This window comes from Dendrobates tinctorius, unplaced genomic scaffold (assembly GCF_039654945.1).
Source record: "Dendrobates tinctorius isolate UK_male_01 unplaced genomic scaffold, ASM3965494v1 ptg000014l, whole genome shotgun sequence".
NCBI lineage: Eukaryota > Metazoa > Chordata > Amphibia > Anura > Dendrobatidae > Dendrobates > Dendrobates tinctorius.
Window position 1 is genome coordinate 3,034,725 of NW_027361682.1, and position 107,101 is coordinate 3,141,825.

The 107,101-nt window shown below is 50.4% G+C and overlaps 1 protein-coding gene across 4 annotated transcripts; it reads left to right on the plus strand.

Moving 5' to 3' along the window:
• Positions 1-10,452: 10,452 nt before the first annotated feature.
• LOC141073443 (uncharacterized) lies at positions 10,453-104,703 on the plus strand. 4 transcript variants are annotated; one of them, XM_073560668.1, is made up of 18 exons: positions 10,453-10,557; positions 52,103-52,246; positions 52,376-52,555; positions 52,638-52,761; positions 52,845-52,942; positions 73,014-73,163; positions 73,293-73,472; positions 73,546-73,669; positions 73,753-73,850; positions 79,253-79,343; positions 89,506-89,601; positions 89,673-89,787; positions 89,859-89,964; positions 90,068-90,139; positions 90,262-90,345; positions 90,444-90,657; positions 90,738-90,897; positions 91,015-92,065. In XM_073560668.1, exons 2-18 carry the CDS (start codon positions 52,175-52,177, stop codon positions 91,892-91,894), a joined length of 2,844 nt encoding a protein of 947 aa, XP_073416769.1. In that variant the 5' UTR covers positions 10,453-10,557; positions 52,103-52,174; the 3' UTR covers positions 91,895-92,065. The 4 variants fall into 4 exon arrangements, with proteins under 4 accessions (XP_073416769.1, XP_073416786.1, XP_073416794.1 ...); XM_073560676.1 differs by lacking the exon at positions 10,453-10,557 and adding an exon at positions 10,567-51,822; XM_073560685.1 differs by lacking the exons at positions 73,014-73,163; positions 73,293-73,472; positions 73,546-73,669; positions 73,753-73,850.
• Positions 104,704-107,101: the final 2,398 nt, after the last annotated feature.

Sequence of the window (107,101 nt, forward strand, 5' to 3'; positions counted from 1 at the left end):
TTATAACAAATTATAATGATTATATCTATATCTATATCTATATCTATATATATATATATAAAGCTGAGTGTATAGCCCCGCCCACTCCACATAGCCACATTCACTATTATATCCCACATCGTCCCATCGGCCAGAGCCACCGGACTACTACCCCTAATATCCCACATCATCCTGTCAGCCAGAGCCACCGGACTACTACCCCTATTATCCCACATCATCCAGTCAGCCAGAGCCACCGGACCACTACCACTAATATCCCACATCATCCAGTCAGCCAGAGCCACCGGACAACTACCCCTAATATCCCACATCATCCAGTCAGCCAGAGCCGCCGGACAACTACCACTAATATCCCACATCATCCCGTCACAGCCGTCAGACTAGTACCCCTAATATTCCACATCATCCCGTCAGAGCCACCGGACTACTACCCCTGATATCCCACATCATCCCGTCAGAGCCTCCAGACTACTACCCTTAATATTCCACATCATCCCGCCAGCCAAAACCATTGGACTACAACCCCTAATATCCCACATCATCCCCTCAGCCAGAGCCACCGGACTACGACCCCTAATATCCCACATCATCCCGTCAGAGCCACTGGACTACTACCCCTAATATCCCACATCCTCCCGTCAGTCAGAGCCACCAGACTACTACCCCTAATATCCCACATCATCCCATCAGCCAGAGCCACTGGACTACTACCCCTAATATCCCACATCATCCCGTCAGAGCCACCGGACTACTACCCCTAATATCCCACATCATCCCGTCAGTCAGAGCCACCAGACTACTACCCCTAATATCCCACATCATCCTGTCACAGCCACCGGACTACTACCCCTAATATCCCGCCTCATCCCGTCACAGCCACCAGACTACTACCCATAATATTCCACATTATCCCGTCAGAGCCACCGGACTACTACCCTAATATCTCACATCATCCTGTCAGCCAGAGCCACCGGACTACTCCCCCCTAATATCCCACATCATCCCGTCAGCCAGAGCCACCGGACTACTACCCCTAATATCCCACATCATCCTGTCAGCCAGAGCCACAGGACTACTACCCCTAATATCCCACATCATCCCGCCAACCAGAGGCACCGGACTACTATCCCTAATATCTCACATCATCCCGTAACAGCCCCCGGACTAATACCCCTAATATCTCACATCATCCCGTCAGAGCCGCCGGACTAATACCCCTAATATCCCACATCAACCCATCAAAGCCACCGGACTACTACCCCTAATATCCCACATCATCTCGTCAGATCCACCGGACTACTACCCCTAATATCCCACATCATCCCGTCAAAGCCACCGGACTACTACCCCTAATATCCCACATCATCCCGTCAGAGCCACCAGACTACTACCCCTAATATCCCACATTATCCCATCAGCTAGAGCCACCGGACTACTACCCCTAATATCCCACATCCTAACTTCCATACCGGGGATCCCTTTAAGAGAGGCCTGGGGTCAAAACCAAAGCACTGGATGGATTTGCCCTGACTTCCATACCAATGATCCCTTTATAGGGAAGATGTGCCTATGGAATGGAGGATGTGTGATGGGTATATGGGCACGGGAGGGGGATTAATTTCTGTCATGTGCTCTCTGCTTCTTTCTGGGGGCAGACAATGGCTGAGAGCTTATGTTCCTGGGAATGCTAGATTTCTCCCACCATGGCAGTATCTGCTGAGGTGTTGTCATGGAGTGAGAATACTATTGGTCATAGCAACCAATCACAGCTCAGCTTCTTTGCTTAGTGATTGGTTGCAAGGAAAACTGTTGCTCATAGCAACCAATCGCAGCTCAACTTCTTTTAAACAGCTCTGATGAAATGAAAGATGCTTCATGATTGGTGATACACACACACATACATATATTCACTTTTATATATATAGACTAGCTGAAGAGCCTGGCGCTGCCCGGGCATAGTAACTAACTACGGTTAGTTATAACAAATTATAATGATTATATCTATATAAATAAAGCTGAGTGTAGAGCCCCGCCCACTCCGCATAGCCACATTCACTATAATATCCCACATCATCCCGTCAGTCAGAGCCACTGGACTACTACCCTTAATATCCCATATCATCCCATCAGCCAGAGCCACCGGACTACTACCCCTAATATCCCACATCATCTCATCAGCCAGAGCCACTGGACTACTACCCCTAATATCCCACATCATCCCGTCAGTCAGAACCACCAGACTACTACCCCTAATATCCCACATCATCCCGTCAGCCAGAGCCACCGGACTACTACCCCTAATATCCCACATCATCCCGTAACAGCCCCCGGACTAATACCCCTAATATCTCACATCATCCCGTCAGAGCCGCCGGACTACTATCCCTAATATCCCACATCATCCCGTCAAAGCCACCGGGCTACTACCCCTAATATCCCACAGCATCTTGTCAGATCCACCGGACTACTACCTCTAATATCCCACATCATCCCATCAGCCAGAGCTACCGAACTACTACCCCTAATATCCCACATCATCCCGTCAGCCAAAGCTGCCGGACTACTACCCTTAATATTCCATATCATCCCGTCAGCCAAAGCCATTGGATTACTACCCCTAATATCCCACATCATCCCGTCAGCCAGAGCTGTCGGACTACTACCCCTAATATCTCACATCATCCTGTCAGCCAGAGCCACCGGACTACTACCCCTAATATCAGACATCCTAACTTCCATACCTGGGATCCCTTTAAGAGAGGCCTGGAGTCAAAACCAAAGCAGTGGATAGATTTGCCCTGACTTCCATACCAATGATCCCTTTAAGAGGGAAGATGTGCCTATGAGATGGAGGATGTGTGATGGGTATATGGGCACGGGAGGGGGGATTCATTTCTGTAATTTGCTCTCTGCTCCTTTCTGGGGGCAGACAATGGCTGGGAGTTTATGTTCCCGGGGATGTTACAGTAGATTTCTCCCACCATGGCAGTGTCTGCTGAGGTGTTGTCATGGAGTGAGAAAACTATAGCAACCAATCACAGCTCAGCTTCTTTGCTTAGTGATTGGTTGCAAGGAAAACTGTTGCTCATAGCAACCAATCACAGCTCAGCTTCTTTTAAACAGCGCTGGTGAAATGAAAGATGCTTCGTGATTGGTTGGTGATACACACACATACATTCACTTTTATATATATAGATTACATTCCAAAAAGTTTTATTAAAAACAACAAACAAAAGAGGGAAATATTGCACATAGTCTTTGGCCAAACCATGTACCACAAGAGTAAATACAGCCATTTGTTATAAAAGAATTTGACTCCTATCTTTGGAAGTAGCAGCGCATAAAATGTGCGTCATGTGTGTTTCTGTGGCTGCCACACAGGTTGTACACATGTTTCTTATTTCTTAGCCACCGGACTACTACCCCTAACATCCCACATCATTTCGTCAGCCAGAGCCACCGGACTACTACCCCTAATATCCCACATCCTAACTTCCATACCGTGGATCCCTTTAAGAGAGGCCTGGAGTCAAAACCAAAGCGCTGGATGGATTTGCCCTGACTTCCATACCAATGATCCCTTTAAGAGGGAAGATGTGCCTATGGAATGGAGGATGTGTGATGGGTATATGGGCAGGGAGGGGGGATTAATTTCTGTCATGTTGCTCTCTGCTTCTTTCTGGGGGCAGACAATGGCTTGGAACTTATGTTACTGGGAATGCTAGATTTCTCCCACCATGGCAGTATCTGCTGAGGTGTTGTTGTGGAGTGAGAAAACTATTGCTCATAGCAACCAATCACAGCTCAGCTTCTTTGCGTAGTGATTGGTTGCAAGGAAAACTGTTGCTCTTAGCAACCAATCACAGCTCAGCTTCTTTTAAACAGCTCTGATGAAATAAAAGATGCTTTGTGATTGGTGATACACACACACATACATATATTCACTTTTATATATGTAGACTAGCTGAAGAACCCGGCACTGCCCGGGCATAGTAACTAACTACGGTTAGTTATAACAAATTATAGTGATTATATCTATATATATAAAGCTGAGTGTAGAGCCCCGCCCACTCCGCATAGCCACATTCACTATAATATCCCACATCATCCCGTCAGTCAGAGCCACCGGACTACTACCCCTAATATCCCACATCATCCCCTCAGCCAGAGCCACCGGACTACTACCCCTAATATCCCACATCATCCCGTCAGCCAGAGCCACTGGACTACTACCCCTAATATCCCATATCATCCCATCAGCCAGAGCCACTGGACTACTACCCTTAATATCCCACATCATCCCATCAGAGCCACGGGACTACTACCCCTAATATCCCACATCATCCCATCAGCCAGAGCAACCGGACAACTACCACTAATATCCCACATCATCCCGTCAGAGCCACCGGACTACTACCCCTAATATCCCACATCATCCTGTCACAGCAGCCGGACTACTACCCCTAATATCCCGCATCATCCCGTCACAGCCACCGGACTACTACCCCTAATATCCCACATCATCCCGTCACAGCCGCTGGACTACCCCTAATATCCCACATCATCCCGTCACAGCCGCAAGACTACCCCTAATATCCCACATCATCCCGTCAGCCAGAGCCACCGGTTACTACCCCTAATATCCCACATCATCCCGTCAGCCAGAGCCACCAGTTACTACCCCTAATATCCCACATCATCCTGTCAGCCAGAGCCACCGGACTACTACCCCTAATATCCCACATCATCCCGTCACAGCCACCGGACTACTACCCCTAATATCCCACATCATCCCGTCACAGCCGCTGGACTACTACCACTAATATCCCACATCATCCCGTCACAGCCACCGGACTACTACCCCTAATATCCCACATCATCCCGTCACAGCCACCGGACTACTACCCCTAATATCCCACATCATCCCGTCAGAGCCACCGGACTACTACCACTAATATCCCACATCATCGCGTCAGCCAGAGCCACCGGTTACTACCCCTAATATCCTACATCATCCCGTCAGCCAGAGCCACTGGACTACTACCCCTAATATCCCACATCATCCCGTCACAGCCGCCGGACTAATACCCCTAATATCTCACATCATCCACTCAGAGCCACCGGACAACTACCCCTAATATCCCACATCATCCCGTCACAGCCGCAAGACTACCCCTAATATCCCACATCATCCCGTCAGATCCACCGGACTACTACCCCTAATATCCCACATCATCCCGTCAGCCAAAGCCATCGGATTACTACCCTTAATATCCCACATCATCCCGTCAGAGCCACTGGACTACTACCCCTAATATCCCACATCATTCCATCAGCCAGAGCTATCGGACTACTACCCCTAATATCCCACATCATCCTGTCAGCCAGAGCCACCGGACTACTACCCCTAATAGCCCACATCATTCCATCAGCCAGAGCTATCGGACTACTACCCCTAATATCCCACATCATCCCGTCAGCCAAAGCCATCGGATTACTACCCTTAATATCCCACATCATCCCGTCAGAGCCACTGGACTACTACCCCTAATATCCCACATCATTCCATCAGCCAGAGCTATCGGACTACTACCCCTAATATCCCACATCATCCTGTCAGCCAGAGCCACCGGACTACTACCCCTAATATCCCACATCATCCCATCAGACAGAGCCACCGGACTACTACAACTAATATCTCACATCATCCCGTCAGAGCCACCGGACTACTACCCCTAATATCCCACATCATCCCGTCAGCCAAAGCCATCGGATTACTACCCTTAATATCCCACATCATCCCGTCAGAGCCACTGGACTACTACCCCTAATATCCCACATCATTCCATCAGCCAGAGCTATCGGACTACTACCCCTAATATCCCACATCATCCTGTCAGCCAGAGCCACTGGACTACTACCCCTAATAGCCCACATCATTCCATCAGCCAGAGCTATCGGACTACTACCCCTAATATCCCACATCATCCCGTCAGCCAAAGCCATCGGATTACTACCCTTAATATCCCACATCATCCCGTCAGAGCCACTGGACTACTACCCCTAATATCCCACATCATTCCATCAGCCAGAGCTATCGGACTACTACCCCTAATATCCCACATCATCCTGTCAGCCAGAGCCACCGGACTACTACCCCTAATAGCCCACATCATTCCATCAGCCAGAGCTATCGGACTACTACCCCTAATATCCCACATCATCCCGTCAGACAGAGCCACCGGACTACTACAACTAATATCTCACATCATCCCATCAGAGCCACCGGACTACAACTAATATCTCACATCATCCCGTCAGAGCCACCGGACTACTACCCCTAATATCCCACATCATCCTGTCAGACAGAGCCACCGACTACAACTAATATCCCACATCATCCCGTCAGCCAGAGCCACCGGACTACTACCCTTAATATCACACATCCCGTCAGCCAGAGCCACCGGACTACTACTCCTAATATCCCACATCATCCCATCAGCCAGAGCCACCGGACTACTACCCCTAATATCCCACATCATTCCATCAGCCAGAGCTATCGGACAACTACCCCTAATATCCCACATCATCCCGTCAGACAGAGCCACCGGACTACTACCCCTAATATCCCACATCATCCCGTCAGAGCCACCGGACTACTACCCCTAATATCCCACATCATCCCATCAGCCAGAGCCACGGGACTACTACCACTAATATCCCACATCATTCCATCAGCCAGAGCTATCGGACAACTACCCCTAATATCCCACATCATCCCGTCAGACAGAGCCACCGGACTACTACCCCTAATATCCCACATCATCCCGTCAGAGCCACCGGACTACTACCCCTAATATCCCACATCATTCCATCAGCCAGAGCCACCGGACTACTACCCATAATATCCCACATCATCCCGTCAGACAGAGCCACTGGACTACTACCCCTAATATCCCACATCATCCCGTCAGCCAGAGCCACCTCACTACTACCCCTAATATCCCACATCATCCCGTCAGACAGAGCCACCGGACTACTACCCCTAATATCCCACATCATCCCGTCAGAGCCACCGGACCACTACCCCTAATATCCCACATCATTCCATCAGCCAGAGCCACCGGACTACTACCCCTAATATCCCACATCATCCCGTCAGACAGAGCCACTGGACTACTACCCCTAATATCCCACATCATCCTGTCAGCCAGAGCCACCGGACTACTACCCCTAATAGCCCACATCATTCCATCAGCCAGAGCTATCGGACTACTACCCCTAATATCCCACATCATCCCGTCAGACAGAGCCACTGGACTACTACCCCTAATATCGCACATCATCCCATCAGACAGAGCCACCGGACTACTACAACTAATATCTCACATCATCCCATCAGAGCCACCGGACTACAACTAATATCTCGCATCATCCCGTCAGAGCCACCGGACTACTACCCCTAATATCCCACATCATCCTGTCAGACAGAGCCACCGACTACAACTAATATCCCACATCATCCCTTCAGAGCCACCGGACTACTACCCGTAATATCCCACATCATCCCGTCAGCCAGAGCCACCGGACTACTACCCCTAATATCCCACATCATCCCATCAGCCAGAGCCACCGGACTACTATCCCTAATATCCCACATCATTCCATCAGCCAGAGCTATCGGACTACTACCCCTAATATCCCACATCATCCCGTCAGACAGAGCCACTGGACTACTACCCCTAATATCGCACATCATCCTGTCAGCCAGAGCCACCGGACTACTACCCCTAATATCAGACATCCTAACTTCCATACCTGGGATCCCTTTAAGAGAGGCCTGGAGTCAAAACCAAAGCAGTGGATAGATTTGCCCTGACTTCCATACCAATGATCCCTTTAAGAGGGAAGATGTGCCTATGAGATGGAGGATGTGTGATGGGTATATGGGCAGGGAGGTGGTGATTCATTTCTGTAATGTGCTCTCTGCTCCTTTCTGGGGGCAGACAATGGCTGGGAGTTTATGTTCCCGGGGATGTTAGAGTAGATTTCTCCCACCATGGCAGTGTCTGCTGAGGTGTTGTCATGGAGTGAGAAAACTATTGCTCATAGCAACCAATCACTGCTCAGCTTCTTTGCTTAGTGATTGGTTGCAAGGAAAACTGTTGCTCATAGCAACCAATCACAGCTCAGCTTTTTTTAAACAGCTCTGGTGAAATGAAAGATTCTTCGTGATTGGTTGGTGATACACACACATACAAACATTCACTTTTATATATAGATTACACTCCAAAAAGTTTTACTAAAAACAACAAACAAAAGAGTGAAATATTGCACATAGTCTTTGGCCAAACCATGTACCACAAGAGTAAATACAGCCATTTCTTAGAAAAGTATTTGACTCCTATCTTCGGACGTAGCAGCGCGTAAAATGTGCGTCATGTGTGTTACTGTGGCTGCCACACAGGTTGTACACAGGTTTCTTATTGATCATCTTGGCTTCATTGCTACAGTGTATATATCCACACTATTCCTTCTGCATAAATGCTAGTTATAAGGTGTATGTTTAGGGGCCTTTTTCATCTGCATTATTTAATACTTAATTCATTATCATTTGTTAACTCCTTAAATATTTCAGTGGTTTAATTTGCGTGTGACATACTTTAGGAAGTTGAACATTTTATTATCGTTGTAGGATAATAGTCCACAATAATTTTCTGGTCTAATCACCCTACATATGTCACCAATGAATTTCCAATAGGAGCCAAATCCTTTTGTAACAAATGGCTGTATTTACCCTTGTGGCAAATGGTGTGGCAAATGGTAGGATGTAAGTCCGCAAGGACAGGGTCCTCTCCCCTCTGCACCAGTCTGTCATTGTAAATTTGTTTACTGTAAACGATATCTATAACTTTGTATGTAACCCCTTCTCATGTACCGTACCATGGCATTAATGGCACTATGTAAATAAATAACAATAATCTTTCCCTCTTTCATTTGTTCTTTTTAATAGAACTTTTTGGAATTTAAAACAATTTATATTTTAAAATGTTTGGGTTTAGCTCCCATTTTTATTTTTTAATTTTCTATGTAGTTAGGGGTGAGACCCTTAATCTGAATTCTATACTTTGTGTAAGGTTTAAGGGGGCATCACACTTTGTGGGGGCATAATATTCTACGGGGGTCATGAAAGGGGTATCATAGTGGTGAGGCCACTTAGGGGCTTCAGTAGGTGCAAAATAACTGTCTAAGGCTGGTTTCACTTTCGCGTTTCAGGGCGCAGCGACGGCCGGCGCATGTCCACCACTAAGCCCAGCGCCTTCGTCAGTAGCTCCGCCTATCGGCGCATGACGCTGCAAGTGTCCTGCGTCCCCTATCTTTAGCACTGGGGACGCAGGCCGTGCGCAGTATGCGTTTGGCGGCGCATGCGTCCCTTTGAAGGTACGCTGAGCGCAACCAAATTGCAACAGGTTGCGTTTGGCGCTGGTCGGCGCACCGTCAAAAGGACGCATGCGCCGCCAAATGCATACTGCGCACGGCCTGCGTCCCCAGTGTTAAATATAGGGGACGCAGGACACTTGCAGCGTCATGCGCCTATAGGCGGAGCTACCGGCGGAGGTGTGGGGCTTAGCGGTGGCCGTGCGCAGGCTGTCGCTGCTCCCTGAAACGCAAATGTGAAACCAGCCTAAGTGCTGCAATAAATGTCATTCTTCAAATGTTGGGAGATCTGCTCTTGGCTGACTGTGACACGATAGGACATTTTCTATGGGGCGCCTGTTATGTGTGCTACTGCTCAGCATCATTACAATGAGGCACTGAGGGTCAATACAAGGAGGCACAATGGGGGATGTTATCATTATGGGAAAGGAGGCAATAGTATTATTACTATCAGGATGCAGAGGGGATATTTGTATTATTATAAGTGGGTACTGGGTCATTGTTATAAGAGGCACAGGGGAATTATTATAAGAGGCACAGGGGAATTATTAGAAGGTAGCACAAGCTGTGGTGTAGAGGTGATAAAATATTAGGAGGGCTTGAGAAAAGAAGTGATGGAATAAGAGGTCATGGCTGTCGGGACCGAATGCAAAAGAAAAGGGAAAATGAATGACGTCAACAAGCAAGACGTCACTGGCGAGAACCTGCAGAATACACTCATATATGCTCTGCAGTGCACTGGTGTAAGACTGATCACCGTGCTATGGTCACTGCATGCCGGTAATATCAGTGCTAGTACAGATGTTTTGGTTACAGTAGTTGCCCCAGCTTGATTTCCTCCAGACAGGGTAATATTAGTAATGTATCCCTATCTGGTGCTCTGCCTCGATGACACCATGGGCTTGTGTGATCTCAAATGCCAGGGCTGAATTTCAGTCCCAGTCTGTCCCTGTAAGCTTCCCCTCTCTATTCTGGAGCTCTGCTGCCAGGACCTGTGATGACGTCACCGTCATGTGACCATTTACATGGGGGAGGAGCAGGATGGGCGCTTGTAGGAAGTGAAGGGTTTTCTGTGTAGGAGGCGGCGACATGTAAGAGCTGGAGGAGAAGTCTGCACTGGTGAGTGGTAATGGGGGAGCAGGGGCTGTGTGATAGAGGGGACAGGACTCAGTCCTGGGGGAGCACCGGGACTCTGCACATTAGGGGACAGCCGGCTCCACATGTAAGAGCTGGAGGAGAAGTCTGCACTGGTGAGCGGTAATGGGGGAGCAGGGACTGTGTGATAGAGGGGACAGGACTCAGTCCTGGGGGGCACCGGGACTCTGTACATTAGGGTACAGCCGGCTCCACATGTAAGAGCTGGAGGAGAAGTCTGCACTGGTGAGCGGTAATGGGGGAGCAGGGACTGTGTGATAGAGGGGACAGGACTCAGTCCTGGGGGAGCACCGGGACTCTGCACATTAGGGTACAGCCGGCTCCACATGTAAGAGCTGGAGGAGAAGTCTGCACTGGTGAGTGGTAATGGGGGAGCAGGGACTGTGTGATAGAGAGGACAGGACTCAGTCCTGGGGGGCACCGGGACTCTGCACATTAGGGGACAGCCGGCTCCACATGTAAGAGCTGGAGGAGAAGTCTGCACTGGTGAGTGGTAATGGGGGAGCAGGGACTGTGTGATAGAGGGGACATGACTCAGTCCTGGGGAGCACCGGGACTCTGCACATTAGGGTACAGCCGGCTCCACATGTAAGAGCTGGAGGAGAAGTCTGCACTGGTGAGTGGTAATGGGGGAGCAGGGACTGTGTGATAGAGGGGACAGGACTCAGTCCTGGGGGGCACCGGGACTCTGCACATTAGGGTACAGCCGGCTCCACATGTAAGAGCTGGAGGAGAAGTCTGCACTGGTGAGCGGTAATGGGGGAGCAGGGACTGTGTGATAGAGAGGACAGGACTCAGTCCTGGGGGGCACCGGGACTCTGCACATCAGGGTACAGCCGGCTCCACATGTAAGAGCTGGAGGAGAAGTCTGCACTGGTGAGTGGTAATGGGGGAGCAGGGACTGTGTGATAGAGAGGACAGGACTCAGTCCTGGGGGGCACCGGGACTCTGCACATTAGGGGACAGCCGGCTCCACATGTAAGAGCTGGAGGAGAAGTCTGCACTGGTGAGTGGTAATGGGGGAGCAGGGACTGTGTGATAGAGGGGACAGGACTCAGTCCTGGGGGGCACCGGGACTCTGCACATCAGGGTACAGCCGGCTCCACATGTAAGAGCTGGAGGAGAAGTCTGCACTGGTGAGTGGTAATGGGGGAGCAGGGACTGTGTGATAGAGAGGACAGGACTCAGTCCTGGGGGGCACCGGGACTCTGCACATTAGGGTACAGCCGGCTCCACATGTAAGAGCTGGAGGAGAAGTCTGCACTGGTGAGCGGTAATGGGGGAGCAGGGACTGTGTGATAGAGGGGACAGGACTCAGTCCTGGGGGAGCACCGGGACTCTGCACATTAGGGGACAGCCGGCTCCACATGTAAGAGCTGGAGGAGAAGTCTGCACTGGTGAGTGGTAATGGGGGAGCAGGGACTGTGTGATAGAGGGGACAGGACTCAGTCCTGGGGGGGCACCGGGACTCTGCACATTAGGGGACAGCCGGCTCCACATGTAAGAGCTGGAGGAGAAGTCTGCACTGGTGATCGGTAATGGGGGAGCAGGGACTGTGTGATAGAGGGGACAGGACTCAGTCCTGGGGGGGCACCGGGACTCTGCACATTAGGGGACAGCCGGCTCCACATGTAAGAGCTGGAGGAGAAGTCTGCACTGGTGAGTGGTAATGGGGGAGCAGGGACTGTGTGATAGAGGGGACAGGACTCAGTCCTGGGGGGGCACCGGGACTCTGCACATTAGGGTACAGCCGGCTCCACATGTAAGAGCTGGAGGAGAAGTCTGCACTGGTGAGCGGTAATGGGGGAGCAGGGACTGTGTGATAGAGGGGACAGGACTCAGTTCTGGGGGAGCATCGGGACTCTGCACATTAGGGTACAGCCGGCTCCACATGTAAGAGCTGGAGGAGAAGTCTGCACTGGTGAGCGGTAATGGGGGAGCAGGGACTGTGTGATAGAGGGGACAGGACTCAGTCCTGGGGGGCACCGGGACTCTGCACATTAGGGGACAGCCGGCTCCACATGTAAGAGCTGGAGGAGAAGTCTGCACTGGTGAGCGGTAATGGGGGAGCAGGGACTGTGTGATAGAGGGGACAGGACTCAGTCCTGGGGGGCACCGGGACTCTGCACATTAGGGTACAGCCGGCTCCACATGTAAGAGCTGGAGGAGAAGTCTGCACTGGTGAGCGGTAATGGGGGAGCAGGGACTGTGTGATAGAGGTGACAGGACTCAGTCCTGGGGGGCACCGGGACTCTGCACATTAGGGGACAGCCGGCTCCACATGTAAGAGCTGGAGAAGTCTGCACTGGTGAGCGGTAATGGGGGAGCAGGGACTGTGTGATAGAGAGGACAGGACTCAGTTCTGGGGGGCACCGGGACTCTGCACATTAGGGTACAGCCGGCTCCACATGTAAGAGCTGGAGGAGAAGTCTGCACTGGTGAGCGGTAATGGGGAGCAGGGACTGTGTGATAGAGGGGACAGGACTCAGTCCTGGGGGGCACCGGGACTCTGCACATTAGGGTACAGCCGGCTCCACATGTAAGAGCTGGAGAAGTCTGCACTGGTGAGCGGTAATGGGGGAGCAGGGACTGTGTGATAGAGAGGACAGGACTCAGTTCTGGGGGGCACCGGGACTCTGCACATTGGGGTACAGCCGGCTCCACATGTAAGAGCTGGAGGAGAAGTCTGCACTGGTGAGCGGTAATGGGGGAGCAGGGACTGTGTGATAGAGGGGACAGGACTCAGTCCTGGGGGGGCACCGGGACTCTGCACATTAGGGTACAGCTGGCTCCACATGTAAGAGCTGGAGGAGAAGTCTGCACTGGTGAGCGGTAATGGGGGAGCAGGGACTGTGTGATAGAGAGGACAGGACTCAGTTCTGGGGGGCACCGGGACTCTGCACATTGGGGTACAGCCGGCTCCACATGTAAGAGCTGGAGGAGAAGTCTGCACTGGTGAGCGGTAATGGGGGAGCAGGGACTGTGTGATAGAGGGGACAGGACTCAGTCCTGGGGGGGCACCGGGACTCTGCACATTAGGGTACAGCTGGCTCCACATGTAAGAGCTGGAGGAGAAGTCTGAACTGGTGAGCGGTAATGGGGGAGCAGGGACTGTGTGATAGAGGGGACAGGACTCAGACCTGGGGGGCACCGGGACTCTGCACATTAGGGTACAGCCGGCTCCACATGTAAGAGCTGGAGGAGAAGTCTGCACTGGTGAGCGGTAATGGGGGAGCAGGGACTGTGTGATAGAGGGGACAGGACTCAGACCTGGGGGGCACCGGGACTCTGCACATTAGGGTACAGCCGGCTCCACATGTAAGAGCTGGAGGAGAAGTCTGCACTGGTGAGCGGTAATGGGGGAGCAGGGACTGTGTGATAGAGGGACAGGACTCAGACCTGGGGGGCACCGGGACTCTGCACATTAGGGTACAGCCGGCTCCACATGTAAGAGCTGGAGGAGAAGTCTGCACTGGTGAGCGGTAATGGGGGAGCAGGGACTGTGTGATAGAGGGGACAGGACTCAGACCTGGAGGGCACCGGGACTCTGCACATTAGGGTACAGCCGGCTCCACATGTAAGAGCTGGAGGAGAAGTCTGCACTGGTGAGCGGTAATGGGGGAGCAGGGACTGTGTGATAGAGGGGACAGGACTCAGTTCTGGGGGGGCACCGGGACTCTGCACATTAGGGTACAGCCGTCTCCACATGTAAGAGCTGGAGGAGAAGTCTGCACTGGTGAGCGGTAATGGGGGAGCAGGGACTGTGTGATAGAGGGGACAGGACTCAGACCTGGGGGGCACCGGGACTCTGCACATTAGGGTACAGCCGGCTCCACATGTAAGAGCTGGAGGAGAAGTCTGCACTGGTGAGCGGTAATGGGGGAGCAGGGACTGTGTGATAGAGGGGACAGGACTCAGACCTGGGGGGCACCGGGACTCTGCACATTAGGGGACAGCCGGCTCCACATGTAAGAGCTGGAGGAGAAGTCTGCACTGGTGAGCGGTAATGGGGGAGCAGGGACTGTGTGATAGAGGGGACAGGACTCAGACCTGGAGGGCACCGGGACTCTGCACATTAGGGTACAGCCGGCTCCACATGTAAGAGCTGGAGGAGAAGTCTGCACTGGTGAGCGGTAATGGGGGAGCAGGGACTGTGTGATAGAGGGGACAGGACTCAGACCTGGGGGGCACCGGGACTCTGCACATTAGGGTACAGCCGGCTCCACATGTAAGAGCTGGAGGAGAAGTCTGCACTGGTGAGCGGTAATGGGGGAGCAGGGACTGTGTGATAGAGGGGACAGGACTCAGTCCTGGAGGGCACCGGGACTCTGCACATTAGGGTACAGCCGGCTCCACATGTAAGAGCTGGAGGAGAAGTCTGCACTGGTGAGCGGTAATGGGGGAGCAGGGACTGTGTGATAGAGGGGACAGGACTCAGACCTGGGGGGCACCGGGACTCTGCACATTAGGGGACAGCCGGCTCCACATGTAAGAGCTGGAGGAGAAGTCTGCACTGGTGAGCGGTAATGGGGGAGCAGGGACTGTGTGATAGAGGGGACAGGACTCAGTCCTGGGGGGCATCGGGACTCTGCACATTAGGGTACAGCCGGCTCCACATGTAAGAGCTGGAGGAGAAGTCTGCACTGGTGAGTGGTAATGGGGGAGCAGGGACTGTGTGATAGAGGGGACAGGACTCAGACCTGGGGGGCACCGGGACTCTGCACATTAGGGTACAGCCGGCTCCACATGTAAGAGCTGGAGGAGAAGTCTACACTGGTGAGCGGTAATGGGGGAGCAGGGACTGTGTGATAGAGGGGACAGGACTCAGTCCTGGAGGGCACCGGGACTCTGCACATTAGGGTACAGCCGGCTCCACATGTAAGAGCTGGAGGAGAAGTCTGCACTGGTGAGCGGTAATGGGGGAGCAGGGACTGTGTGATAGAGGGGACAGGACTCAGACCTGGGGGGCACCGGGACTCTGCACATTAGGGTACAGCCGGCTCCACATGTAAGAGCTGGAGGAGAAGTCTGCACTGGTGAGCGGTAATGGGGGAGCAGGGACTGTGTGATAGAGGGGACAGGACTCAGTCCTGGGGGGCACCGGGACTCTGCACATTAGGGTACAGCCGGCTCCACATGTAAGAGCTGGAGGAGAAGTCTGCACTGATGAGCGGTAATGGGGGAGCAGGGACTGTGTGATAGAGGGGACAGGACTCAGTCCTGGGGGGCACCGGGACTCTGCACATTAGGGTACAGCCGGCTCCACATGTAAGAGCTGGAGGAGAAGTCTGCACTGGTGAGCGGTAATGGGGGAGCAGGGACTGTGTGATAGAGGGGACAGGACTCAGTCCTGGGGGGCACCGGGACTCTGCACATTAGGGTACAGCCGGCTCCACATTTAAGAGCTGGAGAAGAAGTCTGCACTGGTGAATGGTAATGGGGGAGCAGCGACTGTGTGATAGAGGGGACAGGACTCAGTCCTGGGGGAGCACCGGGACTCTGCACATTAGGGTACAGCCGGCTCCACATGTAAGAGCTGGAGGAGAAGTCTGCACTGGTGAGCGGTAATGGAGGAGCAGGGACTGTGTGATAGAGGGGACAGGACTCAGTCCTGGGGGAGCATCTGGACTCTGCACATTAGGGTACAGCCGGCTCCACATGTAAGAGCTGGAGAAGAAGTCTGCACTGGTGAGCGGTAATGGGGGAGCAGGGACTGTGTGATAGAGGGGACAGGACTCAGTCCTGGGGGAGCACCGGGACTCTGCACATTAGGGTACAGCCGGCTCCACATGTAAGAGCTGGAGGAGAAGTCTGCACTGGTGAATGGTAATGGGGGAGCAGGGACTGTGTGATAGAGGGGACAGGACTCAGTCCTGGGGACACCGGGACTCTGCACATTAGGGTACAGCCGGCTCCACATGTAAGAGCTGGAGGAGAAGTCTGCACTGGTGAGCGGTAATGGGGGAGCAGGGACTGTGTGATAGAGGGGACAGGACTCAGTCCTGGGGGGCACCGGGACTCTGCACATTAGGGTACAGCCGGCTCCACATGTAAGAGCTGGAGGAGAAGTCTGCACTGGTGAGCGGTAATGGGGAACAGGGACTGTGTGATAGAGGGGACAGTACTCAGTCCTGGGGGGCACCGGGACTCTGCACATTAGGGTACAGCCGGCTCCACATGTAAGAGCTGGAGGAGAAGTCTGCACTGGTGAGCGGTAATGGGGGAGCAGGGACTGTGTGATAGAGGGGACAGGACTCAGTCCTGGGGAAACCGGGACTCTGCACATTAGGGTACAGCCGGCTCCACATGTAAGAGCTGGAGGAGAAGTCTGCACTGGTGAGCGGTAATGGCGGAGCAGGGACTGTGTGATAGAGGGGACAGGACTCAGTCCTGGGGGGCACCGGGACTCTGCACATTAGGGTACAGCCGGCTCCACATGTAAGAGCTGGAGGAGAAGTCTGCACTGGTGAGCGGTAATGGGGGTGCAGGGACTGTGTGATAGAGGGGACAGGACTCAGTCCTGGGGGGGCACCGGGACGCTGCACATTAGGGTGCAGCCGACTCCACATGTAAGAGCTGGAGGAGAAGTCTGCACTGGTGAGTGGTAATGGGGGAGCAGGGACTGTGTGATAGAGGGGACAGGACTCAGTCCTGGGGGGCACCGGGACTCTGCACATTAGGGTACAGCCGGCTCCACATGTAAGAGCTGGAGGAGAAGTCTGCACTGGTGAGCGGTAATGGGGGAGCAGAGACTGTGTGATAGAGGGGACAGGACTCAGTCCTGGGGGGCACCGGGACTCTGCACATTAGGGTACAGCCGGCTCCACATGTAAGAGCTGGAGGAGAAGTCTGCACTGGTGAGCGGTAATGGGGGAGCAGGGACTGTGTGATAGAGGGGACAGGACTCAGTCCTGGGGGAGCACCGGGACTCTGCACATTAGGGTACAGCCGGCTCCACATGTAAGAGCTGGAGGAGAAGTCTGCACTGGTGAGCGGTAATGGGGGAGCAGAGACTGTGTGATAGAGGGGACAGGACTCAGTCCTGGGGGGCACCGGGGCTCTGCACATTAGGGTACAGCCGGCTCCACATGTAAGAGCTGGAGGAGAAGTCTGCACTGGTGAGCGGTAATGGGGGAGCAGGGACTGTGTGATAGAGGGGACAGGACTCAGTCCTTGGGGGAGCACCAGGGCTCTGCACATTAGGGTACAGCCGGCTCCACATGTAAGAGCTGGAGGAGAAGTCTGCACTGGTGAGCGGTAATGGGGGAGCAGGGACTGTGTGATAGAGGGGACAGGACTCAGTCCTGGAGGGGCACCGGGACTCTGCACATTAGGGTACAGCCGGCTCCACATGTAAGAGCTGGAGGAGAAGTCTGCACTGGTGAGCGGTAATTGGGGAGCAGGGGCTGTGTGATAGAGGAGACAGGACTCAGTCCTGGGGGAGCACCGGGACTCTGCACATTAGGGGACAGCCGGCTCCACATGTAAGAGCTGGAGGAGAAGTCTGCACTGGTGAGTGGTAATGGGGGAGCAGGGACTGTGTGATAGAGGGGACAGGACTCAGTCCTGGGGAGCACCGGGACTCTGCACATTAGGGTACAGCCGGCTCCACATGTAAGAGCTGGAGGAGAAGTCTGCACTGGTGAGCAGTAATGGGGGAGCAGGGACTGTGTGATAGAGGGGACAGGACTCAGTCCTGGGGGGAGCACCAGGGCTCTGCACATTAGGGTACAGCCGGCTCCACATGTAAGAGCTGGAGAAGTCTGCACTGGTGAGCGGTAATGGGGAAGTAGGGACTGTGTGATAGAGGGGACAGGACTCAGTCTTGGGGGGGCACCGGGACTCTGCACATTAGGGTACAGCCGGCTCCACATGTAAGAGATGGAGAAGTCTGCACTGGTGAGCGGTAATGGGGGAGCAGGGACTATGTGATAGAGGGGACAGGACTCAGTCCTGGGGAGCACCGGGACTCTGCACATTAGGGTACAGCCGGCTCCACATGTAAGAGCTGGAGGAGAAGTCTGCACTGGTGAGCGGTAATGGGGGAGCAGGGACTGTGTGATAGCGGGGACAGGACTCAGTCTTGGGGGGGCAGCGGGACTCTGCACATTAGGGTACAGCCGGCTCCACATGTAAGCGCTGGAGGAGAAGTCTGCACTGTTGAGCGGTAATGGGGGAGCAGGGACTGTGTGATAGAGGGGACAGGACTCAGTCCTGGGGGGCACCGGGACTCTGCACATTAGGGTACAGCCGACTCCACATGTAAGAGCTGGAGGTGAAGTCTGCACTGGTGAATGGTAATGGGGGAGCAGGGACTGTGTGATAGAGGGGACAGGACTCAGTCCTGGGGGAGCACCGGGACTCTGCACATTGGGGTACAGCCGGCTCCACATGTAAGAGCTGGAGGAGAAGTGTGCACTGGTGAGCAGTAATGGGGGAGCAGGGACTGTGTGATAGAGGGGACAGGACTCTGTCCTGGGGGGCACCGGGACTCTGCACATTAGGGTACAGCCGGCTCCACATGTAAGAGCTGGAGGAGAAGTCTGCACTGGTGACCGGTAATGGGGGAGCAGGGACTGTGTGATAGAGGGGACAGGACTCAGTCCTGGGGGGCACCGGGACTCTGCACATTAGGGTACAGCCGGCTCCACATGTAAGAGCTGGAGGAGAAGTCTGCACTGGTGAGCGGTAATGGGGGAGCAGGGACTGTGTGATAGAGGGGACAGGACTCAGTCCTGGGGGGCACCGGGACTCTGCACATTAGGGGACAGCCGGCTCCACATGTAAGAGCTGGAGGAGAAGTCTGCACTGGTGAGCGGTAATGGGGGAGCAGGGACTGTGTGATAGAGGGGACAGGACTCAGTCCTGGGGGCACCGGGACTCTGCACATTAGGGTACAGCCGGCTCCACATGTAAGAGCTGGAGGAGAAGTCTGCACTGGTGAGCGGTAATGGGGGAGCAGGGACTGTGTGATAGAGGGGACAGGACTCAGTCCTGGGGGAGCAACGGGACTCTGCACATTAGGGGACAGCCGGCTCCACATGTAAGAGCTGGAGGAGAAGTCTGCACTGGTGAGTGGTAATGGGGGAGTAGGGACTGTGTGATAGAGGAGACAGGACTCAGTCCTGGGGGAGCAACGGGACTCTGCACATTAGGGGACAGCCGACTCCACATGTAAGAGCTGGAGGAGAAGTCTGCACTGGTGAGCGGTAATGGGGGAGCAGGGACTGTGTGATAGAGGGGACAGGACTCAGTCCTGGGGGGCACCGGGACTCTGCACATTAGGGTACAGCCGGCTCCACATGTAAGAGCTGGAGGAGAAGTCTGCACTGGTGAGCGGTAATGGGGGAGCAGGGACTGTGTGATAGAGGGGACAGGACTCAGTCCTGGGGGGCACCGGGACTCTGCACATTAGGGGACAGCCGGCTCCACATGTAAGAGCTGGAGGAGAAGTCTGCACTGGTGAGCGGTAATGGGGGAGCAGGGACTGTGTGATAGAGGGGACAGGACTCAGTCCTGGGGGCACCGGGACTCTGCACATTAGGGTACAGCCGGCTCCACATGTAAGAGCTGGAGGAGAAGTCTGCACTGGTGAGCGGTAATGGGGGAGCAGGGACTGTGTGATAGAGGGGACAGGACTCAGTCCTGGGGGAGCAACGGGACTCTGCACATTAGGGGACAGCCGGCTCCACATGTAAGAGCTGGAGGAGAAGTCTGCACTGGTGAGTGGTAATGGGGGAGTAGGGACTGTGTGATAGAGGAGACAGGACTCAGTCCTGGGGGAGCAACGGGACTCTGCACATTAGGGGACAGCCGGCTCCACATGTAAGAGCTGGAGGAGAAGGCTGCACTGGTGAGCGGTAATGGGGGAGCAGGGACTGTGTGATAGAGGGGACAGGACTCAGTCCTGGGGGGCACCGGGACTCTGCACATTAGGGTACAGCCGGCTCCACATGTAAGAGCTGGAGGAGAAGTCTGCACTGGTGAGCGGTAATGGGGGAGCAGGGACTGTGTGATAGAGGGGACAGGACTCAGTCCTGGGGGGGCACCGGGACTCTGCACATTAGGGTACAGCCGGCTCCACATGTAAGAGCTGGAGGAGAAGTCTGCACTGGTGAGCGGTAATGGAGGAGCAGGGACTGTGTGATAGAGGGGACAGGACTCAGTCCTGGGGAGCACCGGGACTCTGCACATTAGGGTACAGCCGGCCCCACATGTAAGAGCTGGAGGAGAAGTCTGCACTGGTGAGCGGTAATGGGGGAGCAGGGACTGTGTGATGGAGGGGACAGGACTCAGTCCTGGGGGAGCACCGGGACTCTGCACATTAGGGTACAGCCGGCTCCACATGTAAGAGCTGGAGGAGAAGTCTGCACTGGTGAGCGGTAATGGGGGAGCAGGGAATGTGTGATAGAGGGGACAGGACTCAGTCCTGGGGGGCACCGGGACTCTGCACTTTAGGGTACAGCCGGCTCCACATGTAAGAGCCGGAGGAGAAGTCTGCACTGGTGAGCGGTAATGGGGGAGCAGGGACTGTGTGATAGAGGAGACAGGACTCAGTCCTGGGGGAGCACCGGGACTCTGCACATTAGGGGACAGCCGGCTCCACATGTAAGAGCTGGAGGAGAAGTCTGCACTGGTGAGTGGTAATGGGGGAGTAGGGACTGTGTGATAGAGGAGACAGGACTCAGTCCTGGGGGAGCAACGGGACTCTGCACATTAGGGGACAGCCGGCTCCACATGTAAGAGCTGGAGGAGAAGTCTGCACTGGTGAGCGGTAATGGGGGAGCAGGGACTGTGTGATAGAGGGGACAGGACTCAGTCCTGGGGGGCACCGGGACTCTGCACATTAGGGTACAGCCGGCTCCACATGTAAGAGCTGGAGGAGAAGTCTGCACTGGTGAGCGGTAATGGGGGAGCAGGGACTGTGTGATAGAGGGGACAGGACTCAGTCCTGGGGGGCACCGGGACTCTGCACATTAGGGGACAGCCGGCTCCACATGTAAGAGCTGGAGGAGAAGTCTGCACTGGTGAGCGGTAATGGGGGAGCAGGGACTGTGTGATAGAGGGGACAGGACTCAGTCCTGGGGGCACCGGGACTCTGCACATTAGGGTACAGCCGGCTCCACATGTAAGAGCTGGAGGAGAAGTCTGCACTGGTGAGCGGTAATGGGGGAGCAGGGACTGTGTGATAGAGGGGACAGGACTCAGTCCTGGGGGAGCAACGGGACTCTGCACATTAGGGGACAGCCGGCTCCACATGTAAGAGCTGGAGGAGAAGTCTGCACTGGTGAGTGGTAATGGGGGAGTAGGGACTGTGTGATAGAGGAGACAGGACTCAGTCCTGGGGGAGCAACGGGACTCTGCACATTAGGGGACAGCCGACTCCACATGTAAGAGCTGGAGGAGAAGTCTGCACTGGTGAGCGGTAATGGGGAGCAGGGGCTGTGTGATAGAGGGGACAGGACTCAGTCCTGGGGGGCACCGGGACTCTGCACATTAGGGTACAGCCGGCTCCACATGTAAGAGCTGGAGGAGAAGTCTGCACTGGTGAGCGGTAATGGGGGAGCAGGGACTGTGTGATAGAGGGGACAGGACTCAGTCCTGGGGGGCACCGGGACTCTGCACATTAGGGTACAGCCGGCTCCACATGTAAGAGCTGGAGGAGAAGTCTGCACTGGTGAGCGGTAATGGGGGAGCAGGGACTGTGTGATAGAGGGGACAGGACTCAGTCCTGGGGGGGCACCGGGACTCTGCACATTAGGGTACAGCCGGCTCCACATGTAAGAGCTGGAGGAGAAGTCTGCACTGGTGAGCGGTAATGGAGGAGCAGGGACTGTGTGATAGAGGGGACAGGACTCAGTCCTGGGGAGCACCGGGACTCTGCACATTAGGGTACAGCTGGCCCCACATGTAAGAGCTGGAGGAGAAGTCTGCACTGGTGAGCGGTAATGGGGGAGCAGGGACTGTGTGATGGAGGGGACAGGACTCAGTCCTGGGGGAGCACCGGGACTCTGCACATTAGGGTACAGCCGGCTCCACATGTAAGAGCTGGAGGAGAAGTCTGCACTGGTGAGCGGTAATGGGGGAGCAGGGAATGTGTGATAGAGGGGACAGGACTCAGTCCTGGGGGGCACCGGGACTCTGCACTTTAGGGTACAGCCGGCTCCACATGTAAGAGCCGGAGGAGAAGTCTGCACTGGTGAGCGGTAATGGGGGAGCAGGGACTGTGTGATAGAGGGGACAGGACTCAGTCCTGGGGGGCACCGGGACTCTGCACTTTAGGGTACAGCCGACTCCACATGTAAGAGCTGGAGGAGAAGTCTGCACTGGTGAGCGGTAATGGGGGAGCAGGGACTGTGTGATAGAGGGGACAGGACTCAGTCCTGGGGGGCACCGGGACTCTGCACTTTAGGGTACAGCCGGCTCCACATGTAAGAGCTGGAGGAGAAGTCTGCACTGGTGAGCGGTAATGGGGGGAGCAGGGACTGTGTGATAGAGGGGACAGGACTCAGTCCTGGGGGACACCGGGACTCTGCACATTAGGGTACAGCCGGCTCCACATGTAAGAGCTGGAGGAGAAGTCTGCACTGGTGAGCGGTAATGGGGGAGCAGGGACTGTGTGATAGAGGGGACAGGACTCAGTCCTGGGGGGCACCGGGACTCTGCACTTTAGGGTACAGCCGGCTCCACATGTAAGAGCTGGAGGAGAAGTCTGCACTGGTGAGCGGTAATGGGGGGAGCAGGGACTGTGTGATAGAGGGGACAGGACTCAGTCCTGGGGGACACCGGGACTCTGCACATTAGGGTACAGCCGGCTCCACATGTAAGAGCTGGAGGAGAAGTCTGCACTGGTGAGCGGTAATGGGGGGAGCAGGGACTGTGTGATAGAGGGGACAGGACTCAGTCCTGGGGGACACCGGGACTCTGCACATTAGGGTACAGCCGGCTCCACATGTAAGAGCTGGAGGAGAAGTCTGCACTGGTGAGCGGTAATGGGGGAGCAGGGACTGTGTGATAGAGGGGACAGGACTCAGTCCTGGGGGGGCACCGGGACTCTGCACATTAGGGTACAGCCGGCTCCACATGTAAGAGCTGGAGGAGAAGTCTGCACTGGTGAGCGGTAATGGGGGAGCAGGGACTGTGTGATAGAGGGGACAGGACTCAGTCCTGGGGGGCACCGGGACTCTGCACTTTAGGGTACAGCCGGCTCCACATGTAAGAGCTGGAGGAGAAGTCTGCACTGGTGAGCGGTAATGGGGGGAGCAGGAACTGTGTGATAGAGGGGACAGGACTCAGTCCTGGGGGACACCGGGACTCTGCACATTAGGGTACAGCCGGCTCCACATGTAAGAGCTGGAGGAGAAGTCTGCACTGGTGAGCGGTAATGGGGGAGCAGGGACTGTGTGATAGAGGGGACAGGACTCAGTCCTGGGGGGCACCGGGACTCTGCACATTAGGGGACAGCCGGCTCCACATGTAAGAGCTGGAGGAGAAGTCTGCACTGGTGAGTGGTAATGGGGGAGCAGGGACTGTGTGATAGAGGGGACAGGACTCAGTCCTGGGGGGCACCGGGACTCTGCACATTAGGGGACAGCCGGCTCCACATGTAAGAGCTGGAGGAGAAGTCTGCACTGGTGAGCGGTAATGGGGGAGCAGGGACTGTGTGATAGAGGTGACAGGACTCAGTCCTGGGGGGAGCACCAGGGCTCTGCACATTAGGGTACAGCCGGCTCCACATGTAAGAGCTGGAGGAGAAGTCTGCACTGGTGAGCGGTAATGGGGGAGCAGGGACTGTGTGATAGAGGGGACAGGACTCAGTCCTGGAGGGGCACCGGGACTCTGCACATTAGGGTACAGCCGGCTCCACATGTAAGAGCTGGAGGAGAAGTCTGCACTGGTGAGCGGTAATTGGGGAGCAGGGGCTGTGTGATAGAGGAGACAGGACTCAGTCCTGGGGGAGCACCGGGACTCTGCACATTAGGGGACAGCCGGCTCCACATGTAAGAGCTGGAGGAGAAGTCTGCACTGGTGAGTGGTAATGGGGGAGCAGGGACTGTGTGATAGAGGGGACAGGACTCAGTCCTGGGGGGAGCACCAGGGCTCTGCACATTAGGGTACAGCCGGCTCCACATGTAAGAGCTGGAGGAGAAGTCTGCACTGGTGAGCGGTAATGGGGGAGCAGGGACTGTGTGATAGAGGGGACAGGACTCAGTCTTGGGGGGGCACCAGGACTCTGCACATTAGGGTACAGCCGGCTCCACATGTAAGAGATGGAGAAGTCTGCACTGGTGAGCGGTAATGGGGGAGCAGGGACTGTGTGATAGAGGGGACAGGACTCAGTCCTGGGGAGCACCGGGACTCTGCACATTAGGGTACAGCCGGCTCCACATGTAAGAGCTGGAGGAGAAGTCTGCACTGGTGAGCGGTAATGGGGGAGCAGGGACTGTGTGATAGCGGGGACAGGACTCAGTCTTGGGGGGGCAGCGGGACTCTGCACATTAGGGTACAGCCGGCTCCACATGTTAGCGCTGGAGGAGAAGTCTGCACTGTTGAGCGGTAATGGGGGAGCAGGGACTGTGTGATAGAGGGGACAGGACTCAGTCCTGGGGGGCACCGGGACTCTGCACATTAGGGTACAGCCGACTCCACATGTAAGAGCTGGAGGTGAAGTCTGTACTGGTGAATGGTAATGGGGGAGCAGGGACTGTGTGATAGAGGGGACAGGACTCAGTCCTGGGGGAGCACCGGGACTCTGCACATTGGGGTACAGCCGGCTCCACATGTAAGAGCTGGAGGAGAAGTGTGCACTGGTGAGCAGTAATGGGGGAGCAGGGACTGTGTGATAGAGGGGACAGGACTCTGTCCTGGGGGGCAGCGGGACTCTGCACATTAGGGTACAGCCGGCTCCACATGTAAGAGCTGGAGAAGTTTGCACTGGTGAGCGGTAATGGGGGAGCAGGGACTGTGTGATAGAGGGGACAGGACTCAGTCATGGGGGGCACCTGGACTCTGCACATTAGGGTACAGCCGGCTCCACATGTAAGAGCTGGAGGAGAAGTCTGCACTGGTGAGCGGTAATGGGGGAGCAGGGACTGTGTGATAGAGGGGACAGGACTCAGTCATGGGGGGCACCTGGACTCTGCACATTAGGGTACAGCCGGCTCCACATGTAAGAGCTGGAGGAGGAGTCTGCACTGGTGAGCGGTAATGGGGGAGCAGGGACTGTATGATAGAGGGGACAGGACTCAGTCCTGGGGGGCACCGGGACTCTGCACATTAGGGTACAGCCGGCTCCACATGTAAGAGCTGGAGGAGAAGTCTGCACTGGTGAGAGGTAATGGGGGAGCAGGGACTGTGTGATAGAGGGGACAGGACTCAGTCCTGGGGGGCACCGGGACTCTGCACATTAGGGTACAGCCGGCTCCACATGTAAGAGCTGGAGGAGAAGTCTGCACTGGTGAGAGGTAATGGGGGAGCAGGGACTGTGTGATAGAGGGGACAGTACTCAGTCCTGGGGGGCATCGGGACTCTGCACATTAGGGGACAGCCGGCTCCACATGTAAGAGCTGGAGGAGAAGTTTGCACTGGTGAGCGGTAATGGGGGAGCAGGGACTGTGTGATAGAGGGGACAGGACTCAGTCCTGGGGGGCACCGGGACTCTGCACATTAGGGTACAGCCGGCTCCACAAGTAAGAGCTGGAGGAGAAGTCTGCACTGTTGAGCGGTAATGGGGGAGCAGGGACTGTGTGATAGAGGGGATAGGACTCAGTCCTGGGGGGCACCGGGACTCTGCACATTAGGGTACAGCCGGCTCCACATGTAAGAGCTGGAGGAGAAGTCTGCACTGGTGAGCGGTAATGGGGGAGCAGGGACTGTGTGATAGAGGGGACAGGACTCAGTCCTGGGGGCACCGGGACTCTGCACATTAGGGGACAGCCGGCTCCACATGTAAGAGCTGGAGGAGAAGTCTGCACTGGTGAGCGGTAATGGGGGAGCAGGGACTGTGTGATAGAGGGGACAGGACTCAGTCCTGGGGGAGCAACGGGACTCTGCACATTAGGGGACAGCCGGCTCCACATGTAAGAGCTGGAGGAGAAGTCTGCACTGGTGAGTGGTAATGGGGGAGTAGGGACTGTGTGATAGAGGAGACAGGACTCAGTCCTGGGGGAGCAACGGGACTCTGCACATTAGGGGACAGCCGACTCCACATGTAAGAGCTGGAGGAGAAGTCTGCACTGGTGAGTGGTAATGGGGGAGCAGTGACTGTGTGATAGAGGGGACAGGACTCAGTCCTGGGGGAGCAACGGGACTCTGCACATTAGGGTACAGCCGGCCCCACATGTAAGAGCTGGAGGAGAAGTCTGCACTGGTGAGCGGTAATGGGGGAGCAGGGACTGTGTGATAGAGGGGACAGGACTCAGTCCTGGGGGAGCAACGGGACTCTGCACATTAGGGGACAGCCGGCTCCACATGTAAGAGCTGGAGGAGAAGTCTGCACTGGTGAGCGGTAATGGGGGAGCAGGGACTGTGTGATACAGGGGACAGTACTCAGTCCTGGGGGGCACCGGGACTCTGCACATTAGGGGACAGCCGGCTCCACATGTAAGAGCTGGAGGAGAAATCTGCACTGGTGAGCGGTAATGGAGGAGCAGGGACTGTGTGATAGAGGGGACAGGACTCAGTCCTGGGGGCACCGGGACTCTGCACATTAGGGTACAGCCGGCTCCACATGTAAGAGCTGGAGGAGAAGTCTGCACTGGTGAGCGGTAATGGGGGAGCAGGGACTGTGTGATAGAGGGGACAGTACTCAGTCCTGGGGAGCACCGGGACTCTGCACATTAGGGTACAGCCGGCTCCACATGTAAGAGCTGGAGGAGAAGTCTGCACTGGTGAGAGGTAATGGGGGAGCAGGGACTGTGTGATAGAGGGGACAGGACTCAGTCCTGGGGGGCACCGGGACTCTGCACATTAGGGTACAGCCGGCTCCACATGTAAGAGCTGGAGGAGAAGTCTGCACTGGTGAGCAGTAATGGGGGAGCAGGGACTGTGTGATAAAGGGGACAGTACTCAGTCCTGGGGGGCATCGGGACTCTGCACATTAGGGGACAGCCGGCTCCACATGTAAGAGCTGGAGGAGAAGTCTGCACTGGTGACCGGTAATGGGGGAGCAGGGACTGTGTGATAAAGGGGACAGTACTCAGTCCTGGGGGGCACCGGGACTCTGCACATTAGGGTACAGCCGGCTCCACATGTAAGAGCTGGAGGAGAAGTCTGCACTGGTGAGCAGTAATGGGGGAGCAGGGACTGTGTGATAAAGGGGACAGTACTCAGTCCTGGGGGGCACCGGGACTCTGCACATTAGGGTACAGCCGGCTCCACATGTAAGAGCTTGAGGAGAAGTTTGCACTGGTGAGCGGTAATGGGGGAGCAGGGACTGTGTGATAGAGGGGACAGGACTCAGTCCTGGGGGGCATCCGGACTCTGCACATTAGGGGACAGCCGGCTCCACATGTAAGAGCTGGAGGAGAAGTCTGCACTGGTGACCGGTAATGGGGGAGCAGGGACTGTGTGATAGAGGGGACAGGACTCAGTCCTGGGGGGCACCGGGACTCTGCACATTAGGGTACAGCCGGCTCCACAAGTAAGAGCTGGAGGAGAAGTCTGCACTGTTGAGCGGTAATGGGGGAGCAGGGACTGTGTGATAGAGGGGATAGGACTCAGTCCTGGGGGGCACCGGGACTCTGCACATTAGGGTACAGCCGGCTCCACATGTAAGAGCTGGAGGAGAAGTCTGCACTGGTGAGCGGTAATGGGGGAGCAGGGACTGTGTGATAGAGGGGACAGGACTCAGTCCTGGGGAGCACCGGGACTCTGCACATTAGGGGACAGCCGGCTCCACATGTAAGAGCTGGAGGAGAAGCCTGCACTGGTGAGCGGTAATGGGGGTGCAGGGACTGTGTGATAGAGGGGACAGGACTCAGTCCTGGGGGGCACCGGGACTCTGCACATTAGGGTACAGCCGGCTCCACATGTAAGAGCTGGAGGAGAAGTCTGCACTGGTGAGCGGTAATGGGGGAGCAGGGACTGTGTGATAGCGGGGACAGGACTCAGTCTTGGGGGGGCAGCGGGACTCTGCACATTAGGGGACAGCCGGCTCCACATGTAAGAGCTGGAGGAGAAGTCTGCACTGGTGAGCGGTAATGGGGGAGCAGGGACTGTGTGATAAAGGGGACAGGACTCAGTCCTGGGGGGCATCGGGACTCTGCACATTAGGGTACAGCCGGCTCCACATGTAAGAGCTGGAGAAGCTTGCACTGGTGAGCGGTAATGGGGGAGCAGGGACTGTGTGATAGAGGGGACAGGACTCAGTCCTGGGGAGCACCGGGACTCTGCACATTAGGGGACAGCCGGCTCCACATGTAAGAGCTGGAGGAGAAGCCTGCACTGGTGAGCGGTAATGGGGGAGCAGGGACTGTGTGATAGCGGGGACAGGACTCAGTCTTGGGGGGGCAGCGGGACTCTGCACATTAGGGGACAGCCGGCTCCACATGTAAGAGCTGGAGGAGAAGTCTGCACTGGTGAGCGGTAATGGGGGAGCAGGGACTGTGTGATAAAGGGGACAGGACTCAATCCTGGGGGGCACCGGGACTCTGCACATTAGGGTACAGCCGGCTCCACATGTAAGCGCTGGAGGAGAAGTCTGCACTGGTGAGCGGTAATGGGGGAGCAGGGACTGTGTGATGGAGGGGACAGGACTCAGTCCTGGGGAGCACCGGGACTCTGCACATTAGGGGACAGCCGGCTCCACATGTAAGAGCTGGAGGAGAAGCCTGCACTGGTGAGCGGTAATGGGGGTGCAGGGACTGTGTGATAGAGGGGACAGGACTCAGTCCTGGGGGGCACCGGGACTCTGCACATTAGGGTACAGCCGGCTCCACATGTAAGAGCTGGAGGAGAAGTCTGCACTGGTGAGCGGTAATGGGGGAGCAGGGACTGTGTGATAGCGGGGACAGGACTCAGTCTTGGGGGGGCAGCGGGACTCTGCACATTAGGGGACAGGGACTCTGCACATTAGGGGACAGCCGGCTCCACATGTAAGAGCTGGAGGAGAAGTCTGCACTGGTGAGCGGTAATGGGGGAGCAGGGACTGTGTGATAAAGGGGACAGGACTCAATCCTGGGGGGCACCGGGACTCTGCACATTAGGGTACAGCCGGCTCCACATGTAAGCGCTGGAGGAGAAGTCTGCACTGGTGAGCGGTAATGGGGGAGCAGGGACTGTGTTATAGAGGGGACAGGACTCAGTCCTGGGGGAGCAGCGGGACTCTGCACATTAGGGTACAGCCGGCTCCACATGTAAGAGCTGGAGGAGAAGTCTGCACTGGTGAGCGGTAATGGGGGAGCAGGGACTGTGTGATAGAGGAGACAGGACTCAGTCCTGGGGGAGCACCGGGACTCTGCACATTAGGGGACAGCCGATTCCACGTGTAAGAGCTGGAGGAGAAGTCTGCACTGGTGAGCGGTAATGGGGGAGCAGGGACTGTGTGATAGAGGGGACAGGACTCAGTCCTGGGGGGCACCGGGACTCTGCACATTAGTGTACAGCCGGCTCCACATGTAAGAGCTGGAGGTGAAGTCTGCACTGGTGAATGGTAATGGGGGAGCAGGGACTATGTGATAGAGGGGACAGGACTCAGTCCTGGGGGAGCACCGGGACTCTTCACATTAGGGTACAGCCGGCTCCACAAGTAAGAGCTGGAGGAGAAGTCTGCACTGTTGAGCGGTAATGGGGGAGCAGGGACTGTGTGATAGAGGGGATAGGACTCAGTCCTGAGGGGCACCGGGACTCTGCACATTAGGGTACAGCCGGCTCCACAAGTAAGAGCTGGAGGAGGAGTCTGCACTGGTGAGCGGTAATGGGGGAGCAGGGACTGTGTGATAGAGGGGACAGGACTCTGTCCTGGGGGGCACCGGGACTCTGCACATTAAGGTACAGCCGGCTCCACATGTAAGAGCTGGAGGAGAAGTCTGCACTGGTGAGCGGTAATGGGGGAGCAGGGACTGTGTGATAGAGGGGACAAGTCTCATTCCTGGGGGGCACCGGGACTCTGCACATTAGGGTACAGCCGGCTCCACATGTAAGAGCTGGAGGAGAAGTCTGCACTGGTGAGCGGTAATGGGGGAGCAGGGACTGTGTGATAGAGGGGACAGGACTCAGTCCTGGGGGGCATCGGGACTCTCCACATTAGGGTTCAGCCGGCTCCACATGTAAGCGCTGGAGGAGAAGTCTGCACTGGTGAGCGGTAATGGGGGAGCAGGGACTGTGTGATACAGAGTACAGGACTCAGTCCTGGGGAGCATCGGGACTCTGCACATTAGGGTACAGCCGACTCCTCATGTAAGAGCTGGAGGAGAAGTCTGCACTGGTGAGCGGTAATGGGGGAGCAGGGACTGTGTGATAGAGGGGACAGGACTCAGTCCTGGGGAGCACCGGGACTCTGCACATTAGGGTACAGCCGGCTCCTCATGTAAGAGCTGGAGGAGAATTCATCTGGTGACCGGTAATGGGGGAGCAGGGACTGTGTGAGAGAGAGGACAGGACTCAGTCCTGGGGAGAGCACCGGGACTCTGCACATTAGGGTACAGCCGGCTCCACATGTAAGAGCTGGAGGAGAAGTCTGCACTAGTGAGCGGTAATGGGGGTGCAGGGACTGTGTGATAGAGGGGACAGGACTCAGTCCTGGGGGAGCACCGGGACTCTGCAGATTAGGGTACAGCCGGCTCCACATGTAAGAGCTAGAGGAATAGTCTGCACTGGTGAGCGGTAATGGGGGAGCAGGGACTGTGTGATAGAGGGGACAGGACTCAGTCCTGGGGGGCACCGGGACTCTGCACATTAGGGTACAGCCGGCTCCACATGTAAGAGCTGGAGGAGAAGTCTGCACTGGTGAGCGGTAATGGGGGAGCAGGGACTGTGTGAAAGAGGGGACAGGACTCAGTCCTGGTGGGCACCGGGACTCTGCACATTAGGGTACAGCCGCCTCCACATGTAAGAGCTGGAGGAGAAGTCTGCACTGTTGAGAGTTAATGGGGGAGCAGGGACTGTGTGAAAGAGGGGACAGGACTCAGTCCTGGGGGGCATCGGGACTCTGCACATTAGGGTACAGCCGCCTCCACATGTAAGAGCTGGAGGAGAAGTCTGCACTGGTGAGCGGTAATGGGGGAGCAGGGACTGTGTGATAGAGGGGACAGTACTCAATCCTGGGGGGCACCGGGACTCTGCACATTAGGGTACAGCCGGCTCCACATGTAAGAGCTGGAGGAGAAGTCTGCACTGGTGAGTGGTAATGGGGGAGCAGGGACTGTGTGATAGCGGGGACAGGACTCAGTCTTGGGGGGGCATCGGGACTCTGCACATTAGGGTACAGCCGGCTCCACATGTAAGAGCTGGAGGAGAAGTCTGCACTGGTGAGCGGTAATGGGGGAGCAGGGACTGTGTGATAGAGGGGACAGGACTCAGTCCTGGGGGGGCACCGGGACTCTGCACATTAGGGTACAGCCGGCTCCACATGTAAGAGCTGGAGAAGTCTGCACTGGTGAGCGATAATGGAGGAGCAGGGGATGTGTGATAGAGGGGACAGGACTCAGTCCTGGGGGAGCACCGGGACTCTGCACATTAGGGTACAGCCGGCTCCACATGTAAGAGCTGGAGGAGAAGTCTGCACTGGTGAGCGGTAATGGGGAACAGGGACTGTGTGATAGAGGGGACAGGACTCAGTCCTGGGGGGCAACGGGACTCTGCACATTAGGGTACAGCCGGCCCCACATGTAAGAGCTGGAGGAGAAGTCTGCACTGGTGAGTGGTAATGGGGGAGCAGGGACTGTGTGATAGAGGGGACAGGACTCAGTCCTGGGGGGCACCGGGACTCTGCACATCAGGGTACAGCCGGCTCCACATGTAAGAGCTGGCGGAGAAGTCTGCACTGGTGAGCGGTAATGGGGAACAGGGACTGTGTGATAGAGGGGACAGGACTCAGTCCTGGGGGGCACCGGGACTCTGCACATTAGGGTACAGCCGGCTCCACATGTAAGAGCTGGAGGAGAAGTCTGCACTGGTGAGTGGTAATGGGGGAGTAGGGACTGTGTGATAGAGGAGACAGGACTCAGTCCTGGGGGAGCAACGGGACTCTGCACATTAGGGGACAGCCGGCTCCACATGTAAGAGCTGGAGGAGAAGTCTGCACTGGTGAGTGGTAATGGGGGAGTAGGGACTGTGTGATAGAGGGGACAGGACTCAGTCCTGGGGGAGCAACGGGACTCTGCACATTAGGGGACAGCCGGCTCCACATGTAAGAGCTGGAGGAGAAGTCTGCACTGGTGAGCGGTAATGGGGGAGCAGGGACTGTGTGATAGAGGGGACAGGACTCAGTCCTGGGGGGCACCGGAACTCTGCACATTAGGGTACAGCCGGCTCCACATGTAAGAGCTGGAGGAGAAGTCTGCACTGGTGAGCGGTAATGGAGGAGCAGGGACTGTGTGATAGAGGGGACAGGACTCAGTCCTGGGGGCACCGGGACTCTGCACATTAGGGTACAGCCGGCTCCACATGTAAGAGCTGGAGGAGAAGTCTGCACTGGTGAGCGGTAATGGGGGAGCAGGGACTGTGTGATAGAGGGGACAGGACTCAGTCCTGGGGGGCACCGGGACTCTGCACATTAGGGTACAGCCGGCTCCACATGTAAGCTGGAGGAGAAGTCTGCACTGGTGAGAGGTAATGGGGGAGCAGGGACTGTGTGATAGAGGGGACAGGACTCAGTCCTGGGGGGCACCGGGACTCTGCACATTAGGGTACAGCCGGCTCCACATGTAAGAGCTGGAGGAGAAGTCTGCACTGGTGAGCAGTAATGGGGGAGCAGGGACTGTGTGATAAAGGGGACAGTACTCAGTCCTGGGGGGCATCGGGACTCTGCACATTAGGGTACAGCCGGCTCCACATGTAAGAGCTGGAGGAGAAGTTTGCACTGGTGAGCGGTAATGGGGGAGCAGGGACTGTGTGATAGAGGGGACAGGACTCAGTCCTGGGGGGCATCCGGACTCTGCACATTAGGGGACAGCCGGCTCCACATGTAAGAGCTGGAGGAGAAGTCTGCACTGGTGACCGGTAATGGGGGAGTAGGGACTGTGTGATAGAGGGGACAGGACTCAGTCCTGCGGGAGCACCGGGACTCTGCACATTAGGGTACAGCCGGCTCCACAAGTAAGAGCTGGAGGAGAAGTCTGCACTGTTGAGCGGTAATGGGGGAGCAGGGACTGTGTGATATAGGGGACAGGACTCAGTCCTGGGGGGCACAGGGACTCTGCACATTAGGGTACAGCCGGCTCCACATGTAAGAGCTGGAGAAGCTTGCACTGGTGACCGGTAATGGGGGAGTAGGGACTGTGTGATAGAGGGGACAGGACTCAGTCCTGCGGGAGCACCGGGACTCTGCACATTAGGGTACAGCCGGCTCCACAAGTAAGAGCTGGAGGAGAAGTCTGCACTGTTGAGCGGTAATGGGGGAGCAGGGACTGTGTGATAGAGGGGACAGGACTCAGTCCTGGGGAGCACCGGGACTCTGCACATTAGGGGACAGCCGGCTCCACATGTAAGAGCTGGAGGAGAAGCCTGCACTGGTGAGCGGTAATGGGGGTGCAGGGACTGTGTGATAGAGGGGACAGGACTCAGTCCTGGGGGGCACCGGGACTCTGCACATTAGGGTACAGCCGGCTCCACATGTAAGAGCTGGAGGAGAAGTCTGCACTGGTGAGCGGTAATGGGGGAGCAGGGACTGTGTGATAGCGGGGACAGGACTCAGTCTTGGGGGGGCAGCGGGACTCTGCACATTAGGGGACAGCCGGCTCCACATGTAAGAGCTGGAGGAGAAGTCTGCACTGGTGAGCGGTAATGGGGGAGCAGGGACTGTGTGATAGAGGGGACAAGTCTCATTCCTGGGGGGCACCGGGACTCTGCACATTAGGGTACAGCCGGCTCCACATGTAAGAGCTGGAGGAGAAGTCTGCACTGGTGAGCGGTAATGGGGGAGCAGGGACTGTGTGATAGAGGAGACAGGACTCAGTCCTGGGGGAGCACCGGGACTCTGCACATTAGGGGACAGCCGGCTCCACATGTAAGAGCTGGAGGAGAAGTCTGCACTGGTGAGCGGTAATGGGGGAGCAGGGACTGTGTGATAGAGGGGACAAGTCTCATTCCTGGGGGGCACCGGGACTCTGCACATTAGGGTACAGCCGGCTCCACAAGTAAGAGCTGGAGGAGGAGTCTGCACTGGTGAGCGGTAATGGGGGAGCAGGGACTGTGTGATAGAGGGGACAGGACTCTGTCCTGGGGGGCACCGGGACTCTGCACATTAAGGTACAGCCGGCTCCACATGTAAGAGCTGGAGGAGAAGTCTGCACTGGTGAGCGGTAATGGGGGAGCAGGGACTGTGTGATAGAGGGGACAAGTCTCATTCCTGGGGGGCACCGGGACTCTGCACATTAGGGTACAGCCGGCTCCACATGTAAGAGCTGGAGGAGAAGTCTGCACTGGTGAGCGGTAATGGGGGAGCAGGGACTGTGTGATAGAGGGGACAGGACTCAGTCCTGGGGGGCATCGGGACTCTGCACATTAGGGTTCAGCCGGCTCCACATGTAAGCGCTGGAGGAGAAGTCTGCACCGGTGAGTGGTAATGGGGGAGCAGGGACTGTGTGATACAGAGTACAGGACTCAGTCCTGGGGAGCACCGGGACTCTGCACATTAGGGTACAGCCGACTCCTCATGTAAGAGCTGGAGGAGAAGTCTTCACTGGTGAGCGGTAATGGGGGAGCAGGGACTGTGTGATAGAGGGGACAGGACTCAGTCCTGGGGAGCACCGGGACTCTGCACATTAGGGTACAGCCAGCTCCTCGTGTAAGCTGGAGGAGAATTCATCTGGTGACCGGTAATGGGGGAGCAGGGACTGTGTGATAGAGGGGACAGGACTCAGTCCTGGGGAGCACCGGGACTCTGCACATTAGGGTACAGCCAGCTCCTCGTGTAAGCTGGAGGAGAATTCATCTGGTGACCGGTAATGGGGGAGCAGGGACTGTGTGAGAGAGAGGACAGGACTCAGTCCTGGGGAGAGCACCGGGACTCTGCACATTAGGGTACAGCCGGCTCCACATGTAAGAGCTGGAGGAGAAGTCTGCACTAGTGAGCGGTAATGGGGGTGCAGGGACTGTGTGATAGAGGGGACAGGACTCAGTCCTGGGGGAGCACCGGGACTCTGCACATTAGGGTACAGCCGGCTCCACATGTAAGAGCTGGAGGAGAAGTCTGCACTGGTGAGCGGTAATGGGGAACAGGGACTGTGTGATAGAGGGGACAGGACTCAGTCCTGGGGGGCACCGGGACTCTGCACATTAGGGTACAGCCGGCCCCACATGTAAGAGCTGGAGGAGAAGTCTGCACTGGTGAGTGGTAATGGGGGAGCAGGGACTGTGTGATAGAGGGGACAGGACTCAGTCCTGGGGGGCACCGGGACTCTGCACATTAGGGTACAGCCGGCTCCACAAGTAAGAGCTGGAGGAGAAGTCTGCACTGTTGAGCGGTAATGGGGGAGCAGGGACTGTGTGATAGAGGGGATAGGACTCAGTCCTGGGGGGCACCGGGACTCTGCACATTAGGGTACAGCCGGCTCCACATGTAAGAGCTGGAGGAGAAGTCTGCACTGGTGAGCGGTAATGGGGGAGCAGGGACTGTGTGATAGAGGGGACAGGACTCAGTCCTGGGGGCACCGGGACTCTGCACATTAGGGGACAGCCGGCTCCACATGTAAGAGCTGGAGGAGAAGTCTGCACTGGTGAGCGGTAATGGGGGAGCAGGGACTGTGTGATAGAGGGGACAGGACTCAGTCCTGGGGGAGCAACGGGACTCTGCACATTAGGGGACAGCCGGCTCCACATGTAAGAGCTGGAGGAGAAGTCTGCACTGGTGAGTGGTAATGGGGGAGTAGGGACTGTGTGATAGAGGAGACAGGACTCAGTCCTGGGGGAGCAACGGGACTCTGCACATTAGGGGACAGCCGACTCCACATGTAAGAGCTGGAGGAGAAGTCTGCACTGGTGAGTGGTAATGGGGGAGCAGTGACTGTGTGATAGAGGGGACAGGACTCAGTCCTGGGGGAGCAACGGGACTCTGCACATTAGGGTACAGCCGGCCCCACATGTAAGAGCTGGAGGAGAAGTCTGCACTGGTGAGCGGTAATGGGGGAGCAGGGACTGTGTGATAGAGGGGACAGGACTCAGTCCTGGGGGAGCAACGGGACTCTGCACATTAGGGGACAGCCGGCTCCACATGTAAGAGCTGGAGGAGAAGTCTGCACTGGTGAGCGGTAATGGGGGAGCAGGGACTGTGTGATACAGGGGACAGTACTCAGTCCTGGGGGGCACCGGGACTCTGCACATTAGGGGACAGCCGGCTCCACATGTAAGAGCTGGAGGAGAAATCTGCACTGGTGAGCGGTAATGGAGGAGCAGGGACTGTGTGATAGAGGGGACAGGACTCAGTCCTGGGGGCACCGGGACTCTGCACATTAGGGTACAGCCGGCTCCACATGTAAGAGCTGGAGGAGAAGTCTGCACTGGTGAGCGGTAATGGGGGAGCAGGGACTGTGTGATAGAGGGGACAGTACTCAGTCCTGGGGAGCACCGGGACTCTGCACATTAGGGTACAGCCGGCTCCACATGTAAGAGCTGGAGGAGAAGTCTGCACTGGTGAGAGGTAATGGGGGAGCAGGGACTGTGTGATAGAGGGGACAGGACTCAGTCCTGGGGGGCACCGGGACTCTGCACATTAGGGTACAGCCGGCTCCACATGTAAGAGCTGGAGGAGAAGTCTGCACTGGTGAGCAGTAATGGGGGAGCAGGGACTGTGTGATAAAGGGGACAGGACTCAGTCCTGGGGGGCATCGGGACTCTGCACATTAGGGGACAGCCGGCTCCACATGTAAGAGCTTGAGGAGAAGTTTGCACTGGTGAGCGGTAATGGGGGAGCAGGGACTGTGTGATAGAGGGGACAGGACTCAGTCCTGGGGGGCATCCGGACTCTGCACATTAGGGGACAGCCGGCTCCACATGTAAGAGCTGGAGGAGAAGTCTGCACTGGTGACCGGTAATGGGGGAGCAGGGACTGTGTGATAGAGGGGACAGGACTCAGTCCTGGGGGGCACCGGGACTCTGCACATTAGGGTACAGCCGGCTCCACAAGTAAGAGCTGGAGGAGAAGTCTGCACTGTTGAGCGGTAATGGGGGAGCAGGGACTGTGTGATAGAGGGGATAGGACTCAGTCCTGGGGGGCACCGGGACTCTGCACATTAGGGTACAGCCGGCTCCACATGTAAGAGCTGGAGGAGAAGTCTGCACTGGTGAGCGGTAATGGGGGAGCAGGGACTGTGTGATAGAGGGGACAGGACTCAGTCCTGGGGAGCACCGGGACTCTGCACATTAGGGGACAGCCGGCTCCACATGTAAGAGCTGGAGGAGAAGCCTGCACTGGTGAGCGGTAATGGGGGTGCAGGGACTGTGTGATAGAGGGGACAGGACTCAGTCCTGGGGGGCACCGGGACTCTGCACATTAGGGTACAGCCGGCTCCACATGTAAGAGCTGGAGGAGAAGTCTGCACTGGTGAGCGGTAATGGGGGAGCAGGGACTGTGTGATAGCGGGGACAGGACTCAGTCTTGGGGGGGCAGCGGGACTCTGCACATTAGGGGACAGCCGGCTCCACATGTAAGAGCTGGAGGAGAAGTCTGCACTGGTGAGCGGTAATGGGGGAGCAGGGACTGTGTGATAAAGGGGACAGGACTCAGTCCTGGGGGGCATCGGGACTCTGCACATTAGGGTACAGCCGGCTCCACATGTAAGAGCTGGAGAAGCTTGCACTGGTGAGCGGTAATGGGGGAGCAGGGACTGTGTGATAGAGGGGACAGGACTCAGTCCTGGGGAGCACCGGGACTCTGCACATTAGGGGACAGCCGGCTCCACATGTAAGAGCTGGAGGAGAAGCCTGCACTGGTGAGCGGTAATGGGGGTGCAGGGACTGTGTGATAGAGGGGACAGGACTCAGTCCTGGGGGGCACCGGGACTCTGCACATTAGGGTACAGCCGGCTCCACATGTAAGAGCTGGAGGAGAAGTCTGCACTGGTGAGCGGTAATGGGGGAGCAGGGACTGTGTGATAGCGGGGACAGGACTCAGTCTTGGGGGGGCAGCGGGACTCTGCACATTAGGGGACAGCCGGCTCCACATGTAAGAGCTGGAGGAGAAGTCTGCACTGGTGAGCGGTAATGGGGGAGCAGGGACTGTGTGATAAAGGGGACAGGACTCAATCCTGGGGGGCACCGGGACTCTGCACATTAGGGTACAGCCGGCTCCACATGTAAGCGCTGGAGGAGAAGTCTGCACTGGTGAGCGGTAATGGGGGAGCAGGGACTGTGTGATGGAGGGGACAGGACTCAGTCCTGGGGAGCACCGGGACTCTGCACATTAGGGGACAGCCGGCTCCACATGTAAGAGCTGGAGGAGAAGCCTGCACTGGTGAGCGGTAATGGGGGTGCAGGGACTGTGTGATAGAGGGGACAGGACTCAGTCCTGGGGGGCACCGGGACTCTGCACATTAGGGTACAGCCGGCTCCACATGTAAGAGCTGGAGGAGAAGTCTGCACTGGTGAGCGGTAATGGGGGAGCAGGGACTGTGTGATAGCGGGGACAGGACTCAGTCTTGGGGGGGCAGCGGGACTCTGCACATTAGGGGACAGCCGGCTCCACATGTAAGAGCTGGAGGAGAAGTCTGCACTGGTGAGCGGTAATGGGGGAGCAGGGACTGTGTGATAAAGGGGACAGGACTCAATCCTGGGGGGCACCGGGACTCTGCACATTAGGGTACAGCCGGCTCCACATATAAGCGCTGGAGGAGAAGTCTGCACTGGTGAGCGGTAATGGGGGAGCAGGGACTGTGTTATAGAGGGGACAGGACTCAGTCCTGGGGGAGCAGCGGGACTCTGCACATTAGGGTACAGCCGGCTCCACATGTAAGAGCTGGAGGAGAAGTCTGCACTGGTGAGCGGTAATGGGGGAGCAGGGACTGTGTGATAGAGGAGACAGGACTCAGTCCTGGGGGAGCACCGGGACTCTGCACATTAGGGGACAGCCGATTCCACGTGTAAGAGCTGGAGGAGAAGTCTGCACTGGTGAGCGGTAATGGGGGAGCAGGGACTGTGTGATAGAGGGGACAGGACTCAGTCCTGGGGGGCACCGGGACTCTGCACATTAGTGTACAGCCGGCTCCACATGTAAGAGCTGGAGGTGAAGTCTGCACTGGTGAATGGTAATGGGGGAGCAGGGACTATGTGATAGAGGGGACAGGACTCAGTCCTGGGGGAGCACCGGGACTCTTCACATTAGGGTACAGCCGGCTCCACAAGTAAGAGCTGGAGGAGAAGTCTGCACTGTTGAGCGGTAATGGGGGAGCAGGGACTGTGTGATAGAGGGGATAGGACTCAGTCCTGAGGGGCACCGGGACTCTGCACATTAGGGTACAGCCGGCTCCACAAGTAAGAGCTGGAGGAGGAGTCTGCACTGGTGAGCGGTAATGGGGGAGCAGGGACTGTGTGATAGAGGGGACAGGACTCTGTCCTGGGGGGCACCGGGACTCTGCACATTAAGGTACAGCCGGCTCCACATGTAAGAGCTGGAGGAGAAGTCTGCACTGGTGAGCGGTAATGGGGGAGCAGGGACTGTGTGATAGAGGGGACAAGTCTCATTCCTGGGGGGCACCGGGACTCTGCACATTAGGGTACAGCCGGCTCCACATGTAAGAGCTGGAGGAGAAGTCTGCACTGGTGAGCGGTAATGGGGGAGCAGGGACTGTGTGATAGAGGGGACAGGACTCAGTCCTGGGGGGCATCGGGACTCTGCACATTAGGGTTCAGCCGGCTCCACATGTAAGCGCTGGAGGAGAAGTCTGCACTGGTGAGTGGTAATGGGGGAGCAGGGACTGTGTGATACAGAGTACAGGACTCAGTCCTGGGGAGCATCGGGACTCTGCACATTAGGGTACAGCCGACTCCTCATGTAAGAGCTGGAGGAGAAGTCTGCACTGGTGAGCGGTAATGGGGGAGCAGGGACTGTGTGATAGAGGGGACAGGACTCAGTCCTGGGGAGCACCGGGACTCTGCACATTAGGGTACAGCCGGCTCCTCATGTAAGAGCTGGAGGAGAATTCATCTGGTGACCGGTAATGGGGGAGCAGGGACTGTGTGAGAGAGAGGACAGGACTCAGTCCTGGGGAGAGCACCGGGACTCTGCACATTAGGGTACAGCCGGCTCCACATGTAAGAGCTGGAGGAGAAGTCTGCACTAGTGAGCGGTAATGGGGGTGCAGGGACTGTGTGATAGAGGGGACAGGACTCAGTCCTGGGGGAGCACCGGGACTCTGCAGATTAGGGTACAGCCGGCTCCACATGTAAGAGCTAGAGGAATAGTCTGCACTGGTGAGCGGTAATGGGGGAGCAGGGACTGTGTGATAGAGGGGACAGGACTCAGTCCTGGGGGGCACCGGGACTCTGCACATTAGGGTACAGCCGGCTCCACATGTAAGAGCTGGAGGAGAAGTCTGCACTGGTGAGCGGTAATGGGGGAGCAGGGACTGTGTGAAAGAGGGGACAGGACTCAGTCCTGGTGGGCACCGGGACTCTGCACATTAGGGTACAGCCGCCTCCACATGTAAGAGCTGGAGGAGAAGTCTGCACTGTTGAGAGTTAATGGGGGAGCAGGGACTGTGTGAAAGAGGGGACAGGACTCAGTCCTGGGGGGCATCGGGACTCTGCACATTAGGGTACAGCCGCCTCCACATGTAAGAGCTGGAGGAGAAGTCTGCACTGGTGAGCGGTAATGGGGGAGCAGGGACTGTGTGATAGAGGGGACAGTACTCAATCCTGGGGGGCACCGGGACTCTGCACATTAGGGTACAGCCGGCTCCACATGTAAGAGCTGGAGGAGAAGTCTGCACTGGTGAGTGGTAATGGGGGAGCAGGGACTGTGTGATAGCGGGGACAGGACTCAGTCTTGGGGGGGCATCGGGACTCTGCACATTAGGGTACAGCCGGCTCCACATGTAAGAGCTGGAGGAGAAGTCTGCACTGGTGAGCGGTAATGGGGGAGCAGGGACTGTGTGATAGAGGGGACAGGACTCAGTCCTGGGGGGGCACCGGGACTCTGCACATTAGGGTACAGCCGGCTCCACATGTAAGAGCTGGAGAAGTCTGCACTGGTGAGCGATAATGGAGGAGCAGGGGATGTGTGATAGAGGGGACAGGACTCAGTCCTGGGGGAGCACCGGGACTCTGCACATTAGGGTACAGCCGGCTCCACATGTAAGAGCTGGAGGAGAAGTCTGCACTGGTGAGCGGTAATGGGGAACAGGGACTGTGTGATAGAGGGGACAGGACTCAGTCCTGGGGGGCAACGGGACTCTGCACATTAGGGTACAGCCGGCCCCACATGTAAGAGCTGGAGGAGAAGTCTGCACTGGTGAGTGGTAATGGGGGAGCAGGGACTGTGTGATAGAGGGGACAGGACTCAGTCCTGGGGGGCACCGGGACTCTGCACATCAGGGTACAGCCGGCTCCACATGTAAGAGCTGGCGGAGAAGTCTGCACTGGTGAGCGGTAATGGGGAACAGGGACTGTGTGATAGAGGGGACAGGACTCAGTCCTGGGGGGCACCGGGACTCTGCACATTAGGGTACAGCCGGCTCCACATGTAAGAGCTGGAGGAGAAGTCTGCACTGGTGAGTGGTAATGGGGGAGTAGGGACTGTGTGATAGAGGAGACAGGACTCAGTCCTGGGGGAGCAACGGGACTCTGCACATTAGGGGACAGCCGGCTCCACATGTAAGAGCTGGAGGAGAAGTCTGCACTGGTGAGTGGTAATGGGGGAGTAGGGACTGTGTGATAGAGGGGACAGGACTCAGTCCTGGGGGAGCAACGGGACTCTGCACATTAGGGGACAGCCGGCTCCACATGTAAGAGCTGGAGGAGAAGTCTGCACTGGTGAGCGGTAATGGGGGAGCAGGGACTGTGTGATAGAGGGGACAGGACTCAGTCCTGGGGGGCACCGGAACTCTGCACATTAGGGTACAGCCGGCTCCACATGTAAGAGCTGGAGGAGAAGTCTGCACTGGTGAGCGGTAATGGGGGAGCAGGGACTGTGTGATAGAGGGGACAGGACTCAGTCCTGGGGGGCACCGGGACTCTGCACATTAGGGTACAGCCGGCTCCACATGTAAGAGCTGGAGGAGAAGTCTGCACTGGTGAGCGGTAATGGAGGAGCAGGGACTGTGTGATAGAGGGGACAGGACTCAGTCCTGGGGGCACCGGGACTCTGCACATTAGGGTACAGCCGGCTCCACATGTAAGAGCTGGAGGAGAAGTCTGCACTGGTGAGCGGTAATGGGGGAGCAGGGACTGTGTGATAGAGGGGACAGGACTCAGTCCTGGGGGGCACCGGGACTCTGCACATTAGGGTACAGCCGGCTCCACATGTAAGCTGGAGGAGAAGTCTGCACTGGTGAGAGGTAATGGGGGAGCAGGGACTGTGTGATAGAGGGGACAGGACTCAGTCCTGGGGGGCACCGGGACTCTGCACATTAGGGTACAGCCGGCTCCACATGTAAGAGCTGGAGGAGAAGTTTGCACTGGTGAGCGGTAATGGGGGAGCAGGGACTGTGTGATAGAGGGGACAGGACTCAGTCCTGGGGGGCATCCGGACTCTGCACATTAGGGGACAGCCGGCTCCACATGTAAGAGCTGGAGGAGAAGTCTGCACTGGTGACCGGTAATGGGGGAGTAGGGACTGTGTGATAGAGGGGACAGGACTCAGTCCTGCGGGAGCACCGGGACTCTGCACATTAGGGTACAGCCGGCTCCACAAGTAAGAGCTGGAGGAGAAGTCTGCACTGTTGAGCGGTAATGGGGGAGCAGGGACTGTGTGATATAGGGGACAGGACTCAGTCCTGGGGGGCACAGGGACTCTGCACATTAGGGTACAGCCGGCTCCACATGTAAGAGCTGGAGAAGCTTGCACTGGTGAGCGGTAATGGGGGAGCAGGGACTGTGTGATAGAGGGGACAGGACTCAGTCCTGGGGAGCACCGGGACTCTGCACATTAGGGGACAGCCGGCTCCACATGTAAGAGCTGGAGGAGAAGCCTGCACTGGTGAGCGGTAATGGGGGTGCAGGGACTGTGTGATAGAGGGGACAGGACTCAGTCCTGGGGGGCACCGGGACTCTGCACATTAGGGTACAGCCGGCTCCACATGTAAGAGCTGGAGGAGAAGTCTGCACTGGTGAGCGGTAATGGGGGAGCAGGGACTGTGTGATAGCGGGGACAGGACTCAGTCTTGGGGGGGCAGCGGGACTCTGCACATTAGGGGACAGCCGGCTCCACATGTAAGAGCTGGAGGAGAAGTCTGCACTGGTGAGCGGTAATGGGGGAGCAGGGACTGTGTGATAGAGGGGACAAGTCTCATTCCTGGGGGGCACCGGGACTCTGCACATTAGGGTACAGCCGGCTCCACATGTAAGAGCTGGAGGAGAAGTCTGCACTGGTGAGCGGTAATGGGGGAGCAGGGACTGTGTGATAGAGGAGACAGGACTCAGTCCTGGGGGAGCACCGGGACTCTGCACATTAGGGGACAGCCGGCTCCACATGTAAGAGCTGGAGGAGAAGTCTGCACTGGTGAGCGGTAATGGGGGAGCAGGGACTGTGTGATAGAGGGGACAAGTCTCATTCCTGGGGGGCACCGGGACTCTGCACATTAGGGTACAGCCGGCTCCACAAGTAAGAGCTGGAGGAGGAGTCTGCACTGGTGAGCGGTAATGGGGGAGCAGGGACTGTGTGATAGAGGGGACAGGACTCTGTCCTGGGGGGCACCGGGACTCTGCACATTAAGGTACAGCCGGCTCCACATGTAAGAGCTGGAGGAGAAGTCTGCACTGGTGAGCGGTAATGGGGGAGCAGGGACTGTGTGATAGAGGGGACAAGTCTCATTCCTGGGGGGCACCGGGACTCTGCACATTAGGGTACAGCCGGCTCCACATGTAAGAGCTGGAGGAGAAGTCTGCACTGGTGAGCGGTAATGGGGGAGCAGGGACTGTGTGATAGAGGGGACAGGACTCAGTCCTGGGGGGCATCGGGACTCTGCACATTAGGGTTCAGCCGGCTCCACATGTAAGCGCTGGAGGAGAAGTCTGCACTGGTGAGTGGTAATGGGGGAGCAGGGACTGTGTGATACAGAGTACAGGACTCAGTCCTGGGGAGCACCGGGACTCTGCACATTAGGGTACAGCCGACTCCTCATGTAAGAGCTGGAGGAGAAGTCTTCACTGGTGAGCGGTAATGGGGGAGCAGGGACTGTGTGATAGAGGGGACAGGACTCAGTCCTGGGGAGCACCGGGACTCTGCACATTAGGGTACAGCCAGCTCCTCGTGTAAGCTGGAGGAGAATTCATCTGGTGACCGGTAATGGGGGAGCAGGGACTGTGTGATAGAGGGGACAGGACTCAGTCCTGGGGAGCACCGGGACTCTGCACATTAGGGTACAGCCAGCTCCTCGTGTAAGCTGGAGGAGAATTCATCTGGTGACCGGTAATGGGGGAGCAGGGACTGTGTGAGAGAGAGGACAGGACTCAGTCCTGGGGAGAGCACCGGGACTCTGCACATTAGGGTACAGCCGGCTCCACATGTAAGAGCTGGAGGAGAAGTCTGCACTAGTGAGCGGTAATGGGGGTGCAGGGACTGTGTGATAGAGGGGACAGGACTCAGTCCTGGGGGAGCACCGGGACTCTGCACATTAGGGTACAGCCGGCTCCACATGTAAGAGCTGGAGGAGAAGTCTGCACTGGTGAGCGGTAATGGGGAACAGGGACTGTGTGATAGAGGGGACAGGACTCAGTCCTGGGGGGCACCGGGACTCTGCACATTAGGGTACAGCCGGCCCCACATGTAAGAGCTGGAGGAGAAGTCTGCACTGGTGAGTGGTAATGGGGGAGCAGGGACTGTGTGATAGAGGGGACAGGACTCAGTCCTGGGGGGCACCGGGACTCTGCACATTAGGGTACAGCCGGCTCCACATGTAAGAGCTGGCGGAGAAGTCTGCACTGGTGAGCGGTAATGGGGAACAGGGACTGTGTGATAGAGGGGACAGGACTCAGTCCTGGGGGGCACCGGGACTCTGCACATTAGGGTACAGCCGGCTCCACATGTAAGAGCTGGAGGAGAAGTCTGCACTGGTGAGTGGTAATGGGGGAGTAGGGACTGTGTGATAGAGGAGACAGGACTCAGTCCTGGGGGAGCAACGGGACTCTGCACATTAGGGGACAGCCGGCTCCACATGTAAGAGCTGGAGGAGAAGTCTGCACTGGTGAGTGGTAATGGGGGAGTAGGGACTGTGTGATAGAGGGGACAGGACTCAGTCCTGGGGGAGCAACGGAACTCTGCACATTAGGGGACAGCCGGCTCCACATGTAAGAGCTGGAGGAGAAGTCTGCACTGGTGAGCGGTAATGGGGGAGCAGGGACTGTGTGATAGAGGGGACAGGACTCAGTCCTGGGGGGCACCGGAACTCTGCACATTAGGGTACAGCCGGCTCCACATGTAAGCTGGAGGAGAAGTCTGCACTGGTGAGAGGTAATGGGGGAGCAGGGACTGTGTGATAGAGGGGACAGGACTCAGTCCTGGGGGGCACCGGGACTCTGCACATTAGGGTACAGCCGGCTCCACATGTAAGAGCTGGAGGAGAAGTCTGCACTGGTGAGCGGTAATGGAGGAGCAGGGACTGTGTGATAGAGGGGACAGGACTCAGTCCTGGGGGGCACCGGGACTCTGCACATTAGGGTACAGCCGGCTCCACATGTAAGCTGGAGGAGAAGTCTGCACTGGTGAGAGGTAATGGGGGAGCAGGGACTGTGTGATAGAGGGGACAGGACTCAGTCCTGGGGGGCACCGGGACTCTGCACATTAGGGTACAGCCGGCTCCACATGTAAGAGCTGGAGGAGAAGTCTGCACTGGTGAGCAGTAATGGGGGAGCAGGGACTGTGTGATAAAGGGGACAGTACTCAGTCCTGGGGGGCACCGGGACTCTGCACATTAGGGGACAGCCGGCTCCACATGTAAGAGCTTGAGGAGAAGTTTGCACTGGTGAGCGGTAATGGGGGAGCAGGGACTGTGTGATAGAGGGGACAGGACTCAGTCCTGGGGGGCATCCGGACTCTGCACATTAGGGGACAGCCGGCTCCACATGTAAGAGCTGGAGGAGAAGTCTGCACTGTTGAGCGGTAATGGGGGAGCAGGGACTGTGTGATAGAGGGGACAGGACTCAGTCCTGGGGGGCAGCGGGACTCTGCACATTAGGGTACAGCCGGCTCCACATGTAAGAGCTGGAGAAGCTTGCACTGGTGAGCGGTAATGGGGGAGCAGGGACTGTGTGATAGAGGGGACAGGACTCAGTCCTGGGGAGCACCGGGACTCTGCACATTAGGGGACAGCCGGCTCCACATGTAAGAGCTGGAGGAGAAGCCTGCACTGGTGAGCGGTAATGGGGGTGCAGGGACTGTGTGATAGAGGGGACAGGACTCAGTCCTGGGGGGCACCGGGACTCTGCACATTAGGGTACAGCCGGCTCCACATGTAAGAGCTGGAGGAGAAGTCTGCACTGGTGAGCGGTAATGGGGGAGCAGGGACTGTGTGATAGCGGGGACAGGACTCAGTCTTGGGGGGGCAGCGGGACTCTGCACATTAGGGGACAGCCGGCTCCACATGTAAGAGCTGGAGGAGAAGTCTGCACTGGTGAGCGGTAATGGGGGAGCAGGGACTGTGTGATAAAGGGGATAGGACTCAATCCTGGGGGGCACCGGGACTCTGCACATTAGGGTACAGCCGGCTCCACATGTAAGCGCTGGAGGAGAAGTCTGCACTGGTGAGCGGTAATGGGGGAGCAGGGACTGTGTTATAGAGGGGACAGGACTCAGTCCTGGGGGAGCAGCGGGACTCTGCACATTAGGGTACAGCCGGCTCCACATGTAAGAGCTGGAGGAGAAGTTTGCACTGGTGAGCGGTAATGGGGGAGCAGGGACTGTGTGATAGAGGAGACAGGACTCAGTCCTGGGGGAGCACCGGGACTCTGCACATTAGGGGACAGCCGATTCCACGTGTAAGAGCTGGAGGAGAAGTCTGCACTGGTGAGCGGTAATGGGGGAGCAGGGACTGTGTGATAGAGGAGACAGGACTCAGTCCTGGGGGAGCACCGGGACTCTGCACATTAGGGTACAGCCGGCTCCACAAGTAAGAGCTGGAGGAGGAGTCTGCACTGGTGAGCGGTAATGGGGGAGCAGGGACTGTGTGATAGAGGGGACAGGACTCTGTCCTGGGGGGCACCGGGACTCTGCACATTAAGGTACAGCCGGCTCCACATGTAAGAGCTGGAGGAGAAGTCTGCACTGGTGAGCGGTAATGGGGGAGCAGGGACTGTGTGATAGAGGGGACAAGTCTCATTCCTGGGGGGCACCGGGACTCTGCACATTAGGGTACAGCCGGCTCCACATGTAAGAGCTGGAGGAGAAGTCTGCACTGGTGAGCGGTAATGGGGGAGCAGGGACTGTGTGATAGAGGGGACAGGACTCAGTCCTGGGGGGCATCGGGACTCTGCACATTAGGGTTCAGCCGGCTCCACATGTAAGCGCTGGACGAGAAGTCTGCACTGGTGAGTGGTAATGGGGGAGCAGGGACTGTGTGATACAGAGTACAGGACTCAGTCCTGGGGAGCACCGGGACTCTGCACATTAGGGTACAGCCGACTCCTCATGTAAGAGCTGGAGGAGATGTCTGCACTGGTGAGCGGTAATGGGGGAGCAGGGACTGTGTGATAGAGGGGACAGGACTCAGTCCTGGGGAGCACCGGGACTCTGCACATTAGGGTACAGCCGGCTCCTCGTGTAAGCTGGAGGAGAATTCATCTGGTGATCGGTAATGGGGGAGCAGGGACTGTGTGAGAGAGAGGACAGGACTCAGTCCTGGGGAGAGCACCGGGACTCTGCACATTAGGGTACTGCCGGCTCCACATGTAAGAGCTGGAGGAGAAGTCTGCACTAGTGAGCGGTAATGGGGGTGCAGGGACTGTGTGATAGAGGGGACAGGACTCAGTCCTGGGGGAGCACCGGGACTCTGCAGATTAGGGTACAGCCGGCTCCACATGTAAGAGCTGGAGAAGTCTGCACTAGTGAGCGGTAATGGGGGAGCAGGGACTGTGTGAAAGAGGGGACAGGACTCAGTCCTGGGGGGCATCGGGACTCTGCACATTAGGGTACAGCCGGCTCCACATGTAAGAGCTGGAGAAGTTTGCACTGGTGAGCAGTAATGGGGGAACAGGGACTGTGTGATAGAGGGGACAGGACTCAGTCCTGGGGGGCACCGGGACTCTGCACATTAGGGTACAGCCTGATCCACATGTAAGAGCTGGAGGAGAAGTCTGCACTGGTGAGCGGTAATGGGGGAGCAGGGACTGTGTGATAGAGGGGACAGGACTCAGTCCTGGGGGGCACCGGGACTCTGCACATTAGGGTACAGCCTGATCCACATGTAAGAGCTGGAGGAGAAGTCTGCACTGGTGAGCGGTAATGGGGGAGCAGGGACTGTGTGATAGAGGGGACAGGACTCAGTCCTGGGGTGCACCGGGACTCTGCACATTAGGGTACAGCCGGCTCCACATGTAAGAGCTGGAGGAGAAGTCTGCACTGGTGAGCGGTAATGGGGGAGCAGGGACTGTGTGATAGAGGGGACAGGACTCAGTCCTGGGGGGCACCGGGACTCTGCACATTACGGGATAGCCGGCTCCACATGTAAAAGCTGGAGGAGAAGTCTGCACTGGTGAGCGGTAATGGGGGAGCAGGGACTGTGTGATAGAGGGGACAGGACTCAGTCCTGGGGGGCACCGGGACTCTGCACATTACGGGATAGCCGGCTCCACATGTAAGAGCTAGAGGAGAAGTCTGCACTGGTGAGTGGAAATGGGGGAGCAGGGACTGTGTGATAGAGGGGACAGGACTCAGTCCTGGGGGCACTGGGACTCTGCACATTAGGGTACAGCCGGCTCCACATGGAGGAGAAGTCTGCACTGGTGAGCGGTAATGGGGGAGCAGGGACTGTGTGATAGAGGGGACAGGACTCAGTCCTTGGGGGAGCACCGGGACTCTGCACATTAGGGTACAGCCGGCTCCACATGTAAGAGCTGGAGGAGAAGTCTGCACTGGTGAGTGGTAATGGGGGAGCAGGGACTGTGTGATAGAGGGGACAGGACTCAGTCCTGGGGGAGCACCGGGACTCTGCACATTAGGGTACAGCCGGCTCCACATGTAAGAGCTGGAGGAGAAGTCTGCACTGGTGACCGGTAATGGGGGAGCAGGGACTGTGTGATAGAGGGGACAGGACTCAGTCCTGGGGGAGCACCGGGACTCTGCACATTAGGGTACAGCCGGCTCCACATGTAAGAGCTGGAGGAGAAGTCTGCACTGGTGAGCGGTAATGGGGAGCAGGGACTGTGTGATACAGAGTACAGGACTCAGTCCTGGGGAGCACCGGGACTCTGCACATTAGGGTACAGCCGACTCCTCATGTAAGAGCTGGAGGAGAAGTCTGCACTGGTGAGCGGTAATGGGGGAGCAGGGACTGTGTGATAGAGGGGACAGGACTCAGTCCTGGGGGAGCACCGGGACTCTGCACATTAGGGTACAGCCGGCTCCTCATGTAAGAGCTGGAGGAGAAGTCTGCACTGGTGAGCGGTAATGGGGGAGCAGGGACTGTGTGATAGAGGGGACAGGACTCAGTCCTGGGGAGCACCGGGACTCTGCACATTAGGGTACAACCGGCTCCTCATGTAAGAGCTGGAGGAGAATTCATCTGGTGAGCGGTAATGGGGGAGCAGGGACTGTGTGAGAGAGGGGACAGGACTCAGTCCTGGGGAGAGCACCGGGACTCTGCACATTAGGGTACAGCCGGCTCCACATGTAAGAGCTGGAGGAGAAGTCTGCACTGGTGAGCGGTAATGGGGGAGCAGGGACTGTGTGATAGAGGGGACAGGACTCAGTCCTGGGGGAGCACCGGGACTCTGCAGATTAGGGTACAGCCGGCTCCACATGTAAGAGCTAGAGGAATAGTCTGCACTGGTGAGCGGTAATGGGGGAGCAGGGACTGTGTGATAGCGGGGACAGGACTCAGTCTTGGGGGGGCATCGGGACTCTGCACATTAGGGGACAGCCGGCTCCACATGTAAGAGCTGGAGGAGAAGTCTGCACTGGTGAGTGGTAATGGGGGAGCAGGGACTGTGTGTTAGAGGGGACAGGACTCAGTCCTGGGGGGGCACTGGGACTCTGCACTTTAGGGTACAGCCGGCTCCACGTGTAAGAGCTGGAGGAGAAGTCTGCACTGGTGAGCAGTAATGGGGGAGCAGGGACTGTGTGATAGAGGGGACAGGACTCAGTCCTGGGGAGCACCGGGACTCTGCACATTAGGGTACAGCCGGCTCCACATGTAAGAGCTGGAGGAGAAGTCTGCACTGGTGAGCAGTAATGGGGGAGCAGGGACTGTGTGATAGAGGGGACAGGAGTCAGTCCTGGGGGAGCACCGGGACTCTGCACATTAGGGTACAGCCGGCTCCACTTGTAAGAGCTGGAGTAGAAGTCTGCACTGGTGAGCGGTAATGGGGGAGCAGGGACTGTGTGATCGTGGGGACAGGACTCAGTCCTGGGGGGCACCGGGACTCTGCACATTAGGGTACAGCCGGCTCCACATGTAAGAGCTGGAGGAGAAGTCTGCACTGGTGAGCGGTAATGGGGGAGCAGGGACTGTGTGATAGAGGGGACAGGACTCAGTCCTGGGGGGCACCAGGACTCTGCGGCTCCACATGTAAGTGCTGGAGTGGAAGTGAGTGGTAATGGGGGAGCAGGGTGGGCGTTTGTCAGAAATGGCCAGAAGTAAAAACTTAAGCTGAAGGAGCTGAGTGTCAGGTAATGATGACACCGAGAATGAGCTGGAACTGACCGTGTGGGACAAAGGAGATCGTGACTGAATCCTGGTGGATGGAGGGAGCAGATCCTTACACCTAGTAAGATTCAGTTCAAAGCCATTTATGTGGTGTGCGGCTCTGCAGGTGGAGGTAGGTGCTGGAGATTCTCCATTGCTGGGCGGGGGCAGTGGACATTAACCCCTCTCAGTGCTGAGCCTGGGATAAATCTCTTTATGTGACTATAATGGGACTGTGTGTTATAACAGGGGCAGGACGGGACCATGACTGAATGCAGTGATCATGTGAAGCCGGTAACATCTCCGGAGATTTCTTACATGGGATCTTTATGATGTTACATCATCATCTTCTCCCCATTCAGGTCTCTACAATATCGGATCCTCTCAGCGGAGATCTTCTATATAAGAGAATTCTCCTGAGTGACCCTACAAGGATGGATAAGGACAAGATGGCGGAGAGGATATTACACCTCACCCTAGAGATCCTCTTCCGGCTTACTGGAGAGGTGAGCGATTCTGATGACGTCACATTACATCATTCTTATCTATGGGAATAACAGATGGACAGAACTGGAGAGGTGAGGACTCTGGAAATGTCTGTAGTGAAGTTTATTAATGTGTCTCTCCATAACCAGGATTACACAGTAGTGAAGAAGACCTCTAGGGAGCGCTGTCAGGACCCTGTGTCTGAGGGATGGGAAACACCCCTGAGCCCAATCACGGGGCCTCCACCTCACCCCCTGATACATGAGGACATCAATGACCAGAAGATCCTAGAACTCACCTACAAGATGATTGAGCTGCTGACTGGAGAGGTGACACCGCTGGGAATGCTGGGACATTATACAGTAACGCTATGGAGGGATCGGGTGATGACGGTATCATTGTATGTGTCAGGTTCCTATAAGGTGTCAGGATGTCACCATCTATTTCTCCATGGAGGAGTGGGAGTATTTAGAAGGACACAAAGATCTGTACAAGGATGTCATGATGGAGGTTCACCAGCCCCTCACATCACCAGGTAATAGACAAGACTACATACACACGGCCTATAATTATCTGTATGTAAAGAATGAATTCAGTCCCTGTATGTGTTTCCTCCAGATCTATCCAGTGAGAGGACAACACCAGAGAGATGTCCCCGTCCTCTTCTTCCACAGGACTGTAAACAAGAAGATCCCATTGTTCCTCAGGATCATCAGGTAGATGGGGAGAAGGTGTCATGATATCTCTCCTATGATGTGTAGAAGCTGTGAAGGTCTTGTGCTCAGTCTTGTTTCATCCAGCAGTATTATACACTGAATACACTGTAAGGCTATGTGCCCACGTAGCGTTTTAAAGCGCTCACTAAAAACCGGACTCCTTCCCAGAAATCGCGCTTTTTTTTCCACGTGATTTTACCGCGATTTTCGTGTGCGATATTCAAGCACTTTCCAAGCGATTTGAAGCATCGCTTGGAAAGTGATTGACAGGTTGGTTTGACAACCACGTGTTTGACAAGTGTGACCAGGTTTTTACTATTGAGGCTGCCTATGCGGCCTCAATAGTAAAAGAAAGAATGTTAAAATGCTTAAAAAAAAAATTAAAAAAATCGGGGTATATTTACCTTCCGGCGTCCCGCGCTTCCTTCCCGGGCCTCAGCGTTCCCAGTAATGGCTTGCGAGACCTGTGATGACGTAGTCTCGCGTTTCTATAGCGATCTCGTGAGACCATGTCATTACAGGGCCTTGCCGCAAGGCATTACTGGGAACGCTTAGGCCGGGAATGCAGTGCAGGACGCCGGAAGGTAAATTTACCCCGATTTTTTATTTTTTTTTTTTTTTTTTTTATTTTTTATTCTTTTTTTTTACAGGGGTATGGTACCCAGGGCCTGGAGGACAGTCTCCTCTCCTCCACACCGTGGGTACCAACCGCACATGAGACGCTTAACTTACCGCATGGTGGGCATAGCCACATGCGGAAGGTAAGCGATTCTCATGCATTCCTATGGGTGCGGAATTGCGTCAATTCTTTGCGATTCCGCACAAAAGAATGAGCATGCTGCGATTTTTTTTTTTTTTTTTTTTTTTTTTTTTTTTTCCGCGATGCGATTCTGCCACGGAAAAAAGCGCAGCATTAGCACAGCATGTGCGGAATGCCATAGGAATGCATGAGGGGCGTTCTGTACACGATTTTTAAGCATTTTCGCGCCGAAAATCGCCGCAAAAACGCTTAAAAATCGCTACATGGGCACACAGCCTTAAGGTACTGTCACACTTAGCGATGTACCAGCGATCCCGACCAGCGATATGACGCGGTCAGGATCGCTGGTCCATCGCTAAGTGGTCGCTAGTGAGCTGCCACACAGGCAGATCTCACCAGCGACATCGCTGGGGACGGGGGTCGCTACTTACCTGTCACACCAGGCGATCCTGCGTCCTCCCGCCCGGCTCCACGCGTCGCTCGTCGTCACAGCAGGAAGCGCCACAGGAAGCTGACGACGAGAAACAGTCCAGGACGTTCTCGTGCGATCAGCGATAATCAGCGGGGGAGCCGGTCGGAGGTAAGTATCAGACAGCGATATCGCTAGCTAGTGTGACAGGCCCTTTAGAGACACTTTCACACTCGCACCTGAAACTTAGTAGACATAAATCTGAGAGATTAGACTTAAGAATGGAAATATTGAGTAATCTCAATGATGTTAAAAGACTTCTTTCTACAACTCTCAATCTGCAACTGAACCCTAACAGCACCCAAGGGTCTATTTGTAAATTAAATAGTACAAAACAAAATAAACCAGCAGCGCTAGTGTATAGAATTGATTCAGCAAGTAAAAATCCCCACACTACAAGGGATAAAATTAAATAATCATACAAATAATACTCGCGCTGTGAATCAATAAAAGTAAAAATCAAAATAAAAATATTTACCTGTATTGTTGATGCAGTAAACTCATAAGCATTTAGATGCTAAGAAGATAATAAAAGTGAAGTTTGATTATTCAAATTACAAAGAAAAAAGGACAGATGTATTAAATGTGGTTATACGTAGCCAAATTACCCAGTGAGAATAAAAAAATAACAATGACAGGGTTGCGCTCCAATATTTAAAAACAGCTCCTGAAATAACTGTGCTAATGTGAATAAAATCAAATATAATGGAGGAACCATAAATAATAAAAGTGCTTTAACCCCTTTCCTTCATTGGACGTAATATTCCGTCCATATGCCCTGGGCCCTAATTACCATGGACGGGATAGTACGTCATAGCGATAAGCGGCGCCCACGTGGTGAGCGCCGCTGATCCTGGCCGGGTGTCAGCTAATTATCATAGCTGACACCCGGCACAATGTGTCAGGGGCGGTCACGGACCGCCCCCGACATGTTAACCCCTTGTACACCGTGATCAAACACGATCGCGGTGTACCGGGGGTTAAAGGGAAGCATCGGCAGGAAGGGGGCTCCCTCCGTGCTTCCCTGAGCCCCCCACAGCAGCGCAATGTGCAGCGCTGCTGCGGGAGGCTCCTTTCCTGCAGGTCCCCGGATCCAATATGGCGGCGGGGACCTCCCGGGGGCCTGCAGGAAGCTGCCTTCCTCACTGCCCGCAGAGCGCAGGCATGAGGAAGCCTGCAGCAGTGCCTGTGACAGATTGCTGATCTGTCACAGTGATCTGTGATGTGACAGATCAGCGATCTGTCACAGGACAGTGATGTCCCCCCTGGGACAACCTAAGAAAGTTTTAAAAAAAAAAAAAGTGGTAAAAATAATTTTTTAAAAATTGCTACATTAGAAAAAAATTATTCCCAAATTCATTTTTTGGAAATAAAAAAAACAAAACAATAAAAGTACACATATTTGGTATCACCGTAACGACCCGCCCTATAAAACTGTCCCATTAGTTAACCCCTTTAGCGAACCCCTTAAAAATTAAAAAATAAAAACGAAGCAAAAAATGATTTATCATAGCGCCGAACAAAAAGTGCAATATCGTGCGATCAAAAAGACGCATATAAATATCCATGGTACCGCTGAAAACGTCAACATGTCCCGCAAAAAACGAGCCGCTGTACAGCGTCATCAGCGAAAAAATAAAGTTATAGCTCGCAGAATAAAGCGACGCAAAAATAATTTTTTTTATATAAAATAGTTTTCATTGCATAAAACCGCCAAACCATAAAAAAACGACATAAATGAGGTATCGCTGTAACCACCCGACCCGAAGAATAAAACCTTTTTATCAATTTTACCGCACGCGGAATGGTGTAAACGCACCCCCCAAAAGAAATTCATGAAAGGCTGGTTTTTGTTCATTCTGCGTCCCAAAAATCGGAATAAAAAGCGATCAAAAAATGTCACGTGCCCGAAAATAGTACCAATAAAAACGTCAACTCGTCCCGCAAAAAATAAGACCTCACATGACTCAGTGGGTCAAAATACGGAAAAATTATAGCTCTCAATATGTGGTGATGCAAAAACTATTTTCCAGGTCACCACCTGACAGCACATTGGAGGACGTCCTTCTCATCCGTAGTGGGACAGGAAACCACGAGAGTTTAAAAGGTTCCTCCCCTTCCCATCCCTCAGTGTTTTTCCTGTCCCACTGCGGATGGGAACGACGAGAGAGGATCCGGGCCGTTCCATGCAGATGGTCAGGATCGGGGGGGCTCAGCCTCACCCTTCCTACCCGATAAGATCTGCGGCTGAAACCCGATGTAGGGTCCCTCAGCTTCTCCGGTGTAGCGCTGCTCCCGGACGCGGGGTCGCTTCCCCCTGACGGGGGCTCTCGACGCTGGACGCCACCACCGCAGACCGCCACTGGGGTTCCAGAGCCCGCAAGTGGTCGATCTACAGCTACCGCCGGGTGACGCCGTTGTGTCCGGAGGGCGGGAGCGCGCAGTAGCAGGCGCGCGTCAGCCGCCCGCCCCACCGGAGGACAGGCCAGAGGCCGGGGGCACGTCACTTCCGGTGCGCGCGTCACTGCCGACCGGACGCAGTACTTCCGTCCGCGCCTCTGTCAGGACACCTAAGGCAGTGACCGCCCGGTACTGAGCACACCGCGGCGGCATCGTCCCATCAGGAGGGGCAGGCGTCTGGAGATTGGAGCGGCAGCGGCAATAGAGGCGGTATGCAGCTCTGCTCCACAGGGAAGGTGACAAGGGGAGCCCGTCACCACTCACATGTATGTGTCTCCTCAGCAATCAGCGACTTCCATCACCACCAGCATGGAGGACCAGGCAAAGACGGAAGCAGGAGCAGAGTGCCAGGGTCACGTGAGTAACCTCTGAAGAGGTCACTGGAGGGCCCCGTAAGAATAAAGCCCATAGAACCCGTATTTTATATGTTCTAGGGGGGAACCTCTACCTCTGAGGAAAAGGAGCCTAAACGGAAGGATAAGAAGTGTCCGGTCTGCTCTAAAAAGCTAAAGGACACGTGGCGGAAGACCCTTTGTGATGCATGTACAAAGCGTATAATGGGGGAAGAGCAGCTTACGTTTATGTCTAATATGAGAGCAATAATTAGGGAGGAAGTGCAGGCCTCGGTATCCGGCCTAGCCACCTCCCAGGCCCCGCAGGCGAACCCCCAGCCATCCAGGAAAAGACAGAGGGAGTCTGATACGTCATCGGAAGGCATTCTGTCCGACTCTGACGCAGAGGAAGAGGAGACTAGAGAACACCCAGAAAAGGGGAGAAAATACTTGTTTTCGTCTGGGGATACGGACGAACTATTGGGAGCGGTTCGGCAGACTATGCAGATTGAGGAACCCCCTCCTTCCCTCTCAATACAGGACGAAATGTTTGGGGGATTACGCTCCCAGACTTCGATGGTCTTCCCAGTAAACACCCACATACGGGCAATGATACTGGAGGAGTGGGAGGAGGCAGAGAAGAGATTAACTATTCCCAGGGACTTTAGGTTGCGTCTACCATTCGACCCTGAGGAGGTTAAAGTCTGAGAAGAGATCCCTAAAATTGATATTCCAGTAGCTAAAGTATCAAAGAAAACGGCAATTCCGTTTGAGGATTCCTCAAGCTTGAAGGAACCCCTAGATCGGAAGGCAGACGGGCTCTTAAAAAGGGCCTGGGAAAGCTCAGCAGCGGTCATAAAGACAAATATAGCCGCGACATCGGTAGCACGCTCCATGCATCTGTGGATAGATGACCTAGAGGAGCATCTGTCAGACAGAACCCCGAGGGAAACAATCCTAAAATCACTCCCCTTGCTTAAGTTGGCTACGGGATTCTTGGCCGACGCCTCAGCAGAATCAGTTAGGTTCTCGGCCAGAAGCCAGTCCCTGTCCAACACAGCCAGAAGAGCTATCTGGTTGAAGAATTTGACAGGCGACATGCAGTCAAAAAATAAACTCTGCTCAATTCCTTTCTCGGGGGGCAGGGTCTTCTGGCCCGTGCTCGACGACATTTTAGAGAAAGCGTCGGATGAAAAAAAGGGTTTCCCTGAGGAGAAGCGTAAAAGATACCAGCCCTTTCGTAGGCCCCGTTACAACCAGAGAGCGGACTACAGGGGGAAAGGTAAAACGGGTAGATGGAGCTACCCCAAAGGAGGCGAAGGTAGAAATAGGAATAGAGATACATCTTTTCCGGCCCAAGGTCCAGCTCCCGGAGGAAATGACGCCACCAGAGTAGGGGGGCGATTACTCAAGTTCCCGGGAGAGTGGCAAAAGGTCACCTCCAGCCCCTGGGTATTACAGGTCATCTCAAAGGGGTACAAAATAGAATTCAGCTCCCTGCCCCCGAACAGGTTTCTGGTGACCAGTTCACGCCTCAGTGCAGCTTCCCCAATGTGGTTGGACATCCAAGATCTCCTAGACATGGAAGCAATTACTCCGGTCCCCGCCCAGGAGGAAGGCAGAGGACACTACTCGAGTCTCTTTGCAATAAAAAAAAACCCTCGGGGGAAACCCGAACAATAATAAACCTAAAACCTCTGAACAAATGGGTGTCTTACAGGCGCTTCAAAATGGAATCAATAAGATCCACGATTCCCCTTCTGGGAAGGGATGTGGTAATGTGCACTTTGGATCTAAAAAACGCATATCATCATGTCCCTATCCACCCGGATCACCAGAGATACCTCAGGTTTGCGGTCGAAAAAGATGGCGCAATATACCACTATCAGTTTCGTTGCCTGCCCTTCGGCCTAGCATCGGCCCCGAGGGCCTTTACAAAAGTAATAATAGAGGTGGTGGCCTACCTAAGGGCCCGAAATATCACGGTGGTCCCATACTTAGACGACTTCCTATTTATAGCCGATTCAGCAGCCCAGCTCAGGATCAACTGACAATCCTCAATCTCCACGCTGCAGAGTTTAGGATGGATAATAAATTGGGCAAAATCAGATCTCATACCCAAACCCAGAGTAAAATTCCTGGGGGTCATGTTAGACTCAGAAAAAGATGTCGTATCTACCAGCCGAGAAACAGACTTCAATGCCGAAGAAAATTCGTCAGTTCTCGAGAAATAAGGTATTGGTCAGAGATGCAATGAGGATCCTGGGGCTGATGACTTCTGGCATTTCCTGTGTCAGATGGAGTCAGTTCCACTCCCGCGACCTAAAACACGCGATTCTAACATCCTGGGACAGAAGGCAGACTTCTCTGGACAGCAAGATACGGTTAACCCTCCGAGCCAGAAGATCGCTTCTATGGTGGACCATTCCGAGAAACCTAAAAAGGGGTGTCTCATGGGCTCAGTCCCCGGAGGTTGTAGTGACGACGGACGCAATTCTATTCGGCTGGGGCGGACACGTCGCGGGAAAGTATTACCAGGGGCAATGGAGTCCAGAGGACAGCAGAAGATCCTCCAACGTCAGAGAACTACATGCGGTCTGGAAGGTGCTGCTCGTCGCCAGGCCCCACGTGAGAAACAAACACGTCAAAGTCCTGTCAGACAACACCACAACAGTAGCCTTTCTCCGCCATCAAGGCGGACCAAGACATCCCACACTTCAGGCCTTAGCAGATCAGATTTTCGGATGGGCAGAGAGGGAAGTCCTCTCAATCTCGGCCGTACATCTGGAGGGCTCTCGGAACCAGATCGCGGACTTCCTCAGCAGGAGAAGGGTAACAGCAACGGACTGGGAGCTCAACGACGATGTGTTCAGCAGCCTGTGCGATCGTTGGGGACAACCAGCGGTAGACCTGTTCACGGACAAAGAACGCAAAGCTTACGACCTTCTACTCCCTGAACCCCCTGGGAAATCCGGCAGGAATAGATGCCCTATCACAGTCTTGGAGCAGGGGTCTGTTGTATGCCTTCCCGCCCCTAGCCCTCATTCCACGGGTCCTCAGAAAAATCTGCGAGGACAGAGCCAGCGTTATATTGATAGTTCCCTACTGGCCAAGAAGAAGCTGGTTTCCCCTACTCAGGAAGCTAGCGGGCGAGGAACCCATTTTTCTACCAAGAAGGAAAGACCTCCATCAGGGTCCGGTTCTGCATCAAAAACCGGAAGCTTTCCAGTTGTCAGCCTGGATCCTGAGCTGCAGGTCCTAAGGGCAAGAGGTCTATCTGACGAAGTCATTTCTACTGTACAAGCAAGTAGAAAACCCGTGACCGCGGCAATATATAATAAAATCTGGAAGAAATTCTGCAGCTTTTGTGGGGAGGAGACTGTTGGAACTGACCAGCCTGACATCCCGAAAATACTCAACTTCTTACAGGAAGGGTTCAGGAAAGGCCTTAGACCCAGTACTCTGAGAGTACAAATATCAGCCTTGAGTGTATTCTATGACACAGCCCTATCATCACACCCATGGGTAGCCTGGTTCTCGAGAGCGGTGCAAAGGCTTAAACCCCTAATTAGGAACAGCATACCACCTTGGGACCTTAACCTAGTCCTCAATACGCTTTGCAGACGGCCATATCAAATAGGGACAGAGATAAATATTTGTAATCTCTCTCTTAAAACAGCCTTCTTAGTGGCAATCACCTCAGCCAAGAGGTTAGGAGAATTGCAGGCCTTATCAACCCAGGATCCCTACTTACAGGTGTTCAGTGACCGGTTAGTCTTAAGACTTGACCCGGCCTTCCTACCCAAAGTCATCTCAAACTCCAACATGAATCAGGAAGTAGTACTTCCTTCCTTTTTCCAGTCCCCCAAAAATAGCAGGGAAAAAAGCTACCATAGCTTGGACGTAAAGGAAACTGTGCTCAGGTACCTGGATGCAACCAGACCCTGGAGACAGGATAGTAATCTTTTTGTCCAGTTAAGAGGTCCTAATAAAGGGAAAAAAGCCTCAAAATCGACAATAGCAAGGTGGATTAGGTCCACTATTAGCATAGCCTACAAATCACAGGGTCAAAATCCCCCGGGGAACCTTAGAGCCCACTCAACCAGGGCCATGGCCGCTTCATGGGCAGAAAGGGGGGGGCGCCTCGGCGGAGCAGATTTGCAGGGCAGCATCTTGGTCTAGTCTTAGTACTTTCTCCAAACACTATAAACTAGACATAGCATCCACACAGCTGGCATTTGGGAGAAAGGTACTCCATGCAGTAGTCCCGCCCTAGGACCAATATTCTTTGGTACTACTCCAATGTGCTGTCAGGTGGTGACCTGGAAAACGGTAATTAGACCTACCGGTAATTGTGTTTCCAGGAATCCATCCTGACAGCACTGTTAGATCCCTCCCGATAATACTTTTCATACAACTGTGATGTAACATGTGTATGGAGAATGTTTGTTTAAATAAAATCTGTTTGCATCCATCCAGAGGTGTTACTTTGTGAAATCACTGAGGGATGGGAAGGGGAGGATCCTTTTAAACTCTCGTGGTTTCCTGTCCCACTACGGATGAGAAGGACGTCCTCCAATGTGCTGTCAGGATGGATTCCTGGAAACACAATTACCGGTAGGTCTAATTACCGTTTTTACAATAAAAAGCGTCTTTTAGCGTGCGACAGCTGCCAAACATAAAAACCGCCATAAATAGTAAATCAAACCCCCCGTTATCACCCCCTTAGTTGGAAATAAATACATTTTCTTTTAATTTTATTATTTTTCCCCATTTTCCCATTAGGGCTAGGGTTAGGGCTGAGATTAGGGTTAGGGGTGTGTTGGGGTTCGGGTTTGAGTTAGAATTGGGGGTTTCCACTGTTTGGGCACATCAGGGGCTCTCCAAACGCAACATGGCGTCGGATCTCAATTCCGGCCAATTCTGCGTTGAAAAAGTCAAATGGTGCTCCTTCCCTTCCAAGCTCTGCCATGCTCCCAAACAGTGTTTTACCCCCACATATAGGGTATCAACCTACTCAGGACAAATTGCAAAACAACTTTAGGGGTCCAATTTCTCCTGTTACCCTTAGGAAAATGAAAAATTGGGGGCAAAAATATCATTTTTGTGGAAAAAAATAAATTATTTTTTTATTTCCACGCCCGGGCGTTATAAACTTCTGTGAATCACTTGGGGGTTCAAAGTACTCACCACACATCTAGATAAGTTCCTTGGGGGATCTAGTTTCCAAAATGGGGTCACTTCTGGGGGGTTTCCACTGTTTAGGCACATCAGGGGCTCTCCAAAAGCAACATGACACCCTCAGACCATTCCATCAAAGTCTGCATTCCAAAACGTCACTACTTCCCTTCCGAGCCCTGACGTGTGCCCATACAGTAGTTTTCTCCCACATATGAGGTATCAGCGTACTCAGGACAAATTGGACAACAACTTTTGGGGTCCAATTTCTCCTGGCACCATTGGGAAAATAAAAAAAAATTGGTGACTAAAAGATCATGTTTGTGGAAAAAATACGATTTTTTTTATTTTCACGCCCAGGTATTATAAACTTCTGTGACGCACTGGGGGGGTTCAAAGTTCTCACCACACATCTAGATAAGTTCCTTGGGGGGTCTAGTTTCCAAAATGGTGTCATTTGTGGGGGGTTTCCTCTGTTTTGGTACATCAGGGGTTTTCAAATCGCGACATGGTGTCCGATCTCAATTCCAGCCAAAAAAGTCAAATGGCGCTGCTTCCCTTCTGAGCTCTGCCATGCGCCCAAATAGTCGTTTACACCCACATATGGGGTATCAGCGTACTCAGGACAAATTGCACAATAACTTTTAGGGTCCTGTTACCCTTAGGAAAATAAAAATTGGGGGTGAAAAGATCATTTTTGTGGAAAAAATGATTTTTTAATTGTACCGCTGTACGTTATAAACTCCTGTGAAGCCCTTGTGGGTTCAAAGCTCTCACCACATATCTAGATAAGTTCCTTGGGGGGGTCTAGTTTCCAAAATGGGGTCACTTGTGGGGGGTTTCCACTGTTTAGATACATCAGGGGCTCTCCAAACGCGACATGGCGTCCAATCTGAATTCCAGCCAATTTTGCGTTGAAAAAGTCAAATGGCGCTCCTTCCCTGCTGAGGTCTGCCATGCGCCGAAACAGTGGTTCCCCCCCCACATATCAGGTATCAGCGTACTCAGGACAAATTGCACAATAACTTTTGCAGTCCAATTTCTTCTGTTACCCTTGGTAAAATAAAAAAAATTGAACCTGAAGTATTTTTTTTGTGAAAAAAATATAAATGTTCATTTTTTTTTTTTAAATATTCAAAAAATTCCTGTGATGCACCTAAAGGGTTAATAAACTTCTTGAATGTGGTTTTGAGCACCTTAAGGGATGCAGTTTTTAGAATGGTGTCACTTTTGGGTATTTTCTATCATATAGACCCCTCAAAGTGGCTTCAAATGTGATGTGGTCCGTGAAAATAAAATGGTGTTGCAAAAATGAGAAATTGCTGGTCAACTTTTAACCCTTATAACTTCCTAACAAAAAAAAAAAATTTTGGTTCCAAAATTGTGCTGATGTAAAGTAAACATGTGGGAAATGTTACTTATCAAGTTTTTTGTGTGCCGTATCTCTGTGATTTAAGGGCATAAAAATTCAAAGTTGGAAAATTGCGAAATTTTCGCCAGATTTCCGTTTTTTTTCACAAATAAACGCAAGTTATATGAATGAAATTTTACCACTAACATGAAGTACAATAAGTATGTCACAAGAGAACAATGTCAGAATCACCGGGATCCATGGAAGCGTTCCAGAGTTATGGCCTCATAAAAGGACAGTGGTCAGAATTGTAAAAATTGGCCCGGGAGTTAACGTGCAAACCACCCTTGGTAGTGAAGGGGTTAAATGTGGTCCAAGATTAACTCCAATATATGAAATACCTCTAAAGAGGAGTGCGGTTACAATTGCCTGATAGTTCACCACTGCAAGTGGTCTTTTGAGCGGTGGCACTGAAAAGTGAATAGGTAGAAGCCAATAGCATGTGTTCAGCTTGAGTAGACTCCCGGCTATTAGAAGCAAACAGATGAGTCCCAGCTCTGTATATCGGCAAACGTCCGGTAATCCTCAGATAACAGCAAGCCCAATGTAGATGACGTAGAAGCGGGGAAATAAATGTAGATGCTGAACGCTCACCAGAGTTAGCGATGTCAAGCGGCGGCAATCACGCCCGCCGCGTTGCAGGATGCAGGCACACGCATTCAGCGTGGTGTGTGCCTGACAGGACCTTCGGGTCACGTGACGCGTGCAGTCATGTGATGCCTAGTTACATAGTGGTGCGTGAGCCAAACTTCCAACTAGTTTCGGAATAGCACGGATTCCTTCTCCCTGAAGAATGAAAATATATATATATAATGTGTGTGTGTGTATATATATACACACACCTTGCGAAAGTATTCAGCCCCCTGGAACTCTTCCCACATATCGTGCTTCAAACATAAAGATACCAAATTTTAATTTTTGGTGAAGAATCAACAACAAGTGGGACACAATTGTAAAGTTGAAAGAAACGTATTGGTTATTTTAAATTTTTGTGAAAGTTCAAAAACTGAAAAGTGGGGCGTGCAATATTATTCGGCCCCTTTAACGATTACAGCTGCACATCACTTGGGGTATGTCTCTATCAGTTTTGTACATCGAGAGACTGAAATTCTTGCCCATTCTTCCTTGGCAAACAGCTCGAGCTCAGTGAGGTTTTCAGCTCTTTCCACAGATTCTTAATTGGATTCAGGTCTGGACATTGACTTGGCCATTCTAACACCTTGATATGTTTATTTGTGAACCACTCCATTGTAGATTTTGCTTTACGTTTAGGATCATTGTCTTGTTGGAAGACAAATCTCCGTCCCAGTCTCAGGTCTTTTGCAGACTCCCAAGAGGTTTTTTTCAAGAATGGTCCTGTATTTGGCTCCATCCATCTTCTCATCAATTTTAACCATCTACCCTGTCCCTGCTGAAGAAAAGCAGGACCAAACCATGATGCTACCACCACCATGTTTGACAGTGGGGATGGTGTGTTTAGGGTGATGAGCTGTGTTGCCTTTACGCCAAAGATATCGTTTGGCATTGTTGCCAAAAAGTTTGATTTTGGTTTCATCTGACCAGAGCACCTTCCACATGTTTGGTGTGTCTCCCAGGTGGCTTGTTGCAAACTTTAAACGACACTTTTTATGGATACCTTTGAGAAATGGCTTTCTTCTTGCCACTCTTCCATAAAGGCCAGATTTGTGCAGTGTACGACTGATTGTTGTCCTATGGACAGACTGTCCCACCTCAGCTGTAGATCTCTGCAGTTCATCCAGAGTGATCATGGGCACTTGGCTGCATCTCTGATCAGTCTTCTCCTTGTTTGAGATGAAAGTTTAGAGGGACGGCCGGGTCTTGGTAGATTTGCAGTGGTATGATACTCCATTTCAATATGATCGCTTGCACAATGCTCCTTGGGATGTTTAAAGTTTGGAAATCATTTTGTATCCAAATCTGGCTTTAAACTACTCCACAACAGTATCACGGACCTGCCTGTTGTGTTCCTTGGTCTTCATGATGCTCTCTGTTCTTCAAACAGAACCCTGAGACTATCACAGAGCAGGTGCATTTATACGGAGACTTGATTACACACAGGTGGATTATATTTATCGTCATTAGTCATTTAGGACAACCTTGGATCATTCAGAGTGACACGATTGCTGCACTGAAAGTAAAGGGGCCGAATAATATTGCATACCCTACTTTTCAGTTCTTGCATTTCCACAAAAATTTAAAATAACCAATAAATTTCGTTCAACTTAACAATTGTGTTCCACTTGTTGCTTCCTCACCAAAAATTTACATTTGGTATCTTTGTTTGAAGCATGATATGTGGGAAAAGGTTGAAAAGTTCCAGGGGGCCGAATACTTTTGCAAGGCACTGTATATAGATATATTGCGGTCGATTGGCTCACTTGGCTGCTCACAGAGATAGATACAGAAGCGTTTCTCGTCTTCTGTTGGATTATTTAAAACGTACAGGACAAACCAGTGCAAAGTTCAGCAAAACTAAACACAGCCTTTCTGGCATAATAGGAAAACAAAAGATAACCTGTGCTATATGTTTTGTGGCTGCGGGGATCTGTGCCCGCTCAGGGTAAACAACAATGTTCAGCTCTCTTTACCATAAAACCCAGCTCTGGAGCTCTCGTCTCCAGGCACACTAAACACTGAATGATTCCGAAGGTTGACTATTTACTTTCTACACCCCAATCTAGGTGCAGATATTGTTAACAGTCTCTCACCCGCTCTTTACCTGTTCACAAAAAACCTAGACCTTAACATGGACGATTAACTCCTCGCAGCACTTAGGTTCATATCACTGAAGCTAACTTCCTCAGTGAAAAAAGGGAAAAAGCAGCACAAAAAATAAACACACAATACGGGTGCACGCCTTCCAGGCATATACCAAACCTCAAAAATAGTCCTCAAGATGAAAGCAGCACACCAAAAGAGTTCCAGTCAAAGTGCTATTTATTATTAGCCCATCTGGCTAGTTGCCCATACAGCGACGTTTCGGTCCTGGGAATTGTGGAAAATATATATATATATATATATATATATATATATATATATATATATATATATATATATATATATATATATATATATATATATATATATATATATATTTTATAATAATCAGGGCTGTGGAGTCGGTAAGCCACAGTTGCGGCTCCGACTCCTGGATTTTATCAGGCTCCGACTCCTTCATAAATGGCCAATTCATAACAACAAATTTACTGTTGTAAAATATTAAACATCGTGCTTATTCAGTTTCTCACCATCATATAAGTAATCAGACCACTTAGAGCAAAAACTACATTTATTAGAATATAGCAAATAACTTTTATAAACTTTTATAAACTGTAAGTAAATATGCAATAAACACTTTTATGCAGTTAATAAGAAGAAATCTATAAATTTGTCCTCAGAAAAAGTATTGCCTCTGTCAGCTCCTCCTTCATGGATGCCCTCAAATCTGATCTAATTATTTTGAGAGCAGAGAACAACCTCTCTACACTAACTTGTGTTGGTGGCAAAGCAGTAACCACTCGGGCAACATCTCTGACAATGTCAGGATACAGAGGAATCGCTTGTTGCACTGTTATTTTTGATGAACGGTCAAATTTCTCAATTTCTTTTAGTGCACATGAAAAATTCTGCTGAAATGTACTGGCTGTGTTCCTTGATGGGGATGACTCTTCTTCTATGTGGGAACGCTTTGCACGGTCCTTGTGATCCAAATATTTTTCGAAATTAAATTCTTCATCAGTTGATGATGAGGGTGAAGATGTGGCAGGACAACCAAATTCTTTTTGTTCCTCCTGACTGTTCTGCAACCCTTTCATCCTTACTGCTATTTAAAACAGAGCTTCTTTTTCTTTACTTAGCTTTTGATCATCTAGAAGAATCCGATGCATTGGGTCTACATAAACAGCTGCCAAAAGAATGTTATTTTGTAATAGTAGCTCCTCTCTCCGTTTCATTGATGTAGCAATGCCACTTGCAATTAACCCTCCTCTTTGGGACAGGCGAAACATCAGGTTCTTCCACTCCTTTAAGAAAATACCTGGAGTTAAGTCCTCTGCTTGTAATTTTTTAGTCACTGTAAATGGGTGCTCTAGCAATTTTTCCAGCTCAGTCACCTGATTCCACTGACTTTCATTTAGCGTCAGTTGAGGGTTAGCCATGTCTACAAGAAAGGTTTTCAGTTCAACCAAGCGCTGAATCATTAAGTAAGTACTGCCCCATCGTGTGGCTTGATCAATAATTGCCCCTTTTCCAGCACGTCTCTTCAAAATTGAGTCAACTTTAGGGGTTCTGGCAACAGTAGCCAATTTTCTCACCTTGCCAATCAGTGCAGCAGCATGTCCTTCTTGCAGACTGTCTCTTATAGCCAGCTGTAGCGTATGCACAACACAGCGCATGTGATGAATGAAAGAACATATTGACACAGTTTCAACAAGATTATCTAAACTATCATATTGCTGTTCATCTGAAGCAACTTCAGTTTGCTCCTCAGTTACAATACTGTGTTCCTCTATTTCAAACATTTCTGTGTCTGTGGACCCAGAATGTTCTAGCTGCTGGTCACCATCATTACTCTCATTCATTAGCTTAATAGTACTTATATTTGAAGCATTGTCAGTTACGACAGAAAGAACTTGCTCTTTTTTAAGTTCATAGTCTTGCAGAACCTTTTCCACCAAGACCTGGAGAAACTCACTGGTGTGATGAGCTTTGGTGTCTTTTACTGCCAATGTCTTGGTAACTATTTCATTTTTGTCACAAACAAATCGGACATTGATGGCAAAATAGTTCACTCTGTGACGTGTGCAGGCATCCATTTTAAGAAACAGAAAGCGTCCCTTGAGAGTTTTTTTAAGTTCTTCCTTTTGTTTAAAAGCTTCTTCGATTACTAATTTTCTAATACTCTCTCTCTCCAGAGAAACACCAAGCTTGCGGGCCATTTCCCCATTCAGACACATAAAAGCTGGTCGTGAAAATAATGAAATAGGCACACTATCCTTTACAAGAAGCTCTATGATCTGGTTTTTAAATGTATCTACTGTCATTGTCACAGTAAGTTTGTCACTGACAAAATATCTTGCAACTGATGGCTGCAAAGTCCTCTGCTCCTTTGTTTGGCTGGAAGAGCTGGGCACTGGTTCATTGGTTTGGATGCAGTCTTTCTCATCCACTGCTTTCAGTACTTCTGGATGAAAGCGCTGTAAATGTCTCTTTAGATTAGAAGCTCTGGTAGGAGCATTTTTATCTTTGCCTGAATATGCACTCATCTTGGCTTCACAGCATTTGTTTTCGTCTGGATCATTTGTCATACACTGACAGACATAATGTTTTCTATCTTGAGTGATGGTGAAATGTTCAAATACAGCTGATTTAATGTGATGCTTCTTTGACATTCTCAGGTTTTTAATTCTGCATTCACAATCCAAATGACAATTGTTTTCCTAAAAACAATTGTACAAAATTATTGCCAGGTCGTACAACTGATATAGTGGTCAGTAATACTGTTATTATTCCTCATGTACTCACAGTTAACTGATGTAAAGTTTGTTGAAAGGATAATACTTCTTACGGTCTTCCTCTTCTGAGTAGCAGGCAGCTGTGAGATGTTTGGAAGCCGCACACCTAGTATGATCTAGTCTAGAGGAGGAGCTTTACTACTAAGAATTTGCTACACATTTTCACTTTCAGTTTCATACATTGTAAGTAGGGGGGTTGGGGCCTCATGAGGTTAACCAAGTATAAGATTAGATAAGGGCAGTGGAGAACAGTGACACACAAGCAGTAAGAAATGTCTCTATCTCCAGCAGAACTGCTTATCATTGTTGTTCATAGTTTGATAGAACATATATATTTGAGTAACATTTATAAAATTTATATGAAAGTTCAATTATGAAATATTAATACATTTTTTTTTTTTAAAGTCGGAGTCGGTACATTTCTACTGACTCCGACTCCAACCAAAACTGACTCCACGACTCCGACTCCACAGCCCTGTATATAATCATACACACAAACACACAGTACAGACCAAAAGTTTGGACATACCTTCTCATTCAAGGAGTTTTCTTTACTTTCATGACTATGAAAATTGTAGATTCACTCTGAAGGCATCAAAACTATGAATTAACACATGTTGAATTATTTAATTTTTTTAAATCAGATTATTTTTATTAAACAGTTTTAACTTACAAAATTGAGACAAGGCACACACAGTTTTAACATACAGATTTGAGACATACCTCTTATACACAACCCCCCCATTATCAAATTATAACTAATGTAACCGTGGGTCCCTTAGAATGTGACCTATAAATGTAATTTTTCAGGGGGACGATATGAAACAAGATAGGACTTGTACAGCATAGAACTATGTACAGTCATGCACATAGTACAAAATGAGCAATAGACATATTCATGAAACCTATTCATAAAGCAAGAGACCATATGGAACCAAGAGCGGATAAGGGGTACCATAATTAACGAAGCATAGGGAACAGATTCTCCAGCAAAATTTGGGATGGCAGACCCGGGGTGTTAAGCCAGGGGCTCCAGATTTTATCAAATTTTCCGATAGCTTTTCTTTTAATATACACTCCTTTTTCCAGCCTTATAGAACTATTGACTCTATTAATAAACTCTTCCACCGTCCAATGCAAGGCAATAGTTTTCGTGCTATATATAGAATTCTAGCCATACCAATTGCCAGCGGGTCTTCCACAGGAACATCCGGTATAATACCCAGCACACAGACCTTTGGATCAGGGAGCAGTCTTGTACCATAAACTCTTGCCAACGTATTCAGAACATTATTCCAGAACCGTCCAAGCCGAGGACACTCCCAGAACATATGCATGAGGTGTGCATCAGGTAGGCTACATCGGCGGCAGCATGAGTCACTCCTTGTCGTGATTTTGTGCAAGAACGCAGGCATTTTATATTTCCTATATATTAGATACACCTACGATAATCTCTGGGTCTCCGATAGCGAAAGACAGGGCACTCAACTCAACACACAGTCTCATTGATCATCTGAGAGCTGGCCAACATCCTCCTCCCATCTAGCTTTGGTGCAAAGAGGGTACTTATCGTGGAATGCATTGAGAAGTATTCTATAGATGGAGGAAATCAGTCCTCTTCTGGATCCCAAGCCACCCACCAACACTGTCAAGGGATTAGGGTCTATACTAAGGTCTTTAGATTTGATTTGAGCTGCATATGCATGCCCGAGCTGTAAAAATCTGTAATAAAACCTATGGGGAATGTCAAATTCAGTGTGCAGTTGTTCAAAATGTTTTAATGTATTTTTAGACTGAATGTGTGCCACCGTCATCACCCCCTTTACCTCCCAATCAGAGCACCCTTCTAAAGTTTGAAATTCCAGAAGACTAGTATTATGCCACAATGGTGTAAACAAAGGGCAATCAGAACCACCCAACAAGTGCTTTCCTCTATCCCAAACCTTATAGATCATGGCCAGAGTTGGAGCTTGAGATAATTTGTTTCCCCCTCCCCGGGCGTCTACCATATACATTGGTACTCTCCAGGGGCTATTCTGAATTGCCAGTCGACCATTTTTCTCCAGTGCACCACACTGATCAATCCCTTCAGTTGCTGAATCTGAGCCGCCAGATAGTAGATCCAAGCATTCGAGATAGCCAGCCCCCCATTTGTTTTTTTTCTCTTTGTAGGTACTCCAGACGGATTCGAGCCTGCTTTTTTTTTGGAATTATATAGTTAATAAAAAAGTGTGAAACATCTGAAAATATGTCTTATATTCTAGATTCTTCAAAGTAGCCACCTTTTGCTTTGATTACTGCTTTGCACACTCTTGGCATTCTCTTGATGAGCTTCAAGAGGTAGTCACTGGAAATGGTCTTCCAACAGTCTTGAAGGAGTTCCCAGAGATGCTTAGCACTTGTTGGCCCTTTTGCCTTCACTCTGCGGTCCAGCTCACCCCAAACATCTCGATTGGGTACAGGTCTGGTGACTGTGGAGGCCAGGTCATCTGGAGTAGCACCCCATCACTCTCCTCCTTGGTCAAATAACCCTTACACAGCCTTGAGGTGTGTTTGGGGTCATTCTTCTGTTGAAAAAAATAAATGATGGTCCAACTAAACGCAAACCGGATGGAATAGCATGCCGCTGCAAGCTGCTGTGGTAGCCATGCTGGTTCAGTATGCCTTCAGTTTTGAATAAATCCCCAACAGTGTCACCAGCAAAGCACCCCCCACACCATCACACCTCCTCCTCCATGCTTCACTGTGGGAACCAGGCATGTAGAGTCCATCCGCTCACCTTTTCTGCGTCGCACAAAGACACGGTGGTTGGAACCAAAGATCTCAAATTTGGACTCCTCAGATCAAAGCACAGATTTCCACTGGTCTAATGTCCATTCCTTGTGTTCTCTAGCCCATACAAGTCTCTTCTGCTTGTTGCCTATCCTTAGCAGTGATTTCCTAGCAGCTATTTTACCATGAAGGCCTGCTGCACAAAGTCTCCTCTTAACAGTTGTTGTAGAGATGTGTCTGCTGCTAGAACTCTGTGTGGCATTGACCTGGTCTCTAATCTGAGCTGCTGTTAACCTGCGATTTCTGAGGCTGGTGACTGGGATGAACTTATCCTCCGCAGCAGAGGTGACTCTTGGTCTTCCTTTCCTGGGGCGGTCCTCATGTGAGCCAGTTTCTTTGTAGCGCTTGATGGTTTTTGCCACTGCACTTTTGGACACTTTCAAAGTTTTCCCAATTTTTCGAACTGACTGGCTTTTATTTCTTAAAGTAACGATGGCCACTCGTTTTTCTTTACTTAGCTGCTTTTTTCTTGCCATAATACAAATTATAACAATCTATTCAGTAGGACTATAAGCTGTGTATCCACCAGACATCTGCACAACACAACTGATGGTCCCAACCCCATTTATAAAGCAAGAAATCCCACTTACTAAACCTGACAGGGCACACCTGTGAAGTGAAAACCATTTCCGGTGACTACCTCTTGAAGCTCATCAAGAGAATACCAAGAGTGTGCAAAGCAGCAATCAAAGCAAAAGAATCAACCTAGAATATAAGACATATTTTCAGTTGTTTCACACTTTTTTGTGCATTATATAATTCCACATGTGTTAATTCATAGTTTCGATGCCTTCAAAGTGAATCTACAATTGTCATAGTCATGAAAATAAAGAAAACTCTTTGAATGAGGTGTGTCCAAACTTTTGGCCTGTACTGTGTGTGTGTGTGTGTGTGTGTGTGTGTATATGTGTATATATGTATATGTATATATATATATATATATATATATATATATATATATATATATATATATATATATATATATATATATAAAATATGTAGTGGATGTAATGATCATGTGGAGCCGGTAACAGCTCCGGAGATTTCTTACATGGGATCTTTATGATGTTACATCGTCCTCTTCTCCCCATTCAGGTCCCTACAATATCGGATCCTCTCGGGGGAGATCTTCTATATAAGAGAATTCTCCTGAGTGACCCTACAAGGATGGATAGGGACAGGGACAAGATGGCGGAGAGGATATTACACCTCACCCTAGAGATCCTCTTCCGGCTTGTTGGAGAGGTGAGAGATTCTGATGACGTCACATTACGTCATTCTTATCTATGGGAATAACAGATGGAGATAACTGGAGAGGTGAGGACTCTGGAAATGTCTGTAGTGAGATTTATTAATGTGTCTCTCCATAACCAGGATTACACAGTAGTGAAGAAGACCCCTAGTGAGCGCTGTCAGGCCCCTGTGTCTGAGGGATGGGGAAGACCCCTGAGCCCAATCACGGGGCCTCCACCTCACCCCCTGATACATGAGGACATCAATGACCAGAAGATCCTAGAACTCACCTACAAGATGATTGAGCTGCTGACTGGAGAGGTGACACTGCTGGGACATTATACAGTAACGCTATGGAGGGATCGGGTGATGACGGTATCATTGTATGTGTCAGGTTCCTATAAGGTGTCAGGATGTCACCATCTATTTCTCCATGGAGGAGTGGGAGTATTTAGAAGGACACAAAGATCTGTACAAGGACGTCATGATGGAGGTTCCCCAGCCCCTCACATCACCAGGTAATAGACAGGACTAAATACACACGGCCTATAATTATCTGTATGGAAAGAATGAATTCAGTCCCTGTATGTGTTTCCTCCAGTTATATCCAGTGAGAGGACAACACCAGAGAGATGTCCCCGTCCTCTTCTTCCACAGGACTGTAAACAAGAAGATCCCAATGTTCCTCAGGATCATCAGGTAGATGGAGAGAAGGTGTCATGAGATCTCCACTATGCTGTGTAGATGGCTGTGAGGGTCTTGTGCTCAGTGTTGTTTTATCCTCTAGTATTATACACTGAACGGTAATTTATTAGAGACATCTGAAATTATGTGAAAATACAGGATCGCAGAGTGCAGCATAAATCGGAGTGATCTATTTTCAGAATGGGAAGATTAAGCAATCTGAGTTACTATGAACTACTTCTTTCTTCATCTCTCAGCATAGAACTGAACTCCACTGCACCCAGTGGTCTCTTCCATATTTTTCTTCATACCTAATATGTCTCAAGTGCTAAGAATCAGCAGTAGATGCTGCCACAACCTCACTCTACAGAGACCCACATACAATATACAATTTATAAAACAAAATTGTATTTCAGTGAAGCACCTAGAAACCATTCCAAGACTCTGGCAGCTGCAGGGCTTAGCCTCTGTAACTTTCCCCTGCCCAGCTGCAGGTCTGACCCTCTGTAACTCTCCCGTGCCCAGCTGCAGGTCTGACCCTCTGTAACTCTCCCGTGCCCAGCTGCAGGTCTGACCCTCTGTAACTCTCCCGTGCCCAGCTGCAGGGCTGACCCTCTGTAACTCTCCCCTGCCCAGCTGCAGGGCTGACCCTCTGTAACTCTCCCCTGCCCAGCTGCAGGGCTGACCCTCTGTAACTCTCCCCTGCCCAGCTGCAGGACTGACCCTCTGTAACTTTCCCCTGCCCAGCTGCAGGGCTGACCCTCTGTAACTTTCCCCTGCCCAGCTGCAAGGCTGACCCTCTGTAACTTTCCCCTGCCCAGCTGCAGGTCTGACCCTCTGTAACTCTCCCCTGCCCAGCTGCAGGGCTGACCCTCTGTAACTCTCCTCTGCCCAGCTGCAGGGCTGACCCTCTGTAACTCTCCCCTGCCCAGCTGCCGGCCTGACCCTCTGTAACTCTCCCCTGCCCAGCTGCAGGGCTGACCCTCTGTAACTCTCCCCTGCCCAGCTGCAGGGCTGACCCTCTGTAACTCTCCTGCCCAGCTGCAGGGCTGACCCTCTGTAACTCTCCTGCCCAGCTGCAGGGCTGACCCTCTGTAACTCTCCTCTGCCCAGCTGCAGGGCTGACCCTCTGTAACTCCCCTGCCCAGCTGCCGGCCTGACCCTCTGTAACTCTCCCCTGCCCAGCTGCAGGGCTGACCCTCTGTAACTCTCCTGCCCAGCTGCAGGGATGACCCTCTGTAACTCTCCCCTGCCCAGCTGCAGGGCTGACCCTCTGTAACTCCTGCCCAGCTGCCTACAGTCCTTAACTATTGCATAAAAGTGACTGCAATAAACCATAGCATTAACCATATAGTTACAGTACTAGTCATCAGGGTCCTGTAATTACAGTATATCCTGCAGCATCACACATATACCTTTATGTCACACATCAATTCTCTTCAGGAGGTGCCAGGATCTTTCGTTCCTTTACACCAGGAATATGACAGTGAGTTTTCCTTGTTTTCCACCTTCACAGTCCTCAGATCTTAACCCTATAAAGCATCTCTGGGACGTGGTAGAATTGGTTGCTCAGAGCATCTCAGCACCTTCATCTAATTTGCGGCAACTACAAGAACCTATCCTGTTGGCATGGGCCAGTATTCCTGGGGAACAATCTCAGCACCTTGTGCAATCCATGACGTGATTAATATCTGAGGTTCTGAAGGGGAAGAAGATCCTACAGTCATGGCCAAAAGTTTAGAGAATGACACAAATATTAATTTTTACAAAGTCTACTGCTTCATTTTTTCTAATGGCAATTTGCATATACTCCAGAATGTTATAAAGAGTGATCAGCTTAACAGCAATTACTTGCAAAGTCAATTTTTGCCTAGAAAATTAACTTTATCCCCCAAAACACATTTCATCATCATTGCAGCCCTGCCTTAAAAGGACCAGCTAACATCGTTTCAGTGATTGCTCCATTAACACAGGTGTGGGTGTTGATGAGGACAGGGCTGGAGATCAATCTGTCATGATTAAGTAAGAATGACAGCACTGGACTCTTTAAAAGGAGGCTGGTGCTTGGCATCATTGTTTCTCTTCTGTTAACCATGGTTATCTCTAAAGAAACACGTGCAGTCATCATTGCACTGCACAAAAATGGCCTAACAGGGAAGAGTATCGCAGCTAGAAAGATTGCACCTCAGTCATCAATCTATCGCATCATCAAGAACTTCAAGGAGAGAGGTTCCCTTGTTGCCAAAAAGGCTCCAGGGTGCCCAAGAAAGACCAGCAAGCGCCATGACCGTCTCTTAAAAGTGTTTCAGCTGCGGGATCGGGCTACCAGCAGTGCAGAGCTTGCTCAGGAATGGCAGCAGGCAGGTGTGAGTGCATCTGCACGCACTGTGAAGCGGAGACTCTTGGAGCAAGGCCTGGTCTCAAGGAGGGCAGCAAAGAAGCCACTTCTCTGCAGAAAAAACATCATGGACAGACTGATATTCTGTAAGAGGTACAGGGAGTGGACTGCTGAGGACTGGGGTAAAGTCATTTTCTCTGATGAATCCCTTTTTCGATTGTTTGGGACATCTGGAAAATGGCTTATTCGGAGAAGACCAGGTGAGCGCTACCACCAGTCTTGTCTCATGCCAACTGTCAAGCATCCTGAAACCATTCATGTGTGGGGTTGCTTCTCAGCCAAGGGAATGGGCTCTCTCTCAGTCTTGCCTAAAAACACAGCCATGAATAAAGAATAGTACCAGAATGTCCTCCGAGAGCCACTTCTCCCAACCGTCCAAGAGCAGTTTGGCGATCAACAATGCCTTTTTCAACATGATGGAGCACCTTGCCATAAAGCAAAGGTGATAACTAAATGGCTCAGGGAACAAAACATAGAGATTTTGGGACCATGGCCTGGAAACTCCCCAGATCTTAATCCCATTGAGAACTTGTGGTCAATCATCAAGAGACGGGTGGACAAACAAAAACCTTCAAATTCAGACAAAATAAAAGCATTGATTTTGCAAGAATGGACTGCTATCAGTCAGGATTTGATCCAGAAGTTGATTGAGAGCATGCCAGGGAGAATTGCTGAGGTCCTGAAGAAGGGTCAACACTGCAAATATTGACTTGCTGCATTAACTCATTCTAACTGTCAATATAACCTTTTGTTACTCATAATATGATTGCAATTATATTTCTGTATGTGATAAAAACATCTGACAAACACACATAAAAGCCAGAGGGCAGCAGATCATGTGAAAATATAATATTTGTGTCATTCTCTAAACTTTTGGCCATGACTGTACGTGTTACTATACGGGTGTCTCTAGTAATGTGGCCATTCAGTGTATGTTTTATATCTGGTGGAGATGACAGGATAAAGCTGATCATAGACATTAGATGGGGTCTGGATCTTCTCACAATTTTCTGGTTATGGAGACTGGTGGTTAGAATTGGGAGACTAGGAGTGAGGGTACTATCAGACTGGGGTATAACAGGGCTGAGTGCTGTGTGGTTTTAACCCCTTACTGTCATTGGACAAGATAGTACGTCCAACGGCAGTACCCCCGCTTTGATGAGGGCTCCAGCGGTGACCCCGCATCAAAGCTGGGAGTTGTCAGCTGTTTTTGTTGCCATAATAACCTGAGTATTTCCTAGATACCTCTATGGTTGTTGATGAGGCATTACTTTGAGCGCCACACGGTGGTCGTCGCTCATAGCAATGCTGTAATTTTGCTACATATAGGCGATCTGCTCATCACCTATATGTAGCAGAGCCGATCAAGTAGTGGATGCTTCTAGCCTCCCATGGAGACTATAGAAGCATGCCAAAAAATAAAAAAAAAATTGTTTTAAAAATATATGAAAAAAATGTAATAGTTTAAATCACCCCTCTTTCGCCCCATTCAAAATAGAAAAAAAAATCACACATGCATGTATTAGGTATCGCCGCATTCAGAATCGCCCGATCTATCAATAAAAAAAAAGGATTAACCTGATCGCTAAATGGTGCAGCAGGAAAAAAAAACGCCAGAATTACGTTTTTTGGTCGTCGCGACAATGCTTTAAAATGCAATAACGGGCGATCAAAAGATTGTATCTGCACATACATGGTATCCTTAAAAAGGCAGCTCAGTGCGCAAAAAATAATCCCTCACCTAACCCCAGATCACGAAAAATGGAGACGCTATGGATCTCGGAAAATGGGGCAATTTTTTTTCATCACTTAGATAAAAGAGCACCTAGACATGTTTGGTGTCTATGAACTCGTAATGACCTGGAGAATCATAATGGCAGGTCAGCTTTAGCATTTAGTGAACCTAGCAAAAAAAAGCCAAACAAAAAAACAAGTGTAGGATTGCACTTTTTGCAATTTCACCGCACTGGGAATTTTTTTCACGTTTTCGAGTACACGACATGGTAAAACCAATGATGTTGTTCAAAAGTACGACTCGTCCCGCATAAAATAAGCCCTCATGGCCATATTGACAGAAAAATAAAGTTATGGCTCTGGGAAGAAGGGGAGCGAAAAATTAAAACGCAAAACCGGAAAAAGCTTCAGTCATTAAAGGGAGTCTGTCACCCCATTTTTGGCCTATCAGCTGCCGGTACCGCCATCAGGGGCTTATCTACAGCATTCTGTAATGCTGTAGATAAGCCCCGATGTAACCTGAAAGAGAAGAAAAACAAGTTATATTATACTCACCCAGAGGGGGCCGGGTCCAATGGGTGTCGCGATGATGTCCTCTTCTTTGCTTCTTGTCACAGCTTCAGCGCAGGCGCACTGCTTTGCCATGTTAAGGGAAGAGCAGAGTACTTCAGTTCGCAGGTGCCGGGAAAGGTCAGAGAGGTCCAGCGCCTGCGCAGAATGCTGTAGATAAGCCCCTGATTGTCGGTGGCCGCATCTTATATACGAAAAAATAGGTGACAGATTCCGTTTAAGGGGTTAATGGATAGCACTCAGCCCAGTGTTATACTATGGGGCAGTGCAGATTTGCAATTATTTTTTCATGCCAATTTGGCATGAGAAAACAATCGCAGCATGCTGCAGGTGCATCCAATGATCAGTATACACTCGCCCATTCAAGTCTTTGGGTATACGTGAAACATCAAACTGCACTCCGATGTCACTCAAGTGCAGTTGGATGTATGCTTACATAGACAATGCATAAGATGGAGAAATTAAGTTTTCCATCTTTCCCGCACCTGTACTGCAATTCTCTCATGAGAATCTGATCTTACCAAGGTGACACTCTGATCAGACTCTGACAGTGTTTGAGCCAAATGACATTAGTATAATCGGCCCAGTTCTGTCACAGGAGAGAATATACACCAGTGTGAGTGGACCCATAGATTTTGTTTGAACTTTGTTGTTTTTAGAAATCATTTCAACAAATGTCTTCATCGGTCTGTGACTTTTACATTCTTTGTTTCAGGGTGAAGATCTGCCCCATATTAATGCTACAGAGACATATGTGAGGAGTGATGAGCGGTGTAAAGAGGAGATTCCTACAGATAACCGCACAGGTGAGTAGGGACCACTAAATGCAGAGAAGTCACAGGCTCTAATCAGTTCCTGGCTTGTAGAGTAACTTTACAGTGGCTTGTGAAAGCAGAGGTGTATCTAGGCTTTCTGGCACCCGAGACAATAATTCGATTTGTCTACATATAGTGCCTTGTGAAAGTATTCGGCCCCCTGGAACTTTTCAACCTTTTCCCACATATCATGCTTCAAACATAAAGATACCAAATGTAAATTGTTGGTGAAGAATCAACAAGTGGGACACAATTGTGAAGTTGAACGAAATTTATTGGTTATTTAAAATTTTTGTGGAAAGTCAAAAACTGAAAAGTGGGGCGTGCAATATTATTCGGCCCCTTTACGTTCATTGCATCAAACTCACTCCAGAAGTTCATTGTGGATCCAATGTTTTCCTAAATGGCTAATGATAAATATAATCCTCCTGTGTGCAATCAAGTCTCCATATAAATGCACCTGCTCTGTGATAGTCTCAGGGTTCTGTTTGAAGCACAGAGAGCATCATGAAGACCAAGGAGCACAACAGGCAGGTCCGTGATACTGTTGTGGAGAAGTTTAAAGCCGGATTTGGATGCAAAATGATTTCCAAACTTTAACATCCCAAGGAGCACTGAGCAAGCAATCATATTGAAATGGAGTATCATACCACTGCAAATCTACCAAGACCCGGCCGTCCCTCTAAACTTTCATCTCAAACAAGGAGAAGACTGATCAGAGATGCAGCCAAGAGGCCAATGATCACTCTGGATGAACTGCAGAGATCTACAGCTGAGGTGGGACAGTCTGTCCATAAGACAACAATCAGTCGTACACTGCACACATCTGGCCTTTATGGAAGAGTGGCAAGAAGAAAGCCATTTCTCTAAGATATCCATGAAAAGTGTCGTTTAAAGTTTGCAACAAACCACCTGGGAGACACACCAAACATGTGGAAGAAAGTGCTCTGGTCAGATGAAACTAAAATCAAACTTTTTGGCAACAATGCCAAACGATATGTTTGGCGTAAAGGCAACACAGCTCATCACCCTGAACACACCATCCCCACTGTCAAACATGGTGGTGGTAGCATCATGGTTTGGGCCTGCTTTTCTTCAGCAGGGACAGGGTAGATGGTTAAAATTTATGGGAAGATGGATGGAGCCAAATACAGGACCATTCTTGAAAAAAACCTGTTGGCGACTGCAAAATACCTGAGACTGTGATGGAGATTTGTCTTCCAACAAGACAATGATCCCAAACATAAAGCAAAATCTACAATGGAATGGTTCACAAATAAACATATCCAGGTGTTAGAATGGCCAAGTCAAAGTCCAGACCTGAATCCAATTAAGAATCTGTAGAAAGAGCTGAAAACTGTTCACAAACGATCTCCATCCAACCTCACTGAACTCGAGCTGTTTGCCGAGGAAGAATGGGCAAGAATTTCAGTCTCTCGATGTACAAAACTGATGGAGACATCCCCCAAGCGACTCGCAGCTGTAATCGCAGCAAAAGGTGGCACAACAGAGTATTAAGTTAAAGGGGCCGAATAAAATTGCACGCCCCACTTTTCAGTTTTTGAATTTCCACAAAAATTTAAAATAACCAATACATTTCATTCAACTTCACAATTGTGTCCCACTTGTTGTTGATTCTTCACCAAAAATTTACATTTGGTATCTTTATGTTTGAAGCATGATATGTGGGAGAATGTTGAAAAGTTCCAGGGGGCCAAATACTTTTGTGAGGCCCACTGTATGCGATTTCCACACTTAGTCATGTACAGACGAGCTGCTCTCCTTTAATGCTCTCAATGTTCAGTGAAAAACAGAGAGAAGCAGGAAGAGAAGCTCGTCACAGGACCATAAGTATGAAAATCGCATATGAGTGAAGTGTCCATGTGATGACTACTGAATCCTACAGCGCTGAATCCTGACATTGCAGCTTCTGAATTCTCACAACGAATGCCCTGCACACTTTTAGGATTCTCCCGTACCTGTGGCTAGAATACACGGTCATGTCATCAGCACAAGCATGTGATTTATATACTTCTGGCCACATTCCGACTAGACGTGCCCGGCCTCGCTCTTTTCATTTTCATTGAGTGAGGCCACACATGTCTAGTCAGCATGTGACCGCATGTATGTAAATTACTGGCACGAGAGAATCCGAACAGTGTTCAGTGAGCACTGTGAGAATTCAGAAGTCTGTAGTCACATAGAATGACTGCAGACTCAGCACAAACCTGGACAACCCCTTTAATGTTCCTAACATAAATATAAACATGAGAATTAGTCAGTATCACAAATAATATTTATATCCAGGTACCTTATAGATGATGTCATCTCTGGAGTCGTTCTCCTTCTTCTTGTCCAGACTCCATGATGAGTTTTCTCATCCACATCTCATCTCTGCAGCAAATCTACACACGATCCCCTTAAAGATAGAAGTGTCATTTATAATGCTCCTAAATAAAAAAAAAAAAACCTGCAATATACTGTCGCCTCCCACTATTCCCCTCCCTCCTCAAACTGTCTCCTCTAACATCCCACCTTTTCACCATACTGTCTCATATATTTATCCCCTCACTCTCTATACTGTCTGCTCACACATACCTGACTCCCCATACTGTCTGCACACATCCCATCACCCTCACTCCCCATACTGTGTCCACATACATTTTTCCCATCACTACTCATACTGTGTCCACATACATTTACCCGTTCGCTCCCCATACTGTCTGCACCCATCCCCCAAATTGTTTCCTCATACATACTCTTCATTTTGTGTCCTCAAATCTCCCCACACACATTAAATCCCCCATCCTCACTCCAAATTCCCCACACACATTATATTTCCCCGTCCCCACTCCAAATCCTCTCACGCGCATTAAATTTCCCATCCCCATGCCAAATCTCTCCACACATTAAATAACCCCCCCTTCCCCACTCCAAATCCCCACACACATTAAGTATCCCCCATCCCCACTCCAAATCTCCCCACAATAACCCCCCCTTCGCCACTCCAAATCTCCCTACACATTAAGTACCCCCATCCCCATGTCAATTTCCCCCACACATTAAATAACCCCCATCCCCACTCCAAATCCCCCCATCCCCATTCCAAATCCCCCCCACATTAAATCCTCCCATCCCCACTCCAAATCCCCCACAAACATTAAATTCTCCCATCCCCACGCCAAATCCCCCACTAACATTAAATTTCCCCATCCCCACTCCAAATCTGCCCACACACATTAAGTACCCCCATCCCCACTCTAAATCCCACCACACATAGTCCCCCCATTCCCACTCCAAATGCCCCCACACATTAAATAACCCCCCGTCCCCACTCTAAATCCCTCCACACATTAAATAACCCCCATCCCACGCCAATTCCCCCCACACATTAAGTACCCCCCATCCCCACTCCAAGTGCCCTCACACTTTATGTATCCCCCACCTTAATCTTCGGTGATTTCTTCAGCTCCAGAGTGGAGCACGCTTACCACCAGTGTCCTGGGCGCCGGAGAGTGACGTCAGCAGCGTGATCACATGACCTGATCACGCTGCTGGCATCTCTCTGACCTGGCGGTCAGATCTTGATCCCTGGGAGCCAGCGCGCGGCAGATTCTCTGCGCCAGCACAGAGAATGGCAGACTCACAGGCCGGGGGCAGCAGAATGCAGCCACCGGGGGGAAACATTGCGGACCGCCGCATTAGGCGGCCCAACTGCGCCTCCCTAATGGCTACGCCCCCTAGATACGCCTTGGTTTTTTTTCATGATTTGCCAGAGTTTACTGGTTTTTTTTTTTTTTTTTTTTTGGAGGGTTTGCATCAGTTCATGTAAAGAACATGTCTACAACTGTGAACATTACGTTTTATTTTTTTTGTGGATCAAACAACAAATAAGACAAAATAACTGAAAACTTCAGTGCGCATAACTATTCACCCCTCTAAAGTCAGTACTTTGTAGAGCCTCCTTACAGCTGCAAGTTGCTTTGGATAGGTCTGTATGAGCTTTCCATACCTTGTCACTGGGATTTTTGCCCATTCCTCAAGACAAAACTGCTCCAGCTTCAAATTAGATGGTTTCCTCTGGTAACAGCAATCTTCTAGTCTGACCACAGATTCTCAATTTCACTAAGGTATGGGCTCTGACTAGACCACTTCAACATATTTACATGTTTCCCCTTAAACCACTCGAATGTTTTTGCTTTAGCAGTATGCTTTGGATCATTGTCTTGTTAGAAGGTGAACCTCGGTCCCAGTCTCAAATCACTAACAGACTGAAACAGGGTTTACTAAAGAATATCCCTGTATTTCGCACCATCCAATCTTCCTCTCAACTCGGACCATTTTTCCTGTCCCTGCTGTTGAAAAACATGCCCACAGCATGATGCTGCCACCACCATGTTTCACACTGTGGGGATGGTTTTCTTGGGGTGATGAGCCATGTTGGTTTGACGTCAGAAATAGGGTTTACCTTCGTGGTCAAAAAGTTAAATTTTGGTCTCATCTGACCACAGCACTTTCCTCCACACATTTGGGGAGTCTACCACATGTTTTTTATCAAACTCAAACCGAGCCTTGTATTTTATCTGTAAGTAAAGGCTTCTTCTAGGACATCCCTCCTGACAGCACGATCAGGAGGTAGTACTTCACATCCTTGATAGGGGACAGAAACACAATAGGTTGAAAGACCCCTCCAGCCACTACTCACCAGTGTTTTTCCTGTCCCTATTAGGGACAGATGCATAGGAGGAGCACTCCTGGCGCAGAATAATTTGCCTGGAGCTCCTGATTGCTGGAATCTGGGGTGGTGCATCCCTCTCCTTCCTCCTGCAGCATGGTCTGGAGGGCAACACCTCACTGATCAACAGGTCCCTCAGCCTTTGAGTAGAGGTGGAGCTCCTGAATTAGGCACTTCCTTCTCAGGAGGTCTCTTATGTTCCTTCCATCCATTCCCTGGTCACGAAGTAGGAAGTTAATCACCAAGGACGCTGACATGCAGAGAGAATTTCCAGTTTGAGTTATGCATAAGCCTCTAGTATCTGGCGTGCGTTCCAGGATGTACTGCACTTTTGGAGCCAAACCTGCGACTCCGACTCCTCAATTTCCCTTACTCCGACTCCACGACTCCGACTCCCACATATATTGCTTATATTTAAGTGAAACATTTATTGTAGTACAATGTGAACATCAGACATTTAATCATTTTTATGATACAATAATCAAGATATTTAGATAGAACATATTTACTTTGTACCCTTGTCTGTAGAGGAGGAGCTTCACTGGTGCTGGAGTGCCGCACTGACTTATCTCAGCTAAGACAAAGCCTAGATCCTCAGGCTACATTCACGCAATGGGCGTAGCCAGGATCAAACCTAGGGGGGGGGGCAGAACCTCATACTGTTCCGCAGAACCTCATACTGAACACGTCAGCTGCTGCAGAACCTCATACTGTACACCCCTACACTTGAAAATAAGGCCTGCACCTTAAGAAGATGTGATGAATGCAGTCTATTTATTCCAACTATCAATTGATGTGTTACTGAAGCCGAGCAATGCCTGTCCTGGGCGTCCTTTTGGGCAGCTGTGAGGTGTACCTGACTGGTGCTAAAAAAAATAGGAGTGTTAGTCTGTGTGCTACCCGGCTTTCATTCTTTTTGGTACAGATAAGATATGGATAGACAGATATGGATAAATGGATAGCTAGAGCAGATTTCTAATCTGCTTTTGCTATTGAAAACATTATCTATGAGCTCAAAAACCTTTCAGGTGATGTGCTTTTTTAAAAAGCTGATCTGCTTTTGCAGCTGAAAAACGTATCCTCAAAAAACGCAGCAAAAACGCTGTGTGAATGTAGCCTTAGATCAGGAATAGAACAGCTATTTATAGGACACTAGCTGAAGATCCCGGTGCTGCCCGGGCATAGTAACTAACTATGGTTAGTTATAACAAATTATAATGATTATATATACCGTATATACTTGTGTATAAGCTGACCCCCCCTAATTTTGCCACAAAAAAACTGGGTAAACTTATTGACTCGCGTATAAGCCTAGGGTTAAATGGTGGTCCAAGAAGATGCTCCATAGATACCCCCCCATATCCTGCTGCACAAGGGTTAATGCTGGCCCAAGAAGATGCTCCATAAATACCCCCCCATATGCTGCTGCACAAGGGTTAATGTTGCCCCATAAGATGCTCCATAAATACCACCGATATGCTGCTGCACAAGGGTTAAGGCTGCCTCATAAGATGCTCCATAAATACCCCCCATATGCTGCTGCACAAGGGTTAATGCTGCCCCATAAATACCCCCCATAGGCTTCTCCACAAGGGTTATTGCTGCCCCATAAGATGCTCCATAAATACCCCCATAATATTCTGCTGCACAAGGGTTAATGGTGCCCCATAAATACCCCCCATAGGCTGCTGCACAAGGATTAATGCTGTCCCATAAGATGCTCAATAAATACCCCCCATATGCTGCTCCACAAGGGTTAATGCTGCCCCATACAATGCTCCATAAATACCCCTTTTTTGCTGCTGCTGCAATAAAAAAAATGACATACTCACCTCTCCGTTGCTGGGGGCCAGGTACCGGTGTCCTGAGCCCCTGGCAGTGGTGATATTCACCTGTCCCCGTTCCAAGTCATCCACCGCTCTGTCTCCCGGATCTCTACATTGACAGCAGAGGGCGTGCACTGACTACGTCATCGCGCCCTCTGCCGTCACAGCAGGAGGACCCGGAGACACAGCGGTGCACGGCTTGGAATGGGGACAGGTGAATATTACTCTGCCCCCGTCATACTCACCCTTCCTAGCGCAAGTTCTTCTCTGCAGCGGCAGCCCCTGCTTTTCCCTCTGCCATCTGCTTCCTGCATTCAGCTGGTCACTTGGTACTGCTCATTAAACTCATAAATATGCGCATATTCATGAGTTTAATGAGCGGTACCATGTGACCGCTGAATGCAGGAAGCAGATGGTAGAGGGAGACGCAGGGGCTGCAGAGAAGTGCCCAAAAAAAGGGCTGAAAATCTCCGCTTATACACGAGTATATACGATGTATGTGTGTGTGTGTGTATGTGTATATATATCTCTCTCTCTGAGTGCAGAGCCCCGCCCACTCCGCATAGCCACAATCACTATAATATCCCACATCATCCCTTCAGCCAGAGCCACCGGACTACTACCTCTATTATCCCACATCATCCCGTCAAAGTCACTGGACTACTACCCCCAATATCCCACATCATCCCGTCTGCCAGAGGCACCGGACAACTACCACTAATATCCCCCATCATCCCGTCACAGCCACCAGACAACTACCCCTAATATCCCACATCATCCCGTCAGCCAGAGCCACCGGACTACTACCCCTAATATCCCACATCATCCCATAAGCCAGAGCCACCGGACTACTTCCCCCAATATCCCACATCATCCCGTCAGCCAGAGCCACCGGACTACTACCCCTAATATCCCACATCATTCCGTCAGCCAGAGCCACCGGACTACCACCCATAATATCCCACATCATTCCGTCAGCCAGAGCCACCGGTCTACCACCCATAATATCCCACATCATCCCATCAGCCTGGGGTCAGAACCAGAGCACTGAGTGGAACGGTCCTAACTTCCATACTGGGGATCCCTTTAAGGGAGGCCTGGCGTCAGAACCAGAACCAGAACGCTGAGTGAGTTTGCCCTGACTTCCATACCAATGATCCCTTTAATAGAAGCCTGGGGTGAGAACAGAGCACTGAGGGATTTACCCTAACTTCCATACCAGAGATCCCTTTAAGAGGGGCCTTGGGTCAGAACAAGAGCACTGAGTGGATTTGCCCTAACTTGCATACTGGGGATCCCTTTAAGAGAGCCTGGGATCAGAACCAGAGCGCTGAGTGGATTTGCCCTGACTTGCATACCAATGATCCCTTTAAGAGAGGCCTGGAGTCAGAATCAGAGCGCTGAGTGGATTTGCCCTGACTTGCTTACCAATGATCCCTTTAAGAGAGGCCTGGGGTCAGAACCAGAGCGCTGAGTGGATTTGCCCTGACTTGCATACCAATGATCCCTTTAAGAGAGACCTGGGGTCAGAATCAGAGCGCTGAGGGATTTGCCCTAACTTCCATACAGAAGATCCCTTTAAGAGAGCCTGGGGTCAGTGCCAGAGCATTTGAAGGCAATTGCCCTGACTTCCATACCGGAGATCATTTTAAGAAAAGGCCTGGGATCAGAACCAGAGTGCTGAGGGATTTGCTCTGACTTCCATACCAATGATCCCTTTAGGCCTGTGTCACACATCAGTTTTTCACCATCAGTCAAATTCCGCCAAAATTTGAAAATGGCGGATCCGCTTTTCATCTTGCGGATCCGCCATTTTTTCCCATTGAGATACATTAGTGGCAGATTTTGGCGGATGGTCGTCCGTTATGTCCGCTATTCGGCGGATTCTGTCTGAGGTGGACGGAGCTTACAACGTTTTTTGGCGCCGTCAAAATGGCGGACAAAGGCAGATCTGCCGTTGTCCGCCATGCGGTAGAATGGGCGCCTATGGGCGGCGGATCTGCCGGGATCCGCTATTTTGCGGAATCCGCTAAATCGCACTGAGCATGCTCAGAAAAAAAGATCCTTTTCCAGACAGCCCCAAAACTATATAAAGGGTGGGCTAATTAATCATTGGGCCCAGACATCCGGCACCAGCCAGACTGAAGACAGAGCCAGAGCCAGCCAGCACCTGCCCAGCAGAAAGACCCCCAGCTGAGAGAGAGAGCCTGCCAGCCTGCCATACCCCAGCTGCAAGACCCCTGGAGCAAGAGGCCTGCCATCAGCTGCCCAGCACCAAGCCAGGACGGAGAGGCCTGCTACCAAGCCACCAAAGCCTGCAATTGTGCGAGTATTAAAACTTTGTGTGGGGCATGTCTGTGTGTGTCTGTGGCTTGTCTGCCTGTGTGTGTGTGGCCTGTGTGTTTGTGTGTGTGTGGTCTGCCTTCCTGCATGTATGTTCGTGGCCTCCCAGTGTTGCATGTTTGTGTGTGTGTATTTTTATTACTGTACTGTAATTTTATTTCAATATTTGCAATTGTGCTGAACTATTTGTGTGGGGCATGTCTGTGTGTTTGTGGCTTGTCTGCCTGTGTTTGTGTGGCTTGTCTGTGTGTTTCTGAGTGTGTGTGTGTGTGTGGTCTGCCTTCCTGCATGTATGTTCGTGGCCTCCCAGTGTTGCATGTCTGTGTGTGTGTATTTTTATTTAATTGTTTTTCTGTTGCATGTGTACTGAATGTTATTATAATATTTGCAATTGTGTTGTGTATTGTATGTGGTGTTTCTCTTGTATATCACTTTTTTTTTCATTTATTATGGTATTTAAAATAAAGAGCAGAGTAGCTCCTACTTGTGTAAAAAAAATAAATAAATAAACTAAAAAATTTTTTTTTAATAAAAACTGTTTTTAAAAACTCTCTGTAGTATCATTTTAAAACCAGGTAAACACATGGGTATACTCTCTGTGAGCGTTTCAGGGAATTACACACATGCAAACACTTGGGTATACTATCGGTGAGAGTTTCAGGGTATTACACATGTGCAAACACTTTGGTATAGTCTCGGTGAGAGTTTCAGGGAATTACACACATGCAAACACTTGGGTATACTCTCGGTGAGAGTTTCAGGGAATTACACACATGCAAACACTAGGGTATACTCTCGGTGAGAGATTTTCATGGAATTCACACACATGCAAACACAAAGTGTGGGTATACTCAGGAATTACACACCTGCAATCAGTGTGGTTACACTCTCAGTGAGAGTTTTTCAGGGAATTAACATGTGCAAACACAAAGTGTGGATATACTCAGGAATTGCACACCTGCAATCAGTGTGGTTACACTCTCAGTGAGAGTTTTTCAGGGAATTAACACGTGCAAACACAAAGTGTGGATATACTCAGGAATTACATACCTGCAATCAGTGTGGTTACACTCTCAGTGAGAGTTTTTCAGGGAATTAACACGTGCAAACAAAGTGTGGGTATACTCAGGAATTACACACCTGCAATCACAGTGTGGTTACACTCTGAGTGAGAGATTTTCAGGGAATTTAAACACATTAATAGCAATGAAGGTTTTTTTTATGTTGTTAAAATTCTCTTTCCTTGCAGATCCTTTGAGGAAGAACCCGTCAGGCCGCAGCAGAACCGTCAGGCCGCAGCAGAACCGCCAGGCCGCAGCAGAACCGCCATACAACCTTGTTCTCAGTAAGTATAAAGACCTGAAAGCTTTTAATATCCTTTATATAGTAGCTGAACAAGTGTCTTTATACTTGCAGATCCGTTCAGGAAGGACCATACAGGCCGCAGCAGAACCTCCAGGTCACAGCAGAACCGCCAGGCCGCAACAGAACCGCCAGGCCGCAGCAGAATCCCCATACAACCTTGTTCTCAGTAAGTATAAAGGCCTGAAAGCTTTTAATATCCTTTGTATAGTAGCTTAACAAGTGTCTTTATACTTGCAGATCCTTTCAGGAAGGACCCGCCAGGCCACAGCAGAGTAGACCCGCAAGCCAGGCCGCAGGAATGTCTTCTTCTGAAAGCTCCCCCTCACATCATCAGCGAACTGAGGTAAATAATGTTTTTTTTTTTTTTTTAAATCTTAATTTTTTTTACGTGTATTTTAACTTTTTTTTTTTTTTTAAACCTATATGCATGTATTATGTTTTCACAGGAAGCTGAAGCTGAGGAGCTTCCAGGAGGAGACATGCAGGGTGGAGAAATACAAGGAGGAGGCGCGCAGAGTGTAAGTTTAGCACATACATACATACATACATACATAATACATCCAACACAAACATTAATCACAGCAAACACAATAACTACGCATCCATCCAACCCAATTTTTTTTTTTTTTTTTTTTTACAGTCTTCACAATCTGGTGCCCTCACTAGAGTGACTCCCAGGACATCCCAGCGTTGTCGAGGTGCTGCCTCTGGTGGTCGGCGAACGGTAAGTAACCCTTTATTTGGGTGATTGATTAATGAACCTCATGTGTTTGAATTGAATGTAATAATTTTTTTTTTGTTTTTTATTTTTTTTCTTCTCAGGTTTCACAGCGTGCTCCCCAGAGAGCATTGGAAGAGGCTCTGATAATAGATGTGGATGACCTCATCCAGGCAGTGCAACCACGGGAGCCGCTGTGGAACATGGCAAACCGATACCACGCCAACCAACCAACCACCCGACGGCTCTGGGATGAGGTGTGTTTTAAGGTTGTTGAAAACTGGGAGGAGCTCGATGCGAGGGCCAGGGATTTTGTGCGTAAGTATTCCAATTTCAGTAACTTATATTCCAGCATGTGAAGTGTTGAATACTAACCACTTTGTTTTTTTCCTTCACAGGTGACAGGGTTATCACACGGTGGCGGTCGCTCAGGGATCGCTTCAAGAGGGACTTCAACAAGGAGATGCAGGCCCCGAGTGGATCGGGAGGACGCAGGAGCACCCAGTATAAAAATTACAGAGCCCTGGTGTTCCTCCAGTCGACGATGGTGAGCAGAAGGTAAATATTCCACACACCATTTCTGTAGTACAAATGTTTACATGTTTAACCAACTTTTTTTTTCTGCAAAGTTAAATTAAATTTCAATATATTAAATTTTTTTTCTGTTTTTTTTAGCACCGTCTGCAGCACTCGGGAGCCTGCATCTGAGTTGCTTCCCTCTGGAGGGATCCCTTGTAAGACCGCCCCCGGTGACCACATCGAGGTATCCGACCCCTCTCTACCTTCCCTCTTGTCTCGTCCCTCTTTCCCCTCCACCAGCACTGGAGCAGCAGGGCAGACTTCATCACATGAAGCTGCTGGTGACGACTTACAGTACCCTTTACCCCACCCCTCTGACACTGCCGCAACATCTCGACCAACTTTTGGTTCTGGCCGGCAGTGTCTGAGAGGTCAGGAAAGGATGACCTTGTCTGACTGTTTGAGTCTGAACTCATCCGTCCAGCAGGATTTCCACACTTATGGACAACAGTTATCTTCTGGGTTGACCATGATCAATCAAAGTATCATGGAACTCAGAAGATACATGGAACGGATGAATTTAGAGTCAAAACAGACGCCGAGACATATTTTTTTTCAATCAGTTGTCCGGCAAATGGAAGGTTTAAGTACTCACCAGCAGATGCGTGTGATGCAAGCCTGTCACAATGCTCTAGTGGAGGTACTCTCAGAAGCATCCCATCCTCCCCCTGTCCATCCTCCCCCTGTCCATCCTCCCACCACCATCCATCATGCAACCATCCCTCCTCCTACCACTCCCTCTCCTTTCTCTAGTTCCCCATTCCATTCTTCCCAGTACCTTCCTTCCCCATTGCATTATACCCCAATGCCCTCACCATACCCACCCCCACACACACCTTCAATGTTCCCACAAACCTCGTCTGTCCATCCACTCCTGTCCCAACCTCATGTTTTCAACCCCCCTTCCACTTCTGATCCTCACCAACTCCCTTCCCAGTCCTCCACCCCCCCCCCTCGATGTGGTCAACCCTGTTAACCCCTCCGATAGTATCTCCACCCAACAGTATCAGCATTTGTGATTTAATAAAAAATGTTTGTTCTAAAAAAAATTCAAAAAAAAAAAAATTCTAGCAAAAACCATAAAAAAAAGTTTTCAAATATATAACTGAAAAATTTCACAAATAAACAAGGTTTTTTTTTTAAAGAACTTTATTGTGTAGTTTCTTTTTTTGTTCTTTATTTCTTGGTAAAGGTTCAAAGTACACCGGTGGTGTACAAGGTAAAAAAAAAAACACAACACTTGGTAACATTTCAAAAGTACACCGGTGGTGTACAAGGTAAAAAAAAAACAAAACACGACACTTGGTACCATTTCAAAAGTACACCGGTGGTGTACAAACACTTGGTAACATTTCAAATGTAAAAAAAAACACTTATTACCCACAATTGGTATAAAAAAAAATAAAAAAAAAAAATTATACCATGTCATCTTGCCAGTCAAGTTTTCCCTCTGGTGTCAGAAAATCTGCAAATGTGTCCCTCATTCTTGCCACTGACCCAGTACTCCCGAACAGTTGGCTGCTGATAATCCCACAAGGTGGTTTCAGAAAGATTTTCTTCCATGGAAAAAGGTTCCTTTGAAAGTACAAAGTTGTGCAGGATGACACATGCCTTCACCACCTCATCCACAGTCTCTGTTTTCAATTTTATGGCCGTTAACAGCACTCTCCATTTGGCAGTTAAAATCCCAAAAGCACACTCCACCACTCTTCGCGCTCTGGTCAATCGATAGTTAAAAAAAATTTTGCGGTGTCAATCCACGACTACCATATGGCTTGAGAAGGTGTTTGGACAGCTGAAATGCGCCGTCGCCAACGCACATAAATGGCATTGGTGGGCCTGTTGTTCCAGGGAGTGGTCTTGGAGGTGGGAAGTCAAAATTGTCTCCATACAAACGACGGCCCATTGCGGACATCTTGAAGACCTGAGAATCGTTTGAACGCCCATACGCACCAATGTCCACAGCAATAAATTTGCTGTTGGCATCTGCAATGGCCATAAGTACAATGGAGAAGAATTTCTTGTAGTTGTAAAATTCAGATTCAGATCCGATGGGTTTCACAATCCTGATATGCTTCCCATCTACAGCACCAACGCAATTTGGAAAATGGCAGATTTGTTGAAAGTTGTCGGCAATCTCCAGCCACCTCTCCTGTGTTGGCTGTGGGATGTATTCCTCCTGTAGACAATTCCACAATGCCCGGCAGGTCTGTTGTACAATTCCAGATATAGTTGAAAGCCCAAAGCGGAACTGGTAATGGATGGAGGTGAATGATTCTCCAGTTGCCAGGAAACTTGTAAAAAAGGGAAAAAAGTAAAATTAATACAAACTACAAGCCATAACATAACAAAAGTCTGCAGAATCTGAAACCTTTTAAAAAAAATAGATAACTTACCGAAGGCTCACCATCAAACGCTCCGCCGGTGAAATAGAAAACCGCATGTAGGTGTCCCTTCTCCGGATTTGTGCTCCAACACGCTCCACCAATATCTCGAACAAGTCCTGCCTCATGCGCACATAGTTAAAGAACTTGTCCGGGTTATCCCTCAATTCCAGGTATAGTGTAGAAAACACGCCAAAGGTAAATCTGTGCATTTATCGGATGAATCCACTGCCGTCATCTCAGACGCAGGATTTGCAGTCTTCTTTTCTCCCTCTGGAGAGCAATAATTGGCAGCCGATTGCAGTGAAGATCAAAGTCCACACAGAAGCTGTTAATACTCGCAATAACTCCTTCCATCGCTGCCACTAGCTCTAAAACCTTTCAAAGATTTTGTATTACAACACCCTAGATATAGTTTTCCCTAGTTTCCATTATCCAATCACATTTGGGAGCATTTTCCAAGAGCCAATCATATTTGGGAGCATCCCTTTTTGGAGGTTTTGGAAAACGGATCCGCCAGAAAACGGATCCAACGGATGGAAAAAACGGATGCAAGTGGATGAAATGGATGCGCTTTTTGACGGATCCGTACAAAAATCCGTATAGCGGATCCGTCAAAAAACGGATCCGTACCATCAGCTGGCATCCGTTTTTACACATTTTTAGCGGATCCGCCATTTTCACTTTTTGGCGGATTTTGACTGATTTGAAAAAACTGATATGTGAAACAGGCCTTAAGAGGGAAGATGTGCCTATGGGGTGGAGGATGTGTGATGGGTATATGGGAACGGGAGGGGGATTCATCTGTCATGTCCTCTCTGCTCCTTTCAGGTGGGCAGACAATGGCTGAGAGCTTATGTTCCCGGGATGCTAGATTTCTCCCACCATGTCAGTGTCTGCTGAGGTGTTGTCAAGTGGGAAAACTTGCTCATAGCAACCAATCACAACTCACCTTTTAACCAGCTCTGGTGAAATGAAAGATGCTTCGTGATTGGTTGGTGACACACACGCGCACACACACATTCAGTTTTATATATAGAGATTTCATAACTTTCCCAAATTCTTATGAAAAAATATTCAGCACATTCTGCATTGAACTGCTGTACAAAATTTATTATATATTTTAGGAGTCGAAGTCGGTCCATTTTAAACTGACTCCGACTCCACCAAAATGAGCACCGACTCCACAGCCCAGTTTGGAACGTGAAGTAAAGTGTGCCAAAAATCACCTGGTTAAAGGGTTAGGCATTCCTGATGAGACAGGTGAGAAGAATACTATTTGTGGTACTTCTGGGGGGGCTGAGTAACCAATGCAGCAAAACAGCCAGCAATGGAAGGACTATCACTTGCCTTTCTGATACCTCTACTGAATCTCTACGACAAGGTAGTGGTAGTTGAGCGTTAAATTACTCTTAACATAAGATGCACCAAACCATAAGACGCACCTAGGTTTTAGAGGAGGAAATTAGAAAACAATTGAAGCAAAAAATGTGGTAAATTCTGTACTAATATGTCCCCAGTCCAGGTATACATGGCCTCCTCATCATCATCCTGGAATACATGGTCCCCTCATCTTCCCTTCCTGGTATGCATGGCCCCCAACCCCATCTTTGTATACATGGCCCCTATGAGAAAAACTCAAAAAACAATATAATCCCTTCCACTTACCTTCCCTGCGCTCCCTCGCAGTGTTCTCTTCTGATGCCAGCAGCTGATTTATGCTTGTAAGCAGCACATGGCAGTGACGTAATGCGCTGTTTACAAGCCGAAGACAGCTGCCGGAATACTAAATGCTCCCCACACCCGGGACTATGTGCGTGTGGAGCAGTAATATTCATCTTTAATAGCAGACACACTGTTAGCCGCAGCCGCCGGTTTTCTGCAGCTGCTGGGTGATCACGTGTGCCCGCTACTAAAGAGTGAATATTCATGCTGCTCCACACGCCCATAGTCCCTCCCACCGCTCGATGCCACCTTGAGTGCATAGAGGTGGGAGGAACTATGGGAGTGTGGAGCAGTGAATATTCATTTTTCTTTAGCAGCAGGCACAGGGGTCAGCCGCAGCAGCTGTCCTGCCTCCTGGGACCCGCTCGTCCGCCGCTCCCCCATCTCCCTATCCACAGCAGGTACATCCAGACTATAAGACGCCCCCCCATTTTCCTACAAATTTTTGGAGGCAAAGAGTGTGTCTCATAGTCCGAAAAATACAGTACTTGTTTCCATCTAGCATCTACAGCTGGTTATACATCACTTTACATACAAGTGCAGTTTTGGACAAGTCAGCTTGACTCATTTGGATATGACAGCTTTATCTGTTCTTTGCCAACCGCTGTTGGTTCATATATATCCAATTATTAGTGAGCATTTTCTGGCCTACACTCTTAATGGGGATAGTATTTCCATATATAACCACTGCTGACCCATGTGAATGTGTGTCCATGAGTATAATTGAATTTGTGAGTATTTGGTAGTAGCTTTCTCTGACCCATAGATGATATTGACTAATGTTACAATTCCATGTTATTTTATCTACTTATTGTTGTCAGTGTTGCAGATAGCACCCAGTACTGTCTGTTTATCTAGTAAGATAGTTTTTGAGGAACTAGAATTCTACTACCCTCTTTTTTGTCTGTTTTGGTCCCATATTTTAAGCGTATTTAATAAAAATTGCTTTTAATAATTATCACATACCCGCTGTATCATTGCTGATAGGAAAGCGAGGAGACTTCGGGAAAATCATTGTCTCTATTGTGGCAAGTCGGACCACTCTTTCATTAATTGTCCTTCGCGACTCCGTAAAACAGTGGCAGTGGTAGCGGATCTTAACTTTTCTGATGAAGAATCAGTCTTGTCTGAATGGATTACAGTATTCTCTGGAAGCGCTGGTTCAATTTCTTCTATTGCATCCAGCATGGAAAAAAGCAAACAAGGATTCTCATTGCTTCATTCCGATCAGGTTTCAATAGATTTCCACACCTGCCACGGTTGATTCAGGAGCAAATGGAAATTTTATGTATTTCTTTTGCTAAAAAACATGGGATTAAAAATTCAAGACTTTCATCTATTCTTAAGGAGACTGCTAATGGATCTCTACTGAGCTCTGGACCAGCTAAACAAGAGGCTGAACCCATGGAGATAGTTATGGAATCTAATCACACCATAAGATTGGGTGGTTGGGTTGTCAATACGAACAGTCCAGCATGCCCCTGCTTCTGATTGGGCAGCTGATCTGTCGTTGTCGTCGTTGACAATACTTGATGGCCCCGCATGCCCCTGATATAAGGCGGCTGAGCGGTCACTCACTGCATCCCTAGGACACAGTGAGAGGTTGAATCGTGACACCAATTGATGAAAAAATGTTATAATGCTTATTCCTGTAGCACCTGTGTAAAACTCCCTGCACATCACCAATGGGATTATTTCAGTCTCTGTCAATTCCGTCTCGCCCTGCTGCAATTCTATATTTATTGTAAGTTGGCCGCCAGACAAGTCCTTGAGGGGAGATATGTGTCATCGCGGCTATTAGCTGCGGTGATGTGAGTTCGGAAGTATGCTCCAGCACATATAATGCCGAGAGGATTGTTTGGGCCACTCCAGGGCCGGGTTTTACAAGCAGTTGTAAGAGATGGGTGGGAATGACCGCTCACATATCCTCACCCCAGGGGTGTGTTTTGCTGAACAAAATGGAGGCCAGTTGCTTAATTCAGTGTCTGTGGCTGGAAGTGTCGAGTAGCGATGGGCGAGTATACTCGTTGCTCGGATGCCCTCCGAGTATTTGGGCATGTTCGTAAATTTAGTTTGTGTCGACGCAGCTGCATGATTTATGGCTGCTGGACAGGCTGAATACATACGGGGATTCCCTAACAAACAGGCAATCCTCACATGTATTCAGGCTGGCTAGCAGCCATAAATCATGCAGCTACTTCGAAACAAACTAATTCTCCGAGCACGCCAAAATACTCAGAGACCACCCGAGCAACGAGCATACTCGCTAAGAATATAGGAACTGCAGAAGCACTACCATCATTGGTGCCAGCAATCTGGACAGTAGTAGTACATCCAAAAGCATGCCACAATTGGCTCCCTTTGCCTCACGTGAGTTTGAGTCAATGTTCTGCACAGTCCCCAGCCACCATAGCAGTTAATCTTTTACACTGTGGACATTTAAATTCATCAATAACATTTCAGTTTCCCCTAAGCCATAGCACTCCGGGTCTAAAGAATATGTATCACAACTTCTTTCAGTTGATTTATTAGATAAGATGAACAGTCATCATTTGTTCTTAGATGAGATGGCACCAAAAGAGATGTAGGTCACAATTCAAGCACTTGTCTGTGTTGATGGCTCTGTCAGCCATGTTATAAGGGTACCAGTAGTATCAACTGAGGGGCTGTGGCACTTTGCATCCGGTGGGTGATGCCGTGAACAAGAAAGAAAGTAGCCGCGATTCAACCAAAATATCTTTATTTGGGAAGTTGTGCTTCCTCAGTCAGTTTTGTTACAGGTAAGGTCACAACTGATGTTGCCGGAGGAGGCTCAATAACATTTGAAAGCATTGGTCATGGCTTTACTGGTGGTAAGTTGTTTTGCAATGTGAATGCTTAGGAGGAATAAAAACAATGGAAATACAGGCAAGAAAAGACTAGGAACTAAAGCTCTTCATAAACACATGAACCATGATCACCTACTCATTTCGGAAGAGCAATCTGGCAAGCTATACGAGCAAGCCATCCTACATGTTCTTTGCAAACTTGTATTTTTGGTAGCCAGGGTGTATTCCCAAGTAGTAACTGGTTGGTGTCCTCATTTGAATCCTCCACATCTACTGTTTTTTTTTCTACTACTTCCTCTAATGCTGTCTACCTGTCAGGCATCTGTCCTTGATTGTGTGACAATGAAAAAGTGTACACTCCCAGTCATCCACTTGTGCCAAACTCAGCTCCAACAGCAACTTGACCAGGTTGGAGAAATCACTGACGTACCATTTGGTGACCTCCACAGAATTTCGAGAGATGGTGGTGTGTTCTTAGTCTGTTCTCACATGGGTAGGATTACATGGGCTCTTTCTTTCTCTTCGCATTAAGCTTAAATATGCTGTTCACGATAGATCAGCAACTACGGTCATGTACAGTACAATGTTTTTCATGACTTACTGGGTAAAGGTTTTGAACAGCAGCAATGCAGCCTTACAACCAGAACCTATGTTAAAAGCAAAATAAGCAAATACCGTGTAGTAAGTAAAGAGTAATAGTACATGGAAATAACATGGCGTACTTGGATGACATGATTTTGATCAAAAAGGTGTAAAAGCCATCTTCTCACGACAGTGTTTACCCATTCAGGATGGTCCCTAATTTTTGTAATTCACTGTTTAAACACCTGTCTGGGGGAAACTATATAGATACAATGTAAAGTCCAAAATGGGGGAACCACAAACCTATATGTACAATGTGCAAAAAAAACAAAGCAAAACCAAAAAAATAGCCAGAACCAATGTTGGTATAAGTGCGATATGTAGGTGCACATTCCATATGCCACACTTGGAGAGCCAATTTATGAATAACTTGGAGATGATAAGTTATTTTTATTATAATATGAACGTCTCTCCCAAAAATGATGTAAACAGCCACCCACCACCCTGGTAGTTAGAAAATATTCAGCCATTGGCATAGGTGAGCACTTAAATCATAATGTTATGTAAATTACCTTCATCTACTTGTAGTGACAATCTGATGAAGCTTTAGGTTCAATTTATGCAGAAATATTACAAATTTTGAAGGACTCACAAACGTTCAAACACCAGTGTAAGGCTAAGTGATTTACAAAAGAACAAAGCACTGGCAACTATGCTTGCAGACGACACTGTTGCAAATAGTTAATTAGATACTGCAGTGCTCCCATATTTCTATGTTCAGCCAATGTTTATTTGACTTGCATGACAATGTACACCAATGTGCTTTGCTCTGTATTAGTGCTTGAACCTTTCCGAGAATTGTATGAAAAGCATCTGTAATCAGTTTTGAGTCTTCTCTGAACATAAACCGTATTTTATGGATTATAAGACGCACTTTTTCCCCTCAAATTTGGGGGGGAAATGTGGGTGCATTTTATGCATATATAACTTACTGGTACCGTTGCTGCAGGCTGGGATGAGGGGGGTTCGGTGCTGCTGGGGGCTCTGCCGAGATTTTGTGAAAGGCCAGAGCCCCCCACAGTTCTGCGGTTTCCTGTGCTGTGGACTCTGGGAAAATGGACGCCGGGGCGGCGGCGCATGCGCAAATGGAGGTCTCAGGAGATGAGATTTCAGCGCTGCAGCACCGTAGACCACAGCAGCACCGCCAGACACACCCGCAGCACCACCAGGCACTCCAGCACGTAACACCTGCAGTGGCGCACTGCACATCAGACACCCCCTTATACCAGCCTGCGGCATCATCCCACTCCTGCCTTGGGACCCCGCTTCACCGAAGCCACCACCCCTGGTAAGCAATAAGACACATGGATTAAAAGAAGCACCACCATTTTATTTAAAAAAAAATTCCTATTGTACTCCTCAAAACTTGGGGTGCATCTAATAATCTGAAAAATACGGTAACTGGAAATTATTCATCACAAAGTGAAACATGAACCCTGCAGATGGCTTTAATAGAGAAGTGAACATTTAAAAGGACATAGCCTGGAGGTTTAGCTATGATCTATTAGTCCCTCTTCTGTAGTTTATTGTCTTAATCTGTCAATAATTGAATTGTATTACAGTTTGCATGGAAATGCTATAAAGTATATAATAAACAGTAATGTACGGTAATTTCAATGGAATGTTACTGAAAAATAGTAAAATAATTTGTATTCTTGGCAGATGACTGTACCAGGACCTCAGAGGGATGTGGGATAATCTCAGGTTTTGCAGGTGATAATGTTGGTATCTCACCAGATACTTGTGAAGACCATAACATTGTACCAGATACACCTCAAGACATTCTCGGAAAACATCTGTCATCTGAAGTTTTTCAACAGGTCCTTTTTTCTGCTTCATCAAAGAAAAATGTGCAAAACAAAAATCACAGAAGGACAGTTGAACATAAAATAGCTCACATAGGGGAGAAACCATTTTCTTGTTCAGAATGTGAGAAATGTTTTAATACAAAAACAAATTTTGTTAGACATCTGAGAATTCACACAGGGGAGAAGCCATTTTCATGTTCAGAATGTGGGAAATGTTTCAATACTAAATCAGAACTTGTAACACATCAGAGGTGTCACACAGGGGAGAAGCCATATTCATGTTCAGAATGTGGGAAATGTTTTACTATAAAACGTAACCTTGTTCTACATCAGAGAAGTCACACGGGGGAGAAGCCATTTTCATGTTCAGAATGTGGGAATTGCTTTAATCGAAAAGCAAATCTTGTTAGACATCTGAGGATTCATACAGGGGAGAAACCATTTTCATGTTCAGAATGTGGGAAATGTTTTACAGTAAAATATCACCTTGTTCACCACCAAAGAACTCACACAGGAATGAAGCCGTTTTCATGTGTCAAATGTGGAAAATGGTTTTCAGAGAAGCCATATACATGTTCAAATTGTGGGAAATGTTTTTTCGATAATTCAGCTATTAGAGATCGGAAAATTCAAACAGGGGAGAAGCCATTTTCGTGTTCAGAATGTGGGAAATGTTTTGCAGAGCAATCCAAACTTGTTCTACATCAGAGGAGTCACACAAGGGAGAAGCCATTTTCATGTTCAAATTGTGGGAAATGTTTTTCCAAAAATTTAGATCTTATTAGACACTGGAGAACTCACACGGGGGTGAAGCCCCCCATGTTGAAACTGAGGGAAATATTTTTGCAGTAATTCAGCTCTTATTAGACCTCGGATAACTCACACAGGTGAGAAACCATTTTTGTGTTCAACTTGTGGGAAATGCTTTAATCGAAAAAAAAAAAACCATACACATCTGAAAACACACAGGAAAGTAGCTATTTTTTCAGTTTTATAGTAATGTCTACAAAAGGAAAATAATTTAGAGTATAAATTATTTAGAAAATGTACACAATTATCATTGACCAATTGTTATTGAAAACTAATTGGTATTCAAATAATACACATGTAGACTTACCCTATGTTTTGGATTATAAGACGTATGCGCAGATTGAGTACTCGTCTCCCGAGATCTCAATCTAAGCAGGCACTGCCTGTGGCAGTCATTTTCTTGAAGCTCACCGCAGGGAAATCAATCAATAGTGTGGGGACGCCGCTCACGCCGACATTTTGTGAAAGGCCAGGGCCCGAAGCTTTTCATCACTGGGACACCTCATCCCCCTAGTCGAGGCCCGCGGCATCACCGCACTCCTGCCGCCGCCACCAGCTTCCTGCAGCAGCGGCTCTGCCTTCTTTAACCCTGCTTCCAACTCTGCCGCCACCCCCGATAAGCTACTGCAAAATTCGACTATAAGGAGCACAACCTTTTTATTAAAAACTTATTTTTTTGGTTCCCAAAATTTGCGGTGCATCTTATGGTCCGATGCATCTTGCAGTCTGCAAAATACTGTATATATGAATCATGTGTAAATATATTTTACATTTCTAGAATTGAAATAGGTTGTCCAGTAATGATTTTTACCATCTTATTTGACATCGACAATGGAGAGATTCTGCTATACATGATTAGGACAGTTGCTAAGATAAACATCTAATGCCCAGTTTGTTTTATTTAATAGGGTGACTTGATAATTTAATGTGACCCGAAATTATGGGGTCATTAAGTCTGAATTGGAAACTAATTCAAGCTACTCACTTCCAAACAAAACAATTATTTAGCTTGGTCATCAATAGAATAATTTACAAATTGTAAAGACAGAGAAGAGAGAAATGTATTTTACATACAAAAGCAGTGATGATTTTCCTTGTCCAACCAGTACCTTCAATGGTTTACACACAATAGGACACCCCCTGATGGTTCTCCACATAACATGATGCCCCCAAATCAATTCCCAGTAAACATTTTATCCATACTGTAACCTCCAGCATGCACAGTGTGATGCCCCCACAACATATTTCCCTACACAATATTAAGCCCACTCAGTCATACAGCACCCATCACACACATTATGATGCTCTCACAGTGCTCCAACTACCGTATGTGGCCCCTAAAATCTACCTAATACTGTATTATGCTCCAATATGTCCCCCAATTTAGTATGAGTCCACCACTGGGCGGTCCAACACAGTATAATGAGCCCACTGTGCCTCCCAATAGAATATAAGGCCACCACAGTGCTCCCCAATACAATTTGGTGTCCTTCCTCCCTTGTCAGAAAATGCAGACACGCAGACGCACTATTATATATATATATATATATATATACATATAAAAAAAATCACATAGCCTTCTTCCTATGATGTGCTGCTCCAGGCTGCGCTGTGTATGGGCTTGGGTTCTATGCAGGAGGCATGATAATTGTACCTGCATCGGCAAAACTGAGATGCACCTGATGAACGGTGGCGCAACAAGGTGATTGCTCCCTGTCCCTCAATTGTATGCAACTTTATGTGCCGAGGATGAAAATACTACTGGAATCGAGATGTTGGGCAGCGCTATTCGGCACTCGGCCTCCATTCCAACCCCTGGCTTTCATTTCCCATATTAGCCTTGAGTTCTGCCGAAATTGGCAATACACCACTGGATGAGATCCCGTTAAGAATCAAAGCGTTGTCTTGACAGTTGTCCTGATCATTTACAGTAGAGTTCCCAACGCCTGATATCCGATCATGTGCATCAGAGAGGTGTAGGATAACCCATTTATAACTTGCTCCCAATCATTACTAGACATGAGCTCTTAAAACTGATACCCTTGTGTTTTGGACTGTATTTTTTATTATTTACAGGTTAAAATCTTGCCTTTGAACCTATGGTATTGGGAAGAGCTGGTATTTGTATAAATAATGATGAAAACTTACATAGTACACAGTATGGTTGAGAGCTGTTAGCGGCATGAAAAATTCTTCCCCCTGTGAGCTGATATGATAGGTGCAAATTTTAATTGACAGCTTAGTATAAGATACGGTGTCCCAAAATTATTCTGTTTGTGCATTTTAAGCTTTTATTAGCAAGCTAAGAATGTTAGATACTTGGACAACTCCTTCCCAATCACTATAAAATAATAGCAGCTATACTCACCACTGATGCGAGAGCTGTTTGCGCTGTATCGTCACTGGCTCTTTCGGGGCTCGGTTGACTTTGTCACGTGATCCCTGCAGCCAATCAGTAGCCACTTCACTTTCCCTTCCTTTTTACATAACTGACATTCGAAGGTGGTGAGAGAGCAGCCGCAGCTCTAACTTACTCCGAATGTATGTGTCAGAGACACCGCACTGAACTTGCTCACTGAGCCAGTGCGCGTGTCCTGAGTAAAGCGAACAGTGCTCCAAGATACCTGTGGAGCGGGCAGCAACCGAATAGATGTGTACTTCAGACCCGCCGGACCTGAAGCACGTGACTGCTAGAGGCGTGGCTTAAACTCCACAGAGCTAGGAGCTGCAAGACAATTCCTAGCAGAGTAACTGCGAGACAAAGTTACCAAGGGGCATAGACAGTGAGAATAGTCAGGACGTAGCCAATGAGTCACACACAGAGATAGCTGCAAGGTACCAGAGGGGCGAGCAGAGAGTAGTCAGGTCACAGGCAATGAGTCATACACAGATAGTTGCAAGGTACAAGAGGGGCGAGCAGAGAGTAGTCAGGTCACAGGCAATGAGTCATACACAGATAATAACGCAGTACAAAATCAACAGGCAAACTCACAACGGGAAACAGGCGGGTCAGAACCATATAAACAAGCTATAGCAACAAACAGGCACACGGGGGTCAGCACACTAGGCCAAAGGCAAAAGTATAACTGGCAGGGATTGAAGCTACCCAGGGGTTTATGAAGCTCTCCCAGAACCAGAAAGAGGCCACAATCATTAACCCCAAGTGTGCAGGTCAAAACCTGCACAGAGCTCCAGACATTAACCCCTGGTGTGCAGCTCAAAAACCTGCACTGGGATCATGACAGTATGTTTTGCCCGAAGGAGGGGAGAGTGGAGCAGCCACGGATTTAGCTCTTGGGATCGCCAGTGCCAAGACCACTAGAATGACGACCGCACTAGAGGTGAGTGTAACTGGTACCATTTAACCCCTTTATTCCCAAGGTTGGTTTGCACATTAGCGGGCCAATTTTTACAATTCTGACCACTGTCCATTTATGAGGTCATAACTCTGGAACCCTTCCATGGATCCTTGTGATTCTGACATTGTTTTCTCGTGACATGTTGTACTTCATGCTAGTGGTAAAATTTCATTGATGTAACTTGTGCTTATCTGTGAATAAAACGGAAATTTGGCGAAAACTTTGAAAATTTTGCAATTTTCTAACTTTGAATTTTTATGCCATTAAAACACAGAGATATGGCACACAAAAAACTTAATAAGTAACATTTCCCACATGTTTACTTTACATCAGCACAATTTTGGAATCAAAATTGTTTTTTTGTTAGGAAGTGATAAGATTTAAAAGTTGACCAGTGATTTTTCATTTTTACAACACCATTTTATTTATAGGGACCACATCACATTTGAAGTCGCTTTGAGGGGTCTATATGATAGAAACTACCCAAAAGTGACTCGATTTTTAAAACTGCACCCCTCAAGATGCTCAAAACCACATTCAAGAAGTTTATTCACCCTTCAGGTGCTTCACAGGAATTTTTTGAATGTTTAAAAAAAAATGAACATTTAACTTTTTTTCACAAAAAAAATTACTTCAGGTCCAATTTTTTTTATTTTACCAAGGGTAACTTGAGAAATAGGACAAACTGCACAATAGCTTTTGCAGTCCAGAGTATGCTGATACCCCATATGTGGGGGGAACCATTGTTTCGGCACATGGCAGAGTTGAGAAGGGAAGGAGCGCCGTTTGACTTTTTCAATGCAAAATTGGCTGGAATTGAGATCGGACGCCATGTCACGTTTGGAGGGCCCCTAATGTGCCTAAACAGTGGAAACCCCCACAACTGACCCCATTTTGGAAACTACACCCCCCAAGGAACTTATCTAAATATGTGGTGAGAACTTTGAACCCCCAAGGGCTTCACAGAAGTTTATAACGTACAGCGTTACAATTGAAAGATCATTTTTTCCACAAAAATGATCTTTTCACCCCAATTTTTATTTTCCCAAGGGTAAGGCTAGCTTCAGACTAGCATTTTTGCCTGCAGCGCATCGCTGCCGCTTGCCCTGAGCGCACCAAAATGCAACATGGTGCGTTCGGCGCACAGTCAAAAGGGCGCAGCGCACGCAAAATCCTACTAGCGCACGGTCTGCGCACCCTATGCTAAAGATGGGGTGTGTAGATCACATGCAGCGATGTGCGACACTAGGAGATGACCGGAGGGGGAGGGGCTAGCAGCGGCCGTGCGCTGCGGGCAAAACGCTAGTCTGAAGCTAGCCTAACAGGACCCCAAAAGTCATTGTGCAATTTGTCCTGAGTATGCTGATACCCCATATGTGGGGGTAAACTACTATTTGGGTGCATGGCAGAGCTCGGAAGGGAAGCAGTGCCTTTTGACTTTTTTGGCTGGTATTGAGATCAGATGCCATTTTGCGTTTAGAGAGCCCCTGATGTGCATAAATTGTGGAAATCCTCCACAAATGACACCATTTTGGAAACTAGACCCCCATAGAACTTATCTAGATATGTGGTGAGCACTTTGAACCCCCAACTGCTTCACAGAAATTTATAACGCCTGGGAGTGAAAATAATAAAATATTTTTTCCACAAACACCTTTTAGTCCCCAGTTTTTTTTATTTTCCCAAGGGTAACAGGAGAAATTATACCACGGAAGTTGTTGTCCAATTTGTCCTGAGAATGCTGATACCCCATATGTTGGAGAAAACTACTATATGGGCACACGTCGGGGCTCAGAAGGGAAGTAGTGACGTTTTGGAATGCAGATTTTGATGGAATGGTCTGCAGGGGTCATGTCGCGTTTGGAGAGCACCTGATGTGCGTAAACAGTGGAAATCCCCCACAAGTAACCCCATTTTGGAAGCTAGACCCCCCAAGGAACTTATCTAGATGTGTGGTGAGCACTTTGAACCCCCAAGTGCTTCACAGAAGTTTATAATGACCGGGCGTGAAAATAAAAAAAAAAATCATTTTTTCCACAAACATGATCTTTTAGTCCCCAATTTTTTTATTTTCCCAAGGGTAACATGAGAAATTGGACTCCAAAAGTTTTTGTGCAATTTGTCCTGAGTAGGCTGATACCCCATACGTGGGGATAAACCACTGTTTGGGCGCATGGCAGAGCTTGGAAGGGAAAGAGCACCGTTTGACTTTTTCAACGCAGAATTGGCTGAAATTTAGATCAGACGCCATGTTGGGTTTGGAGAGCCCCTGATGTGCCTAAAGAGTGGAAACCCACCAATTCTAACTCCAACCCTAATCCCAACACACCCCTAACCCTAATCTCAGCCCTAACCCTAATGGGAAAATGGAAATAAATCCTTTTTTTAAATTTTATTATTTTTCCCTAACTAAGGGGGTGATAAAGGGGGGTTTGATTTACTATTTATGGCGGTTTTTATATTTGGCAGCTGTCACACACTAAAAGACGCATTTTATTGTAAAAATAGTTTTTGCATCACCACATTTTGAGAGCTATAATTTTTACGTATTTTGACCCACAGAGTCATGTGAGGTCTTATTCTTTGCGGGACGAGTTGATGTTTTTATTGGTATCATTTTCGGGCAT

Coding starts and splice junctions, on each gene's coding strand:
- LOC141073443 (XM_073560668.1), top strand. CDS start 52,175: ATGGATAAGGACAAGATGGCGGAGAGGATATTACACCTCACCCTAGAG. Junction 79,344..89,505: donor TCCTACAGATAACCGCACAG/GTGAGTAGGGAC, acceptor CTTTCCTTGCAG/ATCCTTTGAGGAAGAACCCG. Junction 90,898..91,014: donor TCGACGATGGTGAGCAGAAG/GTAAATATTCCA, acceptor TGTTTTTTTTAG/CACCGTCTGCAGCACTCGGG.